The following is a 144,179-nucleotide window of genomic DNA, read 5'->3' on the forward strand; positions in this document are numbered from 1 at the left end:
CAACTTTATTTATTTATTTATTTATAACTTCATAACATTATTATTATTTTTTTTTTTTTTTTTTTTTTTTTTTTTTTTTTTTTACCTATGCGACTTCACGTCTCTCCGCTCTATTACTAGGTACTCATTTATCATTGTGATATCAGAGCGTAAGGAAATATAATTACCAGAAAGCACTTGAGATAATTAAAGCAATAAAACGACGGAAACTATATATAAAAGGTAAACAAATAACATTCGAAAGAACGAACGGACGGATGGATGGACGGACGAATGGGTGAATAAAATAATTTTTAACGACATTCTATTACAAATTATTTTATCTAACATTAGTGTTTAACTCATGTTTATTGCTGTATGAAGCTGAATTGCAACTACAGCGTGGATTCAGTTCTAATGAGAAATAATATTTGAGATCAATGCTGTTAATTTGTACAACCATTTAGAAGCAAGGATTCTTTATATTAATTTTCTCTTGGTACGACACATACCTCGATACACCAGCCATTGATATGGTAATCGTTAACATAGGTTAAGCAGAATAGGGTTGATCCTATGACCTGTCGCACCTCAGTCGAGCTACATCCCCATAAGAAGAAAGGGAGATGATCAAAAAGTGAAAGTTAATGATTGTTTTGTTTATCGACACCACTAGACATAAGCGTACGAGACATCGGGCGGGGGAAGGGATGGGGGCAAAACCTCAAATTTGGGAAAACAATTATACAGATATTCAGGCAAAATTTGCTAACCTGAGACCTTTTTACCATTCTACCGTCAAAATTAATTGTAATCCATATAAAATGAATCGTTTGCATCCATATATAGATATTTGGCAGTAAAGCTAACATGAATAAATGTTGTTATTCAGATTCGGGCATTTTCGTTTAATTCGAGCAAAAGGTGGCGTGCCGCCACCCCCACCCCCTACAAAAATATGCCACTAGAGTGCATTGATTTATTAATGATCGGCTGTTGAGAAAACCCGCTAAATTTGTCCACTAGTAGTAAGGAATCTTTTATGTGCACCATTCCACAGACAGGATAGCATATACCACGGCCTTCGATATACCAGTCATGGTGCACTGACTGGAACGAGAAATAGTTCCGCCTCTTGAGAAAAAGAGAAAAAGACAAACTGATATTCAAAGAGACAGAGAGAGAGAGAGACAGACAGACAGAGAGGGAGGTAGAGAGACATAAGGGGAGGGACGGAGAGAGAGGGGGAGGGGAGAGATTGAGAAGGGGAGGTACAGCCCAATGCCGCTACATAGTTTATTGGAAGGAAGGAAACTGTGTTTTACGTGCCCCTATCCACAGAGGTTCAGGCACGCCCACTTCGGATTTAGCCTCTGACTTCGCCAGTGACCAACTCCGGAGCGGGGTGGGGGGGGGGGGGGGGGGGGGTGAGTTTGAGGTGGGCGGAATTTGGAAAAAAGCCATTTAGTACGGTGAAACGCGAGCGCGGACCGAATAGCAGACACTTCGCAGACCTCAAGTAACACCGAGTGGGAGCCGTGCTCTGATTGACTGAATTTCGATTCCTCGGTAAAACTTGTCAAGTACCTGAGTCTACATAAGCTATCTGCGTCCAAAACTGTCTGGACTAAAAAGTTAAAACAAAAGTTAGTTTTGACTGCTCGGCCGAAAGGGTTTTAAGGTGATTTGAGCAATTTAGACGGACTGCCGAAAATAAAAGGTTACCGACTGTTTACCAAAAAAATAAACAAAGTTTTTGAAATGACGGCCTAAAAGGTTAAAGACAGTAAAGTCCATACTCACGGAGGCAAAGGAGGTTGGTAGGAGGTTGGAGGTTGTCTACGGCGTACCAATGAAATCCTTGGTGTCAAGGCGCGGGAGGTGTTGGCGGTACTCGGAGGCTGCTAGGGCTCGGGTGATGGACCGGTACTCTGTCCCCAAGATGGTCTTTAAGATCCGATGTAGTGTTGGGTTGTCCATCTCTGGGAGCAGCAGCGCTTGGTTGTAGACTCCGGACCGCCTGATGGTCACGCAAACTGCGAAGTGGCCCTCCTGCACCCTGAGACGTTGGAAAGCATAGTCACCTTCATCACGACTTGCTGGTATGCGTGATGTTTAGGCGGGCTGATGAGCTGCCTGACGTCCTCGACCTTCATTTTGATCAGCTGGTGGTAGCGCTGGTGTAAACGGCCGGCCTGCAGTGACCAAGTTTCAGCTGTATCAACGGTCGGCTTCGGCGGTTAGTGTTGCGGTCGGCTTGGCCTGTCTCTGTTGCCACTCGGGGGAGTGGTCGCCTTCCGCTTTGCAACCGCCCCCTTCCGGGCCTGCGTCTCAACGGTTGTCGCCTGTAAAATCGGCGACAAGTCCGGAAGCGCTAGCGAAGGTTGTGGTGCAGGTGGCCGGTTGATCGGGGTGTCACAGATCGCTGTGTCGAACTCCGTCATCTCTGGCTCTGCCGTTGGCGTGGAAGCTGGGACATCCGGGGCCGGAACCTCTTCTGTCTCAGTCTTCTTGCTCGGGTGAGCGGTGTTCGGCGGTCGAGCAGTGTGACGTGCCTTTTATGTGAAAGCACCCCATTGCGTCAAATGCATCTGGTTTGCAATGTGCGATGTACGGCATTCCATTCGGCTCTTTTTTTTTTTAAAGCAGTTATATATTATTTAACTGTAGTTAGGTCAACTGCATGCCAAATTAAATCTTAGATTTCCATGCGTTATCCCCTTTCATTTGGATTCCAAAAACCCAAAAGCGTTGAAATTTCCATTTCCATGACAGTACATACCACGCTCCCAATAAGGCGTGACAATAACGTATCACGAATGTCAATTTCGCTGAGTCTCTCTCTCTCTCTCTCTCTCTCTCTCTCTCTCTCTCTCTCTCTCTCTCTCTCTCTCTCTCTCTCTCTCGCTTGCTCTCTCTCTCTCCAACCCTCCCCTCCCACTCTCTCTCTCTCTCTCTCCCTCCCTCCCTCCCTCTCCCTCCCTCCCTTCCTTCCTCTCTCTCTCTCTCTCTCTCTCTCTCTCTCTCCCTCCCTCCCTCTCTCTCTCTCTCTCTCCCTCCCTCCTCCCTCCCTCTCTCCCTCCCTCTCTCCCTCTCTCTCTCTCTCTCTCTCTCTCTCTCTCTCTCTCTCTCTCTCTCTCTCTCTCTCTCTCTCTCTCTCTCTCTCTCTCTATCTTCCCACTGTCCTAGACAATTATGGTGAGAGCAGCACGTCAACAGAAGAACAATTAGTGAATCCAATCGCTCTAGAACCATAAATCACCTTCGATGCTACAACCAAAGGGCCTCTGGATATGATCACAGAAATGCTGTAGAACAAAAGTGATATAAAATTGCACCAATATTGATCAGCTACTTATGCTATGATGCGCGATATCGAAACGCACTACTGATACCAATTATGTTGAATTAAGTGGGAAAAGGCAAGACAGTTACGCCAAAGATCATTAAATAACGCCATTTACCTCGCCTATTTTAAACAAATGTGTTTTCCTCCACAGATCACAGAAGCACCGCATTCAGACACGCAAGCAGGAGGGCATATGGGTTTACCTTTTTGGCCTGACGTCGCTAATTAGATGGGATGGAACGCGTTTAGTGAAACACAAACAATGCGACGACGCTATAACGCTTTCGTCTGTGAGGCCGCACACAGTGCCGCAGTGAAAAGAGATGAATTTTGACAAAATCGTGTGCCAGCGTCGGAGATTAAACCTCTCGGAAAACACCGCCACTGCTCCTCGAAAGACAACGGTTTCCTCGCGGAGGTTCTACTGGTGTTACGTGATCGTTATGTGTTCATTCATCCTCTCCGCAGTGATTCTTTGTGGTGAGTACAGATCGTTTTTAACCATCACCCCTACCCGTCTCCCCCAGTCAAAGTTACCCTCCAACCACTACGTGTATTTCTCTCTCTCTCTCTCTCTCTCTCTCTCTCTCTCTCTCTCTCTCTCTCTCTCTCTCTCTCTCTCTCACACATACACACACACACACAAACACACACACACACAAACACACACATACATATACATACATATATATATATATATATATATATATATATATATATATATATATATATATATATATATATATGTATGCATGTATGTATGTATATATGTATGTACATGTATGTATGTATATATTTACACACACACACACACACACACAAACACACACATACATACATCCTGCCACCACATCAAAGACACACATACCTTGTCACCAGCTCACATTCATACACATCCTGCCACCAACTCACACAGACACACATAGGAGTACTCTGCCATAAACTCAAAGACACACCCTACCCCCATATCAGAGATATTACACACCATATATATAGCTACCAGCAATTCATAGACGTGTCCTCCCCCAGACCACAGACACACACACACACACACTACCACCATCTAACAGACGCACCCTACCCCCAGACCCCAGACACACACAACCTATCATCACCTAAAAGAAACACACTCTGTCCTAAACCAGATGTATGTTCAATTGAAATATTTCCTTTAGATAGCTCATTGTAATTACATCACGTAGTCCCGTGGTCACATCGCCTTTTGAGCAATTAGCCAAAATATGAAATCCATATCAAAGAGGTAAAGGCAATTAAAGAAACTTTAACCAAAACCGTTACCAAAGTTCTAAATGGCCTTGCCCTAGGGTCACATTCACGATACAGGGTGTGTCCCTATCACTAGCAAAGACAACTGCAAATCCGGTATAAATATAGCCAACATATAACAAGTCTTTAACTATAAGAGTCAAGAAACAAATGAAAATCTGATAACTTTTTAAATACTGTTGACATGTATGGTCTATCGTACACTCATAGGACCGACCACTCACACACTCAGACCTGGGCCCGTGCTTTATAGTCCAGACTCAATCTCTAATGACGTCACACGCATACAATTTGTATGGCGTTGTCTAGACTAAACGTTTTATAAGCATCAGGCCAGGTCCAACCTTGATTTCGCTACGAATTAATAGACACAACGAAAACACTTTTCTGTCAACTGGCCATTCGAACCGATCGTTTGTTTTATTTTATATTTATTTTCGTGCTTATATCGAATTAAGGTACCAGCACGCTGTTCTGGACAGACATATCTCAGATATCTGGGCTGTCTGTCCAGGACAGTGAGTGAGCCTGTGTAGTAGCCCTATTCCTACTCACGTAGTCGTTAAACTCGATCTGGGTGGGAGCCGCTAAGGGGATGCGAACTTCATACCTACAGTACTTATGTCTTATGGTTTAACCATGACTTCGCCAAGCCGACATATTTATTTCAGTACAGTGTTAAGCATAAAGAATACACAAACATCTTTTCTTAAAGGAAGTGACCAATTATAATGGACAAAACTCTCTGGAAACCTGCAGGCATCTGATGAAAAAACAAGATTATCCGACCACATACTTAAAATAGTAATCCAAGATTATTAAAAAATTAGTGAACTTGCAAATGGCTGCAAAATAATAATAATAACAATATATATATATATATATATAATTATTATTTATTATAAAGTTGCACATGTTTACAAACGTATACATGTACAATATCATTACAACTGACACGATTGGTCAGCCAAAGATCAACTGCCCCAATCAACAGGACACTAAGATAAATAATTCCTGCTATACTACGAAAAGCGGGGAATAATAATAATTTAAAAAATCTTCTGGCTTGCTTAAGAGCCAAAATACACTTGTACGTGAAAGAGTTATTCACCTTATTGTTAATGTTGGAATGCAGTCAATGAGCTAAGCTGGCTAGCGTATGAACGACGTGTCGACTTGTGTAGAAAGATATATATTGTAGGAACTGTTTTTAAAGTATTGCTGCACAAAGCTGATGCAATGCAGTTCAGCTTTGTTTCCAAGATGTCTAAACAGCCAACGAATATTCATTTATACTGATTTTTGTGCCTATATCCAGGTTCAAGCACGCTGTCCTGGACACACACACACACACACACACACACACACACACACACACACACACACACCTGTATGTCTAGGACAGTGGGCTAGAGGTTACGTATTAGTAGTTAATGAAAGAGAAGTCTGTGTAGTGGCCTTATACACACCACTATTAATATTATTATTTGCATCATATCCATTCATCCGTCCATTCGTGCATTCGTCCACATACCTGAAAACACAAATCCACCCATTCATCATTCGTTCGTTCGTTCGTTCGTTCGCTCACTCACTCACTCACTCACTCACTCACTCACTCACTCACTCACTCACTCACTCACTCACTCACTCACTCACTCACTCACTCACTCACTCACTCACTCACTCACTCACTCACTCACTCACTCACTCACTCACTCACTCATTTATTTATTCATTCGTTCATTCGTTCATTCGTTCAATCAACCATTCATGCATTCATTTATGGTAACTTACAAAGGAGGAACCCCCAAAATATTTTAAGAGAGAAAATGAATGCCATGGTAAAAGGCAAATGGACTAACTCCCTAAAAACGGCACTTCAGTGAAAATTGTTGAAAAATTGTTAAACAGGGGTAACTCTTTTTTTTATGTATTAATTCATTTATTTAGTTTTTTGTTTGTTTTGTTGGCAATCTAATTAAAATTAGCTCCACTATTACATGTGGATCTAACAGCAGCCAGTTGGAGCTCATGTCCACCAATCAAAACCTTACTTGCAGAATCACGCCAGTGATTTGAAAATAATTTGAAAACATTCCGAATTATCCTGAGGGTATACGACATGTTTAATGTGAATTACGAATGCCTTATTTAGACCAGTAGAACTATTTTTAATCAGATTGCGAACAACACTGCGTAGTCTCCAATGTCCAAGTAACATTTCGTCTGTAAATAAAAATTAAAATATTGACCAATCACACTTCGCCTTTTATAACGTTATTTGGGAGCATACAAATTCTAAAAATATCGGGCGAGTCTATTTTAGTGGCTGCAGTACAGCGAACCATACCAATACGTACGGGATGGGTTATCAGTCTTCAATTTTACATTACAAATTATTTATTTATTTAAAAAAACCATGTAATACTAATAGTGGAGCTAATTTTAATTATATTGTTTTGTTGGGGGTTTTAGGGAGGGGGCAGGTCCCCCTAGTTCTCTCGTTTGGATCCGCTCTTGATTTAAGACAATAGTAAGCCACGCCTCGTCGTGAAACAGGCTGACGATCATAAGAACAAGTTAAGTCAAGAAAGCAATGTTTACGGCGACAGTAGTGTCACGGAGCCAGCTGTCCATTTTCCTGAACGTAAACTAATTATACACACCATGCGAATGAGAGACTCTGCCTGCCTGTGTAGATAAATAAGTCTTACAACCCCGGGGAGCAGTCATTATAACGGAGGCAAATGATCACCAACCTGTTTAGATAAATAAGTCTTACAACCCCAGGGAGCAATCATTATAACGGAGGCATATGATCACCAACCTGTGTAGATAAATAAGTCTTACAACCCCAGGGAGCAATCATTATAACGGAGGCATATGATCACCAATTAAGTATTACAACCCCAGGGAGCGATCATTATAACGGAGGCATATAATCACCAACCTGTGTAGATACATAAGTCTTACAACCCCAGGGAGCAATCATTATAACGGGAGGCATATGATCACCAACCTGTGTAGATACATAAGTTTTACAACCCCAGGGAGCAATCATTATAACGAAGGCATATGATCACCAACCTGTGTAGATACATAAGTCTTACAACCCCAGGGAGCAATCATTATAACGAAGGCATATAATCACCAACCTGTGTAGATACATAAGTCTTACAACCCCAGGGAGCAATCATTATAACGGGAGGCATATGATCACCAACCTGTGTAGATACATAAGTTTTACAACCCCAGGGAACAATCATTATAACGGAGGCATATGATCACCAACCTGTGTAGATAAATAAGTCTTACAACTCCAGGGAGCAACCATTATAACGGAGGCATATGATCACTAATTAAGTATTAGTTACCAGGTGCAAAACTCTCACTTTTGTCGATTGGACATTTTTATCGTCGATTATCGGATATAATCAGTTTGCACCAGCATGTCAGTTTTCGATTTTATGATCGATTAGAATTGTACGAACCCTAGACAGATTGGAATTATTCGAACAATGCACCTGTTGTCGTGCTCATCTGGACAGAATCTGCAAATCACTCATTTTACCTTTAGTACTATTCAGCATCTGAGGGGCGGGACGTAGCCCAGTGGTATAGCGCTCGCTTAATGCGTGGTTGGTTTAGGATCGATCCCAGTCAGTGGGCCTATTGGGTTATTTCTCGTTCCAGCCAGTGCGATACGAATGGTATATCAAAGGCCGTAGTGTGTGCTGTCCTGTCTGTGGGATGGTGCATATAAAATATCCCATGCTTGACATCCAGTAGTCGGTGATTAATAAATCAATGTGCTCTAGTGGTGTCATTAAACAAAACATTTATTATTATTATTATTATTATTATTATTCAGCATTTGTTTTCTTTACGTATGCATGAAAATAAGAACAAACCCCAGGTGATTTATATACTGGCGTACATTATTTCTAGAGGGTTGGGAGGGGCAGGCTGATTTTTGCTAAAATTAAACACAAATGCCCAAATCTGGATGAAAACGTTTATGCAAATTTGTACTTCTACCAAACAGCTATATAGGGTGCTTCCCGGTCTTTCTAGGCTAGTCTTTGGAGTGGCAGTCCTCCAACGGGCGATGCACGAGGGATGAAACATCTTGTTACGTATATCCTAGGGGAATGGCAGTCCTCCTTAACACGAGCACCTGATAGTGGATCATGGAAGCAATCACGACTTTGCCCAACACTCGTTCTATTCTGTCTTGTGTAGACATACGATTTTGATGTCGGAATACGGTTTGGATTCCAAAAGAATCTCATGAGAGCGAGACGTAACCCAGTGGTAAAGGGCTCGCTCGATGCGCCGTCGGTGTGGGATCGATCCCCGTCGGTGGGCCGATTGGGCTATTTCCCGTTGCAGCCAGTGCACCACGACTGGTATATTTAAGGCCGTGATATGTACTACCCTGTCTGTGGGATGGTGCATATAAAAGAATCTGGCTGCTAATCGAAAAGAGTAGCCCATGAAGTAACGACAGCGGGTTTCCTCTCTCAATAGCTGTGTGGTCCTTAACCATATGTCTGACGCCATATAACTGTAAATAAAATGTGTTGAGTGCGTCGTTAAATAAAACATTTCTTTCTTTTTGTTCTTTCATGTATTACAACTATTATTGTGAGTAGAACGATGGAAATACACGGTGAAATACACAGCTCAGTTCGCCCGAATGTTTCCGTCGTTTTTGCCGGATGATTAGATCCAGTACTGAGGGGTGGGGTGGGGGTTGTTGGGGGGGGGGGGGGGGGGGGTGAAACGACAGTTGTCTCTTACGCCTGTGTATTGTAGCAATTCTATAACGTAAACTGCAGATAAACAATTACAGTTAACTTTTTCCGCAATAATCGAATCGAGATTTTTTTAATAGACACACCTGATGTGCTACACAATACAAAAGCAAGTTAACGTGATTGTAATTTGTCATGATTGTGTGTGTGTGTGTGTGTGTGTGTGTGTGTGTGTGTGTGGTGTAATCACATTTTTTATCGGCAATAAATGCAATTTTAAAACACATTTCTGTAGCAAATGTAAATAGCAGTGGTTATAAACTGGCACAGGCAAAAGAAACAGTAATGGCTCATATACATTAATTTATCATAGACGATGTAAAACCTTATGCACTATATTATCTACGGATAAAGAATATAAAAAAGTAATGACCTAACTACATTATCACCGACAACATAAAAACAATGACTGCATTAAAGGTAATGATTAACTAAAATATTATCGTAATGACATAATGGCATATTAAAAGAAGAAAAAAACGTTAATTTATTTGGTAATATGAATGAGGCAGCTGATATGTTATCACAGACATATAAATCTACGATTAATGATGCTAACAACCATAATCTGCATGCGAGAGAGAGAGAGAGAGAGAGAGAGAGAGAGAGAGAGAGAGAGAGAGAGAGAGAGAGAGAGAGAGAGAGAGGAGAGAGAGAGAGATGGGGGGAGAGGGAGGGAGAGAGAGAGATGGAGAGAGAAAGGAGAGGAGAGAGGGGAGAGAGGGAGAGAGAAAAGAGAGAGAGATAGAGAGGGGGAGAGGGAGAGAGAGAGAGTGGAGAGAGAGGAGAGGGGGAGAGAGAGAGAGAGGGGGAGGGAGAGAGAGAGAGAGAGAGAGAGAGAGAGGAGAGAAAGAGAGAGAGAGAGAGAGAGAGAGAGAGGAGAGGGGGGGGAGAAAGAGGTGGGAGAGGGGGGGGGGGGGGGGGGGGAAGGGAGAGAGAGAGGTTTATTATGGTATACACAACAAAGCAAAACAGATCAAAGGGAATAATAGTGTTTGCAAGCGAGTTTAATTACAGGGTATGTCGGAGAGAAATCTGAAGGAGTTCGGGAAGAAGGAAAGGCGGGGGATATGGAGGGGCAGGAAGGGTGGATGGACATGCACATCATTCATGACTATCTTATATACTGGATCTACTTGTGACATGTTTTAAATCTATCGAACTACACATACGTTTTTAAAGTAAACGAAAGAGAGAGAGAGAGAGAGAGAGAGAGAGAGAGAGAGAGAGAGAGAGAGAGAGAGAGAGAGAGAGAGAGAGAGAGAGAGAGAGAGAGGTGGGGGGATTACTAGTCAATGACCTTCTTTGCGTTATTTATGCAACATTCTTGGGCCTCCACGAGTCCAAAATATTGGACTCCGAGTACTCAAGGGTCAAACTCGAGTACCCGACACATACACTGGATGATGATGAGATTATGGAATAAAGTAAAATAGCATTATGCATCTTAATTCCAGCGCTGAGCATGGACGCCAAATCATGCCATTGTATTGCATTTAGAAACCGGTTGATATGTCGTTGTTTATCTACTGCTGAAATTATTGTCCTACATTGTCCATTGTATTATAGTTGATCATTGTATTTCACCTTGTACGGGTACTCGAGTCCTGTGAATGGACTCGAGTTTTGCTAGACTCGACCCGTGCCCGAGTACTCGAGTACTCGTGGAGACCTACAATCTTCAGGCATTTTCTCTGTGGAAACATTAGAGGTCATTTCAAAACCTTGTTTTTTTTTCCACCGAACCGTGCCATTACAATGCAATAAGGCTATGTTTTGTTTTAAAATCGTATTATTTGAACATTATAGATAATTGTAATCCCCTTTGTGTCAAGTGTTCAGCAATCTGTTTTTAATATTGAGACGAAAATAACACTATATTGACTCGAATTTAGTGGTTTTTGGGCAAAAATAACAAAATAGAATGTTTATTTAATTACAGCCTTGTATTTTCCAGTGCTTAAAGAATATATAACTTCGTTATGTCATAGTTAAAGCCTTCCTGTTAGCATTCCGTATGCGTCTATGTAATGCGTAAGTCGCAAATTCCATGTCCGTAAACCGCATGCGAATACGTATACGTAATTCGTAATGCGTAATCCGCATCAATCACTTTCTACGAGTATATCCCATGTTTGCGTCCTACGTACGAGAGTGCGTATTCGACCACTCGAATGAATGAATGAATGAATGAATGGATGTTTAACGACACCCCAGCACGAAAAATACATCAACTATTGGGTGTCAAACTATGGTAATTCAAAACATGAAGTCGACCACTCGATGTATTCTGGATTACGTATACGCATACGAACAAATGGAAGTTGCGGCTAATTCGTAACAATCACTTTCTATGCAAATAGACTGAGGAGATTTCATTTAGGAGATAACCATATGGAGTGTTTAGATTTGCGGGTGTTATTGTCTGTTTGATCCCACAAATGTAATTTTTGACCGAAGGCGTTGGACAATAACACCGGCAAATCTGAAAACTCCATATGGTTATGTCCATTGTAAACTGAATCGTTTTTCTACGGAACTAACTGTATATTTGGTATTTCTTTTTAAAAAAAAGAAGGAAGGAAATGTTTTATTTAACGACGTACTCCACACATTTTATTTACGGTCATATGGCGTCGGACATATGGATAAGGACCACACAGATATAGAGAGGAAACCTGTTGTCGCCACTTCGTGAGCTACTCTTTTCGATACAGGATAGCACATACCACGGACGTTGATATACTAGTCGTGGTGCACTGGCTAGAGTGAGAATGTAGTTCTGTCAGTGGGATGTGCATATAGAAGATGCCTTGCCGCATATTGGAGAGTAGTCTATGTGCCTCTCTTTGTCGATCAGGGGCGGGATTTAGCTCAGTTGAGTGTTCGCCTGAGGTGCTTGCATCGCAGGATCGAACCACGTCAGTGGATCCATTCAACTGCTTTGGTTTTTCTCGTCCCAACCAGTGCACCACAATTGGTCAAAGGCCGTGGTATGTGCTTTCCTGTCTGTGAAAGTGCATATAAAGATCCCTTGCTGCATTAGGAAAACTGTAGCGGGTTTCCTCTGATGAGTACAAGTCAGCATTACCAAATGTTTGACATCCAATAGCTGATGATTAATTAATCAATATGCTCCAGTGGTATCTTAAACAAAACACTCTTTATGGATCAAGTGTGGAAATAACCCTGTTAGATGTCATTAAACAGACAGTGGAAATAACCCTGTTAGATGTCATTAAACAGACAGTGGAAATAACGCTGTTAGATGTCATTAAACAGACAGTGGAAATAACGCTATTAGATGTCATTAAACAGACAGTGGAAATAACCCTGTTAGATGTCATTAAACAAACAGTCGAAATAACCCTGTTAGATGTCATTAAATTAAAATTATTTTCTGGCAGAAAGCCTGAAAAAGGTAATAATTCAGTAACGCAACAAATAAGGTGGCCGTTAAGTTTCGTAAACTAATTAGCTTAACCTTGTGGTGACAGATTGTACTTGAGAATAACAGAGTGGAGTTTCCTTTCTAATTTATTTTACTATTAAACAGTTCGCGTCGATGATCGGTACTATCCATACATAACATCTTCATTTTGGAAAAACAAAATAAAAAACAAACAAACAACAACATCAACAAATGAAAATATTTGCTTAATGACACAGCGCATTTTCAAACCACGACTATTTGATTAAATATATATAGAGGTTATTACCAGAGTGATAAGATATTGTCAATATCGTATGTTAGGAATAAAAATCGTATTAACCGAGCCTTTGATTACACTGGATATGCTAGCTATTAAAATGGCTAGCTGTGATAAATATGGTTATTTCGATACTTGATTTAGAGAGTGAGAAAGGAAAACCGCTGTTGCCACATAAAGGGCGCCTACCTAATAACAGCAGTATGTATTTTTAAATGCCCACACCCACTAAACAGGGCAGCACATACCACGGTCTTTAATATACCAATTATTATGGGGCAGGGTAAAAGCCGACGGGATCACAGAGGGTAAGGGGCCGTTAAAATATTGCGTAACACTATTTTTCTCAAAATTATACACCCACCCACCCCCTTGTAACGCCCCGTAACGCTAGACCATACACACCCCAAAATATTACGTAACGCTCGGAGATATACCCCCCCCCCCACCCCAACAAGGTCAAGACAAAGGGTTTTACGCAACGTGGCAAGCTGTTTTATTTACGCCCATGTGTACAGGTGCCAGGCCTGGCCGTCAAGACAGTGCTGTACGGGGGGGGGGGGGGGGGAAACCGTCTGGGCTGGCACTGGAAAGCGCCAGCAGTAATTGATCGGTACCAGGCATAGTTTTGGGTGCTATGACAAAGAGAAAAAGGTGCGCAGTTTGTTGAGTAATTTGGCGCAATTTTGAACGAAAGGTAAAAATTTGAGCTGTTTTGGAAATTCGGTACGGTTCGAGACGAATGTTTATTTATACCCATGCTCACATTAAAGTGCAAAAAACCCCGCGGGCTTTCACTTGCGCCATTTTAATTGATCACCATCATAGTTGACAAAGAAAAAATATACCAGACCCTAACTGAAGGGTACGGACGAGCTCACACAGAGTTGTCCCGATAATCTTTTTGGGAAAACATATAAATACAATATTAAAATGTCTGGTGTATTAAAGCATTTCAGCTTGATTTATAATTGTTTTGGGTTTACATTTACCTCTAAAAACCTACATTATATATTGTTGTAATGGCATGGCACGTTTAAGAGAAAACAAAATTGTGTTACGTAACGCTGTTCAATACACCCCACCCCTTGTAACGCCACATAACGCTTGGACTTACCCCCCACCCCCCCCCCCCCCCCCCCCCCCGCCCCCCCCACCCCACCCCCTAAGCGTTACGTAATATTTGAATGAATTGATTCTACAACCCCTCGCACCTGTGGCGAGATGGCTACCACTGAGTTGCATCTGAGCTGCATCTGAGTTACATCTGAGTTTCACTGTATTAAAGACAACGAAGAAAGGAAGGAAATGTTTCATTTAACGACGCATTCAACATATTTTATTTACGTTTATATGGCGTCTGACATGTGGTTAAGGACAACTCAGATATTGAGATCTAGGAAACCCGCTGTCGCCACTTCATGGGCTACTCCTTTCAATTTGCAGCAGCGGATCCTTTATATGGCGTCTGATATGTGGTTAAGGACAACTCAGATATTGAGATCTAGGAAACCCGCTGTCGCCACTTCATGGGCTACTCCTTTCAATTTGCAGCAGCGGATCCTTTATATGGCGTCTGACATGTGGTTAAGGACAACTCAGATATTGAGATCTAGGAAACCCGCTGTCGCCACTTCACGGGCTACTCCTTTCAATTTGCAGCAGCGGATCCTTTATATGGGTCTGAGTTTTTTTTTTTTTTCATGTGGTTAAGGACAACTCAGATATTGAGATCTAGGAAACCCGCTGTCGCCACTTCACGGGCTATTCCTTTCAATTTGCAGCAGCGGATCCTTTATATGGCGTCTGACATGTGGTTAAGGACAACTCAGATATTGAGATCTAGGAAACCCGCTGTCGCCACTTCACGGGCTACTCCTTTCAATTTGCAGCAGCGGATCCTTTATATGGCGTCTGACATGTGGTTAAGGACAACTCAGATATTGAGATCTAGGAAACCCGCTGTCGCCACTTCACGGGCTACTCCTTTCAATTTGCAGCAGCGGATCCTTTATATGGCGTCTGACATGTGGTTAAGGACAACTCAGATATTGAGATCTAGGAAACCCGCTGTCGCCACTTCATGGGCTACTCCTTTCAATTGGCAGCAGCGGATCCTTTATATGCACCATCCCCAAGGCAGAAAGCACATACCACGGCCTTTGATGTACCTGTCGTGGTGCACTGGCTGGAACGAGAAATAGCCCAATGGGCCCACAAATGGGGATCGATTAAAGACAACCAGTGCAGACAACATTGAAGAAACACTTCAGACTACATCACAGCAGGGATCGTGTAGTCTGAAGCGCTTATTCAATGTCATGTGTACTTGTTGCTTTTACACGTGAGTGCCATCATTATTACAGACCGTCTACCCATTGTTTCTACTACTTTAGAAAACGGTTCTAAACATTTATACCACGTTATTTATTGATATGTTATGCAATGTATTATTATTGTCATTTGTACATGTTTCACGTGACGAAAATAATTAGTAAAACGGACGTCAAATGTAAAACTTGGCGTCTAAAGGTGAATGGATTTCCAGTGTGACAAAATCAGCGTGGCAGTGATTCGTATTGTGATTATCTGGGGAATGCAATGAGCCAATTATAGATTAAAGTTTTAAAAACCCACACGAAATCATCAGAGTACATTCATTTATTAATCTACTATCCTGTTTGTGGGATGCTGCTAATCGAAAAGAGTAGCCCATGAAGTGTAGTTCTTAACCATATGTCTGACGCCATATAACCGTAAATAATATGTGTTGAGTACGTCGTTAAATAAAACACTTCCTTCCTTCCTTCCTTCATTTATTAATCATCGGCTATTGGATGTCAAGCATTTGGTAATTCTGACACGAAGTTTTCATTTTTTAGGATGGGGGGGGGACAGGCTGGTTTTTGGCAGAGTTAAACGAAAATGCCCGAATCTCAATAACAACATTTATTCATATTAGAGTTACTACCAAATAGCTATATAGCGTTGCAAACGAATCACTACGCATTTGTACATGGATTACAACTAATTTTGAAAGTAGAAAGATGGAAATACATGGTAAAAAAAAAAACCTCTGAGTTTAGCACATTTTCCCCGAATATCTGTATAATGTTTGTCCGAATTTGAAGTTTTGCTCCAGCACTAGGGGGGGGGGGGGGGGGGGAGAAAAACCCCTGCCGCCTGCCCCCTGCCCCCTGTCTTGTACGCTTATGCGTAGTCTTCAGAGGACACCCGCTACATTTTCCCATCTTTTATATGTACTTTTCCACGATCAGGGCCCCGTTCCACGAAGCGACCATAGCACTAAAATTACCATAAGTGCATACTTACCGTGTGTACTTAAGTTGATCTTTGCACTAAGATCGCTTTGTTTGTGGAACGGGACCCTGGACACTAAATACCACGGCCTTTAATATACCAGTCGTGGCTCACAAGTGTTTTTATGAAGATAAAGTCAAATGGATGTCGTGGCTGCTCCTATAAATCACAGTCGGGTTATTCGCCTATACGAGGCCTGCCGCTCACTCGGGCGATACACCTTCCGTGTTTTGTTTGTGGGTGTTCTGCCATTAGCATGACCTAATCGAAAAAAAGCCTAAACCGAACTGCTGTGATGGTATGCACACAAGAATTACTGTCATGATGAAACATTTGTACCAATGTTTTTAGTGCACAGTCCAGTCCAGTCAGTGGCCGAGGGGTTTGTCGAACTCGTCACGGCAGCGGCTGTTCTAGTGGTATACTCTGGAGTATACTCGCCCAAGTAAACCCATTACTCGTTCAGAAATAAAAAAAGAAATGTTTTAGTTAACGACGCACTCAACACATTTTATTTACGGTTATATGGCGTCAGACATGGTTAAGGACCACACAGATTTTGAGAGGAAACCCGCTGTCGTCACTACATGGGCTACTATTTCCGATTAGCAGCAAGGGATCTTTTATTTGCGCTTCCCACAGGCAGGATAGCACAAACCATGGCCTTCATTCAACCAGTTATGGATCACTGGTCGGTGCAAGTGGTTTACACCTACCCATTGAGCTTTTTTTGTTTTTGTTTTTGTTTTGTTTTTTTTTTTGTTTTTGTTTTTGTTTTGTTTTGTTTTCTTTTTTCCTCTTTTTTTTTCTTTCTTTTTATCTGAAAACCAAAAAGGACTCTTTACCTCCGTATTACCATCAAAGCATATAAAATGGTATTTTTTCTGCACATAGTTTATAAGTAATATGACCTGCTACCTTGCGATTAGTGAGATGCGCGCGTGGTTCAAATCCAAGAACAGAGACAATATTAGTGGGAGATTTAGGGGCAGAATGGGGATTCCTTTACGTCGTGTATTAATTTCTTGACGAAAGATTTCAATTGTTATTTCATGGTATTTTATACTGATGAAAGATTCAAGTGAATGTTTTTTTTTAAATGATTAAGCTTAATTTAAAGTAATTTTTGACGTTCATGGAAGTACATTGTGTATGCACCACAAAAACACTGTCCACACTTAATGAACGGCGAATTATTGCACACGCGCGCACGCACGCACACACACACGCACATACACACACACACACACACACACACAGAAACTCATGCTCGCACACACACAAATACATATATACAAAAACACACTTGCAATCATTAACACATACATACAATTGTGTGTGTGTGTGTGTGTATATATATATATATATATATATATATAATATATATATATATATATATATATATATTAATAGCAGGACCAAAATTATATGTTTTGTGACGCAATTCACACACACGCACACGCACACACACATACACACACACACACAACCACATACACACACACACAACCACATACACACACACACACACACAGACACACGCACAACATACACACACACAAACCAACTTCCGTTCCTACGGATCTGTTTATGATAAAAACCTAACAACGAAAATATAAACATAAATGAACACCAGATTTTAAAAAAAAAAAAGAGAAAAGAAACAAAAGAAAGTGTAAAATCGATACAGTCATACATCGATCGTTAAAAGTACACTGATAAATAGCTGTCTCTACTGCTTCAACAGACGAGCTAATTGCACCATTACGTGCTATTCGTTTCACACAAACAAGTACAGCGGCATTCGCAAAGTTATTGCACCATTACGTGCTATTCGTTTCACACAAACAAGTACAGCGGCATTCGCAAAGTGATTAATAAGCAAAACTGTTGCTTTTAAAAAATATTTATTTGAATTTTTTCTTCGAGATAAATCTGGTTCCCCCGCTAGTGCATTAAAGCGGGTATATAATAGTATATTGATTATTTATATTTTAAACATTTCTAGCTTTAGGTGTTTTAATGTTAACAGGGGACTGGGAAAATATACCAAACAAGAAAATGGAATCATTTCGATTCCATCCAGAATTTGTATTACAATTTTTACGCGATACTGACTTTTACTCTAAATTTTAATTTGATATATCTGTGATATTTGTATTTTTGCACAGTTCTTTACACTGTGTTTTAATTTAACTGTTGATTTTTTATGTTAATGTGAACCATCATATACTGTTTTGCATTACCATAGTTTGACACCCAATAGCCGTGTCGTTAAACATTCATTAAATTCATTCATTCCAAACGAAAAGAAATGATAAAATTAATTGAGTAAACAGACTGCCAAAATGGGCCTGAATGTTAACGAGACATTGATCATTTCAAAAAGTTAAAGTTAAAGTTAAAGTTTGTTTTGTTTAACGACATCACTAGAGCACATTGATGTATTAATCATTGACTATTGGATGCCAAACATTGTGGGTTTTGACATATTATCTTAGAGAGGAAACCCGCTACATTTTGCCATTTTGCCAGAGTATTTTATATGCACCATCCCAGACAGGATAGCACATACCACGGCCTTTGATATACCAGTCGTGGTGCACGAAAAACTAATGGGATTCAAGCTGAATAATTGAAATAAATTCAAGAAAATTATAAATAATATTCGCGTTTCTTTTGTTGTCCAGTATAGTAATTATTAATAATAATAAATAATAATAATAATAATAAAGGTACATCACCCTCAGAATGAAGTTGTTGGTTTTTAGGGGGGAAATTATCCTGCTCCTTCCCTCCCCACCCCTACCCCCAATTTGCGGCTTTAAGGCGAATCTAGTCACATGAAAAAAGTCACAACTTTTAATTAAGAAATATATTATGCAGTGAAAGACAGATCCAACACATCTTGTCAGTGAGAGTTTTTGTCAAAGTTCTTTGTTTTCAATGTTGGTGCTTTAAGCGGATGTTCCACCCTATGCCACAGAGAAATTCTGCCAGTCTTGCGGTCCTCAAGACGATCGACACACAGGTTGCGAAGACGCTCTTGCAGTGCACATACCGTCGACGAACCTGCCGTCGAGGAGGGTTGCTAACCGCATCCTGCTGGATGATGGTGCTCACTGTCGCCTGCTCACGTTGAAACCATTCAATAACCCGCCAGGTTGTGGGGTGGTAGTAGCCCACAAGGTTGAAGAACATGTTGTTCCAACCTTCACAAGTTGTTCGTACGAGGATTATTGTTCATGGTGGCGTCATGAACGTTCCACAGGACAGGAGCGAACATTGGTGGAACACGGCGCAACCTGAGCTGAGTGTAATTGATCCAGGTACAAGAAGCCACTCTACAAACCCACCCTAATCAATACGTTTAACAAGTCCCCCTGCATACTATGATGTCACTTTCTTTTAATTTAGCCACATTCAATAATCTGCAAACCCACCCTAATCAATACGTTTAACAAGTCCCCCTGCATACTATGATGTCACTTTCTTTTAATTTAGCCACATTCAATAATCTGCAAACCCACCCTAATCAATACGTTTAACAAGTCCCCCTGCATACTATGATGCCACTTTCTTTTAATTTAGCCACATTCAATAATCTGCAAACCCACCCTAATCAATACGTGTAACAAGTCCCCCTGCATACTATGATGTCACTTTCTTTTAATTTAGCCACATTCAATAATCTACAAACCCACCGTAATCAATACGTGTAACAAGTCCCCCTGCATACTATGATGTCACTTTCTTTTAATTTAGCCACATTCAATAATCTGCAAACCCACCCTAATCAATACGTTTAACAAGTCCCCCTGCATACTATGATGTCACTTTCTTTTAATTTAGCCACATTCAATAATCTGCAAACCCACCCTAATCAATACGTGTAACAAGTCCCCCTGCATACTATGATGTCACTTTCTTTTAATTTAGCCACATTCAATAATCTACAAACCCACCGTAATCAATACGTGTAACAAGTCCCCCTGCATACTATGATGTCACTTTCTTTTAATTTAGCCACATTCAATAATCTTCAAACCCACCGTAATCAATACGTGTAACAAGTCCCCCTGCATACTATGATGTCACTTTCTTTTAATTTAGCCACATTCAATAATCTTCAAACCCACCGTAATCAATACGTGTAACAAGTCCCCCTGCATACTATGATGTCACTTTCTTTTAATTTAGCCACATTCAATCATCTGCAAACCCAGACATTTTGATACTCGTATATAAAAATTGTGACATTTTTCCTGTGATTTTTTCCTATACTAAATTGTTAATTTTTTTCTGATACTTTTTTCCTGTTACTTTTTTTCCAGCCACCTTTAAGGCAGTGGCATTGACATTTAAAGTTGCACCATCCAATTTTTTACTCTGAGCTGACAAGACACAATACATAAACGTTTGCACGCTAACTCGAACGCATTGAGGACAGAATCCATTTCGGTAACAGAAAGGAAGTTCCGCCAAATGTCACGGTGCAACATGTTTATTGGTGTCGGCAAGAAAACAATGCCAAGCGATATCAAGCCAGGAATATAAAAACGTGTTGCATTGATAACTGGATGACACGGTGACTTATGCCAAACAACAGGCTTTTCTTTTTATTGGCAAGCTTCGTATGTAAATTTGATAATGAAACACATGGTCAGCCATTAATTTACAATTTAAATCGTCTTGTGTCGTGCTGACACCAGTCTTACCCGAATTATCTGCCGTTCGACAATTAGACAGACAGTTAGAACTGTTATGATCGCTCTCTCAGTCAGACATAACTCTATAACGAAAACACGGAATTGCTGTCTACCACCGAGTAGGCAATATGCCCGCTCTACTACAACAATCACTCTATGTTTGATGCTAATGGTAATTTTCGAGTTCACCGATAACAAATATTTCACATATTATCCATTAATAGACACACTACTGGAAGAAACCCGACAACGCCCCCTTTCAATCATGTTCCGGTTAACTAGGAAGGTGCTAACGGGTTTCTTTCTGTAGTGTGTAGTGTGCGTATTAGTGTTTAATATGTCAAATATTTGTTATCAGGGAACTCGAAAATGGCCAATGTAATGGTATTTAAAGTCAAACAACGGGTTATTGTTGTACTAGAGTGGGAATATTTGTCTACAGTATAATAGGCAGCCATTCCGCAATTTCGCCGTAGAGTTATTTCCAGCTGAGAGAGGGATAATAACTGTCCAAATGTCCGTCTAGCTCTCGAACATATTTGACCCATTAAAGGGACATTCCCGAGTTTGCTGCATTGTAAGATGTTTCCCACTAATAAAATATTTCTACGATTAAACTTAAATATTAAATATATTTTCTTGTTTAAAAATTCAGTGTCTGTATATTCAATGTGTTTCTGGTCGTCTTAATATTTGTAAAATGCCCAAACTGGATTTTGTTTTCAAATAATTTCGTACGTACGAAAAATATATTTTAGGAAATAAAATGAAATTTAAGCTAGTACAAATAGTAAAACGATCAGAAACACGTTTAATATACAGCCACTGATATTTTATGCATACAAATATATTTGATATGTAATTATGTAAAAATGTTTCTGGTCGTCTTAATATTTGTAAGAAGCCCAAATTGGATTTTGTTTTCAAATATTTTCGTACGTACGAATTTTTTTTATTTTAGGAAATGTTTTAAAATTTAACCTAGTACAAATAGAACGATCGGAAATACGTTTAATATACAGCTACTAACATTTTATGCAGAAAAATATATTTGATATGTAATTACAATCGTTAAAAAGTCTCTGTTAGTCGATAACATCTTTAAAATGACAGCAAACTCAGGAATGTCCCTTTAACTTATTCTGAAGAAGGACCCTCCAAATCTGTGTGAACACGACCGGCCTCGGTGGCGTCGTGGCAGGCCATCGGTCTACAGGCTGGTAGGTACTGGTTCGGATCCCAGTCGAGGCATGGGATTTTTAATCCAGATACCGACTCCAAACCCTGAGTGAGTGCTCCGCAAGGCTCAATGGGTAGGTGTAAACCACTTGCACCGACCAGTGATCCATAACTGGTTCAACAAAGGCCATGGTTTGTGCTATCCTGCCTGTGGGAAGCGCAAATAAAAGATCCCTTGCTGCTAATCGGAAGAGTAGCCCATGTAGTGGCGACAGCGGGTTTCCTCTTAGAATCATTGTGGTCCGTAACCATATGTCTGACGCCATATAACCGTAAATAAAATGTGTTGAGTGCGTCGTTAAATAAAACATTTCTTTCTTTCTTTCTTTCTGTGTGAACACTGTCAGTGTACCCAGACAGTGCGTAACATTTTCGTGGAGTGCAGACATTTTAAGCAGACAAGGAGAGATATATTTGGTAGGAGAAAGATTTCGATTCCATCCTGAAATTGTGTTGGAATTTCTGCGAGATACCGAATTTTATTATAAATTGTAATTGTACCTATCTGTGATAGTTGTATTTTTGCACAGCTATTTACACTTAATTTAACTCTTGAATTTTTGAATTAATGTTAATTATTATTTCACTTACACATTCACTTTAGTTTGACACACAGCAGCCGATGTGCATGCATGTATTCATTCATTCATTTGAGGGCGGGGCGTAGCCTAGTGGTAAAGCACTCGCTTGATGCGCGGTCGGTTTACGATAGATCCTCGTCGGTGGCCTCATTGTGCTATTTCTCGTTCCAGCCAGTGCTCCACAACTGGTGTAACAAAGGCCGTGGTATGTCTGTGGGATGGTGCATATAAAAGATCCCTTGCTACTAATCGAAAAGAGTAGCCCATGAAGTGGCGACAGCGGGATTCCTCTCTATATCTGTGTGGTCCTTAACCATATGTCTGACGCCATATAACCGTAAATAAAATGTGTTGAGTGCGTCATTAAATAAAAACATTTAATTCATTTCATTCATTCATTCATTCATTCATTCATTCATTCATTCATTTAATTTACAATTGTAACTGTTATTCTGTTCACCTAATATATATACTACCACACTGATTGATTCATCCATTTTAAACAATAGTATATATATATATATATATATATATATATATATATATATGTATGTATGTATGTATGTAGGTATGTATGTATGTATGTATGTAGGTATGTGTGTGTGTGTATGTATGTACGTATGTATGTATGTATGTATATACACACACACAACACACACACACACACACACACTTACTCCAGATATACTACGTGTGTTCTTTTAAATTGCTGCTGTTTACAATAAACATGTTTATTATAAACCCCATTCCGACCGTGTTGGCAGTGTCCCTGTTAATTTAATAAGTGGGAACTGCAACAACACGTGTTCTTAGTTACGTATTATCCCAGACTCATCACCTGATACGTGTTAAAAGGGTGTCAGCTCATTTTTTATTCTAACAGGCTGTCTTCAGCCGTAAGTTCAGTCAACCGCTTGTCGCTAACGTTCGCTGAACTTATTTTTACGCTACACAGTAAACCGAATTACCACTTCGGGAACCAGTCACATAGTTCACGAACGTTAAGCTGTATCCTAACCGGACGCGAGCGATTATTTTAGAAATCATTGATTTCAATTGCCGTATGCTAACCGGACACGTGCGGTTAGAATACGGCGATTAAAATCAATTATTTTTAAAATAATCGCTCGCATCGCTGACGTCGCCCACGTCGGGTTAGGATACAGCTTACATCTGTCCGGTTAGGATACTACGATTAAAATCGCGTCGCTCGCGCCCGGTTACGATACAGCTTACATCTGTCCGGTTAGAATACTACGATTAAAATCGAATTTAATCCTAGCTGATCCTTTGGAACCTGGGTTGAGTGTAACATTTTAAAGATATTTCACTAAGATTAAAATTAGCTCCACTATTACATGTGGATCTAACAGCAGCCCGTTGAAGCTCATGTCCAGTTGACCTTTCATTCGACCAATCAAAACCTTACTTGCAAAATCATGCAAGTGATTTGGAAAGAATTTGAAAACATTCGGGATAATGCCTAGAGTATACGAAATAATTCGGGTGAATTACGAAGTATGCCGGAAACTAATTGCAATATAATTTTTTTATATAAAATTCGTTTCAAGACGGAAAAAAACCGTGATGGTATAGCCATAAAATCTGTTTATACTAATATACAATCCAAAGTTTATTACTGCACTTTTCCCCCTGTTTTTTAATGTTGAAATAGACCAACAAGTTCGCCTATTACATAAATAGTCTCGCCCGATATTTTTAGAAGTTGTATGCACCCGAATAACGCTATAAAAGGCGAAGTGTAATTATCGATATTTAAATGGTTATTTATAGATGAAATGTCACCTGGACATTGGAGTCCACGCAATGCTGTTAGATCTACTGTCTAGACCCAGTAGAGCTAATTTTAAATAGATTGTGTTATTTTATTCCTATCTAAACTGATAGTAGTTTAATGAAATTCGTTAATATTTAAAAAGCCATTTAATCGTATACAGAGCATGGGCATATTTAGACGTTTGTTTCTATTGTCAGATAATCAATATTTAATATGTCTGTAATACAGTCTGTATAAAAAGCATGATACTACGACAAACATTGCACATAATCGTCCACGTATCCATAGCAGCTCTCTAAAAATAGAATCCTACGTCAGTCGTCTCATTAGTGACCCGACAAAATATTGTCTGAAAATATATACGCTTAAAGAGACTATCCGGAGTTTTCGGCGATTTCTTAGATACATTTTAAAAAAGGTTTCCTTTGTTTAACGACACCACTAGAGCACATATTCAAAGATGATATCGACCAACAAACTTTTTAACTGTAATTACATATTAAATATATATTTCTACATACAATATTAGTGGTTATACCTTTTTTGTTCAGCAACACCACTAGAGCACCTTGATTTATTAAATCATCTGTTATTGGATGTCAAACATTTCATAATTTTGACATATAGTCTTAGAGAGGAAACCCGCTACATTTTTCCATTAGTAGCAAGGGATATTTTATATGCACCATCACACAAACAGCATAGTACATACCACGGCCTTTGATATGCCAGTCGTGGGACACTGCCTGGAACAAGAAATAGCCTAATGGACCTACCGACGGGGATCGATCCCAAAGAGATCGCACACCAAGCGAGCGCTTTATTACCCCTTAGTTGTTATATCATTGTATATTAAACGTATATTAATACTTCATTTAATTTCCTAATATATATTTTTGTACGTACGAAATTATTGAGATACCTACAAATATTAGAATGATTAGAAACACTTTGAATATTATACAGACACTGTTATTCTAAACAAGAAAATATCTTTAATATGTAATCAATGCAGCAACCTCAGGATAGTCCCTTTAATTTCTCCAGAAAAGTACTTTAATGAGTCGACTATATAGTCGTCATATCCCAATTGATATCGAAGTTGGTATACAACTGAATTAAAGACAGGAAGCCATAAATAACGTGTGTATGTGTGGGGGAATTCGTTAATTAAAGACACGAAGCCATAAATAACGTGTGTATGTGTGGGGGAATTCGTTAATTAAAGACACGAAGCCATAAATAACGTGTGTATGTGTGGGGGAATTCGTTAATTAAAGACACGAAGCCATAAATAACGTGTGTATGTGTGGGGGAATTCGTTAATTTTAAGCTAACGTTAAAGTTTGTTTTGTTTCGCGACACCACTAAAACACATTTATTTGTTATTAAAATACACCTACACCATTGAAAATCTGCCCATTACCATCAGTGATGGATAAAAAAACCCCCAAAAAACAAAAACAAACCCCAAACCCCTAGTTTATTACCCTTCCAGAACCACTAACGTTAAAATCAATACTTAAATATTTGATGCATAATACTTTTTATTGGTGTATCTCTAAGTAGGGGAATAGCCTCGTAACTCCCCAGGAATGGATAGTTATTTGGACATTCCCCTATGCATAATTCGGTCAGCAGCGCCAGACGGCTCGCCCCAATTGATAAATTTGACATGAAGTCTAAAAGGAAAGCCGCTACATTTTTGCACTAGCAGCAAGGGATCTTTTATATGCACTTTTCCACAGACAAAACAGGAGGTGCCTTAGATATACTAGTCGTGGGGCACTGGTTGGGGGGGGGGGGGGGGGGGGTCAGAAAATGTCACCATTAAGGGAGTTCGATCCTACGAGCATAGTGCCCCAAGCGAACGGTCAACCTCTTTAACAGTTTTGGGGCGGGATTTAGCTCAGTGGGTTGAGTGCTCGCTTGAGATGCTCGCGTCGCAGAATCGAACCACCTCAGTGGATCCATTCAACTGATTGAGTTCTTTCTCGTTCCATCCAGTGTACTACAACTGACCAAAGGCCGTGGTGTGTGATTTCCTGCTTGTGGGAAAGTGCGTATAAAACGTCCCTTGCTGCATTAGGAAAAATGTAGCGGATTTTCTCTGACATCCAACAGCCGATAAATAATTAATCAAGGTGCTCTAGTGGTGTCGCTAAACAAAACAAATAAACTTTAACATTTCATTTCATTTCAACTATCCAATTAAGGTTCAAGTACGCTGCCCTGGGCACACACCTCAGCTATCTGGGCTGTCTGTCTAGGAAAGTGGGTTAGTTGTTAGTTGGTTAGTGAAAGAGAAGAGGGTGTAGTGGCCTACCAACTGTTGGAGTCGGTATCGGGCTACGAACCCTGTACCTACCAGCCTGTAGTCTGATAGCTTAACCACTGCGCCACCGAGGCCGGTAAACTTTAACATATTTGTTTTCAAAACAGCTTTTATTAATGTGCGTTAGATGAATAGGAGAGTAAACAAAGTGTTATATAATTTAAGTCACGTAATCCTGACTAATTTTGCTTTTGATAAGACAACTGCTGTGCGACATTGGCTTTAACAACAACAAAAAACGAAACGAAAAAACCCAACAAAACAAAGACAAACACGAAAAATAAACGGAAAGAAAAAAGAAAGGAAAAAAGAAAGAAACAAGTATCTGTAACATATTTTTGTATTCTTATTTGATTCGAGTATGAAATGTTTTAATAAAACAGAAAACAGATAGTTCACAGTATCGTGCCATTTGGCCGCAGGTGCATTAATGTGCTTCACACTGATTCAAAATAAATATTATCTCCGGAGTCGTTTCTTTTTAAGTATAATTTTGTATAAATGTCAAAAACTCAAGCAGAGAATATACGCGCAGAATTATCTTCCACTGACGCAAATCCCTAAGAGGGCAGCCCGAGATAATCAAAAACCATACATTTTAAACCTTCTTTCTTTCTTTTTTCTAAAATTTTGGGTGTTTTTTTCTTTCGTACGTAATTACGACTGTCTACATTTGGTATGCCGCTATAGATAACTGGTGTCAAGCGATAGGAGAAATACTATATGATTACGGTGTATTAGCGCAGATGTTGAGAGGAATACGTGTCATAATTCACCATGTGTAATACGAGCCTTTCCTAGGTTTCCTGAGTGGGTTCAATTAAACCAGGTGCTTTTCTCATGTTAATAACGATCTTGCAAAACCAATGATGGTGTACGAATTCCTTACGTCCGGGGTCAAATCTGTTCCCGTCTCCTCGGCAGAAGTATCTTGATGTTTGATTAATTCGGTCAGTAGCGCCAGATGCCTCGTCCCCTTTGCGTCGCAGCTAGATGTAACACATTCATCACAATGGCTTTCTCTACCCACGGACATGATGGTTTGGAAATAGAAGATTCACCACCTACAAAATGAAATTCAATAATTTAGATTTTGAAAGGCTTTTTGTAACGAGTCAATACTTAGGCATATAGCCTATAACCCCAAACTGACTATAATTATTCAGTATAGCCAGTAGACATGTTTGACGTGAAATATTCAAATATTGAATTTACATGCACTGTTCAAGTTGATCATGTTTTTTTTTCTTTTTTGTTGTTATTGGGTTGGGATTTTGTTTTGTTTTCCACTGATTAATTAACTGGATTAAGGAAGTTTGCTGCATTGTAATATAGTTTTGACTAATAACATTTTGTAGCGACTAGTATTACATATTAAATATATTGTCCTGTTTAGAATATCAGTGGCTGTATATCAAAGGTGTTTCTGGCCTGGTGCTTGTAAAACTTTTAGAGTCTAGACTCGAGACTCTAATAGAGTCTGAGACACTAATGTCATAACAATGCCATACAAATTGTATTTGTGTAATGTCATTAGAGATTGAATCTGGAGTCTTAAAAGTTTTATAAGCACGGGCCCAGCTCGTCCTAATATTTGTAAGTAGCCCGAATTGGAAATAAAATGAAGTTTGACCTAGTGCAAACACTTGGACGATCAGAAACAAGTTTAATATATAACCATTATATTATTTTATTTAGACAAATATATTTAATGTGTAATTATAGTCGTCACAAAGTATCTGTTGTTCGACATCATAATAACAGTAGCCTTTGACTGGATTCTACCGATTGACTTGTCCAACTCATCAACTTGACGATACTTCCGACTGTTTAGTTACGAGTGTGTTTCCTTCGACTCAAGTATGTTACCCAGTGGTAAAGCGCTCGCCTGATGCGGCCAGTTTAGGATTGATCCCCGTCGGTGGGCCCATTGGGGTATATCTCTTTCCAGTCAGTGATTCACTGCTGGTGTTACAAAGGCCGTGGTATGTACTATCCTGACCGTGTGGTAATGCATATAAAGATCCCTTGCTGCGAATTAATCGAAATGAGTAGCTCATGGAGTGGCGGCAGTTGATTTCCTCACTAATTATCGATGTAGTCCTTCCTTAACCATATGTCCCACACAATATAACCGTAATTAAAATGTGCAGGGTGCGTCGTCAAATAATATTTAAAAAATCTCCACATTTTGTTTCCTTTCTTTCGATTCAAATTTGCACCAACTTAATAACTCTCACGATTGGTGATTAAAAACATTAATCTGCCCCAACAACAGGCCATTGTATAAAGTCAACCCACGATTCTACCATCTGTATCTAGTCTATATTGTATTGTGATTTATTCTTTCGTGCAGTATAGCATTCGTGCACTGGTATATAAAAGGGGACAAGACGGGACGTAGCCTAGTGGTAAAGCGCTCACCTGATGCGCGGTCGGTCTAGGACGAGACGGGACGTAGCCTAGTGGTAAAGCGCTCACCTGATGCGCGGTCGGTCTAGGACGAGACGGGACGTAGCCTAGTGGTAAAGCGCTCACCTGATGCGCGGTCGGTCTAGGACGAGACGGGACGTAGCCTAGTGGTAAAGCGCTCACCTGATGCGCGGTCGGTCTAGGACGAGACGGGACGTAGCCTAGTGGTAAAGCGCTCACCTGATGCGCGGTCGGTCTAGGACGAGACGGGACGTAGCCCATTGGTAAAGCGCTCACCTGATGCGCGGTCGGTCTAGGACGAGACGGGACGTAGCCTAGTGGTAAAGCGCTCACCTGATGCGCGGTCGGTCTAGGACGAGACGGGACGTAGCCTAGTGGTAAAGCGCTCACCTGATGCGCGGTCGGTCTAGGACGAGACGGGACGTAGCCCATTGGTAAAGCGCTCACCTGATGCGCGGTCGGTCTAGGACGAGACGGGACGTAGCCTAGTGGTAAAGCGCTCACCTGATGCGCGGTCGGTCTAGGATCGATGCCCGTTTATGGGCCCATTGGAATATGTTTCGTTCCAGCCATTGCACAACAATTGGTATATCAAAGGCCATAATATGTGCTGTGGGATTTTGCATATAAAAGATCCCTTGCTACTAATAGGAAAATGTAGTGGGTTTTCTCTTTATGACTATATATCAAAATTGCCAAATGTTTGACATCCAATAGCCGATGGTTAATAAATCAATGTGCTCTCAAGTAGTGTTTTTAAACTGAAAAACCAAACTGGTATGTAAAATGCTATTTCCCGAATGGGATACGAACCCACAACCTACCATCTGTCAGTCTGCTGGTCATATTCAGCGTCCGCCACTCGTTTGTTCATAGTGATCGCATAGTCTTGAATTGTCCGTAGTCAACATCTAGCAGTCGTAAATCGGCAAGTTCGTGAGTTGAACGACAACAGCTATTGCGTTGTTGTGGACGACGAAACTGTCCTTAATGTTTGTTTAGAATTATTTTTGTGTTTGTATCCAATCAAGGTTCAAGCATTCTGTCATGGGCACATATACCTCAGCTATCTGGGCTCTCTGTTCAGGACAGTGGGCAAGTGATTAATTGTTAGTTGTTAGTGAGAGAAAAGTCGGTGTAGTGGCCGTTCACCTACCCACTGAATCGTGAACTGGGTACAGGGATGCGAACACATTACCTTCCAGCCTTTAAAGTCCGAAGGCTTAACCACTACACCACATTAGATGATCAACCTGTCCTTAGTGTAGGGTTTTAAAGGCGCATACCCTAGTTTTAACCTGTACAAAATGGACACCAAGTTTAGTTAATTTACCAACCTGTAACTCATTTGGATAGAGTGAAAGACGAGTCTGTGACGTTAAAACAGGAAATATCCTTTAAAATAAACTAGAACTCAAATCAATAAACCGCTACCGCTCAGACGCACGTGCGCTTTTAAAATAAGAAAAATGCCATTTGTGGTACTACAAACACCAGGATGACAAGAAACACTTCGGTTCTACGGAAATGGATAATGTAAACAATAAATTATAAGTAATGTTTGATTTCAGTGATAATAAACGGCTCTAATAGTGAAAAATATGCTGTAGTGTTTAAAAATTATTGTCTGTCCATTTAAGTAGTCTATTTAAAGTAGACTGGCTCAAATGTTTCTCTATGACTTCATTGCGTGATTACCCATGGGGATTCAGTTAAGAAGACGTTTGGCCATGTATGTTTTGTACCAGTGATCTGAACCACAACTTGGAATAATTAGAGCACCTATTGAGAATGATATAGAAATAGTTCCAAGGAAACAAAATCTCTTCTATTAAATCCGTAACTTGAATATATTTGTTTCGTGACCATTACTGGCATGGAAATTAAAAAATAATCACGCACGTTTGTTGAACCGCATGGGATACCAATATAAATGACTATCTGATTAAAATACCACTGCTAGTTACAAAGGAACCTATCTGCTTACTATCGTGTTAATGAAAATCACGGTTATCGAATACGTGTAAAAATAAACGTGAACATAATCGAAAAAAAATGGAGAGAGCATGACACAAGGCAAACAGCTATAACATGAATTTGCGGAACTTCTTGGGCTTCTTACGAGGTAACACCAGGGTGCCCACTAACATTTCCCCATTACTGGCCTTAGTGTAGGGCTTTAAAGGCGCAGTTCCTAGTTTTAACTTCTTGTGCTTCTTACGAGGTAACACCAGGGTGCCCACTAACATTTCCCCATTACTGGCCTTAATGTAGGGCTTTAAAGGCGCAGTTCCTAGTTTTAACTTCTTGGGCTTCTTACGAGGTAACACCAGGGTGCCCACTAACATTTCCCCATTACTGGCCTTAGTGTAGGGCTTTAAAGGCGCAGTTCCTAGTTTTAACTTCTTGGGCTTCTTACGAGGTAACACCAGGGTGCCCACTAACATTTCCCCATTACTGGCCTTAGTGTAGGGCTTTAAAGGCGCAGTTCCTAGTTTTAACTTCTTGGGCTTCTTACGAGGTAACACCAGGGTGCCCACTAACATTTCCCCATTACTGGCCTTAGTGTAGGGCTTTAAAGGCGCAGTTCCTAGTTTTAACTTCTTGGGCTTCTTACGAGGTAACACCAGGGTGCCCACTAACATTTCCTCATTACTGGCCTTAGTGTAGGGCTTTAAAGGCGCAGTTCCTAGTTTTAACTTCTTGGGCTTCTTACGAGGTAACACCAGGGTGCCCACTAACATTTCCCCATTACTGGCCTTAGTGTAGGGCTTTAAAGGCGCATTTCCCCATTACAGTTCCTAGTTTTAACTTCTTGGGCTTCTTACGAGGTAACACCAGGGTGCCCACTAACATTTCCACATTACTGGCCTTAGTGTAGGGCTTTAAAGGCGCAGTTCCTAGTTTTAACTTCTTGGGCTTCTTACGAGGTAACACCAGGGTGCCCACTAACATTTCCACATTACTGGCCTTAGTGTAGGGCTTTAAAGGCGCAGTTCCTAGTTTTAACTCGTACAAAATGGACACTAAGTAACTTATTCATTCATTCATTCATGCATTCATCATTCATGCATAGTTATTTTCATGCTGGTATCCCATGAAGGTACAAGTACGCTGTCCTTGGCACAGACCTAAGCTATCTGGACTGTCTTTCAAGGACAGTAACTGTTGGTTAGTGAGCGTGGTGTAGGTAGGTGTAGTTGTCTTAAACATTCTCATCAAGTCCTTAAACTCGCTCTGGATCGGAACCGTTACCGGAATGCGAATCCAGTACCTACCAGCCTCAAGTCCTTAACCACTGCACCATTGAAGGCGGTACCTTTACTCGCTGAGGGCAACAACACACTTCGTTACTGATTAAAATCCATACCATTTATAACAGAGTTTAAAGAGGGATGTGAAGGTAGTACTAAACCAAATAACTTCCGGCTGGGTCAAAGTTCAAGATGCATCAAACTTTTGATAAAGAAGTTAACACCACAAGTCCTGTGATTGTAGATAAATCTGAGTGTGTTGGTTGTAAACAAAAATTAGTTGCATCTTGGCAAAAAAATGTATGCAATTGTATTTCATCCAGTACTACTATGTCAAGTACTCAAATTTTGTGCGAAACTAGGGGTGTTGTAAAAATATCTGGTTATACCGAAAATGAGCCACAAAAGGTACCATTTTCTTCAGTTAATACTCTGAGGTAGGTGTTGTAGTACTGATATTTATGGGTCATAGTTTGGTTTGATATATTGTATATAGTGTTTTTAAACACAAACGTTTAAATGGGATTTTATTTAGTATAGTACACCCTGAAAACATACATGCAATCACTGAGACTAGCAACGGAAGGTCAGCAGGTACTTAAAGGGGTCCAGGAACATAGACAGACTACCACCTGTCCCGGACGAAGGAGCCGGCCCAAGTTGACACCTGCGTCCATGACAGGCGTGCGCTAAAACAGCTTGCTCTGAATGTGCACGTAAACAGACAGACAGACAATACTTTATTGACGTCTCACCTTGTGTACAGATAAAAAAAAACTCTCAAGTTCAACAACAACAATAATAATATATACATTATAATACAGAAATTAAAGTACACAAGCCACTCCTGTGTAGTTAAAGATATTTCCTTTTCGATGTTCGATTAATGCTAGATGAAAATAGGAGTGTTCTAAAAATATTGCAATTGATAAAAAAAACTTTACAAAGTACAAAATGAGTTTAATGGATATGTCAGTTTGTGAACCCATAGTAGCATTAAAATAAATAATAATATACAAACAAAAAACAAGAACAAAACAAACAACAAGGGTCTTTTGTTTAACGACAGCAATACATTGATTTATTCATTATCGGCTAGTGGATGTCCACCATTTGGTAATTTTGACATACAGACTAGAGAAGAAACCCGCTACATTTTTCCATTAGTAGCAAGGGACCACGGCCTTTGATTAGCAATCGTGGGGCACTGGCTATAACGAGAAATAGCCCAATGGGCACACTGACTGTGATTGATCCCAGACCGCCCCACTGGCGTAGCCAGGATATTAGATTGGGGGATGTAGGGTGGGGGCAACCCACACCATGTATGTAAATATGATTTTATAAAACTTAATACAGTAAAAAAACCCAAAACAACCCACGTCTGATTGGGGGGAAGCATGGCCTCCATTCCCCCTCCCCCTCGCTACGCTACTAGACCGACCGCGCATCATGCGAGCGCTTTACCACTGGTCTACGTCCCGCTCTCAATAACAAACAAGACTTAACAAAACACAAAAATACCATCATCACTGTATATAAGCTATTATGATTTCCTGTGGACTTGTACAGTTTTATTGTGGTCGATTACGGTTGTGGCGATGATTTACTTCAGATGGCTATGATCGATAACACGATAAGTTGCATCATGTGCATATTTTATAACTAACTTCTTGTATCTGGTAATCTTACAACAATTACACTCTTCACAGGTGGTTAATAATTTAATCATAGGACGAGCTATATAATTATAACTGTCGATATAAATAGGACGAGCTATATAATTATAACTGTCGATATAAATAGGACGAGCTATATAATTATAACTGTCGATATAAATAGGACGAACACGTTATTCAAATCAGTTGAGCCATACTGGGCGGGATATAGCTCAGTCGGTTCAGTGTTCGCCTGGTCTTCTGGCGTCGCACCCAAAAGCCGATGATTAATTAATCAGTGTGTTCTAGTGGTGTGGTTAAACAAAAGAAACTTTAACTTTTATTTAAGCCATATTATTATAATGTTTTTATGTGGTGTTAACATCGTCATAATACAGATACAATTCAGTGTTGAAATTTCAATGTGAAAACTTCAGACAAATATAGATCGCCTTTAATGGGGCGAGACGTAAAGCGCTCGATTGATGCGTGGTCGTCCTAGGATCAATCCCCGTCGGTGGGCCCATTGGGCTACTTCTCGTCCCAGCCAGTGCACCACAACTGGTATATCAAATGCCGTGCTATGTGTTATCCTATCTGTGGGATGGTGCATATAAAAGAGCCCATGCTACTAATTAAAAGACGTAGCGGGTTTCCTCTCTAAGGCTGTGTCAAAATAACCAAATGTTTGACATCCAATAGTCGATAATTAATAAATCAATGTTTTATGGAGGTGTCATTAAACAAAATAAATTTTGTATCGCTTTCATGATGATTATAAAATGTAACGTGTACTGTTACATGTAGTGCAATTTATGTCTGATGTTTTCGGTATTTTGGTGAAGGGTTGTTTTGGGGGGTTTTTGTGTGTGGTCATATAGGTCGTTTAACGAAGCATTTGACGGTTTTTAAACACTTGCTGTTGGAATGTGTGTTTCTAATGCTAAATTGTTCCCATTAAACACTTCAATTATTTTTGCCATGAAAGTGTGAATAGAAACAACATGCATAATAATAATATGAATATGGAGAACGGAACACCCTTTTTACCCCACCGCTGTGCTACAAATTGGAGTTTCTGCCCATGATATTGTAGTAAGGAAAACATTGTTCATTTACAAATCATACAGAGCCAAAACATGTCATGCGAGCAGTCGATTTCCCAATGCAACTCTATTATAAATTCTTTGTTGAAAAATGTCAGTTTCGCAAGGAAACGGTCGCTAAATTGTGTGTCCAAAATACTGTGAAATCCTTTATTTTTGTGGGATTTATATTTTCGTGGGTTTTTTTTTAAAACAAACCCCAAAAGCCAACCTCCCCCCCCCAAAAAAAAAAAAAAAAACAAAACAAAACAAACAAACACAAAACAAAACAAAAATCGAAAAAGCAAATTAACAAAAAACAAAACCCACCTCATTTCGTTGGGAACATAAATTTGTAGATTAAAAAGGTAGTATTGTAAAATCGTATTATATGTATACATGTATTACATTTTCGTTGTGTTCTTAAATTCGTTGACTGCATTAAAGGGACATTCCTGACTTTGCTGCATTGTAAGATGTTTCCGACTAATAAAATATTTATACGATTAAACTTACATATTAAATACATTTTATGGTTTAGAATATCAGTGTCTGTATATTCAACTTTTTAAGGAAATAAAATGAAAGTTAACCTAATACATATATTAGAACGATCAGAAACATGTTTAATATACAGCCACTAATATTTTATGCAGAAACAATATATTTGATATGTAATTACATTCGTTAAAATGTCTCTGTTAGTTGATAACATCTTAAAAATTGCAGCAAACTCAGGAATGTCCCTTTAAGTTCACGAATTACATGAAGATGGAACCACTACAAAAGGTGATTTCCAGGTATCCTCGAGTAACCGGAAACCGGCCTATTAACGGGAAATGGTTTCTGAACACACGCATTGTAATGTACGATCGATTTGATGAAATAATGTTTTACCTTGTTCCCTTTGTCAAAATCAACCAACAAATGTTAATATCCATGCCATTTTCTGTTGTGAAGAGATTAAATGCATTTCTGATACACCCATTGGTGAAAACACCATGCGATATTTTTGAAAAGACATGGATTGTTAACACAATTTCAAGACATATGACTGGCTGCTCCTAGGTGATGACCAAGTCACCAATGTCATGCAGCCAATGAAAACCTACACGGTGCAAATAGCTTAGACTGTGACATATAGTTAATCTGACAATCATGTGTCTGTGACGCGTAAGTTAGATACAAGTGCAACGGCTGTAAATAACTTTTAGTCGAAAAAGATATTAAAATTTGCTTAAAAACTGGTTTTTGAGGATCCACAACTCGTTGTTTAGAAACGTATCAAACTCGCTCTCGCTCTTTAGATACATTTTAATTTTTTTTTTTTTCAACAACTCGTTGTGAGGTAAATGGTATGTAACGGACACTCATGTATTATTCTCTATGTCGTAGTCTAATGTTGACATTCTTCAGCATCACGTGATGTCATCACACCTCTTATGTAATGAATCTGTGAAGCAGACGAGACTTTGACAATGACAGGGGTGTAAAACGTTTGTTTATATAGGTCTGTTTAATATTATACGCCATTTAATATAGTGTGCACAGTGCAAAATGGCGGTCGTGTAATCATTTCCCTATGTCTAAAAATAGTTTGAATATCTACTTGTCTTTTCCTAATTTGTGCACATTGTTTTTGGGAAGTTTTTCTTAATTCAACAAAAGTATTTTGATGTTGGAGTTCAGTCGTATGCACATTTGTTAAAAACAAGTCAAACGTAAATAGACCGGTTTATGGGGTAGCCCGGATCACGATTTTTCACGATATACAGTATATTATATAGTTTGATCACTTTTTGGTTCAATCATGGTATTAAACGTACATATTGGTGACTAGGGACTCCACGAGTCCAAACTATTGGACTCGAGTACTTGAGGATCAAACTCGATCCGAACCCGAGTATTCGACACTAGATGATAATGAGACCAAAGAATAAAGTAAAATATATGCATCTGTTCCAGCGCTGAACATGAATCTGAAATTATGCTATTTAATTGCTTTTAGAAACCGGTTGATACGTTTAGTATTGTGACGGACGGACATATGATTATTGTGTTACTTGTATTGCTGATTAGTCACTGCTGAAGTTAATGCTCTATATTGTCTTATTTGTACGGGTACTCGAGTCCTGTGATCGGACTCGAGTCTTGCTAGACTCGACCCGTGCCCGAGTACTTGAGTACTCGTGGAGACCCTATTGGTGACCAATATAGACTGCATATGAAGAAACTCGACACCCTTATCTGAAACACAGTTAGCCGGTTTGATTTCGTATTGCGTTTCACATGGCCATCAATAATGTTTCAATGCCCTGTGACGTTTCGATTCTCCCATGTCTGTTTGCCATAGCAGGTTAATTAACGGTGGCAGAGAGAACATTTGACATTTCAATACTAATTACGAACGAAATTGATACATCCTGAATTACTTGAAATAAAATAAAGAACAGAGGAACGATTGACTCAAAATGTTTCCATAATGATACTAACATAACGTAACATAACGTAACATGTAGCATAAATATAACATAAGATGTAACGCAATATAACACAACATAACGTAATTTGTAAGTATTTTTATTTCAGTATGTTTTCACAACGTTAGTTTGTACAGGGCGGGACGTAGCCCAGTGGTGAAGCAATCGCTTGATGCTCGATCGGTTTGGGATCGATCCCCGTCGGTAGATCCTTTGGGCTATTTCTTATTCAGCTAGTGCACCACGACTGGTATATCAAACACTGTGGATTTGAGCATATAAAAGATATTTCGTGCTACTAATGGAAAAATCTAGAGGGTTTCCTCTCTAAGACTATATGTCAAACTTACTAAATATTTAAAATCCAATAGCCGATGATTGTTAAATCCGTGTGCTCTAGTGGTGTCGTTAAACAAAATAAACTTTTTAGTAAAATAATCTGGTGTGTTGCATGGGTCGTATTTCACTAATTGACCTGCACTGGACAGAAAATTTTAAATAATATTTTTCTTAAGAGGTAATTTATTAAAAATATGTTGTCTGAAGTGGCTCTCTGATGATGGCATCCGGTTACTTCAGTTTTTTAAGTTCACCAAAATAATCTTTGTAGTTGAACTGTGTGTACGCGATTTTAATCAGTTTTACGCGATGTTCTGTTCAGAGTCTACGCATTGAGAAGAAACACTCACACGACTGTACCTAGCGGCACGGAGTGAGTGGGAGTGAATCAGTTGTCATCTCAAAACAACAACAACAACAACAAACAAGCAAACAAGCAAACAAAGAAACAAGTAAACAGAAAACAACACACACCCTAAAAAAAAGAGTAAAAACCGAAGGCAAAATACAATTTTAAAAACCCGTTTGTTTTCTATAACGACATCACTAGAGCACATTGATAGCCCTTGTTTGAATTATGCTGAAATGTTCTTAAACAAATTTCTTAATTATTTTTTTTTCAATATAATATTAATAAAATAAAATACAGAAAAAAAAAATAATGGGTCAAAGTACAACAAATTAATTTGTTTTTACTAAAACCAAAATGATACGCAATTGTTTTTATTTATGTGGAGTACATTTTCGTATGGTTAGCAGTATACCGAGTAATATCTAAACAAGTAAAAGTTACAAATTTAATACACCTAACTTTAAATAGCGCGCTGAATACTCCCACGTTTGCCATTGGTAAGATACGTGATGGAACGTTTTGTCATAAACTATTATTTCATCCGGTCGCTAAATTCAAGTTATTTAAGTTAAAGTAGTATCAGTGAATCAGATATTATTGAATTGAAAGGTGCGGAATGTGTACAGGTGCGGAAATTTTAGCAGAGGCTGGGTGTCTAGACTGGCGAACGACGTTTATAGGTGGTGGAGTCGAGACTTCCGCTGAAAATGTATTGAAAAAAAAAAGCTTGAGCCAGACGTGTGTGTGTGTTTGTTTGTGTGTGTGTGTGTGGAGGGGGTACCCCCCATTTTATCTAACTTATTTAACTTTGAGGGGTTGTGATGATTGAAGCGTTGCATATAGTGGCTTTGGCCACATATACATGTTATTATTGTCGTCTGTGGTATTTGATTTTGTGGCATATACCCTGTACTTTACTATTTGCATGAACACATTTCCCTAGATTGTTTACATCAGTGACTCTGTTGTATGAACACATTTCCCTAGATGATTTACGTCGGTGACTCTGTTGTATGAACACATTTCCCTAGATGATTTACGTCGGTGACTCTGTTGTATGAACACATTTCCCTAGATGATTTACGTCGGTGACTCTGTTGTATGAACACATTTCCCTAGATGATTTACGTCGGTGACTCTGTTGTATGAACACGCACGTAGAACTAGTTACTGTCTGTGTAGGTCACCTTGATTAATAGCAGTTTGAGATAAAATAATGACAGTGTGACATAATTATGTTTCATTTATCTCTTTAACAAACATATTACTTTACCTGTTATGTGAAAACCCATGTATCAAATTAGACAAATAGAGTAATGTGTTGTTCTAATATGACTGGAGAGAAAGCACAAACACATCAATGATTATAGTTCATCATTTAAACATCAGCAAAAACCGTCAACTAATTGTTGAAAAATATATTTACTACGTATTATGTCACATTTTCTAATTTAATTACAACGACATCGCCACCGACTTCCCCCCCCCCCCCCCCCCCCCCCCTCCTCCATCCCCACTTCTCTTCGTTGTAAGGATATCAGTAGTTTCAAGACTGTACTGACATCATAAGCGTCGGGAAATGCCAGCGCATTGGGAAGGTGGTAGTTATATATTGCCTTTCAAACTGAGACTACCTTTAAGTAGTATGATATTCATTCTAAATTTTACAACACGAAATGAAACATGTTTTCTACTTCTTCTAGTACATGTGTGTGCGCGCGCGCGTGCACGCGTGCGTGCGTGCGTGCGTGCGTGCGTGTGTGTGTGTGTTGTTTGTTTCGGGCTTCTTTATTTCATAAGCATGAAATGAAACCCAAAACCCAGCAGGTGACACGTACATCTCGTCATCTAGAATGCAGAGGTTAAAAGGCCCACGACGGAGCAGGAGGAGCTGGGGGCGGGGGGCTATAGCCCCTCCAATAATACTGAATAAAAACATCTATTGGTAGTCAATCTTAAGGCAGAGGTGAAGTTTACTTGTAGAATGCAAACATTTACGCGGGAGCACACCCGAACTTCCTAGAAACTTTGCTTTGCGTTCTCGATCTCAGTCACCCCACCCCCAATGTCTACTTGCTTCCGCCGTGCCAGACATTTCATATGTAATATTAGTAATTAAAAATGATATTTCGGTCGGAAACGTCTTACAATAGCAGCAAATTCATGACAGTCTGTTTAAACACTGTGTGAAATTTGATATTTAATATATATATTTCAAAGAATTATGTTTGTAATGCAACTATTTTCGGAAGCAAATATGTAAACATGTAAATTTGTAATTGTACTTAGTTGTTCATGAAGCTTCATTTCCAGATGTTGTCGTCATTATCTCAGCACCTACTACAACACACCTCCGTCAGTGTTACCATCATCATCATCAGCAGCAGCATCATCGTCATCGTCATCATCATCATCGACATCATCACTTCACTGCATTCACTACCATTACTGACGAAATCATCACCATCATCATCATCGTCGTCGTCATCGCCACCACCACCATCATCATTATCTTCATCACTCTCATTACACATTATTATTCTTGTAGGCAGCATTCACTATCATTACTGACATTTTCATCATCATCATCATCATCACAATCATCATGATTATCATAGCCATCACCAACACCAACACCAACATCATCATCAACATCATCATCTTCATCACACTCGTTTCCCATCATCAGTATCATAGCCAAGTGAATTGTCCACCATCATCGTCGCCATAATCATCATCATCATCCTCATCGTCAACAATGACAACAAGGACGACGACGACGACAATTGTTCATATTCATCACACATATTTTAATGGTGTCGTAATGACCCCGCATCGATCACTTGACCTGCACTCCCGAGGCAGGGCAGTGACTCTGCCAGAATATCGATGTAATAACCATCATGGTGTCAAATGTTATCAGAGGTTATATTTATTCCGGTGCGTGATTTACGGCCGCCGTTTATCACGGACTCTCACGACGTGATTGACAACGTCCGGTAAAGTAATATTGAACACCGAGATCACTGACTTACAGATCACTCGTCTATTCACACCAACATCAGAGTGACCTTGATGACACGAGGGCGGGGGCGGGGGAGAGGGCGGAATGATGGTAAGTGGAAGAGGTCTCCTCGAATGAGGTGCGATAAGTCGTTGGGTGCATTACTCTAGGTGAGAGGAGGGACATAGCCCAGTGTAAAGCCGCTTGCCTGATACGCGGTCGGTCTGGGATCGATGCCCGTCGGTGGACCAATTGGGCTATTTCTCGTTCCAGCCAGTGCACCACGACTGGTATATTAAAGGCCGTGGTATGTGCTATCCTGTCTGTGAAATGGTGCATATAATAGATCACTTGTTACTAATGGAAAAAAAATTGCGGGTTTCCTTTCTAAGATACGTTTACTCTCGGTGAAGCCATTTCTGTTCTTGCCAGTGCCCCACTACTGGTTTATCAGAGAGCGTGGCATATGCTGTCCTGTTATTGGAAAAATACATTTTAAAGACTTCTTGCTGGTCGTTGGTACGAATAGCTATGTGGTGACTGTGAGTGTCTCCTCTCGCTATATAGTTTCAAGAGCCGCGATAAGCAAACATCAGCGGTCTAATTCACAAACATCTCTTAAAGGTGCTATGTCAAAGTTGCAATAATGCCGGTTCCCACAAAAAAGAGAGAAATATTTATTAATTTTTGCTTTGAAAAAGCTATATGCCTATAAAAATGACAACCAAATAATTACATTTACTAGAAGAAACCATTTGTTTCTAGAGGGGAATCTCGAGAGTGTGCCACACGCATTAACTAGTGACGTCACTGTTTTATGTGCACATATTCGACACACTTTTAAATAACATCGCATTGTCCCTACAAGTGTTTCTGGATTGCACTGCGAGATCGCAAAGTTGCGATATAAGAGTTTAGTGAATCGGGCCGCAGACACCAAATAGTCGTAAATTAAAAATGAATCGAGTTCTTGTTAATAAACATTCCTTTCCTCTCCTCTCCTTTCGATAGAAAAATGGTTAACGGTTATTGGGTTTCACGCTGGTACCGAATTCAAGCCCCAATACAGGCTGCAGCTCAATAGCGCAAGCACACAGCTTTCACTAATCATTAACCGTTAAAGTATGTGCCAAGAAGAGGATGCATGAACCGTACTAGATTCAAACAGGTAGATAGCATTCGTCACGCGTGAGGACTGACCCGTCCTAGTTAGTATACCCGTAACTAATATATTATGACATATAATATATGTGTGGGAAAAGTGCCAATAAAATAGAAAGGAAAAAATAGAAGGAAAGAAAGAAAGCTTTTTTAAAAAAAGGAAGAAGATAAGAGGGAGAAGTATCTTGAATCTAGACTCTAAAGGTTTTATAATCACGGGGCGTTGGAATGTATAACAAGAACATCGTTCCCAGAATAGCGTGCTTTCACCATCGTTGGATATGAGCGGTGCTCATTTACTTGACTGTAGCGTCATGTTCAGGTGGGCGGCGAGTCGTCACGAAACCTCGCTGTCGATTCAATTACGTCATATTACATAGACACGCCACTGAATGTAACATGCATGAATTAGAACATTTAATTGTGAAGAGCAATTTTAAGTCAGTTAATAATAGGCCTGTCAGACATATTTACTCGTGTTATTAATATCTGTTAAGATTGTATTTCCTTGGGGAGTTACCTCTGTCTGGGATAGCCCTGGGATGCCACATTAACTGCGTTTTCAACTAAGTGTTGTACAAAATACGTCGTGTCGAATGATCACTAAAGGTGATCATGTCCTGCTGTATTTAAGACTCGTGAAAAGTCACGATTAATCTACTCAGGTGCAGATGTACCTTTTTTTGGAGAATACAAGAGGATGTAAAATTGCACTCGTAAAAAAATGTCAAAAATGTGAAAAATACGTATTAAAGGAACATTCCCGAGTTTGCTGCATTGTAAGATGTTTCCGACTAATAAAATATTTCTACAATTAAACATACATATTAAATATATTTTCTTGTTTAGAATATCAGTGTCTGTATATTCAATATGTTTCTGGTCGTCCCACCATTTGTAAGAAGCCCAAACTAGATTTTGTCTTCAAATAATTTGGTACGTACGAAAAAATGTTTATTAGGAAATGAAATGAAATTTAACCTAGTACAAATACTAGAACGATCAAAATCACGTTTAATATACAGCCAATAATATTATATGTAGAAACATTTATTTGATATGTGATTACAGTCGTCAAAAAGTCTCTGTTAGTCGATAACATCTTTAAAAATTGTAGCAAACTCAGGAATGTCCCTTTAAAGGGGAAGCGCGGCTTTTTCGAAAGAGGGGCACGGTATTTCGCTCCCCTCAGACTGATTGATGGGGGTGATTGATGAATCCCCCCAAACCTATGTATGCAGGTGTAATACAGCATGCATTGTTCAGGACAAACACAGGAGAAATCGTAATGTTGAAATAGTTACACTTAAAACGTTATGGAACAGCGCACATTATAATAGTGGTCACAAAATTATATATAATTTATTTTGTCTTTACCAGTCTTTATTGTCTTTTGTTGTTGTAAAACATTGCTACGGAGAAGCATTAAAGACCCCCGACCTCTCCTGTTCCAAAGAAACCCCATGGGCTACACGGATGGTGGTGGTGGTGGTGGTTTAGGGACCAAGGAATTGAGCATGTTTTTGCAAGGACAAAGGATAAATTTCTCGGGCAGATCCTTCTAGTACGATGTATTCATTTTTTTAAAATTAATTGACTTGAGGTGGATGGATTATAGATAATATTATATTACTATGTAGCTAAATACTTTTATTCGACTTGTCAGAGTAGCCGATACGTTGTGGCAACATGTAATTGGTTTATGTTTGTGTTATTTTATAAGGTTTGTTCGGAAATCAAGCTATCTTTACAAATTTCTGAAGACGTTTCTTCAGACCCCCAACATCGTCCAGTAAATACTACCATCAATTTCCTAATAAATGTACATACATGTACTTTCATTAACCGTAGGTGAGGGCCACATGAACTAATACTTCCTAATAAATGTACATACGTGTACTTTCATTAACCGTAGGTGAGGGCCACATGAACTAATACTTCCTAATAAATGTACATACGTGTACTTTCATTAACCGTAGGTGAGGGCCACAGGAACTAATACTTCCTAATAAATGTACATACGTGTACTTTCATTAACCGTAGGTGAGGGCCACAGGAACTAATACTTCCTAATAAATGTACATACGTGTACTTTCATTAACCGTAGGTGAGGGCCACAGGAACTAATACTTCCTAATAAATGTACATACGTGTACTTTCATTAACCGTAGGTGAGGGCCACAGGAACTAATACTTCCTAATAAATGTACATACGTGTACTTTCATTAACCGTAGGTGAGGGCAACAGGAACTAATACTTCCTAATAAATGTACATACCTGTACTTTCATTAACCGTAGGTGAGGGCCACAGGAACTAATACTTCCTAATAAATGTACATACATGTACTTTCATTAACCGTAGGTGAGGGCCACAGGAACTAATACTTCCTAATAAATGTACATACGTGTACTTTCATTAACCGTAGGTGAGGGCCACAGGAACTAATACTTCCTAATAAAGGTACATACCTGTACTTTCATTAACCGTAGGTGAGGGCCACAGGAACTAATACTTCCTAATAAATGTACATACGTGTACTTTCATTAACCGTAGGTGAGGGCCACAGGAACTAATACTTCCTAATAAATGTACATACCTGTACTTTCATTAACCGTAGGTGAGGGCCACAGGAACTAATACTTCCTAATAAATGTACATACGTGTACTTTCATTAACCGTAGGTGAGGGCCACAGGAACTAATACTTCCTAATAAATGTACATACGTGTACTTTCATTAACCGTAGGTGAGGGCCACAGGAACTAATACTTCCTAATAAATGTACATACCTGTACTTTCATTAACCGTAGGTGAGGGCCACAGGAACTAATACTTCCTAATAAATGTACATACGTGTACTTTCATTAACCGTAGGTGAGGGCCACAGGAACTAATACTTCCTAATAAATGTACATACCTGTACTTTCATTAACCGTAGGTGAGGGCCACAGGAACTAATACTTCCTAATAAATGTACATACGTGTACTTTCATTAACCGTAGGTGAGGGCCACAGGAACTAATACTTCCTAATAAATGTACATACGTGTACTTTCATTAACCGTAGGTGAGGGCCACAGGAACTAATACTTCCTAATAAATGTACATACATGTACTTTCATTAACCGTAGGTGAGGGCCACAGGAACTAATACTTCCTAATAAATGTACATACGTGTACTTTCATTAACCGTAGGTGAGGGCCACAGGAACTAATACTTCCTAATAAATGTACATACGTGTACTTTCATTAACCGTAGGTGAGGGCCACAGGAACTAATACTTCCTAATAAATGTACATACGTGTACTTTCATTAACCGTAGGTGAGGGCCACAGGAACTAATACTTCCTAATAAATGTACATACGTGTACTTTCATTAACCGTAGGTGAGGGCCACAGGAACTAATACTTCCTAATAAATGTACATACGTGTACTTTCATTAACCGTAGGTGAGGGCCACAGGAACTAATACTTCCTAATAAATGTACATACATGTACTTTCATTAACCGTAGGTGAGGGCCACAGGAACTAATACTTCCTAATAAATGTACATACATGTACTTTCATTAACCGTAGGTGAGGGCCACAGGAACTAATACTTCCTAATAAATGTACATACGTGTACTTTCATTTACCGTAGGTGAGGGCCACAGGAACTAATACTTCCTAATAAATGAAAATGGCTTCGTATTATCTACGATTCCGTATATCTAAAAATAAGGCTACATTTGAAATAACACGTTTTGTTATAGGCCACTTCCGAAATCGTTTTATGCTAAAGCGCGTACAAAAAGCCTGATATTAGCTCTAAAGGTCACCTTAAGTAATGGCACCCTAGGATAAATTAAAAACACTATTCTCAATTATCTATTTGTAGATGATACATTTCGGATAACTATCTTGCTACGGATGACATTTCCGCAACAGACATTTCCGTAAAAAGCTAGACCTATAAAATAAGAAATTTTTATGAATATTAAGGAATACAATGTATAAAAGAATGAAATAGTTTTCTCTTCAAATAATGCACGAAAATACCGTTTGCTTAAACGGGTAGTTGTATTGATATTTCATAAAAGCAGCATTATCGGTAATTGTTTGATGCATGGCCGCATGTGTTTCACACAAGCGAAGCAGACACAAATCCCATTTCAATCGTTCTTCTAATGGCAGGACCGTAAAGCCGTGAGAATGTTATCCATTGTACATTGAAAACGTCGAGTAGGTGCATTAGATACCTCGCCTATTTAATTAGCACTGTCGTGATTTGTATAATTGTGTTTGTTATAAGTGATACTTCGTACAAATTGTTGTGACCATCACACTATTTATCACAATTATCAGCAGCATCAGCATAACCAGTCCACACTGCATTACAACATACCAGAACGTACTGCACCACATGCACCACATCATACCACATCAAGCCATACCAGTATTACCACGCTGTCACATTGTATCTATGTGTGTGTGTGTTTGTGTGTGTGGGTTTGTGTGTTCATGTTTGTGTATGTGTGTTTGTGTGTGTTCATGTGTGTGTGTGTGTGTGTGTGTGTGTGTGCGTGTTCATGTTTGTGTGTGTGTGTGTGTGCATGTTTGTGTGTGGTTGTGTGTATGCGTACGTGTGTGTGCGCGCGCGCGTGTGTGTGTGATTTTTATGTGTGTGATTGTGTGTATGTGTGTGGTTGTGTGTATGTGTATGTGTGGCTGTGTTTATGTTTGTGTGTATATGTGTTTGTGTGTGTGTATTTGTGTGTGTGTGTGTGTGTGTGTGTGTGTGTGTGTGTGTGTGTATGCACATGTAAAATACACCACTATATTTTATATTTTGTCTATTTTCTGAATGCTAAAAGACCACTGAGTCCATTCAAATCAACTTTAATGATGCTATCTTGTACCGCCATTATCATCAAAAACAATTGCTGGACCATTTGACCCAGATATCCAATATCAGAACAATAACTCTTGATCTGCTGATTGAATCAAGCTATTAAGTTCATGACGATGAAGAAATATTACATTTTTGAACAAATCGTACTCCATCAGTGCCCACTTTGTCAAACACCCACGTTATAGTCCAACCATTAACACCATTTTGTAGACGCAGTCGACAACGTTTAGTAATCAATCCGAGAAACGACAGATCAGTTAGAAAACATTTGTTTGTTTTTGTTCGTTATATCCAAGAATATATCGCACTCCAGAATGTTTATTCAACGTCTACAATTAACTAGTTACACGATTAACATTAACCTTAATGTTCCAGTCCCACCCACCTCCCACACCCTGCTCAAAGCGAACAAAATTTCTTCAAATATATTTTGCGTAGGAGTATGTCTCGACCCTAGACCCTCGACACTAGAAACTTCGTTCGCCACAGTCTTGACCCTCTCTCCTCCCACTGGCGCATAAATTCCTGCTCACGCGCCAATGTTCGAATTGAACATATTTTCGGGACCTAATATCGTTGCTGTAATTCCCGGAACCTATCATATCTTACATTTTCATTAACATGATTTTATACATTTATAACAGTTATTGTTTGAGGAGATACTCTGTTTTATTATAGTAACAAGTCCTAATGTAGGTATTGTGTACTGAAACAATTATAACACTATAGGAGAAACCCACTACCATCTTACTTGTTAAACCTGCAAACGCAGATGCTCTGTGATAACTTTGAAAAGTAAAAAAAAAAAAAAAACCCGAGTTAACTGTGTTTGCAGAAATATTTTCTTTGGTCTTCTTCAATCTGCGACGTTCGGCCACGTGCTGCTGATTTTATGGAACCCAAGTTGTAATTGTCTAGGCTTTCGGTGAACCGAGAAATGTGTTACTTTTACAAGTCTCAATAAAACACTTGTTAAGAATCATAGTTCTCTAATAATCGAACTCGGTTGTTATATTTTGTATCGGTGTTTCTTTCACTACTTGCATTTATTGCATATTCATCAAAAATATATTTTTTAAATAGTTCATAAATGAAATTTTTCATTTTTTTCTTTTAATTTCGCATCCAAATATCGGTTGAAATAATCAGTTAACCGAAATAATATCTGACAGGTGATTACCGCTCTGATGGGAAGTGACCTAGAACAAGATAGTATTTACTTAATCAATCTACGTAGGACCGAACTTCACTACACACCCATGAAAGACATTACCCGTTGTAGATCAAGTCATCTCCAGCATATGTTAGGGATAACTGTTGAGTCCTTGTGATTAGTTACTCCACGGTGGTGAGCGGGTCAGTTGTAGATCAAGTCGTCTCCAGCATATGTTAGGGATAACTGCTGAGTCCTTGTGATTAGTTAATCCACGGTGATGAGCGGGTCAGTTGTAGATCAAGTCGTCTCCAGCATATGTTAGGGATAACTGTTGAGTCCTTGTGATTAGTTAATCCACGGTGATGAGCGGGTCAGTTGTAGATCAAGTCGTCTCCAGCATATGTTAGGGATAACTGTTGAGTCCTTGTGATTAGTTACTCCACGGTGATGAGCGGGTCAGTTGTAGATCAAGTCGTCTCCAGCATATGTTAGGGATAACTGTTGAGTCCTTGTGATTAGTTACTCCACGGTGATGAGCGGGTCAGTTGTAGATCAAGTCGTCTCCAGCATATGTTAGGGATAACTGTTGAGTCCTTGCGATTAGTTACTCCACGGTGATGAGCGGGTCAGTTGTAGATCAAGTCGTCTCCAGCATATGTTAGGGATAACTGTTGAGTTCTTGTGATTAGTTAATCCACGGTGATGAGCGGGTCAGTTGTAGATCAAGTCGTCTCCAGCATATGTTAGGGATAACTGTTGAGTCCTTGTGATTAGTTAATTCACGGTGATGAGCGGGTCAGTTGTAGATCAAGTCGTCTCCAGCATATGTTAGGGATAACTGTTGAGTCCTTGTGATTAGTTAATCCACGGTGATGAGCGGGTCAGTTAAGCCAAGCCATCCAATAAAACAAGGACGACGGAAATTGATTGTTCTGTGACGTGTAAGTTAACCTGAAACTAATTGATCTGTAAATCATATGTTAACTGTCGCACGAGTGCCGGGGACACGTTTTAGCTAGAACAGACGTTTAAATTTATTTTAAACTTTAATTTTGAGGATGTGTCAAAAAAAAAAAAAAAAAAAAAATACATTTGTGTCCGTTAGATACCATTTATCTTACAATTCATTGCTGAAAACGTGTTCAACTCGGGGTTTTTTTTAAAGACCTCATTGTAAGATAAATGATATTCAACTGCCAATCGTGTAGTACTCCGTATGTAGCTCAGTGCTAGAGTGTCCGCCTGAGGTGCCGTGAGTAGCAACAAAAAAATAAAATAAATAAAAGGCGATAAAACCATGTGTTAAACACCAAATAGCCACAGTTCATCGCGTTGAGATGCCGTTAAACCAACAATTCGGGTTCTTTAACACGTACTAGTGATAGGCATAGTGCTAATCAGAGCATGTTGTTGTGAAGCGCCCTCAACTGGCATCGGTGGCGTCGTGGTTAAGCCATCGGACATAAGGCTGGTAGGTACAGGTGTAGGTGTAAGGCCACTACACCCTGTTCTCTCTCACTAACCACTAACAATTAACAACTAATCCACTGTCCTGGACAGACAGCCCAAATAGCTGAAGTGTGTGCCCAGGACAGTGTGCTTGAACCTTAATTGAATATAAGCACGAAAATAAGTTGAAATGAAATGAACATCAATATATTACATACTCTCACGACTCGTAATACGCAGTGAAATGATTAGAGTGAATGCTTTGTCAGCAATTCAGTGTAAACGGTTATCACAAGTCAGACCGTTATAACGCACCTTAATGAATCTGGCTGTCAGCCGACTATGCCAGACACCAGTTGTAACTCCAGTTTACTACCTGCCGGCCGTAATTGTAATGTTAGTAACGACTGTCTGGAAAATGGCCAGCTTTACAAGTGGCATGGGGAGAGAAACCTTTACCAAAATTAAAAACAAACCATTAACAACACAAACAACAACAACAACAACAACAGCAATAAAAACAACACACACGCAAGCGTGTGCGCGCGCGCGCACACACACACACACACGCAATTAAAAAACAAACGGCAATGGCATACATATAATTATGACACCGTATACTGGCCCCAACCGTCTACTACGTTCATCATCATCAACAGCATCACCACTATCACCATCATCGTCATCACCACCACTAGTATTATCATCATCACCACCACCACCACCATCATCATCATCAACACCACCATCATCAACGACATCATCATCATCATCATCAGCATCACCACTATCACCATCATCATCATCATCACCACCACTAGTATTATCATCATCACCACCATCATCATCATCATCAACACCACCACCACTAGTATCATCATCATCATCATCACCACCACCACAAGTATTATCATCATCACCACCACCATCATCATCATCAACACCACCACCAACGCCATCACCTCACCACCATCACAATAATCATAATTAATCAGCATCACTTGTTGATAAATCTTTTTTTCTTCTTTAAAAGTACCGTCTTTTACAAACATATCATGGCTTGAACTCTGCCTTCTAGGGATATGTAACTTTAAATGTGATCTAGGTCATATTTCACAAATACACAATCGTACCTTCTTTGAGTGCGAGTGCGAATACATGCTCATATACCACTAGAGTTTCGAGCATGTCCGTCCCGGGGCCTGTCTTTGGATAGCCAGGGGCCTGTCCCGGGTCAGATCCTTCTTTGAGAACATAGTTTGACACCCGATAGTCGATGTATGTTCCGTGCAGGGGTGTCGTTAAACATTCATTCATTCATTCATTGAGAACACGAGACTACGCACATGATTATTTAGTATTACATGTATATTAATTTTCATACAAATGGTGATATACTAGTCCTTCAACGGATATAGGATTGTTTCCCCTATGGGACTTAAACTGTTTACAGTAGACGTACGAAGACCCACATAAAACAAGCCACGTGCAATGCGAATTATACTATTATACTCTTTACGCTTATGTCTCAAACATATGGCATTTTCCTGGAGATCGGTTTATCTGTTTGACCTCTTGGGACGTAACAATTTGTAAACATTTATGTCAACATGTGTTATGGGACTATCAAGTTGTGCTGATATAATGCGTAATGCTTTCTAAATGTATTCATATTGCTTAATGAATCCAGTGCTGTGTGTTTATACCAAAATGATGTATGTATTCGGTTACTAAACTGAACATTACATTCTAGGTTAATGACCTGCAAGCATTGCCATGCGAATGTCTTTGAGACATTCTACGTTATAAGTTGTTTTAACGACTTTGTTGTTTTTGTAGCTGTTTTTGTTCAAACCTGATTACAGCGTTCTTTTATGAGGACACTACAAATATATATTTAAAAAAAAATGTTTATCTAAAGTCAGACAGTAAGGGAAAAAAACGTAGGTTAAACATTTAACTCGTTACATCTAAGAAATATTGAGATATCTGTGATTTGGTTCTTGTTCTTGTTGCTTGTTGATTTTGATTTTGAATTTTTTTTTTTTTTTTTTGCAAGCTTTTTTTCACATTAATTGTGGTTTCGCACTAAAATGAGCGTTGCTAGTGTAAACATATCTTAAATGATTTTTTATGCATTACAGTTCGCAATTTTGGAAGAAATTAATTAATTTCTTAAATTTCATTGCTTAAATTTCGATTTGTTAAACGAGAAGGCTTAGGCCACCTTCGGTCCTCTTCCAGGGATTTGACCTCTTAAAGGTTCCCTGTTCTCAAACTAATGTTAACATTTTTGTATTGTTTTTGTGCATTATTAGTGAGTAGATTAAAAGTTTGTTTTGTATAATGACACCACTAGAGCACATGAATCATCGGCTATTTGATGTCAAACGTTTGGTAATTTTGACATATAGTATTAGAGAGGAAACCGGATACCATTAGTAGCAAGATATCTTTTATATGCACCATCCCACAGACAGAGTAGTACATACCACGGCCTTTGATATACCATTCGTGGTACACTGGCTGGAACGAGAAATAGCCCAATGGGCCCACCGACGGGGATCAATCCCAAACTGACCGCGCATCAAGCGAGCGCTTTGCAACTGGGCTACGTCCCGCCCCTGGTGAGTAGATTAATGCATAGCATCGTTAATTTTCTTGATTTTTAAAAATTTACTTTTGAGAGCAAAGTCAGGGCCCGCGGGGTGTACTAAAAAACTGGGGTGGGTAGTAGTGCCTGTGTGTGTGTGTCTGTGTGGTGGAGGGGGGGGGGGGGGTCACTGTCAGTTATGATGACCTGGAGGATGTAAATTTAAGCCTTGATGGACCTGAACCTGTTGCGGTGAGTTCGGCGGCATGGTTTTCAAGGAAAATGTAGAATTTCATATGTTCAAATATGGCAATGCCGGCTTTTTTTTAGCACAATAACAGGGGTAAATGTAAGATGCATGACACACGCCCCCACCCACCCCACTGTTCCGTGACCCCTGGAAAGACCTTTACAAATATAATCAAAAGAACGTTGTTATACAGAGGAAAACGTAGAATACAAATGCTAAACCAAATATCAGAATAAACGCACCAATATGAACATTAATCATGCAAAACGATTTAGCAGAAACAAAATATAAACAAAGCAGACGAATCGTTGTCACGCATTGTTTCCTAAATATTGTCAATTTGTATTGACGAAAGAGAGAAAAACATTAAGCCACTATCCTCCCGCACACACATACCTGCCCTGCTTTCCTCATATTACGCTTACAAAAAGTAAAATATTATTTTGTTTAACGACACTACTTGACTACATTTATTTATTTATTAATCAGCGGCTATTGGATGTAAAAAAATGGTAATTTTGACATATATTCTAGGGGTGGAAAACCCGCCACATTTTTCTATTAGTAGCAAGGTATAGTTTATATGCACCAGCCCACAGACAGACAGGAGAACACATTCCACGGCCTTTGATATACCAGTATTGGTGCAATTGGCCCACCGACGGCGATCGTTCCAAGACAGTCCGCACATCAGTCGAGCACTTTACCACTGGGCTACGTGCCGCGCCTACACTTACAAATGCTGAACTAATGAGCACAGCAGAGATAATGTTTAAAGAATAACAATTAGCGCACACACAAACAAAGTGTGTAGAAGTCATGGTTCTTCCAACATGTGCGTGTAAGCTGGTTTTCGCTCGTTCCCACAAGACTCGTTCAGACTGCGTACGGCCGGATCTTTTACCAGGCGCCGTTATCATGAATTACTCGTACTTCGTTGGCAGATGCTAGATGTCAGCGAAATGATGCCCCACAGGACTCATTATAGTGTTGGAAAGAAAAGAAAAGGATTATTTGTTTAACGACACCACAACATAATTGTAGATCATGGCGATTTGATGTCTAACTTTGTTTTCTATTTTTAAATGATGGTAGTGGGGATCTGCCACGCCACATGGACTACTCCTACCGAATATAACTGCTATAACTGTTAGTCGCAGACGTAAACGTACGATATTTTGTGAAATTGTTCCGTGGTGCATAATTATTAATTCAAGTGGTAATAGTAACGTATTTATGCAATTCCATCACTTTCATATAATTTCTTCGGAAATGTACTATTTGTCCCACTCTTGATAACATGCATGACACATGTTTCTTAAACACACGTTACATTGAGTCTTGACATCTACACAATAATAAAATACTAGAATTCCTCGGAATTAAATATCTTGCTAACCTTAAATCTATTAAATGTCGCTCATAGTTGCATCCCAATATTCGTCAAAGGCAAATTAATTAACTTTTAAATTTTAATTTAATAAATTTTAAATAGCTTTAAAAGCCTTCAGATGAACAGAGATACAACTGTAAACGAAGTTTTATTTATCAAGGACTTATAACTTGTAAACATATTGCATAAATGCGAGAAAAATAACATTGAGCTAAACATACATTGGCGCAGCTATAAACCAAGTTTCATGGATTTTAGGTTTTGAGACATGGAGCAAAACGTAAATGTAACGTTCAAGTAATGTAAACGTTGACCTGTCGCCAACGTCACCGAAAACGTAATACCTATATCTTGCTTTTTATCTACGTCATTACAAGACAAAACATTTCCCATGATAGATCTACTTTAAAACATTATATTCTGTTAGTTTGCATCATTTGTGATAAAACCACGTTGAAACATTTGATAAAAACTAGTTTTAGAAAATCTAGGGTGCCCATAAAATATGTGCCCTATATAAAATTCGCAGTGATATCGAAGAGCAGATGATAAACTTGAAACAGCAGAAGGTTTCACATTGACTCCCCCACCCCCCACCCCCCCAAAAAAACCCCACCCCCACAAAAAACCCACAAACAAAACAAACAACAACAAACAAACAAAAAACAAAACAAAAAACAACAAACAACCAAAAAACAAAACAAAAGAACAACAAAAAAAACAGCCTTGGCTCCCTTACTATATGTTAGATAGCACAGCACACGCAAATTACTATTTTGCACATCAATTTAGACGTTAGCTGAAAATGAAGGAACAACCGTTTTCTTATGTATAGCTGCGTTGCCATAATTCAGTTATATACCAAAATATCAACAACAAATTGGATATGATGACGATGTAAATGATAAGTGTACGAGACGGGGGGGGGGGGGGGGGGGGGGTGGATTCAATGTCAACTGACCGACCCCAGTGCTGAGCAAATCTTCGCATTCAGGCAAAAACTACCGAAACGTTCGAGCAAAACGAACTAGCCCGAAAACTTTAATTTTCACCATGTATTTGCATATTCAACTCACAGAATGTTAGTTGTAAATCCATGTAAATGTAAACATGTGTAGTGATTACTTTTGGAACCTATTATAGTTGATTAGTAGTAATACAAATATGTTGTTATTTAGATTCGAGCATTTTGGTTTACCTCCAGCCAATATCGGCCTACTAGCCCCACACCCCCGCGACACACACACACACACACACACACACACACACACACACACACACAAATGGGAGTCAGTACATATTTGATGTAGCAGGTCGATTAAAGTAATTATCGGGACAACTTGAAATTGTATTCATTGTACAGAAATACTTTTCTATCTATCAAGTAGGTCATCTAACTATCCGTGGGTGTACGCTTTTAAACATACATATCAATAACAGACAAGAATATATAATATAAAGGTCAATAAACTCATCAATGAAACAACACTTTTACTTACAAAGCCAACAACATGTTTACATAACCGGTGTAATGTTTACGGAAATGAGTCTCATCAAACACACGGAGACATGTGCGCGCGCGTTTAATACTACATAGCCAGCTTACGGTGAAACTGTGCCAACTGGAGGGAGATCGGAAATAAACGTGGGATGCTTTTATCTCTAAAAGGTTAATTGTTAGGCATGTTATCTTTAAGACGTGTGTGTTGTGTATATCAAATACACTAACAAAGTTAAACGTTTTTAAGGTTGCCGACCCAGAAATTTTAATGATGCTAAAGCAATTGTATTGCAAAAAAACAAGAATAACACAAAATAATAACAATAAAATAAAATAAAATCAGAACAAAACCCCAAAACAAACAAACAAAAAACTGTAGGTTTAAACAAGGAACCAAACATCAACATAATTATATTTGTAGACGATTATAGACTTTTGCACTCCTAAAAACGTCTGTCTATGATATTCGTATTTTTGCACAGTTCTTTACACTGTGTTTCTTCTTCGTCGTCGTACGCTCAGGCAGGGACCCCAGTGGTTCGAACAAAAGCAGCTGTATTCTGTATGTTCTCCAAGGGGCCAAAGACTGTGTTTTGATTTAACTGTTGAATTTTTATATTGATGTTGATCATCACTTTTATTTTTGCATTTACCATAGTTTGACACCCAATAGCCGATATATTTTTCGTGCTGGGGTGTCGTTAAACATTCATTCATTCATTCATTCATTCCTAAAAGTGTCGATGAGGGGAAAATAACACTCCTAAAAATAAACTATTAGGCCCAAAACACACCGAAGCTAGGTCTGTGGTCTGTATCTGGTGGGTCTGGTGCTGTCAAAACATAGTGCATGTCCTATGTCCTTTTGTAGATTTTTTTTTCTGACACAAGTCTCAAGAAAATCGATTCTTGGCGCGAGCTTTAACGGGCTCCAACGTCATGACCCAGCTCGCAGCTGATATATATAGGTCACTAAAAGGAATGCACGCAGCGTTACATATTCCGTGACGTCAGGTACTACCTTTGCAACAAAGGCTTTGCTTAGAGAATGACGTAATCAACAGGTAGCGATGGCCTTCTATCTCCTAAACTACGAGAGGGGACGTGTGCAAGTAGACGGTTTTTGTAGCACGGCTTTCAGGAACGTTTCTACTGGTTGACTGAATATAGAAATGTAGCTCGCGCCAACACAGACGTTAAAGGTTTTGTCATATTCGATTAAGTGTGTTTCCTTTTGACTGGTACGATACTCTTCAAACCTAGACCCCCCCCCCCCCCCCCCCCTGCGCGTGCTGTAACCTCACCGTAGTGCAGGGGTGTAACATTCTCTTTGACAATGGCCAATACAGCACAAATTGAAGTTTAGAGTAAAAGTCAGTATCTATCTGTGATATTTGTATTTGTATTTTTGCACAGTTCTTTACACTGTTTTTATTTATATCTTGATTTTTTTCTGTTGATGTTGATCATCACCTTGTTTGTTTCCATTACCATAGTTTGACACCCAATAGCCGATGTATTTTTCGTGCTGGGGTGTCGTTAATCATTCATTCATTCATTCAAACCTAGACCCAGACCTAGCTCCGATATGTTTTTCGGCCGTAGTGGAGACTTGCGGTTTGTTCAAGAGAGGGCACGGTGATTACATCTGAGATTAAAACTAACTAAACGTTGTTAGACTGCGACCGTTATCACGTGTTTCGACAGTGCCAAGCTTAAATATGCAATCGCCCCACGCACCGTTCCCTTCCACTCACTCACCCCACCAACGCACCCCCCCAACCCCCCCAAAACCCCCCAAAAAACCCAAAAAACCCCCACAAACATAAAAAACAACAACAACAAAAAAAAAACAAAAAACAAAAAACAAACAAAAAACCCCAACAAACCCAACAAACCAAAAAAGAAAAAATAAGCATTTCTTTTATCGACATTATATATTATTTAGCTGCAATTGCAATGAGATAGATGTACATTCTTGTTCAATTTATGTGTATGACATTTGTGTATGATAAATTATTATTGAGTCGACATAGAGTTGCTAAATCTTTTGTGGGGAGTATACAAAGACAACTAGTTTTAATAAATGTTCGTGTTTTTTTATTTTATTATTGTTAATGGACATAGTCACCTGCGCACCATATGACAGATAGTCTAGCTGGCCATATACAGGTCCATTAACCCTGCTAGTGGGAGTATTTCACATAAATACTAAACAGATACGTGTTATGCGGCTGTACATAGGCATATGCGTACGGCTCCCATTTTTGTAGGGGAGGGGGAGGGGCAGGCTGCCGTTTGCCCGAATTAAAAAAAAATGCCCGAATCTGGATACCAACATTTATTCATATTAGTATTACTACCAAACCGCTGATATATAGGGTTGTAAACGAATCACTACGTATTTTTATATGGATTACAACTAATTTTGAGTGTAGAATGATGGAAATACATGGTAAACAGGTTAGTACGTTTTGCCCGAATATCTCTATAATATTTGCCCGAAAATGAGGTTTTTCTACAGTACTAGGGGGCAGTTGCCCCCCTCCCGTCCCCTGCCCCCGTGCCCCCTGTCTCGTACACTTATGCTGTTGTATAGTGGTCAGCGCCAAACAAAGACTGTTATAGCTTGTGTGCGATTAATATGTTTTAAACAATTACTGTAAGTTGAACGCATGGTAAATCATCCATGTGTGAAATGAATGGTTTAACGAAAGCAGTATGTTCCTGTTTTTAGTCCGTACACCGTTTCCCAAATCATAGCTATTTAATCCCCAAACAGGAATAAAAGAGATTAATGTAATAATCAAAAACCTATTAACAAACAGCATATATATTGTCATCATTTTATTTGGAAAACCAACAGAGGGGAACTCAACCACAGTTAAAAGTCTAGCATATAATATATCGCTCACTCCCTGTCTTGGACAGAACTTTCTGGAGACGTCAGAGGTTGTGTCCACAACAGGCATGCTAAACATTTCCCATACCCACACACGTTATTATATCACTCTAGTAACGGAGCTAACGCGATAATTAGCAGTCATTGCTAGTGTATGAACAATACTTGTCATATAATATATAGAGGCGGTTTTATTGGGCGTTTTCCAATATGATTTTTATGTCAACGAGTGATGTGTGAAAACCATATTTTAACGAATTGCTAAGCAACGAGTGGTGTGTGAAAACCATATTTTAACGAATTGCTAAGCAACGAGTGGTGTGTGAAAACCATATTTTAACGAATTGCTAAGCAACGAGTGATGTGTGAAAACCATATTTTAACGAATTGCTAAGCAATGAGTGAAACTATTGTTTTCACACATCACGAGTTGATATGAAAAATCGTATTAGAAAAAAACACCATGAAATGGTCTATTTATTATATACATACATGTACATATTTCCTAATTTTAGACAATATCTTTTACCTTTCGCTTATCCTATCTAAAACACATAACGCCTTGACATATTTCTTTCGATGAAACTTTTCCAGAAAATTTACTTGATCTGTACTTGTACTAGACTTTTTAAAAGAAATTTGAATAAAAGTTATCTTTATTTAATTAATAAATTAATTTCTTTTAATAATACGACTGTACAAATATACCTGACAAAGCGGATCCTCAAAAACCACAAAAAAACCCCACAGAAACTAAACGAATCGAACGCCGTTAAATTTTAACTTACACTCAATGACAAGACATTGTGTCATCATTATTTAGCTTCGTACTGAATTCGTTTTAGATATTTTATCATAATTGCACTTCATATCCCCTTTTTACAGTTGTTTAAATTACTCTTTTTTTGTCAAATACGATCAGATGCATTAGTAATCATCAAACTTACATACGAAGAAACAAGACGAAGGGAGATAATTTAATCATGAACTTTTATTAAAAAAAAGAAGAAAAAAAAAGAAGAAAACAAAAAGAAGTAAATACGATTTCTATATTTTCACTGTAGCTAAAATGCAGTGAAAATATGACATTTCACCGGATATGACTTTTATGGTTTCTGTAGATCTATATATTTCATTGCTGTGTATATAATAAATGTCTTTCTTACACACCCGTTGATGAAAAACACCATGCGTTCTTTATGGTAACACATAGTTGTTTACACACATACGTGTGTTAACAATTTCATAACATACGACTGGCTGCTCCTAGGTGATGACCAGATCACCAGTGTCATATATCCAATAAAAAACAGCACGATGGAAATCGATTACACTGTGACGTATAGTTAACCTGACAATCAAGTGTCTGACGCGTAAGTCAGCTACAACTACAAAGGGTTGTAAATATCTTTTAGTCGAAAAGTATGTTAAAATTTGCTTAAAACCTGGGGTTTTGTAGTTTTTTGTTGTGTTTTTTTTTTTTTCGAGGATATGTAAGAAATAAAATAATACATTCGTGTTTCTTAGATACCATTTATCTCAGAAAAGGTATCAAACTCGCTTTCGCTCGTTATATATATTTGAAAACAATTCGTTTGAGATCAGCAAAACTTCAAATTCGGGAAAAAGTGATACAGGTATTCGGGCAAAATATGCAAACCTGAGGCCTTTGCAAAATGTATTTTAATCGTTCTACCCACAATATTAGTTGTAATCCATGTAAAAATGTTTGGCGATTCGTTTTCAACCCTATACAGCTGTTTGATAGCAATGCTAATATGAATAAATATTGTTATCCAGATTCGGGCATTTTCGTTTAATTCGGGTGGGTGATGTGTACATTTATTTTCCCCAAGTAATTTTTCTCCTCTCCCAAAGTGGGTTGCAAAATACCGGTATATATCCTGGGAAGAGGGACCTGCTGTTATTTGTTCTACAGGCCCGCGGATCATTAAACCGGTTCTTCTGCCCCCTACTAACAGGGGACTACGTACGCCTATCATGTTGCGTCAAAACAATTACCGGTAAGGTTATGCGAACATCTTATACATTTTTTGGAAACATAGGTTTTGTGTGGGGGGTGGGGGGTTCAGTAAAATAAGTTGAGCAACTGATCCATGTTTTTATTTGGGATATATGGCCGTCATTTAAATTATGAAAAAAGAGCTACACATTTGTAGAACAAGAAAGCTTGGCAGGAAAGGACTGATTTAGCCTGTGTAATTGAATTTGTTCGCCGAACGTTGACTCATGTCGTTAAGTTGTTAGCACAAGTGAAACAGTAGATTTGGTGCTTAATATTTCTGAGAACGATATATAATTTTATGGGATTTCAACAACAAAACTACTCTCCGCCGTCAAGATTCCGACGTGCTGTGACTAATTACCTTGTTAGTTGTGTTTCATTTTTGGCAAGAGACTCACAGTCAAGGGTTTAAGGGGAGGAGACTGGAGGATTTCTCTCCCCACCCCCAGCCCATTTGTACTTTAGTTCAGTTTTATAGTGATGGAAAGCTTATTTAAAAGGTCACTGAATGTTGGAACAGATCTCATCCAAACAGAACACATGGAATTTATTCGTCGACATGGGCGACATTAGACAATCTTCGACGTAGAAACATTAGCCAATGTTCGACGTAACGACAGTAGCCAATGTTCGACGTAGAGACATTAGCCAATGTTCGACGTAGCGACATTAGCCAATGTTCGACGTAGAGACATTAGCCACAATATTCGACGTAGCGACATTAGCCAATGTTCGACGTAGAGACATTAGCCAATGTTCGACGTAGAGACATTAGCCAATGTTCGACGTAGCGAAAGTAGGCAATGTTCGACGTAGCAACATTTGCCAATGTTCGACGTAGCGACAGTAGGCAATACTCGAGGTAGCAACATTTGCCAATGTTCGACGTAGCGACAGTAGGCAATGTTCGACGTAGCGACATTAGCCAATGTTCCACATAGCGACAGTAGCCAGTGTTCGACATAGCGACAGTAGCCAATGTTCGACGTAGAGACATTAGCCAATGTTCGACGTAGCGACAGTAGGCAATGTTCGACGTAGCGACATTAGCCAATGTTCGACGTAGCGACAGTAGCTAATGTTCGACGTAGCGACAGTAGCCAATGTTCGACGTAGCGACAGTAGCAAATGTTCGACGTAGCGACAGTAGGCAATGTTCGACGTAGAGACATTAGCCAGTGTTCGACGTAGCGACATTAGCCAGTGTTCGACGTAGCGACAGTAGCCAGTGTTCGACGTGGCGAGAGTAGCCAATGTTCGACGTAGCGACCTTAGCCAATGTTCGATGTAGCGACAGTAGGCAATGTTCGACGTAGCAACATTTGCCAATGTTCGACGTAGCGACATTATCCAATGTTCGACGTAGCGACAGTAGCCAGTGTTCGACGTAGAGACATTAGCCAATATTCGACGTAGCGACAGTAGCCAATGTTCGACGTAGCGACATTAGGCAGTGTTCGACGTAGCGACAGTAGCCAGTGTTCGATGTAGCGACAGTAGCCAATGTTCCACGTAGAGGCATTAGCCAATGTTCGACGTAGCGACAGTAGCCAATGTTCGACGTAGAGACATTAGCCAGTGTTCGACGTAGCGACAGTAGCCAATGTTCGACGTAGCGACCTTAGCCAATGTGCGACGTAGCGACAGTAGGCAATGTTCGACGTAGCAACATTTGCCAATGTTCGACGTAGCGACATTAGCCAATGTTCGACGTAGCGACAGTAGCCAGTGTTCGACGTAGAGACATTAGCCAATATTCGACGTAGCGACAGTAGCCAATGTTCGACGTAGCGACATTAACCAATGTTCGACGTAGCGACAGCAGTCAATGTTCGACGTAGAGACATTAGCCAATGTTCGACGTAGCGACATTAGGCAGTGTTCGACGTAGCGACAGTAGCCAGTGTTCGATGTAGCGACAGTAGCCAATGTTCCACGTAGAGGCATTAGCCAATGTTCGACGTAGCGACAGTAGCCAGTGTTCGACGTAGAGACATTAGCCAGTGTTCGACGTAGCGACAGTAGCCAATGTTCGACGTAGAGACATTAGCCAATGTTCGACGTAGCGACATTTGCCAGTGTTCGACGTACCGACATTAGCCAGTGTTCGACGTAGCGACATTAGCCAGTGTTCGACGTAGCGACAGTAGCCAATGTTCGACGTAGAGACATTAGCCAATGTTCGACGTAGCGACAGTAGCCAGTGTTCGACGTAGCGACAGTAGCCAGTGTTCGACGTAGCGACATTAGCCAATGTTCGACGTAGCGACAGTAGCTAATGGTCGACGTAGCGACAGTAGGCAATGTTCGACGTAGCGACAGTAGGCAATGTTCGACGTAGCGACAGTAGCCAATGTTCGACGTAGCGACAGTAGGCAATGTTCGACGTAGCAACATTTGCCAATGTTCGACGTAGCGACAGTAGCCAGTGTTCGACGTAGCGAAATTAGCTAATGTTCGACGTAGCGACAGTAGACAATGTTCGACGTAGCGACAGTAGGCAATGTTCGACGTAGCGACAGTAGGCAATGTTCGACGTAGAGATATTAGCCAGTGTTCGACGTAGCGACATTAGCCAGTGTTCGACGTAGCGACAGTAGCCAGGGTTCGACGTAGCGACAGTAGCCAATGTTCGACGTAACGACCTTAGGCAATGTTCGACGTACCGACAGTAGCCAATGTTCGACGTAGCGACATCAGCCAGTGTTCGACGTAGCGACAGTAGTCAATGTTCGACGTAGCGACATCAGCCAGTGTTCGACGTAGCACAGTAGACAGTGTTCGACGTAGCGACAGTAGCCAGGGTTTGACGTAGCGACAGTAGCCAATGTTCGACGTAACGACCTTAGCCAATGTTCGACGTAGCGACAGTAGCCAATGTTCGATGTAGCAACATTTGTCAATGTTCGACGTAGCGACAGTAGGCAATGTTCGACGTAGCGACATTAGCCAATGTTCGACGTAGCGACAGTAGCCAATGTTCGACGTAGCAACATTTGCCAATGTTCGACGTAGCGACAGTAGGCAATGTTCGACGTAGCGACAGTAGCCAATGTTTGACGGTGCGACAGTAGGCAATGTTCGACGTAGCGACAGTAGCCAGTGTTCCACATGGTGACAGTAGCCAGTGTTCGACGTAGCGACAGTGGGCAATGTTCGACGTAGAGACATTAGCCAGTGTTCGACGTAGCGACAGTAGCCAATGTTCGACGTAGAGACATTAGCCAATGTTCGACGTAGCGACATTAGCCAGTGTTCGACGTAGCGACAGTAGCCAGTGTTCGACGTAGCGACAGTAGCCAATGTTCGACGTAGAGACATTAGCCAATGTTCGACGTAGCGACAGTAGCCAATGTTCGACGTAGCCACAGTATGCAATGTTCGATGTAGCGACATTAGCCAATGTTCGACGTAGCGACATTAGCCAATCTTCGACGTAGCGATAGTAGCTAATGTTCGACGTAGCGACAGTAGCCAATGTTCGACGTAGAGACATTAGCCAATGTTCGACATAGCGACAGTAGCCAATGTTCGACGTAGCCACAGTATGCAATGTTCGACGTAGCGACATTAGCCAATGTTCGACGTAGCGACATTAGCCAATGTTTCGACGTAGCGACAGTAGCTAATGTTCGACGTAGCGACAGTAGCCAATGTTCGACGTAGCGACAGTAAGCAATGTTCGACGTAGCGACAGTAGCCAATGTTCGACGTAGCGACAGTAGGCAATGTTCGACGTAGCAACATTTGCCAGTGTTCTGTTTTAATGAAAACAACTTTTGCCTGGACAACCACGTAATCTTCTGTTTTGCGAGATATATTAAGAACCAAAAAAAGTGTAAAGAAAAAAAAAAACCCACAGGATTTCGTTTAATTTAAAAATAACTATGGACATTTTAGATTAAGAGCAATATACAATATGTATGCGAAGTCTGCTGGGATTTAAGTTTGCTTTCATGAACATGTAGAGAAAGTAGACATTAAGTAGGTATTGAAAGTAAAATTAACGAAATTCTTTATGAGTTATTCTTCTGAACATGACACTAAACACAGGCATTTGGTCCTCGTCCAAAATTATATGGTATTTCTCGTTAAACTGTAGTTTCTGGCATGGCGTGATCATTTCTTTAAATATGAGAGGAATCTAGCTCAGTCGGTAGAGCGCTCACCTAGAGTACATGGGCTGATAGGTACGTACTGGGTTCCTACCCTAATGTAGTCTCTGTAATACTATATCAGAGTGCGTGCATAGCTTGATGTATTTTGTGGGTGCATGGGTCGAAGAATCGAAACCCTTCAGTGGACCAATTATCTGAGTAAAAGAGTTTCCCATCCCATCCAGTGCCCACAACTGGTATATCAAAAGTCGTTTTATGTGGCAAAGCGCATATAAAGGTTCACTTGCTGCTAATGGAACAATGTTTACACTTTAGAATGACGAAATGTTTGAATCTACTAACCGATGATGTTTCTGTTATAGTAGTATCATTAAAAATTAAGTGTTATGAAATGTGTTTCGGAGTACTAATTCGTCAATTACCTTCCAACCAAATATCCTAATTTTATTTGGAGGCAAGTAAATGCTTATGTTGATGATCAGTCAAAGTGTCCTGAATATTGCCAAAACACCCTGACAATTCAATAGGATGGATTAAAAAAAAAAAACCCCACTATTTATGAAAAACTCTTATTTTAAAATTAAAGTGTGCGAAAACTAAGTTCACATGAAGACTCTGTTTTGAGCTTCTATAGACATTAATTCGAGGCATGGGATTTTTAATCCAGATACCGACTTGAAACCCTGAGTGAGTGCTCCGCAAGGCTCAATGGGTAGGTGTAAACCACTTGCACCGACCAGTGATCCATAACTGGTTCAACAAAGGCCATGGTTTGTGCTATCCTGCCTGTGGGAAGCGCAAATAAAAGATCCCTTGCTGCTAATCGGAAAGAGTAGCCCATGTAGTGGCGACAGCGGGTTTCCTCTCAAAATCTGTGTGGTCCTTAACCATATGTCTGACGCCATATAACCGTAAATAAAATGTGTTGAGTGCGTCGTTAAATAAAACATTTCTTTCTTTCTATAGACATTAGGACAACCACGATTGAAATGGATGTAAATAAATTAGGGAATAACCATATTGTGTTTTCCGACTTGCGGACGTATATCGGTAGTTTCACCGTTGCAAACTGATTTTTATTGGCGACGCGTCATCATACTATTATAGCCCTTAGATAACAGCGAATATGTTAATGTGATTTTCAACAGACAGTGGAGGACTGTGTTATCTCTCTGCTCCCTCCACTTCCTGTGCCTATGTCATGTGACACTTGACATAGTGGGACAAAATCCATTAGGAGTCACTGTATGTCAAAGGGGATTGATCAATGACCCGTCCGTCACACCTCATGTAACAATGAATATTCTAAAGAAATTACCGTAAACTTCTCTCAGAAGTACAATACATTTGTGTTGAAGACTACGTGCCTTTAAGCACCATCCTGGTCAAATAGAACAGGTGCCCGTTCCACGAAGCGATCTTAGAGTTAAGGTGATCTCAGCGCTAAGATCGCTTCGTGGAACGGGACCCAGATAGCTATGATTTTACACCAAGGACACACTGATTTAACATCGAATTGGCAATAACTACAAAAATAACTTGAAGTGAAATTACCACTTGGTGTTTACCTCACTCAAAATCAAGGACATGAAACAAAATAGTTGAAAAATGATTTTATTGTACCAACTGTTGCTACCGTGCGGCGATAACGTTGATTATTCGCTCTACAACTAGTGCACTTGTGATTAGCAAAGGCCATTTAGAGATAACTGAAATTACAACAATAAAGGCCACATTAAAGCCACTATAACCGGTCGTTGTTTGGATTGGGTGTGTGTCTGACATCGCCATCGAGTAAATAGATCTGCAATATGTGTGGTGTCCGATGACATCTGATGGGCTGGCTAATGGATCCACGCCATAAAAACAACACATTTCTTAATTTCTAAATCCCAGTCATATAACAGGTAAATAATGGAGAAGGACACACCTGTATGTAAAATAAAGGTTCCAATTATTACCGACTGGTACACGACAACCCGTGGTATGTACTATCCTGTTTATGGGAAAGTGCATATAAAAGATCCTTGCTGCCTTTTCGTTCAGTGTAGCCTTTGAAGCGGCAGGGGTTTTCGCTCTTTCTCAGCCAAATGACAACATAGCAGTAGTTTAAAATGTGCTGAGGTGTCATTACAGAAGGCCACAGATAAAAAAAATCTGGAAATTTGTCCGCGCAAGTAGTCTGCTGTTTGACTGTGATTATTTCATGGCAGACAGCTATGAAGTGGCAACTATTTGACTGACGTTGACAGGGGTGAGCATGCAGTTTGTAAACGTGTAACCTGTTGACATTGAAGAGCTGTTTGTGTTAATTCTGGCCCATGCAAAAGTAATGGTTTTTGTGTGTAAAATGGGTGTACTCTGGCCAGCTTTATTGGGTGCGTTTGTTTAAACCAATATCAGAGTATGTTTCCCCCAGGCAGGCAAAGGTACATACAGACATTCATGGGCCTGCTGATATTAATAAAAATGTTATAGCCACTAACACTATATAGAAACATATAGTGTAATTAATAGTGGTCTGTGGCCAGAATACGCCTTTCCTTTCGTGTTCTACTAACAGAACTAATCTGTGTGATACATTTAAAATAATATCAACAAAGTTAAAGGTAAAGTTTGTTTGTCTAACGACACCACTAGAGCCCATTGATTTATTATATTAATCATCAGCTATTGGATGTCAAACATTTTGGTAAGTTTGACATATAGTCTTAGAGAGCAAACCCGCTACATTTTGCCATTAGTAGCAAGGGATTATTTTATATGCACCATCCCACAAACAGGATAGCACATGCCACGGCCTTTGATATACCAGTCGTGGTGCACTGGCTGAAACGGGAAATAGCCCAATGGGCTAACGACGGGGATCGATTCTAGAATATCAACAAAACCTCCACCGCATATATACTCCCTGCACCATATCTTTACATCATAACACAGATCTACTCTGCGTAGCTAATGAAGTTCATGTATTAAAAATGGTTTGTAAACTACATCACTGAAAGAGAATCGTACAATCTCACGAAAAAGGTACATTGCACAAATTAATCTACATTTGGCATTTTAAATTTAAAAAGAATGTTAATATAAATCCTGAATTTTATAGAGAAATAAAACTATTTTGTACATAGGTACAAATGTGTCTCATCAGTTCACTGACCTTTAAAAAAAATCTCAAAACGAAATTTAAATGAAAAAATATCTTGCGTTAATTAGCAAATGTTAGTATTGATGTTTGCACGAACCTGTCGACATTAAACCCAAACCAAAAGTAAAAAGAAAGAAATGAAAGAGAAATAAAATAAACCTCAGAGAATATTATTTAAATGCTATCGTGCAGAAAATAGAATGCACTCATGCATATGAATTCCATTATTCAACAGTTACTTGACAATGTTAACTGGAAACTTCCAACTAGCTTATTTTTTATAATCAAAGATGCAAACTCTAATGGTAGCTGTCGAGACGGCGGTAAAATAAATAGATCTCCACTGGCTCCAATAGCACAACGATAACCACGAATTGGAAACAATATGTAATGAAATAATATTTTCTTGTTTACGTTATTTGCGACAAAGCGAGAGAAAAAAGTTAGTTCGTAGATAATCACTTCTGTTACAGGGCAGTTGGTAAACTGGTTGGTTTAATAATATACCTGTTACTTCGTACATGTTGTAAGGAATAATTGGTGATGACGTTGATGAAGTTGATGATGGTGATAATGGTGTTAGTGACGATGAAGATGATGATGATGATGACGATTGTTATGATGATGGTGATAATGTGAATGATGATAATGATGATGATTATTGTTATGCTGATAGCGATGATGTGAATGATGATGATAATGATGACGATTTTATGATGATAGTGATGGTGTGAATGGTGATAATGATGATGATTATGATTGTTATGATGATGGTGATGATGGTGATGATGATGATGATGATGGTGATGATGATGACGACGACGATGATGATGATGATGACGACGACATGCATTTTATGTTTAAAATATCAGTGTCTTTATGTGTTTTTGATCGCCTGAAAGTTTCCAGAAGCCGAGATTACAACAACAAAAAATTTCATATGAAGAAAATATATATATTAGGAAATAAAATAAAACATTAGGACGACAATAAACACATCGATTACATATATTCTGATACTCTAAGAGGAGGCACATAGACCAGTAATGAAGCGCTCGCTTGATAAGTCGGTGGGCCCGTTGGGTGATTTCTCGTTTCAGCCAGTCCACTACTATCAAAGGCTGTAGTATGTGCCATCATGTCTGTAGGATGGTGCATATAAAAGGTCCCTTGCTGCTGAGGGAAAAATGTTGCGGGTTTCCACTCTAAGACTATATGTCCAAAATTACCAAATGTTTGACATCCAATAGCTGATGATTAATAAATAAATGTGTTCAAGTATAATCGTTAAAAACCCAAACTTTTAATGATAGTTTAATCAAGAACGTGTATTTATCGTGTAGTTTTAGTTCTTAACAAGGCTTTGTTAGTTAGATAGCAGAATATAGCCGATGATTATTAATCAATGTGTTCTAGTGGTGTCGTTAAACAAAACACACTTTAACTTTGTTAGTCAGAAACCTTTCACAATGCCAGCAAACGCAGGGCAGCCCCTGTAAAGTGTGTCGCCATGAGTACGTTACTTTGTGGGTGAGCTGTGGGCTCGTTGGGCTATTTCTTGCCCCAGCCGGTGCACCACGACTGGTATATCAAAGGCCGTGGTATATGATATCCTGTCTATGGGATGGTGCTAATCGAAAAGAGTAGCCCATGAAGTGGCGACAGGAGGTTTCCTCTCTCAATATATGTGTGGTCCTTAACCATGTCTGACGCCATATAACCGTAAATAAAATGTGTTGAGTGCGTCGTTAAATAAAACATTTCCTTCCTTCCTTCCTTGTGGGTGAGCCGGTTCTGAGATGCGAACCAAGAACCTACCAGTTTTAAGACATAGTAGTATATAATATTTACATGGTTTTCAGTTCAATAATACATGTCCAAAATTCAATAACTTGTCTTTTAAGCATCGTGTACTCGATAAATAAGATAAAATATTGTTTAATTCATAACATTTCTACATAATTTGATTTCCGCAGTGTCAATAATGGTGACTAAAAGTGCAAACAATAAATAAATATAGGAGAAAAAAAAGAAAGAAAACAAAAACAAAAACACACGGAAAAAAGAGGAAACGAAACGAAACAAAAGCAAAAGCAAGAAACATTCAGAGAATGTTTTATTTATTTTTATTGCACAACGAAGGGACAAAAGATCCTTTTGATATTCATTGATTGAGAAAGAGGAAGCAACATTAATCCCGCAATGAAAGGAAACATCACCATATGCAAGTGTCCAGGAATATGCCACGACCCAACGTTTGATGATTCTCTAGATCAAATCACACGCCCACATGGCACAAGATTTAATGCTGGGCATACACAGAATTATTGTGTGGATCACAACATACGCACACATGGAAAAGGTTTAATGCTGGGCATACACAGAATTATTGTGTGGATCACAACATACGCACACATGGAAAAGGTTTAATGCTGGGCATACACAGAATTATTGTGTGGATCACAACATACGCACACATGGAAAAGGTTTAATGCTGGGCATACACAGAATTATTGTGTGGATCACAACACACGCACACATGGCAAAGGTTTAATGCTGGGCATACACAGAATTATTGTGTGGATCACAACACACGCACACATGGAAAAGGTTTAATGCTGGGCATACACAAAATTATTGTGTGGATCACAACATACGCACACATGACAAAGGTTTAATGCTATGCATAAACAAGAAATATTGTGTGGATCACAACACACGCACACATGGCAAAGGTTTAATGCTGGGTATACACATAATTATTGTGTGGATCACAACACACGCACACATGGCAAAGGTTTAATGCTAGGCATACACAGAATTATTGTGTGGATCACAACACACGCACACATGGCAAAGGTTTAATGCTGGGCATACACAGAATTATTGTGTGGATCACAACACACGCACACATGGAAAAGGTTTAATGCTGGGCATACACAAAATTATTGTGTGGATCACAACATACGCACACATGACAAAGGTTTAGTGCTATGCATAAACAAGAAATATTGTGTGGATCACAACACACGCACACATGGCAAAGGTTTAATGCTGGGTATACACATAATTATTGTGTGGATCACAACACACGCACACATGGCAAAGGTTTAATGCTAGGCATACACAGAATTATTGTGTGGATCACAACACACGCACACATGGCAAAGGTTTAATGCTGGGCATACACAGAATTATTGTGTGGATCACAACACACGCACACATGGCAAAGGTTTAATGCTGGGCATACACAGAATGATTGTGTAAGGCCATAATTACTTTAAATGTATAAGGCTCTACTTAACTTGTTCTGTTGTGATGTTTTTTTTCTCGTTCCAACCAATGCAATACAACTGATCAAAGGCCGTGGTATATGCTTTCCTGTCTGTAAGAAGGTGCATATAAAAGATCCCTTGCTACATTAGGGAAAAAATGTAGCGCGTTTCCTCTGATAAATGTTTCACATCCAATAACCGATGATTAATTAATCAATGTGCTCTAGTGGCATCGTTAAACAAAACAAACTTTATATTAATCTGTGCTGATTCGTGGGTTTTGTAGATATCTAGGTCAGTCGGTCGAACGCTAGCCTGAGGTGCTTTGATCGTAGGATCGAACCCTCCCAGTGGACACATTCTCTCAATGTTTTATTCCCTCGTCCCAACCTGTGTATTAAAAGCGGTGGTGTGTGCTGTCACGTCTGTCGGACAGTGCATATATAATATGAAAGATCCCTTGCTGCTAACTGAAAACGTGTGCGGGTTTATAACGCTCTATATGTCACAATTACCAAATGATCGACATCCATCTGAATTGCCGATGATTAATAAATGTGTTCTTGTTGTCATTAAACTTTGTTTTACTGTCCTGATTGTTTTTCATTGTCCCATAGATATTTGCGGTTATGTATGACCCTGGAGAGCAACCCTTGATAGCGAAAACACGATTTTATTCATCATGTACAGGCGCGGATACAGGATTTCTGAAAGGGGGGGGGGAGGGCAAATGTGATGACTGATCTCTCCTTTTACACAGAACAGTTAATATAATCACGTTTCCCCTTAAATGTTATGGTCGGTTTTCAAGGGGGGGGGGGGTCCGGACCCCTGGACCCCCCCCCCACCCCCCCGGATCAGCTACTGTTGTAATTGTGTGGTTTAAAAAAAAAAAAAAATTGGTATTAGTAAATTATTCTGAGGTGTCGTTAAACAAAATTTATTTATTTAATATTCCTTTCCTTTCCTAGTAAGTGATGTTATAGGACTGAAAGGCGTCTTTATCACCACTAATGTTCTCTTTTTGTATTGCAGTGTTTCTAACCAGCACGTCTGGCTCTGAGACGCCCATGGCTGACTGTCCCAAGGACACGTTTTCCTGCCAGATCGACAAGATCTGCATCAACAAGACTCTGCTGTGTGACGGCCGGCCTGACTGTCCCGACGCATCAGACGAACGTGTCCCGTGTACGTGCACTTCACTCATTTCCTGTGTATATCCATCCATCTCTGGGGATATTCTATATACTATTCATGTAGCATTGGTAATAACAGGGCCGTAGCTAGGATGTCTGTGTGTGTGTGTGTGTGTGAGAGAGAGAGAGAGAGAGAGAGAGAGAGAGAGAGAGAGAGAGAGAGAGAGAGAGAGAGAGAGAGAGAGAGAGAGAGAGAGAGAGAGAGAGCGAGAGAGAGAGAGAGAAAAAGAAATGTTTTATTTAAAGACGCTCTCAACACATTTTATATACGGTTATATGGCGTCAGACATATGGTTAAGGACCACACAGATTTTGAGAGGAAACCAGCTGTCGCCACTACATGGGCTACTCTTTCCGATTAGCAGCAAGGCATCTTTTATTTACGCTTCCCACAGGCAGGACAGCACAAACCATAGCCTTTGTTGAACTAGTTATGGATCACTGGTCGGTGCAAGTGGTTTACACCTACCCATTGAGCCTTGCGGAGCACTCACTCAGGATCCGAACCCAGTACCTACCAGCCTGTAGACCGATGGCCTAACCACGACGCCACCGAGGCCGGTAAAGAGAGACAGAGAGACAGAGTGTGTGTGTGTGTGTGTGTGTGTGTGTGTGAGAGAGAGAGAGAGAGAGAGAGAGAGAGAGAGAGAGAGAGAGAGAGAGAGAGAGAGAGAGAGAGAGAGAGAGAGAGAGAGAGAGAGAGAGTGTGTGTGTGTGTGTGTGTGTGTGTGAGAGAGAGAGAGAGAGAGAGAGAGAGAGAGAGAGAGAGAGAGAGAGAGAGAGAGAGAGAGAGAGAGAGTGTGTGTGTGTGTGTGTGTGAGAGAGAGAGAGAGAGAGAGAGAGAGAGAGAGAGAGAGAGAGAGAGAGAGAGAGAGAGAGAGAGAGAGAGAGAGAGAGAGAGTGTGTGTGTGTGTGTGTGTGCGTGTGCGCGTATGAGGAAGGGATGCAGGTTAATTCTACGCATACCTAAAACTTCTCAAACGGTCAAGAAGATTTTCTTTAATTTTCTATAATTTTTACCGGATTTTTTTAGCTTAGTTAACAAGGAATGAAGGAAATGTTTTATTTAACGACGCACTGAACACATTTTATTTACGGTTATATGGCGTCAGACATATGGTTAAGGAGCACACATATATTGAGAGAGGAAGCACGCTGTCGCCAATTCATGGGCTACTCTTTTCGATTAGCAGCAAGGGATATTTTATATGCACCATCCCACATAGGATAGTACATACCACGGCCTTTGTTACACCAGTTGTGGAGCACTGGCTGGAACGAGAAATAGCCCAATAGGTCCATCGACGGGGATCGATCCTAGACCAACCGCGCATCAAGCGAACGCTTTACCACTGGCCTACATCCCGCTCCAGCTTTGTTAAAGAGTTATGTGACTAACCAATATGTCAATTTCGTCCCTTGATTCTAGAAATACTATATCTCCGTATTGCAATTATCTACTGTTAAAGGTTTAAGTTATTTTAAAGAGACTGCCATAGGCTTATTGCAACTGTATAATGTTTCTGACTAATACAATATTTTAACGACTAAACTAATATATTGAATATAGTTTTTTGTGTGGAATACCAGTTTCTGTATATTCATTGTGGCAGTGGCGTAGCGTGCGTTGCCAGCGCCCGCGGCAAGGCGCCCGGGGCAAAGCACGTATTGCGCCCCCTAACCAGTGGACCGTTAGTACTCCCCGAATCCCTTCCACCAGTCCAGAAATTTGCGCCCGGGGCAACGGCCCACGCTACGCCACTGCAGTGTGTTTCTGGTCATCATAATGTTTGTAAGCAGCCCACATTTACTTTGCTTTCACACTAATAATATTTAGTACGTACGAAAAAAAGAAGAAGTGAAGTTTAACCTAGTACAAACACTAAGACGATCAAACGTACATTTAATACATAGACACTAATATCTTATGCAGGAATATTTTTGATTTAATATGCAATGTTTGTCATTAAAACGTCTCTGTTAGTCGGAAGCAACTTAACAATGGAAACAAATTCCAGACAGTCCCTTTAAAATGTATTGGTTCATAGGTTAGCTTTAAAATGTTTTAATTCTAGTGGTGGTAGTACTGAGCTGGTATAAAATGACAGGTATAGCTGTTGTAAACTACCATAATATAGATACACACATATACACACACAAACACGCACGCACGCACGCACAGACACAAAATCAGTTGTAATAATATAAGGCTGGGGAGTTGGGGGTCAGTACTTCATACTCTGGTGTAATTGGAAATGTGTTTGTTTCAGGTGACACAGAGCTGTATAAAATGTTTGATAGTCGATTCAAGAAACGAAAAGGCGAAGATAAAAATGGAAACTGCTGTAAGTTATGAAATTGATGCTACCATATCTTTAACACCATTATACAGAGCTGTATATAATTGTCGGCAGGGCCGTTGTAGTCCCATTGGGTAAAACAACACGACAGAGTGCACTTTGAAATTACTCTCTATATAGCTGAAGAATCGATATTACCGTGTCTTTGTTGTTTTTGTTGCCCCCTCCCAGGCCTAAGCTAGACGCCGGACACGACAATGTACACTGACACTGTTACATCTTTTGGTGGATTGTAATCATCTTAAGCCAACGAGGAAAGATATATATGCACGACGCATTGTGATGAAATCATTTATATTCCACCCAGAATAGGTAGGGTCTAGACTGGGGGTGGGTCGAGTCATGCTTCACCCCCCCCCCCCCGTCCCCCCAAAAAAAAGAAAGAAAGAAAAGAGGTTATAATAATAATAATATAATGTATATATATATTAGCGGAAAAGGAAAAGTCGCTTGAAAAAGCGGAAGGCATCCCGAAACCCCTTCAGAATTCACCCACAATTGATTAATGACAATGATTTTACAATATTTGAGAAATACTGAATCTGTTTCAAGCTTTTTAAATCTGTATATGTGATATTTCTATTTCGCACTGCTTTTTGAGATGTGTGTATTATAATAATAGAATTGCTATACTGTATATTTGTTGTTTTTTTGTATTGTTCGTGCTAGAGTCTCGTGAAAAATCCACTCATCTTCTGTTTTAGCTCTCGTGAGCACACCGAAGAAATGTCGCTGTCTGAAAGGTACCGAGCTCTATTGTGATTTCGGACAAGAAAACGAAAAGCCAGCGGTAGGATTCTTTAACAACATCCCTGGTGACGTCACTTCACTGTAAGTATGTGACAAGAACAATACAATACAATACAATAATATATTACATAACAGGCCCGTAGGAACGATATCTGGAGTGTGAGAGGGCACAATCTCTAGTGGAGGGATCACAGACTACTAGGGGAGGGCACAGACTCTAGTGGAGGGTTCACAGACTCTACTGGGGGAGGGCACACTCTCTAGTGGAGGGTTCACAGACTCTTTTGGGGAGGGCACAATCTCTAGTGGAGGGTTAACAGACTCTACTGGGGGAGGGCACCATCTCTAGTGGAGGGTTAACAGACTATTGGGGGAGGGCACAATCTCTAGTGGAGGGTTCACAGACTATACTGGGGGAAGGCACACTCTCTAGTGGAGGGTTAACTGACTATTGGGGGAGGGCACAATCTCTAATGGAGGGTTCACAGACTGTTGGGGGAGGGCACAATCTCTAGTGGAGGGTTAACAGACTATTGGGGGAGGTTTAATCTCTAGTGGAGGGTTCACAGACTCTACTGGGGGAGGGCACAATTCACAGACTCTACTGGGGGAGGGCACAATCTCTAGTGGAGGGTTAACAGACTACTGGGGGAGGGCACAATCTCTAGTGGAGTGTTAACAGACTCTACTGGGGGAGGACACAATCTCTAGTGGAGGGCTAACATACTCTACTAGGGGAGGGCACAATCTCTAGTGGAGGGTTCACAGACTCTACTGGGGGGGGGGGGGGCACAATCTCTAGTGTAGGGTTCACAATCTCTAGTGGAGGGTTCACAGACTATTGGGAGGGGGGAGGGCACAATCTCTAGTGGAGGGTTAACAGACTACTGGGGGAGGGCACAATCTCTAGTGGAGGGTTCACATACTCTACTGGGGGAGGGCACAATCTCTAGTGGAGTGTTAACAGACTCTACTGGGGGAGGGCACAATCTCTAGTGGAGGGCTAACATACTCTACTAGGGGAGGGCACAATCTCTAGTGGAGGGTTCACAGACTCTACTGGGGAGGGCACAATCTCTAGTGGAGGGTTCACAGACTATTGGGAGGGGGGAGGGCACAATCTCACAATAGTGGAGGGTTCACAGACTCTACTGGGGGAGGACACAATCTCTAGTGGGAGGGGCAACAGATCTACTAGGGGTGGGCATAATCTCTAGTGGAGGGTTCACATACTCTACTGGGGGAGGGCACAATCTCTAGTGGAGTGTTAACAGACTCTACTGGGGGAGGACACAATCTCTAGTGGAGGGCTAACATACTCTACTAGGGGAGGGCACAATCTCTAGTGGAGGGTTCACAGACTCTACTGGGGGGGGCATAAGGGTTCACATCTCTAGTGGGGGGGGCACAATCTCTACAGACTCTACTGGGGGAGGGTGGACAACATCTCTAGTGGAGGGTTCACAGACTCTACTGGGGGAGGGCTCTACTGGGGGAGGGCACAATCTCTAGTGGAGGGTTCACAGACTATTGGGGGAGGGCACAACTTATAGGTTTCACCTTTATTTATATTAGTTAGGAGAACAAAGAAACCGGTCTGGGATCGATCCCTGTCGGTAGCCCATTGGGCTATTTCCCATTCCAGCCAGTGCACCACGACTCGTATATCAAAGACATGGGTATGTGATGTCTTGTCTGTGGGATGGTGCATGTAAAAGATCCCTTGATACTAATGGGAAAATGTAGCGGGCTTCCTAAGACAATGTGTCAAAATTAACAAATGTTTAATATAATAAATCAATGTGCTCTAATGGTGTCGTTAAACAAAACAAACTTTAACTTGATCGTACGACGGAATTGAGAATATTTTATGCTATTGCTGATATTATTTTGAGGGTAAAAGCAAGATGGATATAACATAAGGAAGGAAGGAAACTGGGTTTTACGTGCCCCTATCCACAGAGGTTCCGGCACGCCCACTTCGGATTTAGCCTCTGACTTCGCCAGTGTCCAACTCCGAAGCAGGAGGTGGGTGGAGGGGGAGGGGGGAATGGTGGTTGATGGGGACAATTTAGATATGTGGTAAGACCACTTAATTAAATGTAAAATTGTAAAAATATAATTAAGAAAAAGGGATGGGGACACTACAATAATTTATTTTATATTATAATTTACTATTGCACCAATTATCCTAGAGCCTGTTATTGTACTTTAGTTAAATTTAATTTTAGTAGGTGCAGATCACTTTTCTGTTTCGGGCTGGCCTAAAAAGTTAATTATTCACATATTAATATAGTTAAATTAAATCTTTAAATTAATTAAACTTATCAAGCCCTGGAGAATCAAGGATTCGCAAAGGGGGGAGCATCACGCCCAATCTGCTTGGCGATCCGACATCCGGGGAACCCATTCCGGCAAGTCCGGATTTCCACGGGGGGGGGGGGGCGTTCCAGGGGGGGAGGCCTCCTACCAGGCAAACCTACCGGCCCAAACCGCCAACGCCCTATTGCACCCAAACGGCTCCCTACCACGGCGCCTCCCATCCCCCCCCCCCCCCCCCCCCCCCAGGTTATCCATATAGCACGGATAGGCCTTATTTATATGAAATGAAGAAATGTTGGTGAAGAAAAAATGAATGATGAAAAGCCCGCGAGTCGTCGCCCGGATCGGTGGTAAAACGCATCATTATAACATAAGTTAACAAATCATGTTCCTCTCTCTTTATATAGAGAGAAATCGTCACCAGTGTTTTTTTTAATATGGAAAATATCTGCCGAGACAAATATCGATTAATAAGACGTCGTTGATATTTTACATATTGAAAAATACGAGTAGCGAATTCTATTTATCCTATAACACTTCTAAAATAACATTTTTATTTCATATTTAGTAAATCATGGTACTAAATTCGCCATTCATCGGTAATATCACGATTAGCACAACTTAGCTTGACGTCACGCATTTTAACTAAATCGTATAAAAACGTTACGCTCAGGTAAACAGGTCTTGTTGACTTGTAAACAAATGACCCATTGATTGCAAATCATTATTACCAAGAGATTTTGCAAATTTGCATATACTTTTAATTTGCATATCATTATTACCCGGGCTAAATACACTAAATTATCACATGAATATTCTGGGTATATATTACTCACCAGTGTAAGATATTGCTCATGTCATAACAATCACTCAATATCCAACCAGTGTAATATTGGCGTCACGTAGATCACTTGCTGACACAATTCGTCCAGAAATAACGTGTAGTAGGTCTCAACATCTGCTGACTTCTGCGTTGCGTCTTGTTTGCAGATGGTTTGTAATAAATAAAATACTAAACGAGCTTGCCTGTCATACCATTATCGTAAAACTCGTGAACAGTGTTGGTATCTGGCTCGCGTTCGCTCGTCAGATACTAAAACTGTTCACTAATTTCATAAAAAATGGTATGACAGACAAGCTTGTTTAGTACTCTCTCTCTCTCTCTCTCTCTCTCTCTCTCTCTCTCTCTCTCTCTCTCTCTCTCTCTCTCTCTCTCTTATATATATCACTTAATTATTAGGCTCTATATGAATAGGTATTCCTCAAGTTCTTTATCATTTATACGCAAATGTGTACAATGTAAGTAGGCACTGTTTTTACAATGCGACACAGATGTTACAAGGCGAAGTCAAGTTGATCAAGGCGAAGTTTCAGCATAATGTCAGCATGTGACTTGAAAATAACTCACGATCAAGGAATTAATATTTTAAAGTCACGAGTTTTTGTAATCCTTCGTAAACGTATTACAGATATTTCCTGTCATATTTTTTTTCTTTTCTGTTTTCTTTTCCATTTTTGTTGTTGATGTTGTAGTGTTGTTTGTTTCGGGTTTGTTTGGGTGTGTTGGAAGGGGAGGTTGTACCAGCGTGTGTTTTGTTTTGCGCAAATACTGGCTCGCGCTAAAAGTGGCAGTCATCTTACAGGCGGAGCTGGGACCACATATAGCGGCCAAGACTTTAGACCCTCACGACTCTATTTTAACTTCATTTAGAATCAAAGGTCTAAACATTACCAATCACGTAGATATAATATGGGGACAACTTAATTTTCCCCTAGTACCACTAATAATGCCAAGCTCTTTAACATTCATAATTTCTTACACTGAATCTCTGATACGCAGATAAGTAATGAATTCGGAGGAGGTGTGGTAAGGCAAACCTTCCCCAGCACCCACTCAGCATGCTACTTGTTAGCCCACTTCTGACACCAATGTGTACCATTTCTACATGATACGGCGCATGTAAACCCGATTTCATGCTGTCAATTACGCTGAGTTTTCCCTTTGTTAGTAAACCAGACAGTAATTAGTAAGCGCACATGAAGAATGCGTTGGAAAACAGTTCTTCCTAGTTGTGTCACGGTCTATCAGTCTCTAACTGGCTGTGTAAGATTAATGAGACATTGCCAGAACAGCTAACAAACACAACATTCCCCCGTCTTCTGTAACAGTAGGTTTGTCTGACATAAACTAGACGACTGTTGCAAAACAGGCTGGCAGCAAATACCTCCTGCGAGAATATTTATTCCCAAAAGTACCTTTTACCATTGACTGACTTTGTGTGTACAGTTGACTCAGCGTGCCAATCGTGCGTCGACTGCGGGTGGGTGACAGGGGGTGCAGGATATATGATCGGAGGAATTTACCTTAAGTACAAAACTATTTTAAGTTTTTCTAGGAGTGTTCCTGAAACGATCAAATGACAAGCGTAGGAAGCAATATTATTCTTCACCCACAGACTATAATTAAATAATGAATATTTCCGTTTGTATTATAAACAAACTGCGTGTTATATATTCGTATAGGATCCCCCCAAATTAAGGACATACAATAAAGTCTTCTTATTGAACATAGCTTCAACGTGGTCACGTTTCCCAAGGTCCGTTCTTAACAATTCGATGCTACTACAATTTATAATCCATTTTTTTCTTAAGAAGGTAGAACGTAGGTACAATACTTTTTATTGTTAACATATTTGGTCTATTATCGTCAACATTAGATATATACTGCTTTGCGAACATATTGTGCCGAAGTTACGCAGCTCGTTTTTCTTAGACGCAGTTGTTTAAGCATTGTAAACGTATATAGTTACACGCGTGTAAGACATAAACAGGTGTTTAAGCATTGTAAACGTATATAGTTACACGCGTGTAAGACATAAACAGGTGTTTAAGCATTGTAAACGTATATAGTTACACGCGTGTAAGACATAAACAGGCCATGTAAATTTGGCCCATACTACGTATTCCTATATTGTGGTGAAATATCTAAATATATTGATTTCTCTATTACTTGTAGGACGGTTGTAAGTCTGAATATCACAACTTTGTCGGAAGCCAATTTTACAAACATGCCATTCCTGACTGAACTGTAAGTACTAGAAGCTATTTAATATACTCTGTCAAAAAAGAAACGCATAGGTAATAGGGAAAGAAGAAAAGTGTTTGATTTTACAAAATATCGTTGCTTTTTGTACAATGTTGCTGAATGACCATGTTTGTTAATGTTCCTGGGATGGGACAGCATGCCAAAGTTAACGCACGTTGTGGCACGTTGTGCGACAATTGCAGGAAATCGGCATGAAATGGTCAGATTTTGGCGAATGCACGTGCAACTCGGGGAAAACATTGGGATATTGATGGGTATTGAAAGCTGTATACTCGCAATGAAGCCTCATTTCCATTTTGACGTAGACGAGTTACAAGATGCCAAGACTAAGCCTGCCGAATCAAAACACTGCAATAGGCCGCCTCCAGTTAGGTGAATCGCAGTCAGCAGTCGCACGCCACATGAACGTCCATCAGAACACCATTTCACGTCGCTGGGGCAGGTACAAGCAGTTTCAATTAGCTGAAGACCGACCTAGAAGTGGAAGACCTCGCATAACAACTGCAGCACAAGATCGCTACATCCAGGTTCTGAACTTGCGTCACCAAACTGCCACAGCAACGAACACTGCTGGACGCATACCTGGTTTGAGAAGGGTGTCTGCGCAAACCATTCCGAACCGACTTCGAGAAGCTGGTTTACGGGTTAGGAGACTATATGTTGGCCCTGTCCTGCGACGTCAACATCGACATTTACGTGTTCGCTGTTGCACGAATGTACAGGGGTGGAACTTGGGAAACTGGCGGCAAGTATGGGTCAGCGACGAGTCACGTTTCCTTCTACAGCGACGTGATGGACGACAACGTATTTATAGACACCGCAATGAACGTTTTGCCAACAACTGCGTCGCCCAAGTTGACAGATTCGGTGGAGCGAGTGTCATGATGTGGGGGATCCATCTCATACACCGGCAGAAGTGAATTTGTGTTCGTACAAGGCAACCTATCAGCTGTACGCTATCGGGATGAAATTCTTCGCCGTCACATGCTTCCCATTGTGGATCGACAGAGAGAACTCTTTCAGCAGGACAATGCCAGGCCGCATACGACACGTGTAACAGTGGATTTCCTACAGAATGAGAACATTAATGTGCTTCCATGGCCATCAAGATCGCCAGATCTCAACCCCATTGAACATCTATGGGACGAACTGGACAGACGTGTACGCCAGCGTGACCCGGACCTTCAGACGCTTCCGCAACTGCCACATGCACTGCAGGAAGAATGGGCTAGGATTGCACGTGCCCGGATTCAGAGACTCATTCAGTCTATGCCAAGGAGATGTCGCGCAGTGATTGCTGCTGCTGGTAGCCACACAAGGTACTGATTTCAGCGCCCTCGTGCGACGCTGTTCAGTGACGAAAATGCCTCCACTGCCGTCATCCCATAGCAAGAACATTGTCACATACTCATGTCAAATTGACTGTGATACGATCATAAATAACGAAATTATGCCACTTTGTATTAAAGAGATAATTCCATGACTATTTCGCCTATGTGTTTCTTTTTTGACAGAGTATATACTTTTTGATCAAATATGGCTATCGTATTAATGGGCGATGTATATGTTTATCAACCTTAAATTTACTAAAATATATTAAATTTAAAAGAAACCTAAAGAAACCATCAACATCCCCCAAAACACAACACAACCCCCTCCTCCCAACAAAAACCAACAAAACCCCTCAAATAACAAACAAACAAAAAACTTACATGAAATGATATATTTTATAGTACACTGTTCTCAAAAACACAAATCTGATTGTTGTTATGGATTATCGCCAAAGGTTGTTACTAAAGCTATATTTTAATTTGTGTATGGTTAAATAACAGATTTTATAACAACTACCTTTATGACGTCAACTCGTACGCCCAGATCTGTCGGTCGGCCTCTATATGTTTCTACTATAATAAATTAGATTATTTGGTTGTAATATTTATTGGCTAAGGTATAAAGTTTACATTTCAAAACAAAAGTTAATAAATAATTTTGGCGGGAAGACCAGCGTTTATGTAACGTTGAGACTGTACCTTTAATCTCTCGACACTTTCAATAACAAACACTTGTCTTTTAACGTTTATTATTCAAATAAGTTATTGTATAATTGTGCATTATACAGACGTCTTACACACCATGAGAACATCATGCGTTATTTATGATAACACATACCCTATACGTACGTGTGTTAACAATTTCAAGACATACGACTGGCTGCTCCTAAGTAATGACCAATGCAATATATCCAATGAAAAACAACACGATGGAAACTGATTACCTTATGACGTATAGTTAACCTGGCAATCATGTGTCTGTGACGCGTAAGTCAGCTACAAGTGCAAAGGGTTGTAAATATCTTTTAGTCCAAAAATATGTTACAATTTGCTAAAAACCTGGTTTTTGAGGATATGTAAGAAATAGAATAATACATTCGTGTCCGTTAGATACCATTTATGTCACAACTCGTTGTTTAAAAACGTATCAAACTTGCTTTCGCTCGTTAGATACATTTTAAAACACATCGCTATGAGATAAATTGTATCTAACGGCCACTCATGTATTATTCTTTATTTAAAACATACATGTTATATATTTTCAGCGAGATCAAATATTCCGAACTAAGAATTATTCATCCGGGTACTTTTAGAAGATGCCCACTACTGACGAAGGTGTAAGTATTAAACTGTAGCGCTGTGGCATGCATATCACCAAATCAAATTCATAAACGCTAATACTAGCATGTGTCTACACGCAGCTACATGCAATCATTAAGTCCACAAATACACTATACATGCATACTACAGTACCTCGCATTTACATTTGGCAGGAAAAATGGGAACACTGAAGTTGATAGCTTGTGATATAATGAGAAGTATCTTTGAATACTAAATGACTGGTAATTTTAGTTTGATCATAAAAGTGTTTCAAGCATAATGATAAAACTAATGAAAACCTAATTACAAGAATGTACTGACCATATAAAACAATACGTTATTGCAAGACGTCATTTTGCATACCTCGGCAATGGCAGTCATGTCAGTTTTCAGTGCTCTATTTAAATTTAGGGCATTTCGAACTTTGTGGGGGCGAGACATAGCCCAGTGGCATTGCGCTCGTCTGAAGCGCTGTCGGACTAAGATCTGTTTTTGTTTTTTCTTTGTAGTGATTTTACTGACAATAAACTGAAACACATCTCGTCGGACATCTTTCCTGTGACGAATAATATTCAAGAGTTGTAAGTAGCTAAAATTATATTATATATATTTTTTTAAATAAAAATATTTCTAAATATGTAGAACTTGTCTTAAAGGGACTAGCCCGAGTTAGTTGCCACTGTTCACATTTTCCCGACTAACAGAGACGGTTTAATAACTACAACTGCATATTAAAAAAAAAATTCTGCATAACATATTAGTTGCTATATATAAAGTGTACTTCTAATTGTCCTAATGTTTAGAGTCAGTCTTCATTTTATGTCCTAATATATGTCAGGCGCGTACGCAGGGGGTTGGGGCGAGGGGAGTGCGACGGGTGTATACGCACCCACTCACCAACCCACCCCACCCCCAAATGACCAAATTACACATTTGGTCTATCAAATTTAGACAACGTTAAGAAAACGAGGTTGTTTTGGGGGGTTTTGTTTTTCTAATGACGTTACCATGATGTGAAAGTCTTCAGACTTTGTTAGAGACTGTCTGAACTCTTAAAAGGTTTATAAGGACGTGCCCAGAGCGCATCAATTATACTTTGCTTCTAGATTATTGCGTTTTACAGTCTAAAAGAAATTAAGACTTAGCCATTGTTGGTCCCACCACGAGGAATTCGCACCCCCCCCCCCCCCCCCCACCACCACCCCCGCCCCACTTAAAATTCCTGCGCACGGGCCTGTATATGTTTTCGTATTATTGAGAAACAAATCCAGTTCCGGCTGCTTGCAAAGATTAGGACAGTTAGAAACACATTGATAATACAGACACTGATATTGTACAGAAACAATTCGTCGACTTGAAATACATGGCCGTCTATTTTACAGGTTAAAATTATATTGTTTGGAAACTAAATCTGAGAGAAGTGGTTCTAGAATAGTTTATATATATATATATATATATATATATATATATATATATATATATATATATATATTTTCATTCATTTCAGGATCTTAATAAACAACCAACTCAATACATTGAAAACGTCAGACTTGCGAAATTTACGGAAACTAACGAAGTTGTAAGTATATTTCGTATTTTATGTAATTGTCTACGGTCTCACAACACAGATACCATGTTTCACTGAAATAAAGTCAGGATTGCTAATAGAATGGGTTCTCGATATCGAAGATATTTACGTCTTCATATATATACTCTGTCAAAAAAGAAACGCATAGGTGATAGGGAAAGAAGAAAAGTGTTTGATTTTACAAAGTAACGGATTTTTTTTACAATGTTTGTTAATGTTCCTGGAATGGGACAGCATGCCCAAATGCACCCTAAAATAAATTTAACGCACGTTGTGGCATGTTGTGCGACAATTGCAGGAAATCGGCGTGAAATGGTCAAATTTTGGCGAATGCACGTGAAACTCGGGGGAAAAGATTGGGGGTAGTGATAGGTATTTAAAGCTGAAATGCTCGCAATGATGCCTCATTTCTATGGGACAAGTACCAGCAGTTTCAATCAGCTGAAAACCGGCCCAGAAGTGGAAAACTTCGTATAACAACTGCAGCACAAGATCGCTAGATCCGGATTCTGCACTTGCGTCACAGCAACGAACACTGATGAACGCATACCTGGTTTGAGAAGGGTGTCTGCACAAACCATTCGGAACCGACTTCGAGAAGCTGGTTTACAGGCTAGGAGACCGTATGTTGGCCCCGTCCTGCGACGTCAACATCGCATTTACGTGTTCGCTGGTGCACGAATGTACAGGGGTAGAACTGCTTCGCCCAAGTTGACAGATTCGGTGGAGGGAGTGTCATGATGTGGGGAGCCATCTCAAACACCGGCGGAAGTGAATTTGTGTTCGTACAAGGCAACCTGACAGCTGTACACTACCGGGATGAAATTCTTCGCCGTAACATGCTTCCCATTATGGATCGACAGAAAGAACTCTTTCAGCAGGACAATGCAAGTCCGCATACGGCACGTGTAACAATGGATTTCCTACAGAATGAGAACATTAATGTACTGCCATGGCCATCAAGATCGCCAGATCTCAACCCCATTGAACATCTATGGGACGAACTGAAGAGACGTGTACGCCAGCGTGACCCGGGGCCTCAGACGCTTCCGCAACTGCCAAATACACTGCAGGAAGAATGGGCTAGGATTCCACGTGCCCGGATTCAGAGACTCATTCAGTCTATGCCAAGGAGATGTCGCGCAGTGATTGCTGCTGCTGGTGGCCACATAAGGTACTGATTTCAGCGCCCTCGTGCGACGCTTTTCAGTGACGAAAACGCCTCCACTGCCGTTAGTCTATAGTAAGAACATTGTCACATAATCATGTCAAATTGTACTGTAATACGATTATAAATAACGAAATTATGCCACTTTGTATTAAAGTTGCATTATCTGGTTACCATATTATAACATCATGTACAAATGTGAAATACAAGCTCAAATGCACTTTTAAAAAAGTCGTGTGTTCGCTATGAACGGATATCGTCAAACGTATACGCTTGATTCGTCGCCTGTGCCGCTATAGCTCGGCAAAGCACAAACGACAGCCTGTTGTCAGTTTCAGTTAACACGTGCGTTTGCCGATTTCAAATTGTAAGGTTCGTCTCAAAAAATTAAAAGAGAAATCTTGCGCTGTAGTTAAAACCGGTTTGATCTTGACAACGTTTTATCGACAGTCGTACCTTCCTATTTCAGAATTGATATTTTATAAAGTGTTAGTAGAACTTTCAAAGTTTAGTTTGTATACTAGTAACACATTAATCATGTATATATTTTAAAAATAAAATATACTAAAGTAGACAATGAACGTTTTCACTTCTTAATTTTACATGTTAAAATCGACAAATTCAAATAATATTATTTCGTTTTAAAAGGGTAAAGTTGGGTGTGTGTGTGTGTGTGTGTGTGTTGTTTAACGACATCAAAGATAAAGCATATTGATTTAATAATCATCCGACCCCATACAACCGTAAATAAAATGTGTTGAGTGCGTCGTTAAATAAAACATATCCTATCCTTCCTTCCATCTGCTGTTGGATGTCTAATATTTGGTAATTTTGACATATAATCTTACAGAGGAATCGGGTGCATGTGCAGGGGGAGGGTACTGGAGGTCGAAACCCTTACTTGCCCAAGCTTAAAAAAAATTGAAATGTATTTTTGGGGGGAGCATGGCCCCATATAAACTTTGCTTAACACAGTCTATAACCCAAACCCCGCTGACATCCCTGTACACGCGCCTTGGAAACCCGCTACATTTTTTTTTAGCAAGGGATTGTTTATATGTACCATCCCACAGACAGGATATCACATACCATGGTCTTTTTGTATACCCGCCGATGGGGATCGACCCTAGACTGACCGCGCATTTCCAAAAAAACTATTTTTAGGTCTAAGTAATGAATAAAAATAACATATAGTCTTGAAAAATGTTACGTAAATCGAACACAGTACCCTCTTCCTCTACTCCTAGAGCGTTACGTAATTAGTAACACCCTCTTACATGTAACGCGTATGCCAACAGCTGGCCACTGTCAAAATTTCAAGTCAAATCCCCCACTCACCGACCCCAGGAAAGGCGTTGTACCATAACTCTATGGATATAAATATGTTTTGGAGATATGAGACGACCTCTCAATCACGACAGTTAAATTTGTTCAAAAATTGCGAAATCTCACGTGATCTCTTGTTGGGGAATTCTATACTTGTGATAAGCCAATGAAAACCGAGATTGGTACGAGCCCGTCAAAAGTGTTCCACTTACAAAATCATGGCTTTGTTTTTGACCTGGATAAGCCAGCGTAGTGAAACCAATGCGGAGTGCGGCGTCATATATGCACCAAACGTAATTGGATTTTCTGTTCTATATGCTTAAATAATAAAAATATTCCAGGGAATGTAGTTTTAAAGAGATAATTCCATGAATATTTTGACTATGCGTTTCTTTTTTGACAGAGTATATTTTACGTCACTGTTGAGAACACTTCATTTTTATTTATTTCATAATTTAAGACATATTCTTGTTGTAGAATCAGTTTCAAGGGCGGATCCAGTGAAAGGGATAGAGGGCCCTGCACATTAAAATAATTTGAAGCATCTCTTTTAAAAAAAAAATTACAATTCACCTTGCAGTACCCTTGGTCCACTCCCTAAATATGTCCTGGGTCTGCCCTTGATTTTGCATTCAGGTAGAATATTTCTACTATTGCCCAATATTCAATCTATAAGAAACTGAAAAAAACCCCCATATAAAATATTAAAAATATGTAAATGATATATATAGTGAAACTTCGATAAGTCAAACGTCGATCTGTCGAAAACGTCTATCTTTCAAACTAGTAATAACAGACTTCGAAAACTCCATCTCTCTAACTAATTGTTTGTTCGCAAAGTGTGTGGGTTTGATTAAGCTGTCTTTGCCGGGAAGTAGTTTTAAGATGAATGAATCGCCAGCCAAGAGAAGCGCGGATATCTCAGCTGGTCTTGGCTGCCGACAATTCAGGTGTTAATTACATACAGAATGACAGATGGACGAAGCTTGTCGGTGCCTGTACATGGCAGAGGGACTCGTCACTTAATATCACAGACACAGTCCGGTTACCGCCGACAGTAGTAATAATCGTTGACGCTGTTTGTTTTTGCTTTCAAACGAGAGGATCGTGTTAATTTGAACGATTTTGTTGTGAATATATAATATATACACACTTGGTGTTGTTATTATTTGTTGGTTACGTGAGCTCTTTTCTTTTGTTATTTACTTACATTTAACATATACACAGAAGGAATGTGCCATAGTAGCGACGGAAAATGCCAGTAGCTATGGTTGGAGTGAACTGATATTTACATTTTAATTCGCCTTACAGTTTTGAGGTGTTCTATACGAATTTCAAAACCTTGAACTCCCTGAAACTCGAACTAATTCGTCGTCCCTTTCATGTTTGAGTTGTCGAAGTTTGGCTGTGTGTACATGCGTGCGCGTGTACGTACGTGCGCGCGTGTGTGTGTATACATATATATGTATGTATGTATGCATGTATGCATGTTTGTATGTATGTATGTATGTATGTATGTATGTATGTATGTATGTATGTATGTTTACATGCATGTATGTATGTTTATACATGTATGTATGCGTGTATGTATGTATGTATGTATGTATGTATGCATGCATGCATGCATGTGTGTGTGTGTGTGTGTATGATATGAAATATAGCTTTGTCAAGACAAACGCATGTACTATTTAATGTGCAGTAATTTAATTAATCGACATTTTTCTGTCTTTTTTTTTTTTTTTTCTTTTCTTTTTTTTAAACATTTACGGTTAATGTCAACAGCTATAATTTGCAAGCTTTCTTTATTCCAATAAAGTAGTTTTGATCACAGAAAATAGTCAACTTATAATAGTAAATTTGTCGCTGGGTCACAGGTTCAAATCTGCCTCTTCAATTGTTTGTCAGGTCACTGGAGAACAATCTAATTACAACTATTGAAGATGGAGCTTTCAAGTGGACACAACTTCAAGAACTGTAAGTGTGTCGTTGTTTGCTCGTCATTGGTGGTTAAAACGAATTATTGATATTTTTATCCTGCAACAATGTACGTATTGTCAAGATATGATATGATATGATATGATATGATATGATATGATATGATATGATATGATATGACTAATTTCTATATGTTCGGTCACTGACCACAAAAATAAATGTTTGGAACGGAACTACGTTTAGGGTAGTTATGATCAGCAGAGGAATGTTATATTTTTCAGTTACTTATTCTTTTATTTCCAGTTGACTGTTTTGATTTTTATAAACCGTTTTGGAGACAGTTTTTTCATTTAAAATATGAAATAATTGTTGTAATTTAAGAACTATTTTGCTTCGGTGTATAAATATAGTAGGCGACGAGGCACTCACGGCATATGTATATACTACTCGCTACCGCTAAGTTCGAGCCCTAACTCTGAAAAACGGTAAAGTTGTACAGTAAAACGGTCCATTTCCTTAATGTTTAGGTTTATTTAGATTGCAGGATAAATAAAAATAACTGAATACTGTCTTAAGATATCTGCTTTACCCTGTTTATGATAGAACCGATGTCTTAAGAAAGTAACGAGTTATTATCTATTTAGTATGCTTTAACATAGATTGGCTTTATATACCGATATTAGGCAACTGCTTTATATGCGATAAGTTTTAATGTTATTAAGTATTATTAAAATGTAAATTTTACATGTGTATTTTCAGGACACTTTACCGCAACAGAATAACCAACATACAGAAAAATGTATTTACGAATATGGAAAACCTAAGACGGTTGTAAGTGTATTATATACTGGCAGATAAATAAATTGGAAACTGTTTTAGTTTGCCTCGACCGCCCCCCCCCCCCCCCCCCCCCCCCACCCCACCTCGACGCCTTTGAGAGAGAGAGAGAGAGAGAGAGAGAGAGAGAGAGAGAGAGAGAGAGAGAGAGAGAGAGAGAGAGAGAGAGAGAGAGAGGGGATGGGAGGAGAGAGAGAGAGAGAGAGAGGGAGGAGAGAGAGAAGCAGACAGACACAGAGAGAGAGAGAGAGGAGGGGGGGGGGAGGATGGGAGTTGTATGGGTGTTATTGATTGTTGAATGGATGTTTATAGTTATATAATGTCAATAAAACATTTTTATTTGATGATAGATCAATTTGTTATTTCTGTTTTTTTCAGGCACCTAAATGAAAATCGTATTTCTGTGATTCAGCCTGGGTCGTTTAAGAATTTAACAAATCTTCACATCTTGTAAGTAGTATCAGTATTATATCTCAATCATCTAATGCCCCATTCACACTGAGAGGTACTGGTGGGGCGCCGTATTTATAGTCGCTTGACAGTCGTACGACCGGTTGCGACTGGTCGCAAGCTGCCACGACGCGTCGCACGTCAGTCGTAGGTAGTCGTGGATGATCGTAAGACGCACGTGTGACCAGTCATGTGATTAGTCTGCGACAAGTCACAGACCAGTCGGCGACAGGTCCCATAGTCTGACCGCAACCCATCGCTCGCAGAAAACAAGCCCACGATCGTCCACGATCGTCCACGACCGCCTAGAGTGCTGACAATCGCAGCGTAAGTGTGACTGGGACATAAACGGCTAACGAATCAGGGGCGGATCCAGGAAATATTTAATGCGGGGGACTAACGGGAAACGGTCACATCGTCAAAAGGACATCCCAATTGGGGGGGGGGGGGGGGGGGGGGTGTAGTCAAAGGAAGAAAAAAAGGGCAATTGAATAGTTTTAGTGGGCAGATCCACGGAAACACACATACACCCGCTCCCTGGATCCGCGTCTGCAAGTCAAGGCCGTTGCACACCAGACACGAATTTCGCAACTATTTTCGCCGAGATATAGAAAAGAGACACTCACGTAGAGGCGTGCAAACCAAACGCGATTGTCGCCACGATTTATACGATTTTGGAAATAGGAACTGATCCTATTTTTTCGTAATCGCTGGCGAAATCGCGTGCTATATATAGAATTTGATGTCACACCTATTCAATCGTGAGGTGATTTCTCTCGACCAGGATGTCGTCCTGCAAGACAGTTAGGAAAGAAGACATTATTATTTATGTACACAAACAAAGTATCGGAAAAACATTCACAATCGAACGATGGCGTTGGCGTTTAGTTAGTATTGGGTGAACTCAAAACCGGCATGTAGCACTGTCGTTAACAACAAGGCCTCTTCTTCGCTGTCAGAAGACAAGTCGTGTTGAAGAACCGGCAAAATACGACTTCCCTCCATGCTGGACGAGAGTGAACTGGCGGGAACCTGTACATACATTCCCCGAATAAAGTTCGTCAGAGTTCGAGTATGTATTCGTGAAATCGCACCGAAAAACGCGACGAAAATCACGTTTGATGTGCAAGCACTGACGCACGGGCAACGCAGCGAAAATGGCGGCGATGAAACGCTCGCGTCTGGTGTGCAACGACCTTAATGGTGTGATATCTAGCTTGGGGAGGGCCTTAATGGTGTGATATCTAGTTGGGGGAGGGCCTTAATGGTGTGATATCTAGCTTGGGGAGGGCCTTAATGGTGTGATATCTAGCTGGGGGAGGATCTAGTAACGCACAGGTCTGAGTTGATTTGGTTGCAGGGGAGAATCTTCTCGGTGGACCCATTCTTTGATTGATTTGGTTCCGTCCCAACCAGTACCTCACGACTGAGAGATGAAAGACCGTGGTATGTGTTGTCCTGTATGTGGAAAAGTGCATATCATAGATCCCTTGCTGCCAATGGAAACATGTAGCGGCTTTTCTCTTAATTATTTTTGACACCATAGTGTTTTCTTTAGAAATTTGGCAAGGCATGGTAGACTAAACACTTTTGGGTTTTTTTTTTACTATATTCAAGACAGGATTGTTTATTAATTAATAATGCATTTTCTGAGTGTCTTATATTACAACTAATTATTAAAAAGGGCTTATTTAATCTCAGGACCGCATGACGTTGATTAAAGCAAGATAGCGCTGAGCTATTGAGGCATGTAATGGTGCTGCACGATGCTGAAACAAGCTGGGAAAAACACTACATCCAAGCCGATGATTAATTAATTAATGTTCTCTAGTGGTCTATTTTTATTTAAAATGTGTTGCACCAGGGCCTTGTTTTACGAAGCATTAGTTTAAGTTATACTCAAGGTGAACTTAAATGTATAAGATAGTTATGCACTTAAGGTTATCTTAGCGTTAAGATCACTTCATGGGACGGCGTCCTGAATATTGTCTGGAAATATTGATTATAATGATAAGAATTTTGGTATTTACGACAATTCCCACCAGGAAACTAAGAGTTTACAATGAACATTGTGTTTTTAATTTTTCTCAGAATTTTGTTTACAAAAACACAAATCTTTGTAAAATGTCTAATGTTGCTCGTGATTTAATTTTTACAGAATCTTAGCAAGGAACGAGTTGGTCGCATTGCAGAGCGGAGTGTTTGAGGGACTTCACAATCTGAGTCTGTTGTAAGTACATGTAGTTAATAAACAAAACACTTTAAACATCGCAACTCCGTTAGATCCAGAGATTTTCTTATTATACACTGTTCAGTAAATATGTACTTTTTCAAATTCCTGTAAAGGTTAATGCTATCTTGATCCCCCAACACGCACACACATACACACACACACACACACACACACACACACACACAGAGAGAGAGAGAGAGAGAGAGAGAGAGAGAGAGAGAGAGAGAGAGAGCACATAATATTTCTACACACACACGCACGCACGCACGCATATATACATACACACATGCACACACACTACAATATTTGTACTACAATAGAAGTAGTAGTAATAGTAGTAGTAGTAGTAGTAGTAGCAGCAGCAGCAAAATAATTAGCAGCAGCAACAGCAGTAGTAGTAAAAGCAGTAGTAGTAGCAGTAGCAGAAGCAGCAGTAGCAGTAGCAGCAGCGGAAGTAGCAGTATTAGTAGCAGCAGAAGTAGTAGTAGAAGTAGTAGCAGCAGTAGTAGCAGTAGCAGCGGTAGTAGTAGTAGTAGTGGTAGTAGTAGTGGTAGTGATAGTGGTGGTGGTGGTGATGGTGGTGGTGTGGGTGGTGGTGGTAGTGGTGGTAATAGTAATATTAAATAATAATACATGCTGTAATAACGTTTAATTCTACTTGATTTTCACGTGTATTTCAGAGACCTATCGAGAAGTCACATACAGGAGATTAAAGCGGACGTATTTGAGCCACTTCACAACGTGGAATCGCTGTAAGTAGGACAAGTTTCAGTCACAAAAGTCACACCGATTTTAACTTTGAATGAATGAGTTTAATGAAAACCCCCCAAAAAGAAGACATGCAAGGTCGAACCAGCCTCGGTGGCGTAGTGGTTAGGCCATCGGTCTACAGGCTGGTAGGTACTGGGTTCGGATCCCAGTCGAGGCATGGGATTTTTAATCCAGATACCGACTCCAAACCCTGAGTGAGTGCTCCGCAAGGCTCAATGGGTAGGTGTAAACCACTGCACCGACCAGTGATCCATAACTGGTTCAACAAAAGCCATGGTTTGTGCTATCCTGCCTATGGGAAGCGCAAATAAAAGATCCCTTGCTGCTAATCGGAAAGAATAGCCCACGTAGTGGCGACAGCGGGTTTCCTCTCAAAATCTGTATGGTCCTTAACCATATGTCTGACGCCATATAACCGTAAATAAAATGTGTTGAGTGCGTCGTTAAATAAAACATTTCTTTCTTCTTTTTTTTGCAAGGTCGATGTGATGTTGCTTAAGACAGCTTTGTGCTTTATGCCCTTGTGCTCCGTTCCACGAAGCTACATTAGCCCTACTATCACCTTAACTCATAAGGTAGTCATAGAAGGAAGGACAAGGTTTAGTTAACGACGCACTCAACACATTTATGTACGGTTATATGGTGTCGGACATATTACGGTTAAAAACCACATATATTGAGAGAGGAAACCGGCTGTCGCCACTTCATGGGCCATTCTTTTCGACTAGCAGCAAGGGATCGTTTATATGCACCATCCCACAGACAGGATAGCACATACCACGACCTTCAATACACTAGTCGTGGTGCACTGGCTCGAACGAGAAAATAAAAGGTAATTATGCATTTAAGGTGATCTTAGTGCTAAGATCGCTTCGTAGAACGAGGCCCAGGTCTCTGTTTTCATTTCATTTCATTTTTTTCTCTATCTTTTTTTTTTCAGAATCCTAAAGGAAAACCCCATCAACCGATTCCCATCGGATTCCTTTACACAGCTGACAAACCTTAAATACGCGTAAGTGTAAGAAGTGAAGGAGTTATGTTGTTGCATTCCCGAAACGTATATACAATGGATCCTGTCTAATCCTTATTCAGCTGTGGCTGACGAAATGCGCCGGTTTTCAGGGAGTACAGGATTACACAGATTTTTATAAATTAACTGAGCGGGACTTTTGAAATCGTTCCGCTGTACACAGAAATCCGGATTACACAATCCAATTTGGACATATAATTTAAAAGAAAATTGCATATGCATAAAAACATGTTATATTAAAGTAGCAGCTGAAGCCTATGAAAATGGAAACTACTTTGGTTAATCTGCAAATCTCTAAGACATTTAGATAAAGTTACTAGATAAAATAGACTAGAGCTCGTCCCCATAACCGTTACTTCTCAGAGGTACGTGCGATTTTAAAAATATAAAAAATGCATGTATTATAAACATTAGGATGACCGGAAACAGTACACATGTACGGAAATGGATAAACTTAACAATAAAATCGTAATAATGTTTTATTTCAAGTTTCAAAAAACGGCTCTAATAGTGACAAATACGCTGTCAGTGTTTAAAAACTGGGCTCTGTCACTTTAAGAACTAAAAATGGTCAAAATGAAAGCAAAATTTGAAATATTTATAATATAATTTTATTTACTTTTTTTGCGATTTCATTCCTCATAAGCAATATACATATTTTAATTGTTTTTGTCATTGAAGTCATTATCATAATTATGCATTGGGAAGGTGGAGGAAACTCTATTAACTTCCTCATATCCAATGCATGTTCAGGTACGCGGATCCTGTTAACTGGTTCTGCTTTGCGACAGACCATTTGTCCAGGATTGGATTTAAAGAATTAACCTTTAGATTTGTTTATTGTACAGATGAAATGTACGATTTTGGACACACTGATAGTATTCAACGTTTGTTCGAATACATTGCTGAAACATTTTCTAGTGAAAACGGTTAACGCATTAGAATATTGTATTGAAGAACGACGCATACAGGAGGATTCTTCAGAAGGATTGCCGTAGATTGACACCCGTGTTGTTAAATATTAATTAATTCATTCATTCATTCATTCATTCATTCATTCATGCATTCATTCATTCATTCATTCATTCATTCATTCATTCATTCTTTCTTTCTTTCTTTCTTTCTTCAAAAGGATGCAACTCAAAAGGGGAAGTTGTCGCGGTATCAGTTTTTGGTAGAGTCAATATAAATTCCTTTTATACAAGAGAAATTAGAGAAGGAGTACACACATGTATGGATTCGCGCCTACCGAACTAGTATACAAAAGCTATTTTTCACTACCTGGATACTGATTCTATTTACTTCTGGGTTAAGCAAAAAAGATGAATAAGAAACAAATGGTTTCTAAACAAATAACAGAACAATCTCTAGCTTATATAAAGCACGAGAATCGAACAAAACCACGCAGTTCGTTCACCGTTTAAGCTTTTATGAAGATCGTTTCTCGTTTTTTTTTTTATTTTTTATTTTATTTTTTTATCATGGTTTAATGAAATCCACGGTATTTACACAATCAGGCACAAAGTAAACAAACCTGTATCATATTAATAGACGGAAAAGGGGGTAAAAAAGATTTTCTTTCTGAGGAGCCAAACACTTTCTTCACGTTTTCTAAAAATTGAAACTACTTGCCATCTACTCTTTCGCTCTTTGTTTCTTTCTTTTTTCATTATGTATTTTTTCCTTTCTTTCTTTGTCGATTATTTTGGCATAATTTCAAATAGGGGTGGGGCGTACTCCAGTCATATTTAAAGCGCTTGCCTGATGCATGGTCCTTTTGAGATCGATCTCCGTTGGTGGGCCCATATGGCTATTCCTCGTTCCAGTCAGTGCACCGTGGTATGTGCTATCCTGTCTGTGGTATGGTGCATATAAAACGTCCCTTGCTACTCATGAAAAAATTAAGCAGATTTTCTCTGTAAGACTAAACGTCAAAATTACCAACTGTGTGACATCCAATAGCCGATGATTAATAAATCAATGTGCTCTAGTGGTGACGTTAAACAAAACAAACACACTTTTATTTTCAATTAAGGTTCAAGCACGCTCTCCTGATTATCCATCACAGATATCTGTTCAACACTACAAAATTTAGACCCAGTAGAATTATTGGTCAGTTTTTTTTATGATGATGATGATGATGATGATGATGATGATGATGATAATAATGATACTAATGACGTATGCTCTTTTCCAGGTACTTTGATAAATTTTACCTTTGTGCTTACGTCCCACAAGCACAGTGCGAGCCTTACGGCGACGGGATATCGAGTCAGAAAAACCTCCTGGAGAACGTCATCCTTCGCGTCAGCGTCTGGATAATGGCCGTCCTCGGGTGCATCGGCAACCTGGTCGTCCTGCTGGGGAGGTGCATCCTTAAAGAGGACAACCAAATACACTCCTTCTTCATCAAAAACCTGTCCCTGGCCGACATGCTGATGGGCATCTACCTGTTCATCATCGGCTCCCGCGACCAGATGTACCACGGCAACTACCTCGAATACGACGAGACGTGGCGAAAGAGCTGGGAGTGCGACGTGTCCGGCATCATCAGCACCGTCAGCAGCGAGATGTCCGTGCTGACGCTGACGGTGATAACCCTCGACCGGTACCTCTGCATCATGTACCCTCTGTCGTTCAGGAAGCGCGGCATCAAGATGGCCTACTTCATAATGGGGGTCATGTGGCTGATCGCCATCATGCTCGGGGTGATCCCCATCCTCGGACTCGACTACTTCGGCTCCTCGTTCTACAAGGACAACGGGATGTGCATCCCCTTGCACCTGCACGACCCGCACGCCAAGGGCTGGCAGTATTCCGCCGTCCTTTTCCTCGGCGTGAACTTCGTCTCGTTCGCCTTCATCGCCTTCGCCTACACGGCGATGTTCCTGTCCATCCAAAGGTCGGAGATCAACCTGAGGACAACCAGAGAAAGCAAGGAGACCTGTCTCGTGAAGCGCTTCTTCTTTATCGTCTCCACAGACTTCCTCTGCTGGATACCCATCATCATCATCAAGATCGCTGCCCTGTCTGGTACGTATGTATATATATCTATATCTATAGATAGATAGATAGATATATTGATCGGGCCATTTTCTGATTGGGCTTTAACCCATCCCAGCCAAATGCCATGGTATGTGCTATCCTGTCTGTGGGATAAACATTTTAAAAGTATGTTTTTCTTTAACTACACCACTAGAGCACATTGATTTATTAATCATCGGCTACTGGATGTCAAATATTTGGTAATTTTGACATATAGCCTTAGAGAGGAAACCCACCACATGTGAATACCAGTCGTGGTGTACTGGCTGGAATGAGAAATAGACCAATGGGCAAACCAACGGGGATTGATCCTACTGTACCCATTCCATTCAGTGTCATACGACTGTTTTGCCAAAGGCCGTGGTATGTGCTATCCTGTCTGTTGGAAAGTACATGCATACGATCCCTTGCTGCTAATGGAAAAATATAGCGGGTTTACTCTAAAACTATTCATTAGAATTACCAAATGTTTGACATGCAGTAGCGGATGATTAATAAATCGATGTGTTCTAGTGGTGTCATTAAACAAAACAAACTTTACCTTCAATCTTGATATTATTTATTTATTTATTTCAACTTATTTTCGTTTTTATATCCAGTTAAGGTTCAAGCACGCTGTCCTGGGCACACACCTCAGCTATTCACATAATTGATAATTAATCACAAGATGCCCATCATTAAAACAATTAGAATAGGTCCATCAGATTCTGCAGCATCCATGTTTGATGAACTGTCTGTTGTAGCATATGCTGCAATGAGATCCTCTTCAGACACCATGCGTTCGAGAATGTCAGTTGGTAAGACAGAGGTACGCAATCCAATTCATGCATCAGTACCGAATAAGGCCTTGTATGGTGTCTGCTTAATGCCAGAATGATAACTGCAACTAATATTTCATTTTGTCACTAGGTGTGTTTACCTTTATAACAATTGCTGTCAATGAATGGTGGATCTTTCATTTCAGGCAATGTGTCTAGAAATTACCTTGAAAAGTCAGGCAATGTGTATATTGCCTGAAATATTTAGGCAATATACAGATTGTCTGAGTGAATCAGTTACTTTACAGATTGCCTGAAATGTTCAGGCATTCTACAGATTGCCTGATTTTACACATTGACTGTAACATATATATGTACATGTTTATACAGATATCAGGAGGAATTATTATCTTATATATACATGTATATACAGATAGCATAGTGATAAGGACGTAAATCAACTTATAATTACAGTCAGTTTCAAATTACAGGAATAGTTTTCTTTCCTGTTTACCGCCATCCGTAACTACGTAATTTACTTCGTGAAATAGATAACAAACACATGTAAAAGTACATCTGCAAAACCATAAATGTAAATCTTTATGACATATTCCAAAGGGAGATAACAAAATAACGGTAAACATTTACAAAATGCCACTTAAGTCTACATTGCCTGGTTTATAAGAGGTCATAGTTAATGATATGTCTGCTCAGAATTGTGTAAAAGAGGAACGACCAGCCCCTTTTGATAGTGGGCGAATTATATTCTTCCCATCAGGGGCCATCCATAAAGTAGGTACGCACGAAATGTGAGATTTTAAAAAAACCCAACATGTACACCTTCTGTACATTGATCATTAATATATATAAATTCGGTTCTATGCTATATGTTTATCTGTATTCCTTTCCTCTTTTCTCAGGGGCCGAAATAAGCGACGACCTGTATGCTTGGGTGATTGTTTTCATTCTTCCAGTGAACAGTGCGCTCAACCCTCTTCTCTACACATTGACAACAAAACTTTTTAGACAGAAGCTCTTTTCCAAATTTGTTTCTGTGGTCTGGGGCCCAAGGTCAAGTAATGGAAAAGACCTGACAAACACAACTTCCAGTACGCGTGCGCGATCTACGATAAGCAGGCAGGCCCTGAATGACGTTGAGGTAACTATAACAACAGTAAACTATTCTGCCTACGTCACAGTGGAGGTTTGTGTTGGGGGTGGGGGTGGGGGGTGGGTGGGTGTGACGGAACATGCTCTTAATTTCTTTTCGCCTGTGGCGATATTAATGGTTTTAGAGGGTCGTGTGCAGTCCCAATATGCACTTAAGCCCAGCTGGTCACTTTGTTACGTAATACCTCCGCGCGACGGTGGTCGGGCTGTTCGCAATACACACCCAGACCAGCTGCGGAGGCCATGTGGCCAGTAGTTACGTAATACCTCCGCGAGTGCGGTTTTTACAACCGTGATTTTAGCGACTAGGTGACGGTAAGTCTGGCCATCTAAGAGAAAATTGCCGTCTTGGTCGCTGTGGAAATATCACTTATAATAAATAGCTAGGGTTTTAGAGATATCAGGGAGAAACATATTGGACGGCTCCGGGGAACGTTAGTCCGACTGGACTGGTAAACATTTTATTTCTGCTCTGTTGTATAACCTTGATGTGATTGATGTGACTTTAAATATTTTAATACTGTATTATACCAATATTATTTAGACGGTGTTTCCGGTAATCTGACGAAGTAAACTGTAGGCTTCACTGTTCTAATATATATAAAGCTTAACCAGTCATCCTAGAGGACCTAGGTAAATTGTAGGTTATTGTCTTTATTGTGATAGGTACCAGTATTAATTCTGTATTACAAGGTTACTGAATGAGTAGTTAAGGGTTAATTAAAAATTAACCAGTTAGGAATAGAGTTGTAATTCCTTTATTAATTAAGTTCCCCTGGCAGCGTTCCTCAATTATCACATGTGTGGGTGTTGTGTCACGGTGAAGTGATTAGAATATTGTGTAAACTAGACACCTAGTGATTATATAATTAAGTGATTAGTTCTGGGTTGTTATTATTTTGTTGTTGTTAATTATCTACTGTGGCAGTACATTTGTCAGCGTAGTATTAATACAGATTCCAAAGTGTATTGTGTTTTTGTTGTGTTTTCTTGTGAACTAAACATGCTATAATAACACATACTTTATATAAGATCTTATCTCTGAACATACCTAGACGAGCCACTCGGGTTTTGAACTGCCCGATACAGAGAGATCAAATAGATATACAGTTAGGAGAGATATTTGGATAATCATGTTTTATTCAGTTACGGATATTATTTCAGGAGTGAAAATTGGGGCGCTCGTCCCAGATCTGAAACGGGACATGCATATTTAAAAAAGTATTGTTTGTAAATGGGGGCTTTATAAATTATTTTTACAAATTAACTAGAAGTAGCAACGTTGTTCACTAGAAAATTAATTAATAATAAGTGCGTCATATCTAAACATGGATAAGAATTTGCTGGATAGGCATACGCTCAGTGTAGTGGAGATTAAGCGAGCACGTAAGGCCGAGTTAGTTGAAATCGCGAGTGAGCGGGAAATTGATTTATCATCAACTAAAACCTTAGGTGATATAAAGACAATTATTATCCAGGAAGTTTTTGGTGATAGGCCTGTTATGGAAGACAGTGAGATCGTTCCAGAGATAGAGATAAATGAGTTCAGTGTGGAACAACAATTAGCTTTAAAAAAACTTGAGTACGAAAGAGACGAACGCGCATTAGATAGAGAGAGAGAGAGAGAGAGAGAGAGAGAGAGAGAGAGAGAGAGAGAGAGAGAGAGAGAGAGAGAGAGAGAGAGAGGGATAGAGAGAGAGAGAGAGAGAGAGAGAGAGAGAGAGAGAGAGAGAGAGAGAGAGAGAGAGAGAGAGAGAGAGAGAGAGAGAGAGAGAAAGAGAAGAGAGTGATAGAGAGAAAGAAGATAGAGATAGAGAAAGAGAAGAGAGGGATAGAGAGAGAGAGAGAGAGAGAGAGAGAGAGAGAGAGAGAGAGAGAGAGAGAGAGAGAGAGAGAGAGAGAGAGAGAAAGAGAAGATAGAGATAGAGAAAAAGAGAAGAGAGGGATAGAGAAGAGAGAGAGATAGGGATAGAGAATTCCAGTCAGCAAAATTAAAAGTGGAACATGAGTTAAAGTTGAATACTGAAGAAGTTAGACGTGAAGCAGGAATGGGTTTAACATGTCGGAGGCTTATAGATCAGTGCCTGTATTTGACGACCAGGAGGTAGATATGTTCTTCCAACTTTTTGAACGGGCCGCTAAGCAGCTAAATTGGCTGCAGTCTAAGTGTACATTGTTAGCCGTGTCTAAGTTTAAGGGGAAGGCTAGTGTAGCTTATAATTCAATGAGTGATGAGCGAGCAAGTCAGTACGACCTAGGTAAGGCTGCAGTGTTGAGGGCTTATGAATTACGACCTGAGGATTATCGTTTACGGTATAGCGAGTTGAGAAAAACGCAGGGTCAGTCTTATAGTGAGTTTGTGGCTAAGAAGGCAGGAATGTTTGATAAATGGGTGGTTTCTCATTAGGTAGAGTCATATACCGAGTTACGGGAGTTGTTGATTTTACAGGACATTAAAAATGGATTACCAGTTAGCTTACGTATTCATTTAGAGGATCGTGATGTCAAAAAGATAGAGGAGGCAGGCATAGTGGCAGATGATTACGTATTAATACACAAAGCTCAGGCAGTACAGGGTAGCTGTTTACAACAGGGTGATAAGAAGAAATTTCAGCCAGGTTTTTCCCAGGGAAAGTAACTATCGGGGAGAGTCTTCTAGTTGGTCAGCTAGTCAGGCAAGGAATGTACCTGGTGGGCAAAGTAAGGATAAACCTGCATTATCAGCCAATGCACGAACTTTTCGTCCACATTGCAGTTACTGTAAAAAGGATAACCATCTTGTCGGGGACTGTTTTAAAAGGAAACGCGATAATGCGCAAGTGGTCGGTTTAGTGAGGTAAGCTCCGTTAGCAAGAGAGTTAATGGTTAGTCCCATGGCAGAGAAAGTAAACCCGTATGTGTCCACTGGTATGGTTTGTGATGTGAAACAAGAATTGAGTCCTAAGGCAATATCAATCTATCGAGATACCGGGTGTAATCAGTCACTTATCACGTCGGTGTGTTTAGCTGGTATTGAGAATTCAGATACAGGACGTAGTTTGGCCTTAACCTCAGTTACTGGAGAAAATATGGTTGTCCGGTTACATAATGTTTTCTTGTGTTCGAAGTTTGTGTCGGGACCAGTCATTATGGGTGTTGTAAAGGACTTGCCTGTTAAAAACATAGGGGTTTTGTTGGGTAATGATTTGACTAGTCAGTGCTGTCAGCCGAAATGTGACCAATTGTTAATTAAAGACAGCCCTTTACCAATAGAAGAGAGTGAGGTTGATGAGATTAGATATTCTGCGTGTGTAAAGACTAGGGCTATGGCCAGAAGGGTAACACAAGACCCAGAGGATATTTGTGATTTGTCTGATACGTGTGTGAGCCATGAAATTGGAATGGATGAGGTTATCAGTAAAATGGTAGATAAGTCAACTGAGGAACTAAATGTAGTGGAACCTGTTGATCTCCCGCAGAGGGGAAATGAACCAGTTGTGTTTGATAGAGCGGACTTACCTTGTAATAGACACGAGTTAATCCTAGAACATGGGGCTGATCCAAATTTGTTGGCAGCTCGCACTACATTGTTAACTGAGGGAGTATTAATGAATAAGAGAGTTAGAGATATGAGGTTGCCGGCGACCGAACTAGCTAGGAAGCAACTGAGCCATGCTCAGAGCAAAATGAAATCAGTGTTTGATAGGAAGACTAGGAGTCGGGAATTTAAACCAGGGGATAAAGTGCTGCTGTACCTTCCCATTAAACGGGGTTCATTACAGAACCGGTATTTCGGGCTCTATGTTGTGCACAAACGGGTTAATGAGACAGGGTATATGATAAACACTCCTGATAGGGTTAGGAAAAGTAGGTATTGTCACATCAATTTGCTAAAAGGTTATTTTGACAGACTGCCGATAGTTCCAGTGTTGCCTATCCAAATTGAGAGTCACTCAACTTCCTGTGATGACGTCAAGACTGCAGAGAACACATTAACCAACAGCCAGATTATAGCAGACTTGAGCCCCCAGCGAGCAAAGCTGGCTACATTGATACAAGACAATGTTTCCATTTGTCAGGACCTTCCAATGGTTACCAACACCTTAAGCCAGGATCTGCGCTTGGAACCCAACGCTACACCGATTCGACACTATGCCTATTGGAGAAAACCGGGAAAACGTGCAACACTGAAAAAGAAGGAAACGAAGTTCCAGTGGTCAGATGAATGCGAGAAGTCATTCAACCGTCTCAAGCAGATGCGCTCCTCGTTTCCCGTGATGGCAGCACCAGACTACCTAATTCCTTTCAAGCTGGCTGTGGATGCCAGTGACGTGGGAGCTGGAGCTGTGGTGTTCCAAGAAGACGAAAATGGACTGGACCATCCTGTAAGTTTCTTGTCCAAAAAGTTTGACAAACACCAGGTGAACTATTCCACTGTAGAGAAGGAAGCTTTGGCCATGGTACAAGCTCTGAAGCATTTTCAGATCTACGTGAAATCGGCATTGCATCAAGTGGTGGTCTTTACTGATCATAATCCGCTTACCTCCATTCACAGAATGAAAGCCACCAACCAGAGAGTTTTGAGATGGAGTCTTCTTCTGCAGGAATTCCCAATTACCATTGAACACATCAAGGGCACTTCCAATGTAATCGCCCTGTCCCGAAGTTGAACGTTGTGATAATGTGTTGACGTTCTTGATTTCTGTTTTGTTTTTATATATTTTATTGTATACCAGGGACTCAGAGACTCGGTGTGATTACTGGTAGTCACCTTATTACTCCTGTGTTATAAATGCCCGGATGCGTCGGTTATCGCACATTTTGTTTCATTGTAGTATATTTCCCTATTCCTAGAGTAGAGGAAATATCCTTTTTGAGGTGGGTGTGTGTGACGGAACATGCTCTTAATTTCTTTTCGCCTGTGGCGATATTAATGGTTTTAGAGGGCCGTGTGCAGTCCCAATATGCACTTAAGCCCAGCTGGTCACTTTGTTACGTAATACCTCCGCGCGACGGTGGTCGAGCTGTTCGCAATACACACCCAGAGCAGATGCGGAGGCTATGTGGCCAGTAGTTACGTAATACCTCCGCGAGTGCGGTTTTTAGAACCGTGATTTTGGCGACTAGGCGACAGTAAGTCTGGCCATCTAAGAGAAAATTGCCGTCTTGGTCGCTGTGGAAATATCACTTGTAGGTATTCGGTACCGCGATGTGTCCCCAGGCGATATTCGGCTTTCATAATAAATAGCTAGGGTTTTAGAGATATCAGGGAGAAACATATTGGACGGCTCCGGGGAACGTTAGTCCGACTGGACTGGTAAACATTTTATTTCTGCTGTGTTGTATAACCTTGATGTGATTGATGTGACTTTAAATATTTTAATACTGTATTATACCAATATTATTTAGACGGTGTTTCCGGTAATCTGACGAAGTAAACTGTAGGCTTCACTGTTCTAATATATATAAAGCTTAACCAGTCATCCTAGAGGACCTATGTAAACAGTAGGTTATTCTCTTTATTGTGATAGGTACCAGTATTAATTCTGTATTACAAGGTTACTGAATGAGTAGTTAAGGGTTAATTGAAAATTAACCAGTTAGGAATAGAGTTGTAATTCCTTTATTAATTAAGTGCCCCTGGCAGCGTTTTTCAATTATCACACGTGTGGGTGTTGTGTCACGGTGGAGTGATTACAATATTGTGTAAACTAGACACCTAGTGATTAACTAATTAAGTGATTAGTTCTGGGTTGTTATTATTTTGTTGTTGTTAATTAACTACTGCGGCAGTACATTAATAACACATACTTTATATAAGATCTTATCTCTGATCATACCTAGACGAGCCACTCGGGTTTTGAACTGCCCGATACAGAGAGATCTAATAGATATACAGGTAGGAGAGATATTTGGATAATCGTGTTTTTTTCAGTTACGGCTACTATAGGATGCCCGTGACAGTGGGTGAAGCTGTCCATATCTCACCCTTTAATGGAAGCATCACTCTCGCACCCCATCACTCCCTTGAGACTAGTTCATGGAGAGTCAATTTTGGCTCCTCTTAAAATGGTATTAGTATTGTAATATCTTAAATGACTTTCCATAATTATAGTTAGGGAAGCAATTAATCACTCCCCTCAATTTTGTTTCACGTCGAGATCCAGCTCAAGTTTAGCCAGACCTAGCAAAAAAAAACCTCACTAGCCTGGTTTATGCGCTTCACGGTAAACCAAGTGGCCACGTCGGGGAACCAATCAAATAGTTATCGTAACGTTTGCTGGTTGAACTTGGGGCTGCTCTCCCTTGGTAGATCTGAGCAAGATCAAGGTAATCCTACATAATATATGTCCACATGGCCTGTTATTGGATCATTGGAAATAGTTTCAAGTGTTCGAAATAACTTGATGCGAGATGTAGTTCAGTGGTAAAGCCTTTATCTAAGGTCCAAAACACACTGAAGCTTATTCTGGGTTTGGTTTTGGCTAATGGGACCACCGAGGTGGTTCGATCCTTCGACCCAAGCACCTGAGGCGAGCACTCTACCGACTTAGCTAGGTCCCGCCCCTCGATGTTTAAGATGTAACTGATTTTTGTATTTTCTTTCTTCCAGCTAGAACACCTAGGTAACCACTGCGATAAGGCGGCAGTCAAACTACTGAAGGAGACATCGCCGAGTCTGGGCAAGAGACCCGAACGTCCCATATCGCCGCATACTACGCCATACAATTTCGAACATCTTTACCCGAACTGGACCCCGTCAAATACAAAATCCAATGTGTAGTGCGTATGAATGTTCCTGGAAACAGCCACTGTCCAGTGATGTATACAGACTGTCTTACGATTTGTGGAAAAACTTATTTTAGCACTCCCACCACGCTAAAAATAATAATATCCACTTTGCCATTCACAACCAGACTTTCCAACTTTTTATCACTATTGGCATGAACTCATCGGAGTGGGATAACCTCATCATATCAAATTCATATTCGCAAGCTTTGTAAGATACTAGTATTGTTATGTTTTATGTTGTTGATTTTTCTTTTTTCTTTTTAATTTATTAACTTATTATTTATTTATTTATTTATTTATTTATTTATTTATTTATATTTATTTATTTATTAATTCATTGTATATACGTGCTACACCATTTTCTTGTGATGGTGTGGCAGACTTGTAAAACTGTTCTCTAATAAAAAGAAAAAGGAAAAACCCCATCATCTATGTGTTTTGAGATTTCAAACGAATAAGATGTGGCGATTATACAAACAAATATTTTTATGTATTTTTTCTCCCATGAAATATATATTATCCGTCCCAGATGACAAACGCCAGCAATACAAATAGAAGCTAAATACCATATTCCACGACACCCCCAGAACATAGAATACTAATAATATGTGGTTACTGGGTATGACACGTATTGTCTATTATATTTCGTTAACAGCAGAGTGTATTTTATGTGGTTACTGGGTATGAAACGTATTGTCTATTATATTTCGTTAACAGCAGAGTCTATTTTATGTGGTTACTGGGTATGACACGTATTGTCTATTATATTTCGTTAACAGCAGAGTGTATTTTATGTGGTTACTGGGTATGACACGTATTGTCTATTATATTTCGTTAACAGCAGAGTGTATTTTATGTGGTTACTGGGTATGACACGTATTGTCTATTATATTTCGTTAACAGCAGAGTGTATTTTATGTGGTTACTGGGTATGACACGTATTGTCTATTATATTTCGTTAACAGCAGTGTATTTTATGTGGTTACTGGGTATGACACGTATTGTCTATTATATTTCGTTAACAGCAGAGTGTATTTTATTTGTTTTAAAGTAATGTTTGTTTTGTTTAACCACCCCACTGCAGCATATTGATTTAGTAATCATCGTCTATTGGATGTTAAGCAGTTGGTAATTTTGACATTTAGTCTTAGAGAGGAAACCCGATAATTTTTTGTATAGTAGTACCAAGAGGTAATGTTATAAACACCATACCACAGAAAGGATAGCACATACCACGGCCTTTGATATATCAGTCGAAGTGCACTAGCTGGAACGAGAAATAGTCCAATGAGCCCACCGACGGTGATCGATCCTAGACCGACCGCGCATCAAACAAGCGCTTTACCTCTGTTCTACGTCTCCATTGAGCTATTTCTCCTTCCAGCCAGTGCACCACGACTGATATATCAAAGGCCGTGGTATGTACTACCCTGTTTGTGGGATGGTGCATGTAAAAGATCCCTTGCTGCTAATCGAAAAGAGTAGCCCATGAAGTGGCGACAGACGGTTTCCTCTCAATATCTGTGTTGTCCTTAAACATATGTCTGACGCCATATAACCGTAAATAAAATGTGTTGAGTGCGTCGTTAAATGAAACATTTCCTTCCTTCCTGCTCATCATCCCGTCCCTGTATTTTATATTCACAATCCTATAGCCCACACCATGACACTTGATATACCAGTCGTGAAGAACAGACTGAAACGAGAGATAACCGAATAATGCACTTGGAGGATCGATCCTTGGCTCATCGCGCATTACGCCAGCTAAGGTCAAGTACACATGTATATGGCTACAGATGACATTTAGAAAGATATGCGCACTAGTAGTCTGCTATTTTATGTGTGACAGCTTTGGACTGAAGTTTACAGGGGAGGGGATATAGTTTGCAAACGTGCAACTAGTCAAAATTGAAGACTTATTTGCGGTAATTCCAACCCAAGCATATGTAGTTCTTTTAGTTTATAACCATGGGTGTACTCCAGCCAGGTTTAGTTGGTGTGTTTGTTTAAACCAATATCCTGGGAGAAAGAGCTGGATAACAAATCAAATAAAATCATTTATTTATATATGAATCATATAAAAATGGCATGGTATACATTGAACAACATAATAAGAATATAAAATGATTAAATCAGATACATAGTAATAATAACAGGTGTTGTCCTTTTTCTGACATGTTGCCCCCAGGCAAACAAAGATGGAAACAAAAATCCACGGGCCTACTGATATTAATGAAAGTGCTATAGCCACTAACGGTTGTACTATACAAAATAAAATCCTATAGGTGACCATGTTAAGGTTTGTGCTTAAAAACACTATATGCAATATATCAACCAAACTATGACCCATAAATATCAGTACAACCCCTACCTCAAAGTATTAACTGAAGAATATGGTACCTTTCATGGCTCATTTTCTGTATAACCAGATGTTTTTACAACACCCTAGTTTCGCACAAAATTTGAGTACTTTTTTGTTTGTACATGTTTCAAGCACAAGGCTACTTGACACAGTGGTACTAGATGAAATAAAACTGCATACATTTATAACCAATCACAGGACTTGTAGTGTTCACTTCTCTATCAAAAGCGGTGCACCTCGAACTTTGACCCAGCCGGAAATTATTTGGTTCAGTGCTACCTAACGCAATGAAGAAACATTTTGCGTAAATAATAATTGTCGGCAGCAGCCATGTAAAAACATTAAACGATAAGGGGAAGTAACTAAGAATTTATTGCAGATAACTAAGACATGTTGCAGTGCTTTCCACTTAACTTTGATGACTGGGTTGGTCGTGTTTCACAAAACATCGTAAGTTTACGTCTGCGCCATACGTTTGCACGTGTTGGTATCTATTTCACGCAGAACATTACATCATTACGGAAGATGGAGCATTTTAAGAATGACAAGAAAGTGAAATAAGTGTACTTAAACTATATTTGTTGTACTGTTTGTTAATAGTAATAAGAACTGTGCTTTAGTCGTAGATTTACGTTTACGTGCAAAACTAGGCTTACGATGTTTTGTGAAATTGGGGACTAATTTTGTAATAATTATAAGCGTTCTCTAGTTGATCCTTATCGCGCTCGTGTGACGCTAAGCATAAAACCAAACCAAGCTAGTTTAGTGAATGTTTATATGCACCATCTCACAGACGGGATAGCGCACCCCACGGTCGTGGTGCAATGGCTGAAACGACAAATAACCTAATGGGCCTATCGACGGGGAATATCAGTGTCTGTATAGTTAATGTGTTTCTTGTCTTCTTAATATTTGTAAGAAGCCCAAACTGGATTTTGTCTTCAAATAATTTCGTACGAAAAAAATCTCTTTTAGGCAATAAAATGAAATTTAACCTAGTATAAATATCAGAACGATCAGAAACACGTTTAATATACACTTATATTTTATGCAGAAAAATATATTTGATATGTAATTACAATCGTTAAAAAGTCTCTGTTAGTCGATAACATCTTAAAAATTGCAGCAAACTCAGGAATGTCCCTTTAATATTTGTCTCTTTTTTTAGGAAATAAAATGAAATTTAACCTAGTACAAATATTAGAATGATCATAAACACGTTTAATATACATCGACTAATATTTTATGAAGAAAAATATGTTTGATATGTAATTATAGTCGTCAAAAAGTCTCTGTTAGTCGATAATATCTTAAAAATTGCAGAAAACTCATTAATGTCCTTTTAATGTTTAATAATATCCCAGCATGAAAAATATATCGGCTATTGGGTGTCGACATTTTTTATATATGCATATGGGACGAGTCGGTGACTGTAATGCTATTTGCTACTCTGTCCTATTTTGAGTTTACGGTTGGGTTTTCTGCACCATGGGAGGGGGGGGGGGGGGGGGGACATGGGTTCCTTGAAGTGCCTTTATTAACGACTTTTCTTTCTGATTTTTAAATTCTTCATTCACAATATAAAATACAAAATTGCCCTGAAAATATCTCGTATCCTCTTTATTTCAAGATTTTCCGGAGAGCATGTCCCGAACCGTACCTGAAATATTGGTCCTTTAGGAAGTCAACGCATTTGCCCCGGACAAACTTAAATTGTAATTTTTAGAATTGTGTGACTTCACCTTACAAAATTATGGACCCGCCCCTATGCACCCTTGATATCTGCTAGGCGTTTCGCCCATTATATAAACAACCAGAAACTACAGCTATTCTGCAACACAATTTTATTATAAAACACATAATATACACAAACGACCATACTGTAGACCACTGAAAACAACAGAGTGGCTGGGAGACCATACTGTAGACCACTGAAAACAACAGAGTGGCTGGGAGACCATACTGTAGACCACTGAAAACAACAGATTGGCTGGGAGACCATACTGTAGACCACTGAAAACAACAGAGTGGCTGGGAGACCATACTGTAGACCACTGAAAACAACAGAGTGGCTGGCAGACCATACTGTAGACCACTGAAAACAACAGAGTGGCTGGCAGACCATACTGTAGACCACTGAAAACAACAGAGTGGCTGGGAGACCATAGTGTAGACCACTGAAAACAACAGAGTGGCTGGGAGACCATACTGTAGACCACTGAAAACAACAGAGTGGCTGGGAGACCATACTGTAGACCACTGAAAACAACAGAGTGGCTGGTTGACACACAAGGATATACAACACTGTTACAAGACCGTTATATGATCACCAGGGCCCCGTTTTACAAAGCAATCTTAAGACTAGAATAACCTAAAGTCCATAACTACCGTATGCACTTCAGATGATCTTAGCGCTATGATCGGTTCGAAAAACGGGGCCAAAACAGCCGAACAAGTCCACGTAAAACAACTAACATATACACACAAAGACAAACACAAAAGGTTCCAATATATTGTAATTTAATCATTAAAAAGACCCTATAGGCCAAAAGCAAATGTTACGGTGATTACAAACATAATAGATTTAATTAACAACAAGACATTGTAAATGTACATTTGTACAGAATGGATCACGGGCGTTCGGGTCTAGGTTGGAGTTTGCATGTGTTTGATTAGTACAAGTCAATGGAACACGCATGCGCGTTACGCTATATTGACTGTGTATATATACGAAGACAGACAATATAGCGTAACACTTCTTACACACCCGTGAGAGCACCATGCGTTATATTTGGTTACACATGATTGTTGACACGTGTACGTAAGTTAACAATTTCAAGACATACAACTGGCTGCTCCTAGGTGATGACCAGGTCACCAATGCCATACATCCAATGAAAACCTACACGATGGAAATCGATTAGACTGTGACGTATAGTTAACCTGACATGCATGTGTCTGTGACGCGTAAGTCAGCTGCAAATGCAACGGCTGTAAATAACTTTTAGTCGAAAAAATGTTAAAATTTGCTTAAAACCTAGTTTTTGATAATATGTAAGAAATATAATGATACATTCGTGTCCGTTAGATACCTTTTATCTCACAACTCGTTGTTTAAAAACGTATCAAACTCGCTTTCGCTCGTTGAATACATTTTAAAACAACTTGTTGTAAGATAAATGGTTTCAAGCGACCACTCTATTAATCAGACGTCAGGAAACTACCACCAAGACCCGAACGCCTGTGGAATGGATAACAACAAAAACTAATTCTTATAGGCTGCCTGGCGGTCATCCAGCCTGGTACTAAAATAAAGGAAAGATAACTCTTTTTGATATCTCAGTATAATTTATGCTGTGGCTATTTTGTGTCTGTCGTTACCTCCACACCTGGTTTACAATGAGAATGGGGGGGGGGGGGGGGGGGGGGAATCACTCCATAAAAAACGCAGCAAATCATCTTGTGCATTTTCTCCTATAACAGGACAGTACATACCACAGCTATTAATGTACCTGATGTGGAGCACTGATTCTGATGGGGAAAACAGTTCATCGAGGGTAAATGATCTTATAACCATCCAGGCAAGCGCTCTAACAATGAGCTACAATCCAACCCAATTGTTATCAGTAGTTGTGTTTACACTTACACAACTTAAACTGGTTTAACTAAATTGGTTTAGCTAAAACACTTTTGGTTGAAAACGACGAACGTCTACACAAGCAGTAGTTTTATCGGAATAAGACGGAAGTGTAATTATCCGCACATGTGCAAGACGTCGTAACAGCAATGTTATAGACTACGAGTTAGGCCGTTGCTAACGCACTCACTGCTTAGTATGACTATGACGTCACTGTCACTTCCGCCTTGTTTAACTAAAACAGTTTGTGTCCACACCTATATTTTAAACTGTTATACCAGTTCAACTAAACCACATACCAAAGTCTTTTAGCTAAACAAGTTGAGTTATACCGGTATAGTGAAAAGATCGCGTTCACGCTTATATTTTAAACTGGTTTAATTATACCGGTCTAGTTAAACTTGTTTAAAGTTTAAGTGTGGACGCAGCTAGTTAAAACAAAAAAAAAGGAAAACGAAGACATTTTTTATTTAACGACGCTAGCAACACATTTCAATTTATGACTATATGGCGTCGAACATGTGGTTAATGACCACAGAGAGGAAACCCTCTGCCGCCACTCCATAAGTTACAGTTTTCGATTAGCAGCAAGGGATCTTTTATATGCATCATCTCACAGACAGAATAGTACATGTCACAGCCTTTGTTGTACCAGTTGTGGGGACATTGCTTGAATGAGATATAGTCCAGTGGGCCTGTCGACAGGGATCGATTCAAGATCGGTCGGGCATCAGGCGGGCGCTTTAGCACTATGCCATGTCCTGTCCCATCAATTAAAACAGTTGTTTAAGTTTAAAACAGTTGTTTAAGTTTGTTTTGTTTAACGACACCACTGGAAAGCACATTGATCATCGGCTATTTAGGAAAGTTAAAGTTACAGTTTGTTTTGTTTAACGACTCCACTAGAGCAGATTAATATATTAATCATGGGTTATCGGATGTTAAACATTTGGTAATTTTGACATATAGTAGCAAGGGATCGTTTATATGCACCATCCTGCAGACAGGATAACACATACCACTGCCTTTGATATGCTAGTCATGGTGCACTGACTAGAATAGAAATAGGTCAATGGGCCCACGGACGGGGATCGACCCTAAAGTGACCGCGCATCAGGCAACGGCTTTACCACTGGGCTATTAAGGAAACCCACTACATTTTTTTCCAATAGCAGCAAGGGATCTTTTATATGAATTTTCCAGCAGACAAGACAGAAAATACAACGGTCTTTGATATACAAGTCGTGGGGAACAGGTTAGGACGGTGAAAAATAAATGGGTCTGCCGTGAAGACTCGATCCTACAACCTAAGCACCTCAAGAGAGCACTCTGTCGACCAATATAATGCCACCTACCCATAAACATATATATATTTTTTTATTATTTCAAAAAAGCCGGTGTATCAATATGGTATAACTTATACAATGCTAGACAAGCTCAAAACACTCATTTATTAAATTTGACTAATAGTCTTATAGGGTGTATACTACCAAATCAAATCCCATAGACGACAATAGTAACATATGTGGCTAAAACTCCTACCTGCAACGTATCAATCGACATAAACGCCACGGATATAAATACTACCACCCCTCACCCTTAAAGTGAATCACAAAAAAGTGGGTGTCAAGCTGCTCATTTCTGAGATAACAGGTAGCGTCTATGACTACCCTAGTTCCGCACAAAATTTGAGTACTTTTTTTTTTACAGGTACCCCATACATGTTCCAAGCACAAGGCTACTTGACACAGTGGTACTAGATGAAATAAAATTGCATACATTTTTAGCCCAGATGAAACTAATTGTTTTTACAACCAACACACTCACATTTATAACCAATCACAGGACTTGTGGTATTCACTTCTCTATCAAAAGTTCGGTGCACCTCGAACTTTGACCCAGCCGGAAGTTATTTAGTTTAGTACTACCTAGAGAGGTAAACCGCTGGAACTAGAAATAGCCCAATAGGCTCACCGATGAGAATCGATCCTAGACCGACTGTGCATCAAGCGAGCGCTTTACCACTGGGCTAGGTCCCGCCCCTGTGGACAATTCGCAAGGTATATTTATACTTCATAACATACGTACAGTTTTCAACATACATCTAAAGCATGTCATACATATTTATACTTCATAACATACGTAAAGCATGTCATACATATTTATACTTCATAACATACGTACAGTTTTCAACATACATCTAAAGCATGTCATACATATTTATACTTCATAACATACGTACAGTTTTCAACATACATCTAAAGCATGTCATACAGATTTATACTTCATAACATACGTACAGTTTTCAACATACATCTAAAGCATGTCATACATATTTATACTTCATAACATACGTACAGTTTTCAACATACATCTGAAGCATGTCATACATATTTATACTTCATAACATACGTACAGTTTTCAACATACATCTGAAGCATGTCATACATATTTATACTTCATAACATACGTACAGTTTTCAACATACATCTAAAGCATGTCATACATATTTATACTTCATAACATACGTACAGTTTTCAACATACATCTGAAGCATGGCATACATATTTATACTTCATAACATACGTACAGTTTTCAACATACATCTGAAGCATGGCATACATATTTATACTTCATAACATACGTAAAGCATGTCATACATATTTAAAGTTTAAAAAATTATCTGTACATTTAAACTTCGTAATATATACTTAAACTTTACAAATGCGATTAAACTTCTCAAGCAACATTTAAACTTCACAAGATACACTTAAAACTTCAAAATATACATTTAATGTTCATAAGATGTATTTAGGCTAAACAAAATACATTTTAAGTTTACAAAATACATATATTGTTCAAAAGAAGGCTTTAATATTCGCAACAAAATGTTACAACATGCACTTAAAAGTTCACAGTATCAGTTTAAATGGCAATATATTATGTATGTATGTATGTAAAATGTATGTATGTAGGTATGTAGATATGTAGGTACGTACGTACGTATACATGTACGTATGTATGTATGTATTTACATGTATGTATAGTTACATTTATCAAATTAGATTTACATTTTTAAAAAATATTCGATCCAATAATTTCAACGTTTCACAATACCAAAATACCTAAATTGTTACTGAACACCGCCTAGTGAATTAGCTGTGAATACGAGTTATCACCCTTGGCATAGTGTCTTTTAAGTACACTGAAAATAGTTGCCATTACTAGCTTTGGTGGTCAAGTGGTTAAGCCATCGGACATAAGGCAGGTAGGTACTGGGTTCGCCTCCCAGTGGGTAGGTGTAAGGCAACTATGTCCACTTCTCTCTTACTATCCACCAGCACACTGTCTTGGACAGACTGCATAGCACAACGTGCTTGAAACTTAATTGGATATAAGCACGAAAATACGTATAACTAAACGAATATGCTGTGTAGTATATTATACACTCGTGAACAGAATCCGAAAGTATGGAGTGAAAATTCATTAATCTACATATTTTATTTCCAAGAGTTCCTAGGATGTTGCAAGCACAACATTTGTTTCTTTAAATTAAAAAATAAAATAATAAAATACGAATGGAATTTGTTGAGTATGTATTTACTCCTGCTACGATGGCTTTAACAAAACCTGACATTAAACCACCCAATCACATTTCCGGTTTTAGGTTTCACTTGAACCAATCCGAGCTTAGTTACAGCAATGAAGCCATTTTCTTTTCCTGACGTGACGCAGGCTCTTTTCCAGCAGTTCACACTGCAATTATTGCGCGTTTACGCGCTCTAGATCTGGATCTTAACACTAAACCAGTTACTTTACATTGTGATGCAAATGCAGGTCGTCCAGCCTATCAGTCGGAAGTGTAACCAATTTGCAAATCCTTCGGCGTATCCGAGCTAGGATACACTGTGCGCCTCTGTCCGTATTTGACCACCATTCTGTCTGTCCATGAGTTAATCTGGGACTCATCCTGTAGAGGGTAGCGCTCAACCTGGAAACAGATGCAAACTGTGAAACAATCGAAAATAAAATGTCTAACTCGTCCATTAAAGTTGGTGACCCTAGTTTACTAAGCTTGAAACTTAAAGCAAGATATTGTATACAGTTTTTTGTTTGTTTAGATTATAGTATATCCTATAGTTGACCTAGACTACAATATCTCCTATAGTCAGATCTGACTACAATATCTACTATAGTTGATCTAGATTACAATATCTCCTTAAGTCAGAACTAGGCTGTAATATCTCCTATAGTCGACCTAGACTACAATATCTCCTATAGTCAACCTACACTACAATATCTACTATAGTCGATCTAGACTACAATATCTCCTATAGTCGACCTAGACTAAAATATCTCCTATAGTCAGACCTAGACTACAATATCGCCTATAGTCGACCTAGACTACAATATCTCCTATAGTCGACCTAGACTACAATATCTACTATAGTCGATCTAGACTACAATATCTCCTATAGTCGACCTAGACTAAAATATCTCCTATAGTCAGACCTAGACTACAATATCTCCTATAGTCAGACCTAGACTACAATATCTACTATAGTCAACCAATACTACAATATCTCCTGTAGTCGACCTAGACTACAATATCTCCTATAGTCGATCTAGACTACAATATCTCCTGTAGTCGACCTAGACTACAATATCTCCTACAGTGAACCTAGACTACAATATCTACTATAGTCGACCTAGACTAAAATATCTACTATAGTCAACCTAGACTACAATATCTACTATAATCGATCAAGACTACAATATCTCCTATACTCAGACATAGACTACAATATCTCCTATAGTCAGACCTAGACTACAATATCTCCTATAGTCGACCAATACTACAATATCTCCTGTAGTCGACCTAGGCTACAATATCTCCTATAGTCGACCTAGACTACAATATCTCCTATAGTCAGACCTAGACTACAATATCTCCTATAGTCGATCTAGACTACAATATCTCCTACAGTAAACCTAGGCTACGCTATCTCCTATAGTCGACCTAGACTATAATATCTACTATAGTCGACCTAGACTACAATATCTCCTACAGTGAACCTAGACTAAACTATCTCCTACAGTCGACCTAGACTACAATATCTCCTACAGTCGACCTAGACGACAATATCTCCTATAGTCGACCTAGACTACAATATCTCCTATAGTCAGACCTAGACTACAATATCTCCTATAGTTGACCTAGACTACAATATCTCCTACATTAAACCTAGGCTACGCTATCTCCTATAGTCGACCTAGACTATAATATCTACTATAGTCGACCTAGACTACAATATCTCCTACAGTGAACCTAGACTAAACTATCTCCTACAGTCGACCTAGACTACAATATCTCCTACAGTCGACCTAGACGACAATATCTCCTATAGTCGACCTAGACTACAATATCTACTATAGTCGACCTAGACTACAATATCTCCTACAGAGGACCTAGACTACAATCTCTACTATAGTCGACCTAGACTACAATATCTCTTATAGTCAGACCTAGACTACAATATCTCCTATAGTCGAACTAGACTACAATATCTCCTACAGTGAACCTAGACTACAATAGCTCCTATAGTCGACCTAGACTACAATATCTACTATAGTCGACCTAGACTACAATATCTCCTACAGTGGACCTAGACTACAATATCTACTATAGTCGACCTAGACTACAATATCTACTATAGTCGACCTAGACTACAATATCTCCTACAGTGGACCTAGACTAAAATATCTACTATAGTCGACCTAGACTACAATATCTACTATAGTCAACCTAGACTACAATATCTCCTACAGTGAACCTAGACTACAACATCTACTATAGTTGACCTAGACTACAATATATCCTATAGTCAACCTAGCCTACAATTTCTCCTACAGTGAACCTAGACTACATATCCTGTAGCCGACCTAGACTACAATATCTACTATAGTCGACCTAGACTACAATATCTCCTATAGTCAGACCTAGACTACAATATCTACTATAGTCGACCTAGACTAAAATATCTCCTACAGTGGACCTAGACTACAATCTCTACTATAGTCGACCTAGACTACAATATCTCTTATAGTCAGACCTAGGCTACAATATCTCCTATAGTCGACCTAGACTATAATATCTACTATAGTCGACCTAGACTACAATATCTCCTACAGTGAACCTAGACTAAACTATCTCCTACAGTCGACCTAGACTACAATATCTCCTACAGTCGACCTAGACGACAATATCTCCTATAGTCGACCTAGACTACAATATCTCCTATAGTCAGACCTAGACTACAATATCTCCTATAGTTGACCTAGACTACAATATCTCCTACATTAAACCTAGGCTACGCTATCTCCTATAGTCGACCTAGACTATAATATCTACTATAGTCGACCTAGACTACAATATCTCCTACAGTGAACCTAGACTAAACTATCTCCTACAGTCGACCTAGACTACAATATCTCCTACAGTCGACCTAGACGACAATATCTCCTATAGTCGACCTAGACTACAATATCTCCTATAGTCAGACCTAGACTACAATATCTACTATAGTCGACCTAGACTACAATATCTCCTACAGTGGACCTAGACTACAATCTCTACTATAGTCGACCTAGACTACAATATCTCTTATAGTCAGACCTAGACTACAATATCTCCTATAGTCGAACTAGACTACAATATCTCCTACAGTGAACCTAGACTACAATAGCTCCTATAGTCGACCTAGAATACAATATCTACTATAGTCGACCTAGACTACAATATCTCCTACAGTGGACCTAGACTAAAATATCTACTATAGTCGACCTAGACTACAATATCTACTATAGTCAACCTAGACTACAATATCTCCTACAGTGAACCTAGACTACAACATCTACTATAGTTGACCTAGACTACAATATATCCTATAGTCAACCTAGCCTACAATTTCTCCTACAGTGAACCTAGACTACATATCCTGTAGCCGACCTAGACTACAATATCTACTATAGTCGACCTAGACTACAATATCTACTATAGTCGGCCTACACTACAATATCTCCTACAGTGAACCTAGACTACAATATCTACTATAGTCGACCTAGACTACAATATCTCCTATAGTCAGACCTAGACTACAATATCTACTATAGTCGACCTAGACTAAAATATCTCCTACAGTGGACCTAGACTACAATCTCTACTATAGTCGACCTAGAATACAATATCTCTTATAGTCAGACCTAGGCTACAATATCTCCTATAGTCGACCTAGACTACAATATCTCCTACAGTGAACCTAGACTACAATATCTCCTATAGTCGACCTAGACTACAATATCTACTATAGTCGACCTAGACTACAATATCTCCTACAGTGGACCTAGACTACAATATCTACTATAGTCGACCAAGAGTACAATATCTACTATAGTCAACCTAGACTACAACATCTACTATAGTTGACTTAGACTACAATATATCCTATAGTCAACCTAGCCAAAAATTTCTCCTACAGTGAACCTAGACTACATATCCTGTAGCCGACCTAGACTACAATATCTACTATAGTCGACCTAGACTACAATATCTACTATAGTCGGCCTACACTACAATATCTCCTACAGTGAACCTAGACTACAATATCTACTATAGTCAACCTAGACTACAATATCTCCTATAGTCGACCTAGACTACAATATCTCCTATAGTCGACCTAGACTACAATATCTCCTACAGTGAACCTAGGCTACAATATCTCCTACTGTGGACCTAGACTACAATATCTCCTATAGTCGACCTAGACTACAATATATACTGTAGTCGATCTAGACTACAATATCTTCTACAGTGGACCTAGACTACAATATCTACTATAGTCGACCTAGACTACAATATCTCCTACAGTGGACCTAGACTACAATATCTACTATAGTCGACCTAGACTACAATATCTCCTATAGTCGACCTAGACTACAATATCTCCTATAGTCGACCTAGACTACAATATCTCCTACAGTGAACCTAGGCTACAATATCTCCTACTGTGGACCTAGACTACGATATCTCCTATAGTCGACCTAGACTACAATATATACTGTAGTCGATCTAGACTACAATATCTTGTACAGTGGACCTAGACTACAATATCTACTATAGTCGACCTAGACTACAATATATCCTATAGTCGACCTAGACTACAATATATCCTATAGTCGACCTAGACTACAATATCTACTATAGTCGACCTAGACTACAATATCTCCTACAGTGAACCTAGTCTACAATATCTACTATAGTCGACCTAGACTACAATATCTACTATAGTCAACCTAGACTACAATATCTACTATAGTCGATCAAGACTACAATATCTCCTATAGTCAGACCTAGACTACAATATCTCCTATAGTCAGACCTAGACTACAATATCTCCTATAGTCGACCAATACTACAATATCTCCTACAGTGAACCTAGACTAAACTATCTCCTACAGTCGACCTAGACTACAATATCTCCTACAGTCGACCTAGACGACAATATCTCCTATAGTCGACCTAGACTAAAATATCTCCTATAGTCAGACCTAGACTACAATATCTCCTATAGTTGACCTAGACTACAATATCTCCTACAGTAAACCTAGGCTACGCTATCTCCTATAGTCGACCTAGACTATAATATCTACTATAGTCGGCCTACACTACAATATCTCCTACAGTGAACCTAGACTACAATATCTACTATAGTCGACATAGACTACAATATCTCCTATAGTCAGACCTAGACTACAATATCTACTATAGTCGACCTAGACTAAAATATCTCCTACAGTGGACCTAGACTACAATCTCTACTATAGTCGACCTAGACTACAATATCTCTTATAGTCAGACCTAGGCTACAATATCTCCTATAGTCGACCTAGACTACAATATCTCCTACAGTGAACCTAGACTACAATATCTCCTATAGTCGACCTAGACTACAATATCTACTATAGTCGACCTAGACTACAATATCTCCTACAGTGGACCTAGACTACAATATCTACTATAGTCGACCAAGAGTACAATATCTACTATAGTCAACCTAGACTACAATATCTCCTATAGTCGACCTAGACTACAATATATACTGTAGTCGATCTAGACTACAATATCTTCTACAGTGGACCTAGACTACAATATCTACTATAGTCGACCTAGACTACAATATCTCCTACAGTGGACCTAGACTACAATATCTACTATAGTCGACCTAGACTACAATATCTCCTACAGTGAACCTAGGCTACAATATCTCCTACTGTGGACCTAGACTACGATATCTCCTATAGTCGACCTAGACTACAATATATACTGTAGTCGATCTAGACTACAATATCTTGTACAGTGGACCTAGACTACAATATCTCCTATAGTCGAGCTAGACTACAATATCTCCTATAGTCAGACCTAGACTACAATATCTCCTATAGTCGAGCTAGACTACAATATCTCCTATAGTCAGACCTAGACTACAATATCTCCTATAGTCGACCTAGACTATAATATCTACTATAGTCGACCTAGACTACAATATCTCCTACAGTGAACCTAGACTAAACTATCTCCTACAGTCGACCTAGACTACAATATCTCCTACAGTCGACCTAGACGACAATATCTCCTATAGTCGACCTAGACTACAATATCTCCTATAGTCAGACCTAGACTACAATATCTCCTATAGTTGACCTAGACTACAATATCTCCTACAGTAAACCTAGGCTACGCTATCTCCTATAGTCGATCTAGACTATAATATCTACTATAGTCGACCTAGACTACAATATCTCCTACAGTGAACCTAGACTAAACTATCTCCTACAGTCGACCTAGACTACAATATCTCCTACAGTCGACCTAGACTACAATATCTCCTATAGTCGACCTAGACTACAATATCTCCTATAGTCGACCTAGACTACAATATCTACTATAGTCGACCTAGACTACAATATCTCCTACAGTGGACCTAGACTACAATCTCTACTATAGTCGACCTAGACTACAATATCTCTATAGTCAGACCTAGACTACAATATCTCCTATAGTCGAACTAGACTACAATATCTCCTACAGTGAACCTAGACTACAATAGCTCCTATAGTCGACCTAGACTACAATATCTACTATAGTCGACCTAGACTACAATATCTCCTACAGTGGACCTAGACTACAATATCTACTATAGTCGACCTAGACTACAATATCTCCTATAGTCGACCTAGACTACAATATCTACTATAGTCGACCTAGACTACAATATCTCCTACAGTGGACCTAGACTACAATATCTACTATAGTCGACCTAGACTACAATATCTACTATAGTCAACCTAGACTACAATATCTCCTACAGTGAACCTAGACTACAACATCTACTATAGTTGACCTAGACTACAATATATCCTATAGTCAACCTAGCCTACAATTTCTCCTACAGTGAACCTAGACTACATATCCTGTAGCCGACCTAGACTACAATATCTACTATAGTCGACCTAGACTACAATATCTACTATAGTCGGCCTACACTACAATATCTCCTACAGTGAACCTAGACTACAATATCTACTATAGTCGACATAGACTACAATATCTCCTATAGTCAGACCTAGACTACAATATCTACTATAGTCGACCTAGACTAAAATATCTCCTACAGTGGACCTAGACTACAATCTCTACTATAGTCGACCTAGACTACAATATCTCTTATAGTCAGACCTAGGCTACAATATCTCCTATAGTCGACCTAGACTACAATATCTCCTACAGTGAACCTAGACTACAATATCTCCTATAGTCGACCTAGACTACAATATCTACTATAGTCGACCTAGACTACAATATCTCCTACAGTGGACCTAGACTACAATATCTACTATAGTCGACCAAGAGTACAATATCTACTATAGTCAACCTAGACTACAACATCTACTATAGTTGACTTAGACTACAATATATCCTATAGTCAACCTAGCCAAAAATTTCTCCTACAGTGAACCTAGACTACATATCCTGTAGCCGACCTAGACTACAATATCTACTATAGTCGACCTAGACTACAATATCTACTATAGTCGGCCTACACTACAATATCTCCTACAGTGAACCTAGACTACAATATCTACTATAGTCGACCTAGACTACAATATCTACTATAGTCAACCTAGACTACAATATCTGCTATAGTCGACCTAGACTACAATATCTCCTATAGTCGACCTAGACTACAATATCTCCTACAGTGAACCTAGGCTACAATATCTCCTACTGTGGACCTAGACTACAATATCTCCTATAGTCGACCTAGACTACAATATATACTGTAGTCGATCTAGACTACAATATCTTCTACAGTGGACCTAGACTACAATATCTACTATAGTCGACCTAGACTACAATATCTCCTACAGTGGACCTAGACTACAATATCTACTATAGTCGACCTAGACTACAATATCTCCTATAGTCGACCTAGACTACAATATCTCCTATAGTCGACCTAGACTACAATATCTCCTACAGTGAACCTAGGCTACAATATCTCCTACTGTGGACCTAGACTACAATATCTCCTATAGTCGACCTAGACTACAATATATACTGTAGTCGATCTAGACTACAATATCTTCTACAGTGGACCTAGACTACAATATCTACTATAGTCGACCTAGACTACAATATATCCTATAGTCGACCTAGACTACAATATATCCTATAGTCGACCTAGACTACAATATCTACTATAGTCGACCTAGACTACAATATCTCCTACAGTGAACCTAGTCTACAATATCTACTATAGTCGACCTAGACTACAATATCTACTATAGTCGACCTAGACTACAATATCTCCTACAGTGAACCTAGACTACAATATCTACTATAGTCGACCAAGAGTACAATATCTACTATAGTCGGCCTAGACTAAAATATCTACTATAGTCGGCCTAGACTACAATATATCCTATAGTCGACCTAGACTACAATATCTACTATAGTCGACCTAGACTACAATATCTCCTACAGTGAACCTAGACTACAATATCTACTATAGTCGACCTAGACTAAAATATATCCTATAGTCAACCTAGCCTACAATTTCTCCTACAGCGAACCTAGACTACAATATCTACTATAGTCGACCTAGACTACAATATATCCTATAGTCGACCTAGACTACAATATATCCTATAGTCGACCTAGACTACAATATATCCTATAGTCGACCTAGACTACAATATCTACTATAGTCGACCTAGACTACAATATCTCCTACAGTGAACCTAGAGTACAATATCTACTATAGTCGACCTAGACTACAATATCTACTATAGTCGACCTAGACTAAAATATATCCTATAGTCGACCTAGACTACAATATATCCTATAGTCGACCTAGACTACAATATCTACTATAGTCGACCTAGACTACAATATCTACTATAGTCGACCTAGACTACAATATCTTCTACAGTGAACCTAGACTACAATATCTACTATAGTCGACCTAGACTAAAATATATCCTATAGTCAACCTAGCCTACAATTTCTCCTACAGCGAACCTAGACTACAATATCTACTATAGTCGACCTAGACTACAATATATCCTATAGTCGACCTAGACTACAATATATCCTATAGTCGACCTAGACTACAATATCTACTATAGTCGACCTAGACTACAATATCTACTATAGTCGGCCTAGACTACAATATATCCTATAGTCGACCTAGACTACAATATCTCCTACAGTGAACCTAGACTACAATATCTACTATAGTCGACCTAGACTACAATATCTCCTACAGTGAACCTAGACTACAATATATCCTATAGTCGACCTAGACTACAATATATCCTATAGTCGACCTAGACTACAATATCTACTATAGTCGGCCTAGACTACAATATTTCCTATAGTCGACCTAGACTGCAATACCTCCTATAGTTGACCTAGACTGCAATAATTCCTATAGTCGACCTAGACTGCAATACTTCCTATAGTCGACCTAGACTACAATATCTCCTACAGTGAACCTAGACTACAATATCTCCTATAGTCGACCTAGACTACAATATCTACTATAATCCACCTAGACTGCAATACTTCTATAGTCGACCTAGACTACAATATATCCTATAGTCCACCTAGACTACAGTATCTCCTATAGTCTACCTAGACTGCAATATCTCCTACAGTGAACCTAGACTGCAATACTTCCTATAGTCGACCTAGACTACAATATCTACTATAGTCCACGTAGACTGCAATACTTCCTATAGTCGACCTAGACTGCAGTATATCCTATTATGTATCGATCCAGACTACAATATCTCCTACAGTGAACCTAGACTGCAATACTTCCTATAGTCGACCTAGACTGCAATATATCCTATTATGTATCGATCCAGACTACAATATCTCCTACAGTGAACCTAGACTGCAATACTTCCTATAGTCGACCTAGACTACAATATATCCTATAGTCCACCTAGACTACAGTATCTCCTATAGTCTACCTAGACTACAATATCTCCTACAGTGAACCTAGACTGCAATACTTCCTATAGTCGACCTAGACTACAATATCTACTATAGTCCACCTAGACTGCAATACTTCCTATAGTCGACCTAGACTGCAATATATCCTATTATGTATCGATCCAGACTACAATATCTCATTTAGTCGTGAGCACCGAGAATACCGCACCTCGGCATCTTCCCTTCTGGACGACCTGCTCTTGATGATGGACACGGACGTGCTGTTCTCCTGGTAGGTGCGGCCCTTCCACACCATGCCCGTGAAGGTGACTAGGAACTTGTGTCTGAAGATGCGGGTGGTCAGGGTGTAGATGAGCGGGTTGATGGCGCTGTTGACGGGCAGCACGAACACAACGATCCACGCGTAGATGTTCGGAGAAAGCTTGGTGCCTGCAAACACAGGGTTAGGCAAAAACCGTTATCTACAATAGTGAGGAGCACAGCGCAGGTTGATTGTTGTAGGATGTGAGCTATTGGTTCTCGAGCGCAATTTGTTCTGGTGGTAGGGGTGGAGTTGGTAGCAGGAGCGTCAACTTAACATCCAGGTTATACGTAATTTAACCATTTTATTCATGGTAATTGTATTATTTTAAAATAAATGTTATGCTTAATATCAACTCTTAACATATCAGCAGGAAGATCAGTGCTACATGGTAATCGTTTGCGTTCTACTAGAATAATAAGACTCCATACATACATACATACATACATACGTACATACATAAATACATAAATACATACATACATACATACATACATTACATACATACATACATTACATACATACATACATACGTACGTACGTACATACATACATACATACGTACATACATACATACATACATACATACATACATACATACATACATACATACATACACGCACTGCGTGCACCGACTCATGGATCCACACACCGAAAACAAAGACATAGACAAAGTAAGAGTGAGCAACATTCATACACACAGAATATGTCTCCCCCAAACCCTCTATCTACCCGCTTTATTTATCTGTCTATATGTCTCTCCCTCCCTCTCTCTCTCTCTCTCTCTCTCTCTCTCTCTCTCTCTCTCTCTCTCTCTCTCTCTCTCTCTCTCTCTCTCTCTCTCTCTCTCTCTCTCTCTCACAACACTGCACTTCAAACACCTACCCGTCAGGGCTGTACTATTAAGTGTAATAATGGACAATCTTTGTCTGCCTCTCTCTCTCTCTCTCTCTCTCTCTCTCTCTCTCTCTCTCTCTCTCTCTCTCTCTCTCTCTCTCTCACACACACACACACACACACACACACACACAAATACACACAACAACAACAACAACTACTACTACAACAACAGCACTTTAAACTACTTACCCGTCAAAGCTGCAATCTTGAGAGCGATGATGGGCAGCCAGCAGGCCCAGTCGGTGACGACGATGAAGAAGAACCTCTTCATGAGACACCTCTCCTGGGACTGGTGCAGCGACCTGAAACACGAGCCCCTGATCGCCACGAACATCGCCACATAGGCGTACGTCATGAACGCCACAGAGGCGAAGTTTATCCCCAGAAAGATGAACGCCGAGTACTCCCAGCCGCTGTTCCTGGGCTCGTGCAGCAACAGAGGGACGCAGACGGCGTTGTGTTTGTAGAAGTAGGAGCTGAAGTAAGGGATTCCAACGAGCGGGGCGGCGGCCAGAGTTATGGAGAAGAGCCAGACGGCGCCCATGATCAAGTAGGCCAACTTGATGTTGATCTTCCTCAGCGTCAGAGGATACGTCACGCAAATGTAGCGGTCCAACGTCACCACGGTCAGCGTGAGGACGGACACCTCGCTGCTGACGGTGTTGAGGAAGCCGCTGACGTCGCACGACCAGCTGTTCCGCCAATCGTGGTCGTTGGCGAGGTACCTCCCCCTGTAAAGCGTGTCGTAACTGCCGATCACCAGGAGGTAGACGCCCATCAGAAGGTCGGCCAGGGACAGGTTTCGGATCAGGAATGAGTGTATACGGTTGTCCTCCTTGAGCACCAGGCGACCCGTCAGCACCACGCCGTTGCCGATACAGGCCAGGATGGCCATCACCCATATTGCAACGCGCAGGAGACTGCTGTCCAAAAGGTTCTGGTGACTCGATATGCCGTCTCCTTTTGGTAAGCAGGTTTTCACAGTCGTGGCATAGGCGCACAGGTAAAATGCACGGAAATGACTACACAAACAAACAAACAAATAAATAAACAAATAAATAAATAAATAAATAAATAAACTACTACAATGTACTACTACTACTACTACTACTACTACTACTACTACTACTACTACTACTATAATAATAATAATAATAATAATAATAATTATCATCATCATCATCATCATCATCATCATCATCATCGTCATTCATTCATTTTAACTTATTTTCGTGTTTATATCCAATTATATGTTCGGGTAACACACCTCAACTATCTGGGTTGTCTGTCCAGGACAATAGGTTAGTGGTTTGTTGTTAGTGGTTAATGAGAGAGAAGTCGGAATAGTGGTCTTACACCAACCCATTGAGTCGATAAAACGTGTTCTGGGTGGGAACCGGTACCCTGCTGCGAACCAAGTACCTACCAGTCTTATGTGCGATGGCTTAACCACGACACCACCGAGGCCGGTGAGTATAGATGGTGACGTCACAGCAAACGAGACACAATTTTCTTTCCGCTCTATACGATTAAAGGTAGTACTAAATCAAATAACTTTCAGCTGGGTCAGAGTTCGAGTTATTTTGATAGAGCACTTAATACCACAAGTCCTGTCACTGGTGATTAATGTGGATGTGTTTCTTGTACACAAAAAAAACAGGGAAAAGTTTCCTTGGGTCAAAAATGGCATTTGCGGGATCAAATAGACAATAACACTATCTACTGGATGTTAAACATTTGGTAACTTTGACATATAGTCTAAGAGAAGAAACCCGCTACATTTTAACATTAGTAGAAAGGGATCTTTTATATGCACCATCCCACAGACAGGATAGCACATACCACGGCCATTGATATACCAGTCGTGGAGCACTGGCTGGGGCACATATCATGATAAGTGCTCAAAGCGATGGCTTTTGACGTTGAAATAACCTACAAACAGTGCATTTGATTTGTCTCCACCAATTAAGTAGCTAGTGAGTCCAGCATAGTTGTTTGAGGTTTCATCCAAACAAACCCTACTTAGATTTTATTGTTTAGGTTATTCATTTCCGTACACTCAAAGTATTTCTGGTCATCCTGGTGTTTTTAATATCACAAGATGCATTTTTCATATTTAAAAACCTTCGTGCGTTGGAGAATCGGTTGTACGGTTATAGAGTCGAGTTTTGGTATATTTTTAAGGGTATTTCACTGTTTCAACGTCACAGACTCTTGATTCACTCTGTTGTAACTTTATCCAAATGTTTGTAGATTAACTAAACTTAGCGTCCATTTTTACGGGTTGAAACTAGGGTCTGCGACTTTAAATACAGAATATCAGCTTACTACGTTTTGATATCGTGGTTATTTAGCAAGTTTTAGATAACGGTGTAACAGGCGAGCTGGGGGCACTGCTAAAAACAGACCAAAAAACTATAAGTGGGACAGACGGAAGGCCGGAAAGACAAACAGACAGACAGACAGACAGACAGAATGACGGAGACGAAACCTATAGTCCTACCGGTTGGACCGATTGGAGACTAATCAGTTATGTAAGTTGTTGTTTTGTTTGTTTGTTTGTTCTTTTTTATTTGTTTGTTTCTGTTTGTTTGTTTGGTTGCTTGTTTGTTGTTGAAATAATGAAAGTAATAAAATGAACAAAATGTGTGTGTAGCTTTATATATATATATATATATATATATATATATATATATATGAGAGAGAGAGAGAGAGAGAGAGAGAGAGAGAGAGAGAGAGAGAGAGAGAGAGAGAGAGACACACACACACACACACACACACACACACCTTTTTGTTTGGTATAAAAAGGTAGATGGAATATTAAAAGGTAGTGAGACTTACATGTATTCTAGGTTCTTCGTATACTTAAAGGTGTTGGTTGGAACATGATAAAACTTGTTACCCAGTATTCGTCTTAAAATAAATGAAAAATTAAAACATAAAATAATACATGCCAGAAAGAACGATATCTGGAGGTGGAGTGGGGCACGCTCTTTAGTTAAGTGAAAGAGGATTTTGTTCAAATGAAGACAAAAAATGGAATAAAATGAGTTTTCAACGAAAAGTATAACTTGGCTTCCAGAGGAAACGTGCGCCAGGGGTGGCACATGGAGAGCCAAAACCAGCAGCTAAACTGCCGACAGCGGCTCCGTCTCCGTCGCCGCCTCCCCCACCCCCTTCCACCCAACCCCCACCCGTCCTGACCAGCCTGCCAAGCGGACCGAGCCTGCGCAGCCGTTCGCTCCGCCAGCGCAGCCGGACAAATCAACACAGCCAGTGGATCTAAACAAAGCGATTTGTGAGACACCATGACGGCCACCGGTTCTTATCAGCTTTACTTCGTCGATCCCTTCACTTGCGAAGGCCTCCGTTGAGTAAAGCTTCAGTCACACATTCAGGATTTTTACTGCCGTCCTTGATAGGAACCATTCTCGATTAAGATCCTGTGATTCGTGGCGGGAAATCACGACAACAATCAGATATTGTTCAGGAAGCGTCCCGATTCAGCCGTTTCCAGCCGAATTCGTCCCGATTCTACAGTTCTCAATCCGATTCTGATCCGATTTGTATCTTTCGCATGGTAAAAAAACTACCAAATCTGTCCCGACAGTGTCCCGATTCTCCCGAATGCGATCCGACAGAGATCAGCCAGTGACCCGACAGTGAACCGACGCTGACGGAAGACATCCGTTAGAAAACCGTTAGTCACGTGATAGTCCAGATCATGCCCGTTCATCACGACAGCGTTCCGATCTACAGGACACCGTCCAGACACCGTCCAGACAACACAGGACATTGTTACGATTTTGATCCGTAGAATCTGTTACGACATAGTCACGATTGTAATCCGACTAAACAAAATCGGCTGAGTTTCCCGAATGTTACGGTACGCACCTAACTGTCGGGAGTGCTTGGCCGACCTCTCCGGACCATTCCCGATCCGTAGGACTCTGTTATGAACGTATACGACTGCGTTCAGAAAATGATAGGACATTGTCGTAGCGCTGTCTGATCTCAAACGGGAGCCATAATCGGCACTATGTGAACTCCACATTAGGGGCGGTCTGTAGCCCAGTGGTAAAGCGTTCGTTTGATGCGCGGTCGGTCTGGGATCGATCCCCGTCGGTAGGCCCATTGGGCTATTTCTCGTTCCAGCCAGTGCACCACGACTGGTATATCAAAGGCCGTGGTATGTACTACCCTGTCTGTGGGATGGTGCCCGATGGAAAGAGGAAAGCCACATCACAGGCCTGAAAAGACACGGCTCCAACCACCTCAGCCCAGCCCTGATTTAGAGGAGGGATACATCCTGGGTGCGCCCAAACTCCGGACCAGATACAAAAAGTTGGTGAAACTGGATATCACAGAGAAGCACGATCTTTTCAGCACCTGTAACACAGCAGCTGTCTACCACTAAGTGGAGGGGAATAAGCCTTCACGTCGTCTTCCCCATGAAGGACAGCCAGGGGATCTGCATGACGAGGCGCCGGAATGGAGTCTACAGCCAGGGCCGCCTTGTCCCAGAGATGGACAATTCATCGATTCATCGATTGAGCAAGATGATCTTTGGGAAGGACTACTCCTCACATTCTTAAACAGCTGACAACACCAGACCTCCAGCGCTTCGTCCCGTTTCTGGACCTGCGAGCGACCTTCTTGACGTTACTTTAGCGCCAACCTTTCTACGAACCTGCTCGGCTTCTGTTCCAAAACTTCTGTTTATTTTTTTTTCTAAATAGTCCGACGCATTTTTGTTTGGCAGTCCGTCTAAACTGCTCAAACCACATGATTGTTTCGGCCGAGCACTCAATGTTTATTTTTGGACTGTTTTCTCCCAGACATGAGTAGAGTTATTCGCATTTGGTCTTAGGTCTCTCTGACCTTACTCTTATTTTTATTGCAAATTCCGCCCACTTCATACTCCCCCCCCCCCCCCCCCCTTCTGTCCCGGACGATGTCACAGATTAAGCCTGTGACAGGCGTGCTCGAAAACACAGTGTTATAGGAGCACGTGAAACAGAATTGGGTTGAGTTGTGTCGAACTCGGAAGAGTCGATTACCCCGCAACGCTTGAACCAAAACCGAGTTACACTTACACGTTGTTAAATATATATTAAGATGTTTTATTAAAACAAAAATCAAATCTCTTACTGCTTTTAGCATATAAATGATTATAGTTTATGTAGTTTATTACTAATCCCATGTTAAATTTATAAATATAGGCTACAAAATGTTTCAATTAATTTAAAAACAAAATAAACAAAACGCACACAATATTGTATTTCTCTTAACTTCATACTACTAAAATTACTAAAATATAAATATACTTACAGCGATTGCATATTGACTAAGTCTTTAAATGCTCTAGCAGCAATAATCTCAATTCTGTTGTAACTTAATAGCCTGGAAAGACATATCATCTTTATAGTGATCCATATTATAATTAATGTCAAGACAGAAATGTTAAGAAGAAAATAAGAAGAAAAAAAAGAAGAAGAAGAAAAGAGCAATTAAAGAGACAAAGACCATTCATATTATGAACTAAATAATAATTAATGACTGACTGGCTCGTTGTTCGAAAGCATAGTGTATACTGAATTGAACTTTTACTTACACTCAGGCCGTAGTCTACGGCATATGAGGATATATATACAGCAGCCAATATAATTGTAACAAGATGGTGGGTGTACATAAATATACATAAATATAATAAATACATACTAATAAAAAAATAAAAAAATACACAGAAAATCAGCCAGAGGATTTGAAAGTGTTCATAATTAGTTTACAAAATATAAAACGTTTTGATGTCGTATGTATAACTTACATAAATAACACATTCTAAAGACTATTTGATTACTTGATGTCATATTTACAACTTACAGAAATATCACATTCTAAAGACCATTTGATCTGCTTGATGTCATATTTACAACTTACATAAATATCACATTTTAAAGACCATTTGATCTACTTGATGTCATATTTACAACTTACAGAAATATCACATTCTAAAGACCATTTGATCTACTTGATGTCATATTTACAACTTACAGAAAGGTCACATTCCCAAGACCAGAAAAAGTCTCTTCCTTCAGTTCAGTTAAAAGGTTCTCTTCGATGGCCCTGTGAAAAATATAAATAGTGTACATGACATGATGATGAAGAGAACATTGGTATATACCTAAACCTATATCTAGTACCTATACCTATACCAATGTAGCGCCATATCGATATGCATGCATATGTTTATATGTATGACCATGTCTATATCTAGCTGCAAAATATGTTACAATAACTTAATCTATGTCTACATCCACACACACACACACACACACACACACACACACACACACACATTTATATTTATATTTCTGCCGCAGTCTTAACAAAACACCTAGAGGATATAGATAAAACAGACTCTTTACGAAAGTGTTTCCTATTAATTAAAATATATACATTTGAGGTAATATATTTATTTATATGAAATAAATGTTTTCCTCTTAATTTGACTTCTTTCCCCCAACCATCTTTTATATCTACCAGTCGTCCCAAATCACGACTCATAGTGACTAGTGTGGTGCCCCCCCCCCCCCCCCCCCCATTCCCAAATTTAAACTCCTGTCTATGCTAATGGAAATAATCTACTATATTAATAGTGGTTTGCAGGCCTTGACCTTAAGGTTTTTTTCACTGGTAGCCAACCGGGAGACAACTGCTAGTCCGAATGAGAAATCGGAAGCCAAAACAGCCCGGGCTACCGGTAAGGTCGAATCCTGGATTGCTGTCAGTCCTATGAGATTTCGGTTTGGAACTAAATTGCACATTTATACTTACAAATTCTGCAAAGAGTTTAGTGGTAAGAAGGATCCAGGTTCAATATACTTTATCCGATTGTAGTTCAGGTTTCTGCAAGTACATGAGAAAACAAAAAACGAGTTTATTTTCTTTAACGACACCACATTTATTAATTAATCATCGGCTAAACATTTCGTAATTCTGACTCGTAGTTATCAGAGGAAACCCGCTACATTTTTTCTAATGCAGCAAGGGATATGAGAAGAGTTTCTTAGTTATTTAGTTTCTTCCGCTCACCCACCATTCTTTAGTATCTTTTATCCGTATAAGTGTTTTATTTGTAATAACAACACTCAAAACACTTTTTTTCGTGTTTGTTCCTGTTTACTGAGCCAGGCCGAGCTCGTTTACTACACACAATAAAAAATTAAAAAATGTTTTATTTAACGACGCACTCAACACATTTAATTTACCGTTGTATGGCGTCAGACATATGGTTAAGGACCACACAGATTTTGAGAGGAAACCCGCTGTCGCCACTTCATGGGCTACTCTTCCGATTAGCAGCAAGGGGTCTTTTATTTGCGCTTCCCACAGGTAGGATAGCACAATCCATGGCCTTTGTTGAACCAGTTATGGATCAACGGTCGGTGCAAATGGTTTACACCTACCCATTGAGCCTTGCGGAGCACTCACTCAGGGTTTGGAGTCAGTATCTGGATTACAAATCCCATGCCTCGACTTGGATCCGAACCCAGTACCTACCAGCCTGTAGACCGATGGCCTAACCACGACGTCACCGAGGCCGGTACACACACAATAAAGTTAAAGTGTGTTCTGTTTAACGACAGCACTACCGCACATTGATTTATTAATCATCGGCTATTGCATGTCAAACGTTTGGTACGCCTGACTCGTAATCAGAGGAAATCCGCTACATTTTTTGCTACTTCAGCAAGGGATCTTTTATATGCACTTTCCCACAGACTGGAAAGCACATACCACGGCCTTTGACCATCTGTGGGGGCGGGACGTAACCCAGTGGTAAGGCGCTCGCTCGATGCGCGGTCGGTGTGGGATCGATCCCCGTCAGTGGGCCCATTAAGCTATTTCTCGTTCCAGCCAGTGCACCACGACTGGTATATCAAAGGCCGTGTGGTATGTACTACCATGTCTCTGGGATGGTGCATATAAAAGATCCCTTGCTGGTAATCGAAAAGAGTAGCCCATGAAGTGGCGACAGCGGGTTTCCTCTCTCAATATATGTGTGGTTCTTAACATTAAGTCTGTCGCCATATAACCGTAAATAAAATGTGTTGAGTGAGTCGTTAAATAAAACATTTCTTTCTTTGATCATCTATGGTGCACTGGCTGGAATGAGAGAAAAACCCAATCAGTTGAATGGATCCACCACACCGAGGTGGTTCGATCTTGCGACGCAAGCACCTGAGGCGAGCGCTCAATGTCTATTATGTAAAAAAAAGTAGTCATTTATTGAATGCTAGTTTATTCAATAAATAACAATGGGTTATACAAATGGTTATACAAATGGCTATACAAATACAGCACCCACTTTAAATAATGTTTCGGTTAAATACGTAGGTGATATCGGGTTTCTTCATGTAGGGTTTGTATTAATAATTAATATGTCAAATATGTGTTATCAGCAAACTCGACAATTATCAATGTAGTGATATTTAACCTCAAACATAGGGTTATTTTCAGAGTGGAAATCTTTGCCTACCCGATTGTAGGCAGCAATGTCGTGTTGTCGCTATAGAGTTATCACTGGCTAACAGAGCGACCATAACCGTCCAAATGTCGTCGAGCTCTCGAACGGCACACTGCTCGGACTATTCGATTAGCAGCAAGGTATATTTTATATGCATCATCCCATAGACAGGACAGTACATACTACGGCCTTTATTGCACCAGTTATGAAGCATTGGCTGGAACAAGAAATAGTATAATGTGCCCACCGGCGAGGATCACTACTATATAGATAGACCGCGTATCAGGCGAGCGCTTTACCATTGGGTTATCTCCCGTCCTCGCATATTTAAGTCACAATATTTTGCTATTTCACATTTAGCCTAACATCGTCTACAAACATCGACGTCATGCCAACAACCGATACGTTTCCACCAACTTCATCCGGGCGACGACTGCCGCGCTTTTTCATCTACTCATCATTGTCATTCCCTTCCTCGTCATCCCTTCCTTCCTTCCTACCCATCACAACTTCACTTGTAGTATAGCCCTAAAACTGCTGTATGGATAACTTGGGGGTAGACGGGATGGGGGGGGGGGGGGGGGGACGCCGTGATAGGGTGCCGGATTGGGCGCGAAGCCTACCCCCTTGCTAACCCTTATCCTCCAGGGCTTAAATGATTAATGAATTACTTAATACATTTAAATTTATATATATTTTTTCTTATTACGTGTTTTGGACTATCCCGACTAAAAATGGCATCTACTAAAGCTAATTTTAACTTTATAATCATATTTTATATATACTCTTCAAAAGAAGAAACGCAAAACCACATTGTCGTAACATTTGGAGAATTGATTTAATTATTGAATGGTGAGTCCGATAATTACCAAATGTTGCAGGATTGTTCACAATTCACTCTAGTCCATTGTGAGTAAGTGATAGGACACACCACCAAGGTCAAGGTCATCTGGAGTCAATACCGGGTGTGGCCTCATCGTGTGTTGACAACTGCCTGGCACCGCCTGCCCATTGAAGCAACCAGAGTACGGATGACGTCCCGGGGGATGGTGGCCCACTCGGCCTGCAAGGCTGCTGCCAGCTCGGGCAGGGTCTGGGGCTGTGGTTGTCGCTGTCGGAGGCGTCGGTCCAACTCGTCCCATAGTCTCAATTGGGTTCAAATCCGGTGATATCGATGGCCAAGGAAGGACATTAATGTTGTTGTTCTGTAGGAAAGCCGTTGTGAGACGTGCTGTGTGAGGCCTGGCGTTGTCATGTTGGAACACTGCGTATAACTGGAACGATGTGTGGCCGGAGGATCTGGTCAATGTAGCCCTGTGCATTCAGGTTGCCCTGCACGTGGACCAGGTCAGTTCTGCCAGTGTGTGAGATGGCTGCCCACACCATGACACTACCCCCCCCGCCGAATCTGTCCACTTCCTGCACGAAGTTTGCCGCATAACGTTCACCACGACGCCTATACACGCGACATCTTCCATCATGACGTCGGAGCAGAAATCGGGACTCGTCACGAACCACACCTGTCTCCATCGCAGTTGAGGCCATTGTCGATGAATCTGGCACCACTGCAGTCGGAGTAAGATGACACCTCGAACTGGACGTCTGGCACGAATTCCTACCTCACGTAGGCGGTTCCGTACGGTCTGGTCGGATATCCTGCACAAACCTGGTATTGCTGCGGCTGTGGAGGTGGCAGTAGTCCAATCGTTCCCGAAGGTGGCGTACCCGGATGTAGCGGTCCTGCCCGGGGGTAGTGACCCGTGGTCGACCGGATCTAGGGAGGTCACGTGTTGATCCATGTTGCTGGTAACGGTCCCACATCTGGAGATGGTGCTTGGGGACACATGGAATACCCTGGCAACGGCCGTTCTGGATTCGCCTGCGTCTAGTCGGCCGATGGCATTGTTTCTCTGCGGTTCACTGAGACGTGGCATGTCCTGGATTGTCAACTGTCGGCCAGATACAGAGGCCAGGGAAGCGAACACCCTGCACTTTTATACTGTCGGTGTTCATGTTGCACGTGCAGACAACGCACGTGCAGTGGTGACATGGTTTGCACGTGGCTGCGTTTTTGCGAATATTCACATTTTGGAACTTTATTGTACAGTAGCTGCGTTTTATCGAATGTAACCGTGGGAATGTGTTTGGGACATGCAATGACCGTATATTCACAAAGCATGAACCGGTAGGAAACATAAAATCGGAGTTATAACCCATTTGTACCCTTTTGCGTTTCTTTTTTTGAAGAGTATATTATATTTAATGGTGCACATAAAAGTTAATTTAATAATATATTCTCCCCCCCCCCCCCATTGTATTTAGGAAAGTGGTCATACCATCTAAATTCTTTTAATAAATCCGTTCATTTCTAACTGAACCCCACCCCCCATCCCGCCCCGGAGTTGCTCACTGGCTATGTCAGAGGCCAAATCCGGGGTGGGTGTGCCCGAACCTATGTTGGATAGGGGCACGTCAAATAGTTCCGCTTCCGCTTTAGCCTAACAGGATATACCTCGGTGGTAAAAGTCTTATTTCATACTTTTTCCCGTGCTTATATCCACTTAAGGTTTAAGCACGCTGTCCTAGCACACACTTCAGTCTAGGACAGTGGTTAGTGGTTAGTGAGACTAAGTCAGTGTAGTGGCCTTACACCTACGCATTAATTCGTAAAACCCGCTCTGGGTGGGGGCCTGTAACGGGAGGCGAACCCAGTACCTACCAGCCTTATGTCCGATGGCTTAAGCACTACGCCACCGAGGCCGGTAAAAGTATAATGAATCGTAGGATCGAATCTCCTCAGTGGACAGATTGGCATATCAAATACTTTTTTTTTAGGATAGAACTGTATTTCTTTACTTACAATACTTTAAGATTTCTCAAGTCGACGAATGATCCTTTTTCAATTTTAGTAATTTTGTTGTACTCCAGGATTCTGCAAAAAAAAAAAAGGGAACAATAAGTGAATTTTAAAAATTAATAAATTAACAAACTGATTAGAATGGTGAACATATTGGTCAGCACACGCTCATAAAAATAGAGTATGCCACCACCATCATCAATCATCATCTGTCATTATCATTATCATGGGTGGGACATAGCCTAGTAGAAAAGCGCACGCCTGATGTGCGATCGGTTCAGGAACGATACCCGTCGGTGGGCCCATTGAGCTATTTCTCGTTACAGCCAGTGCACCACGACTGGTATATAGCAGTGGTATGTGCTATCCTGTCTGTGGAATAATGCATACACAATATTCCTTTTTACTAAATGTAGCGAGTTTCCTCTCTAAGCCTATATGTTAAACTTACCAAATGTTTGACAACCAATAGCCGATAAATAGTTAATAAATCAATGTGCTTTACAACAAAACAAACTTTAATTTTAACTCTCAGTGCTTATGGTTAAGGTTTATAGTCCGTGTGTGTGAAAAGGAAACCGATTAATGGTCATATATCGTTATAATGAACAATGTCAAAACTTGTATTAAAACATATTATTCAATTTTATACCATACTAAATCAAATAACATGTTTTACTAAAAATGTATAGGGAAATAAAAACGTTTCTTTACAAATTGCCATCATCGAATTATATAGATTAATCTAATTTTTAACAACCGGCCTCGGTGGTGTCGTTGTAAGGCCATCGGACATGAGGCTGGTAGCCCGATACCGGCTCCCACCAGAACGAGTTTTAACGACTCAATGGGTAGTTATAAGACCACTACACCCTCTTCTTTCTCACTAACTACTAACAACCAACAACTAACCCACTGCCCTGTCCTGGACAGACAGCCCAGATAGCTGAGGTGTGTGCTCAGGACAGTGTGCTTGAACCTTAATTGGACGAAAATACTTTTAAAGAAAATATTTTTAAAGCAGAGGTGAAGACAAAATGTTACAACAGCCAAAATAATCGATAATGCAGTACACAAAGACTAAACGGTAGAACTGCAGTGGCTGTTCCAACAATTGTCTTCATACCTGTATTGTAAAATTAGACTTAACCTATGCTAGAAACTTTTTATTTACACCGATTGTTTTTTCAAAATATATTATTTCAGTTGGTATGGGTTTAAAACTTAATAATATGTTTTCTATATGAATTTTAACTTTATTCATTACAGAGTTATATGCATTTTCACGCAAATGGATATTTTATATGCATTATCCCAGGATAGTACATAACAAGGCTTCTATTGTACCAGTTATAAAATATCGGCTGGAGCAAGAAAAAGCCCAATGGGCTCACCGTCGATAATCAATATTGCAGAGATCGACCGCGCATCGGGCAAGATCTTTACTACAGGCTTACCTACTGTTCTCGCATATTCAAAAATAAAATATTTGTTTTACTTCACATTTAGTTAAAGGGACACACCCTAGTTACGGCAATTTGTTAACCATTACGGCGTTGTTTTTCGCTATTAAACCTCATTTTTCACAAATAAAATTGCACTTTACTTACATTTTATTATTTAGAATACACATTTCCATTCACCTGAAGTGCTTTTTGGTAATCCTGATGTTTGTAAAACCACGAAATGCATTTTTTGCATTTTTTCACAAGACGTTCTGTCGAGAAAAAACCGTTAAGCAAGCGAGGTCCAATCTATTTTTAGAGGGGATATTTCCATTTCAATGTCACAGACATTGGTATATCACGTGACCGTTATCATTTTGGTTCGGTTTGTTTTCTCGTGCACGGTTCGCGCAATCAACATCCGATTTGTTGTTGTTCATTTGTGAGATTTTTCTTCACAGTTCGTGAACATTTTCAGTAACAATAAAGTTCAGACAAGTAAGTGTCTCAATACAAAACGTTACAAACCCTTAAAACCAATAATTTTGCTAAGTCTTACGATATCTGGAGAGGGGATACAACCAGTACAGAACAGTTGGAACATGTCCAGGAGAAGTGAAACTAACGCACCCCAAGTCTGTGAAATTTGTCGTGACGTAAGCATTGTTGTGCTTCGAGCGACATCTACCGGTGACATCAGAATACTAACTTTCAAAATTATTTCAAGCAATTGGGACATGGGGATTCCCATGGTATTTATCGATATAAAACCTGCTTTTTCACTCCATTTGATAAAAACGTGATCTAAGTGTGTTACAGGTTTGTAGATTAACCAAATTATAATTTATTTTCGCTGGATGGAACTAGGGTGTGCTGCTTTAAAGTTTGCTTTGTTTAACGACACCACCAGAGAACATTGATTGATTAACCATCAGCTATTGGATGTCAAACACTTGGCAATTCTTAGAGAGGAAACCCGCTTTATTAGTAGCAAGGGATCATCCCACATAGAGAGTATAGCACAGATATACTAGTCTTGAAGCACTGGCTGGAACAAGACATAGCCCAATGGGCTCACTGACTGGGATCGATCCTATACCGACCGCATATGAGGCCAGTGCTTTTCCACAGTGCTACGTCTCGCCTCAGCTGGTGGTGAAGTTATCATCTGAAGGAAGGAAATGTTTTATTAACGACGCACTCGACACATAAATTATTTACGGCAATATGGCGTTGGACATATGGTTAAGAACCACACAGATATTGAAAGAGGAAACCTGTTGTCGCCACTTCATGGGCTACTCTTTCCGATTAGCAGCAAGAGATCTTTTATATGCACCATCCCACAGACAGGGTAGTACATACCACGGCCTTTGATACGCCAGTCGTGGTAGTTGGAACGAGAAATAGCCCAATGGGCCCACCGACGAGGATTGATCCCAGATCGACCGCGCATCGAGCGAGCGCTTTACGACTGGGCAACGTCCCGCCCAGCTATCATCTGAAGTGTAATGGATCGCAGGATAAAACATCCAGCGGACAGATTGGCATATCAAATAACGTTTCAAGTAAAAATGGTATTTCTTTACTTACAAAATTTGAAGATTTGTCAACTTGGCGAATGCTCCTTTTTCAATTTTAGAAATTCTGTTAAACATCAGTCTTCTGGAAAAAAAGAACAGGGGAAGAATAAGTCGATTTAAAAAATAAAAAATTCATTAATATAACTAAAAGGTAGAAGCAATGGAAGGGGTGAGTAAACATGTGGCTCAGTACCAGGTGTATGATTCATTGATGATGGTGGTGGTAGTCATCATCGGTCAATTATTATCGTTCATTATCATCACCATTATCGAGGTCATCCACTCTGGGCACTGCACTACGTCTGAAAACTGAGACAAAACGCTAATTTAAAGTGAAAGACCCTGATATTTAATATTTATAAAACAAACACTACTTTAAAAAACACCCCAAAAAACAACATACCACCATTTCTGATTAAAGTATAAATATATTCTGTTTTTCTCTATATTAATTATTCTAACATAAAGATTGTAGACAAAATATATATTATACTTACAGTATTTTCAGCCGTGTTAACCTTTCGAAGATATTAGGTTCCAGTGTTTCGAGCTCATTGTAGTCCAAATCTCTAGAAGAGTCCAATAAACCACGTTAAAGCAGTCACATGTTGACAGACTAAGTACACTATACGCGACTGTTCTTAAAACAGAAAGTGACGTTAAATAACTAATCAGTTTGCACGAGAATCTAGAGATATCTTTGGCGCCAAATCCATGGCAACTGACCACTACATGGGCGCATACATGATATTGTGAAGGGTGTATGGCATGAAAGGAGGACATTGAAAATGCACAGGCTGCAGTATTGGATAACCACACGATAGGTTTGGTACATGCTGTTTTGTGTCCCCTAAACAGAGTTGAGGGGAAGTCGGGTTACGCCCCTTAATCCGTAACTGATATACAATAATTGTATAACCGGTCTCGGTGGTGTCGTGGTTAAGCCATCGGACATAAGGATGGTAGGTACAGGGTTCGCAGCCTAGTACCGGCTCCCCTCCAGAGCGAGTTTTAACGACTCAATGGGTAGGTGTAAGCCCACTACACCCTCTTCTCTCTCACTAACTACTAACCCACTGTCCTGGACAGACAGCCCAGATAGCTGAGGTGTGTGCCCAGGACAGCGTGCTTGAACCTTAATTGGATATAAGCACGAAAATAAATTGAAATGAAATGAAATGAAATAATTGTATGTCAGTGGCGGATTAAGGGGAGTAACATGACCTGTCCACTTACCAACTAGGTTTAAAGTAGAACTAGCTTTATTATATTAATGATATGTCAGTGGCGGATTAAGGGGAGTAACATGACATGTCCATTTACCAACTAGGTTTAAAGTAGAAATAGCTTTATTATATTAATGATATGTCAGTGGCGGATTAAGGGGAGTAACATGACCTGTCCACTTACCAACTAGGTTTAAAGTAGAACTAGCTTTATTATATTAATGATATGTCAGTGGCGGATTAAGGGGAGTAACATGACATGTCCATTTACCAACTAGGTTTAAAGTAGAAATAGCTTTATTATATTAATGATATGTCAGTGGCGGATCAAGGGGAGTAACACGACCTGTCCACTTACCAAGACAAGACAAGAATTTTATTCTCATAAACTGCACCGAGTGCAGTATGGACAAAATATAAACAAAATAAGTTACAAAGTGTTTTCTGTAGTGGTAATGGACATAATATTTAAGTAATATTAACCCGGAAGACTGAACCTCTCAATGACAATTTGCAAATATTTACATAGTTTACACAAAAGTGATTTTTTAGTTGTAGAAAATAACTGGTAAAAGGTAATTGCACTTGCTCTGTTGGTATAGTAACTAGGTATATACACATTTCGATCAGTAGATAAAGACGTACATTTAAAAATATAGTGAAACTCATCACCAACATCAGTGTTGCACA

General features: G+C 39.8%; 2 protein-coding genes across 2 annotated transcripts in view; one reads left to right on the plus strand and one right to left on the minus strand.

Moving 5' to 3' along the window:
• The first annotated feature begins 3,485 nt into the window (after nt 1-3,485).
• LOC121381317 (relaxin receptor 1-like) lies at nt 3,486-108,116 on the plus strand. Its single transcript, XM_041510577.1, has 17 exons — nt 3,486-3,808; nt 72,635-72,787; nt 75,066-75,140; nt 75,860-75,986; nt 81,244-81,315; nt 83,930-84,001; nt 84,494-84,565; nt 85,492-85,563; nt 89,972-90,040; nt 90,761-90,832; nt 91,217-91,288; nt 93,447-93,518; nt 94,202-94,273; nt 95,233-95,304; nt 97,520-98,355; nt 100,046-100,284; nt 106,888-108,116. The coding sequence occupies exons 1-17, from the start codon at nt 3,652-3,654 to the stop codon at nt 107,056-107,058; spliced, it is 2,475 nt and encodes an 824-aa protein (XP_041366511.1). The 5' UTR covers nt 3,486-3,651; the 3' UTR covers nt 107,059-108,116.
• Nucleotides 108,117-114,992: 6,876 nt separating this feature from the next.
• The window catches only part of LOC121382035 (relaxin receptor 1-like), a 120,338-nt gene continuing 91,151 nt past the window's right edge, over nt 114,993-144,179 (minus strand). The window contains exons 8-17 of the mRNA XM_041511509.1: nt 142,761-142,832; nt 142,274-142,345; nt 139,239-139,310; nt 134,686-134,757; nt 133,903-133,974; nt 133,180-133,251; nt 130,690-130,761; nt 128,038-128,870; nt 126,856-127,076; nt 114,993-117,056 (exon numbers count right to left, since the gene is read on the minus strand). Of these exons, the coding sequence (XP_041367443.1) occupies nt 116,916-117,056; nt 126,856-127,076; nt 128,038-128,870; nt 130,690-130,761; nt 133,180-133,251; nt 133,903-133,974; nt 134,686-134,757; nt 139,239-139,310; nt 142,274-142,345; nt 142,761-142,832 (1,699 nt within the window). The 3' untranslated portion in view covers nt 114,993-116,915. The remainder of the gene's footprint in view (nt 117,057-126,855; nt 127,077-128,037; nt 128,871-130,689; nt 130,762-133,179; nt 133,252-133,902; nt 133,975-134,685; nt 134,758-139,238; nt 139,311-142,273; nt 142,346-142,760; nt 142,833-144,179) is intronic.

The sequence above is a fragment of the Gigantopelta aegis genome, chromosome 9 (assembly GCF_016097555.1).
Source record: "Gigantopelta aegis isolate Gae_Host chromosome 9, Gae_host_genome, whole genome shotgun sequence".
In the NCBI taxonomy this organism is placed as follows: Eukaryota; Metazoa; Mollusca; class Gastropoda; order Neomphalida; family Peltospiridae; genus Gigantopelta; species Gigantopelta aegis.

What these genes read in the sequence shown, in the direction of transcription:
- LOC121381317 (XM_041510577.1), top strand. Translation starts at nt 3,652, where the DNA reads ATGAATTTTGACAAAATCGTGTGCCAGCGTCGGAGATTAAACCTCTCG. An exon ending in ATCAGACGAACGTGTCCCGT is followed by an intron (nt 72,788 to 75,065) that starts GTACGTGCACTT and finishes TGTTTGTTTCAG; the next exon opens with GTGACACAGAGCTGTATAAA. An exon ending in ACGAATAATATTCAAGAGTT is followed by an intron (nt 84,566 to 85,491) that starts GTAAGTAGCTAA and finishes CATTCATTTCAG; the next exon opens with GATCTTAATAAACAACCAAC.